Here is a 144,179-nt window from a genome sequence, read left to right as displayed (position 1 = left end):
TCCGTAGGCAGCTGTGTTAGCTCAATTAGACCCCTGCCTTATTGCAAGGACAGAGGGCTTTCTGTATCCTGGTTTCTTGCCTTGGTGTACTGGAAGAATCAGTTCACACAAGGGCTTGGAGAATTAGTACAAGGTTTTATTGAGTGGAAGTAGCTCTCAGCAGATGAGGAGCCAGAAGGGAGATGGTTTTCTTCTGGAGTCAGGCTGCTAGGTGGCCTGAACTCTCCTTCAACTGCCATGGCCAACCTCCACCTAGCTGCTGGTGTGCCAGCAGAATGCCCGGGGCTCTTCCGCAGGCGTTCTCCCCTCACTGTCCTTTAGCCATCCAGCTGCTTGTGTCTTCTTCTGCCGATGTGTTCCTCTTGACGTCCAGCCACTTGTGTGCCTGCTTGCAAGGGTCTCGGGTTTTTTGTTTGTTTGTTTGTTTGTTTTTTGTTTTTTTTGTGAGACAGAGTCTCACTCTGTTGCCCAGGCTGCAGTGCAGTGGCTCAATCTCAGCTCACTGCAACCTCCCTCTCCCAGGCTCAAGTGATTCTCCTGCCTCAGTCTCCTGAGTACCTGGGATTACAAGCATCTGCCACCACACCCAGCTAATTTTATTTTATTTTTTGTTTACTTATTTATATTTTTTTTGAGACGGAGTTTCGCTCTGTCACCCAGGCTGGAATGCAGTGGCGCGATCTCGGCTCAGTGCATCCTCCACCTCCCGGGTTTAAGCAATTCTCTGCCTCAGCCTCCCGAGTAGCTGAGATTACAGGCGCCCACCACCATGCCTGGCTAATTCTTTTTGTATTTTTAGTAGAGATGGGGTTTTACCATCTTGGCGAGGCTGATCTTGAACTCCTGAGCTCGTGATCCACCTGCCTCAGCCTCCCAAAGTGCTGGGATTACAGGCGTGAGCCACTGCACCTGGCCCACACCCAGCTAATTTTTCTTTTTCTTTTTCTTTTTTTTTTTTTTTAAGTATAGATGGGGTTTCACCATGTTGGCCAGGCTGGTCTAGAACTCGTGACCTCAAGTGATTCACCCACCTTGGCCTCCCGAAGTTCTGGGATTACAGACGTGTGCCACTGCACCCAGCCAAGGGTCTCGGGGGGGTTTATAGGCACAGGATGGAGGCGTGGCGGGCCAGGGTGGTCCTGGGAAATGCAACATTTGGGCATGAAGACAGGAGTGCCTGTCCTCACCTAGGTCTGTGGGCACAGGCCTGGGGGTGGAGCCCTCACCAGGGACCTGTCCTTCCCTTCCCAGCATTTCCCTGCCCCACTTCCGTAACAGCTTTTTAGATGATCCTTCCTGTGGTGTCTGCAGTCTCTGGCAAACCCACATTCCCCTTTAGCTACAGAACCTTCTGTTTCCTTCTTTTCACTGTCACATTTCTTGCTGAATCTCTACATTCTCTTGCCTTATGTTCACTTGCCAGCCCTCTGTATTCTGGCCTCTGTGGCCAGAGAGAGACCAGCAGCTGAATCCAGTAGATATCATCTCATCCATGTCTTTGTTCCCTTCTCTGACACATTTGACACTGTCTCTAACTCCTGTCTGCAAGTCCTTGGTTCTCAGCATGTTTCTCCCTTGGCCTCTCTGTCTTTACACTTCCCATCTTTGAATCTCCCATTCTCAGTCCCAACAGTCTGTTTCACCAGCTGCACACTGGTTAGTGTTCCCCACGTGGCCACACCTTCCCTTTCCACATGACATTTTCTCCCATGGCAATCACATCAATGCCAATGAGCTCACCTATACAGAAGAGCATTCTGATAACTCTTGAGCCAATCTGCCCAGCCCCAGGTTTCTCTTCTGCCTTCCAAATTTGCACGATTGTCTTTTCTACCAGAATAGCACGCTCTTCACAAATGCAGCACATCCAAAACGAAACTCACCATTTCTCTCCCAAAACTGCCTTTCCACCTGCATTATCTGCTCCCATGGTTAGGATAACCATCCACTAGTCACTAAGGCTGGAGTAATCCTAGACACCTCCCTCTCCTTCATGCCCCACATCTAATCAATGACATGATCTGATCAATTCTACTTCTGAAATATCTCTTAGATGCCCCTTTCCTGCAGTCACACAGTAACAACCTGTCTATATAGATCTTAATTATTTTTCACCTAGATTACTTCCAGATTACAGCTCTCTGGTCTCCAGTCTTTTCCTTTCACCTTCTTTTCACATAGTGGCCTAAGAGCTCTTTCTGAAACACCAAGTCTGTGTGATGATTACCTTGTTCAATACATGCTGAATAAAACATACACTCTGTAAGTTGGGACCAAGGACACTTCTGGCCCTCAATTTTGCCTACCTTTGCAGGCCCACCTTTGCCATACCCACATAGACCTGTGCTGGTCTGCCAATGGGGCCATTTTTTAAAGCTCTGGATTTCTGAGCTGCTCATTTTCTCTGCCTGAAAAACCCTTCCTGATCTGCTCAACATCTTCTCTCCTGACTCAGTTAAGGGGCCCTTTCTTTCTGGCACAGCCCACCAACTAAAGTGACAATACATTCTCAAGCCCCCAAATGCCCTTTTCTATTTCCTGGGAGTGTGCTTATTGCCTAGAATTTTTACCTTCTGTTTACTTATCTTTCTCTCTAAATAGACAGAGAGCTCCTGACTTTCCTCAGTTCTTCTCCCTAATCTATAGCAAAGTGTGTGATATTTAGCATGTACACAATGTTTGCTGAGAGAATGGAGACATCATCAGATCTCTTCTTGAATTATTTTAGAGACAGACAGCACATCCTGTCAATTCAGCCTTTGTGCTATTGACTTGGGCATCTGGCCCTTCTTTCTCATCCCACTGTCTCCAGCCTACCTAGGGCTTTATTAGTTCTCATCTAGACCTTTAGTTATCCTTCCAGCTGTTCACTCATTCTGTTTGCTCATTCTACCATTCATCAAATGCATATGTTTCAATGTCACTAGGTACATCTTATGAGGCATCAAGTTCTGTTTATCTGCTCATACATTCTACTTTTCAAAAATTATTTCATGATAATTACATTATACATAAAGCTCTTAGAGATATGCAGGGCCTCATCTGCACAACTGAAATGGTTGTGCAAGTCACACTCTAGGATGGCACCAATGATCTTCACCCCCTAGCACCCACCCCCTTGTGTGGTTCGTCTCACACTGTACAAGGGTCAGTCTTTGTGACCAATATAATATGGCAGAAATGATGGTACATCATTTCCCTGATCAGGTTACAAAAGACATTAAAGTTTCTGTCCTGCTTGCTCTCTGTTTCCCCTACTCATTACTTTCTCTAGGGGAAGCCAGCTGTCATGCAGAGGCCTGCTTGGAAGTGAAGTGAGGCCTCTGGCTGATAGCCACTTGAGTTTAGAAGTGGATCCTCCAGCCCCAGACAAGGCTCAGATGACTGCAGCCCAGACTCATAGATACCTTGATTGAGTCTCATGGGAGACTCTGAAGCCCAGCTGAGCTGCAGCAAGATTTCTGATCTTCAGAAACTGTAAAATAACAATAGTTTGCTGTCTGAAGGAGTCAGGTTTGGGGTAATTTGTTATGCAGCAATAGACAGCAGACACAGGGCCCCGATGCTCTCTTCCCACACCTCTCTTCTCATCTTCTTTATATCTTTATATGTGTTTAAGCTCCAGCCAGACTGAACTGCTTCTCTTTCCCCAAACAGGACCAGAAGACATGAACTTTTTGCTTCTACACCTTTTCCTTACGATGCCCTTCCATCCAAACTACTGTTTCCTCCAACCTCCACTTGCCACCATCTTCACCCTTTTGTTGTAGCTCTTCCTTAAAGCCTGTCTGATCACATCTACTAAATGAAGAGTACTCTATTCCTCTAAGAACTCTAATAAGATTATTTTTGTACCTCTCATGTCACTTAGCTCTTAGTGTCTTTTATGTAACCGTCTAAATATGTTTTTCTTGCTGTGTGAGCTGATTTACACAAAGTAGGGAATGTATAAATATCTGTCAAATGAGCAAGTAACTCTTAGAACCTGAAATACAAGCTTTTTTGGCAGGCTGGCTTTAGTCATTTTTACTTAAACAGTGTCTTCTGGCTCATACTAAGCATGCGAGACATCTGGGCTCCACCACCATGCCTGGGTTGGCTTTTCATCTACTTCAGAGATATGTCTTAGGTGACGAGGCTTTCAAAGACAACATTGTTTCCTGGACAGTAATGGTTTCCACAGTCCTTTGATTTCCTTGAACACCCTAAATGAGCAAGAGATCTTGTAATTCCATATGTCTGATCATTTCTGCAGACATGCCTGAAAAATACAGAGTATCGACACCAAGTTTAGACTTATGCTTTAATTTTTCAAACTATTTGAAAATCTAAATAAATATCCACACGCAGGCCCCTTTTCCACCAACATTCTTAAATCATTTGTTAAAAGTAATGTGCTAATACCTGAAAATGATTATATAAACGAGCAAATAAATTTGCTGTGCTGCCGGCTCTAGCACTGTATTCTACGTGAAAGCAACCATATCCAATTCTTTTTCCCCTTTGGTTGTGAAATTAAGGTGCACATTTTATTTTATAGCTCTGTAGGGAATAGTGGAACTATTGAAGCAAATGGGAAACTGGTTCAGGAAAAGGAAATTTAAACAAAGAACATAAGATGAATAAAAGTGAAGAGATTTCCTCTGTGTTTATATCAGACATCCAGAGCTCAAAGGAAAAACACACAACGGGCTCACTCTTATATGGAAAATTTAGTTACTCAGACTTTCACAGAGGTGAATGTAAAACCACTCTAGGCAATTTAAGGAATTAAGTTTGGGAGACTGGATGGAGGTGGGACTAGCAAGACTTCAATTAAAATGTAAAAGGGAAAATGGTATTTTTTTTTCCCTCCCGAGACCCAAGACAGCGTCTTGCTCTGTTACCTAGCTTGGAGTGCAGTGGCACATTCTCTGCTCATTGCAATCTCCACCTCTGGGGTTCAAGTGATTCTCCTGCCTCAGCCTTCCAAGCAGCTGGGATTATAGGTGCGTGCCACCACGCCGTGCTAATTTTTGTATTTTTAGTAGAGACAGGGTTTCACCATGTTGGCCAGGCTGGTCTTGATCTCCTGACCTCATGATCTGCCTGCGTTGGCCTCCCAAAGTGCTGGGATTACAGGCATGAGCCACCATGCCCAGCTGAGAAAATGGGATTTTATGATACAAATTTAAAAATTCATGTATTGTTATATCACTTCAGTGAACGAATTACCCTAAACTCAAAAGAATCAAGAGGCACAAAGTGAATGCGAATTCAAGGCACACACTAAAAGAAAATATTTGCAAAAGACCTATCTGATAAATGATGGTTATCCAAAATATACAAAGAATTTTAAAATGCAGTAAGAAAACAACCCAATTAAAACATGGGCAAAAGATATGACCAGAAATGTCACCAAAGAAGACATACAGAGGACAAACTAGCATAGAAACAGTTGTTCATCATCATCTGTCCTTAGTGAAGTGCCAGTTGAAATAGCAATGAGATACCACTCCCCACCTATTTGAAGGGCCAAAATCCAAAATACTGGCAATTCCAAAAGCTGCCAAGGATGTGGGGCAACAGGAACTCTCATTCACTGCTGGTGGGAATGCAGAGAGGTACAGCCACTTTGGAAGATAATTGACAGCTTCTTACAAAACTAAACAAGCTCTTATCATGATGAGTTTGTATGATCCAGCAATCATGCTCCTTGGTATTTACCTAAATTAATTGAAAACTTAAGTCCATGCAAAAACCTGCACATGGATATTTATAGCAGCTTTTTTCATAATTGCTGAAACTTGGAAGCTACTAAGATGTCCTTCAGTAGGTGAATGGATAAATAAACTGTGGTATATACATATAAAGGAATATTGAAATTCAACACTAAAAAGAAATGAGTTATCAAGTCAGGAAAAGACACAGAGGAACCTTAAATGTTTATTACTGAGTGAAGGAGGCCAATCTGAAAGGCTTCATATGGCGTGATTCTAACTATATGGCCTGAATATACTACTAAAATCTAACACTACAGCCAAGCTATTTTTGAAGAGATTATTGCAGAACTATTGCAATGCCGTCTTGGCTTGGTTAACACTCAACAATTGTTGAAAATCTTTTCTTTGATTTGGGATAGAAAGTAAAGGAAAAATAATGTTTGGAATTGAAAATTGGTGATATTTCTAATATCACTTCTCAGATGGAAATGTGGTTAAAAATGAATGAATGAATCTGTACTCATATGTGCACCAGAATGCAAAGGATCTTAGATTTACATTTTATCTAATAGGATGTGTGACATAAGGAAAGGCTGAAGAAAAGGGTGGCATGAAGGCCTTGACTATTATATATTGGTCAATCTATTTCAACTTCCTTGGGACTCTAAAGCTCCTCATTTGACATCCCTAAGAAAGACACAAGAGGTAGAATAAAAGAGTGGTTAAGGGGATTAACTCTAGGCTAATATTCCCTGAGTTCAAATCCTAACTCTGTTCCTTATTAGCTCTGTAAGCTTTGTGACCCAGTTCATCACCTTTAATATGGGGATAAATCATGATATCCATTTCATAGGGTTGGTTACATACTCTATAAAGTGCCTAGAATAGTGGCTAACACCGTATTTTTGTGTGAAATGACATAAAATACAGTAGAAACTTGTAATTTAATGCAGTGATCATGCGATTACCAAATACCCAATTTGTCAAACTTCATTTATCGTTTGCCTGGCCTCCCCTCAGTCTCATCCAGTTACCAGTTAATAATCATGCTTCCACCACTCCAACCCAGAGACGTCCCAACCAGATTGGTATTGAAAAATGGCTGGATGAATGACATGTATTTTTTCTGCAGAATACCCATTATGTGTAAGAAAAACTTGTAAAAAACCCAGACTTAAGTGCATTTCAGTTTGGTGCCATCTACTTTGAAAAAAGAAAAAAAAAAAGAGCTCTTTGCTTTTGTTTCAATTTATAGACTCAGTGGTGGATCAGCTCATTTAATGAGCTATAGCTGAGAGCAAATACCCCGGGAACATCAAGTGCTAAAAGTTTGGAGGATTTGATTTTTTTCAGTCCAGTAACCAAAAGCATTTGATCTTTTATTGACGGAATATGGTTGCTGTAAAAAGAAATGAAATGTCCTAAGTATTCAGGGTTGAATAGCTACGAATGCTTTCTATTTTCACTTTTCAAATGCCCTCAACTTTATGCTGTGTATAATAATATATTAGCATGTTCAGGGTTTATAAAGAAAATAGACTTTTTTTCATACAGTATTAAAATGGCCCCTTAAAAGTGTATATTTCGAAGGAAAGAAATTCTCTCAATGTTGTAATTTTTTTTATTGACAATTATTTTTCCAGATTAGTCTTCTGTTCCACCTAGGTAAAACAAGTAAAAATGAAAGTAGCGTACAGGGATGTTTCTTATTTGAAAGAGTAGAAAATGTGGTTTTCTTCCAAATTGTGATTTCCTTTGATAAATGTGCTGTAATTCGATACTGGAGGTTATGAGTGCACTCAGGGGCAACACACAGCCAGGGCCTGGCAGATCCCTGTTGCAGGCCTTTGGAAACAGTCCTACTGGGCTAGAATAACAGCTCCATTATTCAGCACGGCAAGTCTATCACCCTACTTACTAGTATAGTTTGGAGGTTAAACAATGGTGTCTCCTGCTACTTATTCATTATCAAATTTCTTCAGGATATTTATGTAGACTACTATCACTGAAGCAAGGGCACCAACTCGTAAAAACTCAACTTTCTCAGAAGTAAGACTTCATTAAAGAGAACACGCCAAGAGGAAAGTACTCTGGTTAAGAACATTCCTTTACAGTCAAGAAAATCGCGGCCGGGCGCGGTGGCTCAAGCCTGTAATCCCAGCACTTTGGGAGGCCGAGGCGGGCGGATCACGAGGTCAGGAGATCGAGACCATCCTGGCGAACACGGTGAAACCCCGTCTCTACTAAAAAATACAAAAACTAGCCGGCGAGGTGGCGGGCGCCTGTAGTCCCAGCTACTCGGGAGGCTGAGGCAGGAGAATGGCGTGAACCCGGGAGGCGGAGCTTGCAGTGAGCTGAGATCCGGCCACTGCACTCCAGCCCCGGCGACAGAGCAAGACTCCGTCTCAAAAAAAAAAAAAAAAAAAAAAAAGAAAATCAATTCCAACTTGAGTTTCAAGTATTTCAAAATTACTGTATGAGATATATACGTTACTTTTATTAAAAAATTAATGCTTTTTAGAAGACTATCACTTAAATATTAGTGTAATTCATGCTACATCACAGTTAATTGAAAATATCACTGATACTTGTAGATAAGAATGACAATAATAACTGGAAAAATACATTTAGTTGCCAATGCCTGCAATTAAGTGCCGATTTTCTTATGGCAGACTAGAAACATAAAAGCAGATCAAGGTATGTTTGTTGGTTTTAAGGGTGGGTTGGTCTCATTTAAGTTTACACTGGGAAATAATATTCATTTGATTTTTAAAAAATCTATGTGAATGATTTAAAGAAAGAAGAAAATCTTTGGGGTAAGTTGTTGCCATTTAGAATAGAGAATCTGCTTTTTTACCTTCAGTTGCTCAGAAACTGATCACAGCTTGGTTAATCTTTTACCAGGAAAATGTCCACTGATTAGGTAACTTAGAAACATGTTTATATTTCTTAGTTACTAGGGCAGATCTGCCAGCTCAATTTACATGTTAAGCCTAGGAAGTGGAAATTCTTAACCCTGGATGTGGATCTGCCCAAATGTCTTTCGTTGGTCTCCAGACTTTGTTTCCATAGCGGAAGCAGCCTCTAGGGGTGGGTGTGTGTGAGAGCACCCCGGCCCCCAGCAGACACAGGGAGTGAGATACGACAGCACTCTTTAATAATGAAGTGAGTACCATGGCAAGCCCAGATTCTGCGCAAATTCTCTTTGAAAGGCAAGCAGCTGTGTAATCATTTATCTACTCTGGGTAGGAAATGGCTTATTTTACACAATTTTTTCAAAAGCAAATATGAAATCCTCCTTGTAACGTGACACCTTCTCTATCCTCAAAGTGCAGTGGGGAAGAGGAAATTTAATATAGGAGTCAGCTTTCCCCTCTTATCCTTCACGAACAGCAGCATACTTATTTGATATATAAAAATAATAAAGGTGAAAATTTTGGAAGAGCTGAAGTCACCTTTTTGGGGGGTTGCTTTCATTTTGCTATTGGCTGTTAGTGCTGAACTGGATTATAACATGTTCCACAACTTTATGGAAGACAAGACTTTGTGTTAACTGCAGAGTAAACCCACCAACCTTTAGTGCTGCCAGTTGTTTACAGTGAAATAGATCCTTGATTTTTACAGCCTTCCAACCACTAACCTTCTCCAGTGATAAATTCTAGGGCAATTTCAAATTCAGAAAGACGACAGTCAATTCCTGAATTTAGGAAGGAAATCATTTCTTTACATGCTTACTTTGCATTTCGAGTCCACCAGAAAGGAAGCCCTAGCACATTTGAAAATATCTTGGGAGTTACACAAACGTATGCAAGGCATCTCAGATTTATCTTTGGCATCTCTGCCATTTATTTAGAAGCTGCACACAAACAGAATCTGTCTTGTCCCATGCAGCCCTTCCATCTCACTAGGAATACATTATTGTGCTTCTGTTTAACATACAGGCTTAGTGAAAGTACAAATTTGATACAGTTATACTTTTATAACCTTCAGTTTACAGTTGAGCAGGATGCCTTTTTAGTGCTGACTAGAAAATCAGATTGGATGAATCTGGGAATACAGCTTCACAATGTGCATAATCCTGGCTCTGCAACTGAGGAAAATCAATGAGGGGAAGCATTGATCTCCTTGCAGAGTGCAAATGCAGTTAGCTCAGAAAAACTCTGCCGGGGATTTTGTTATTCAAGTCATTCAACTGCACAACATGTTTTCAAACCAAGCTCTTATCATGCAGCAGCTCTCTAGATTCAGCTTAACTCTACTGACACACACATAAAAAAAATATGTCTTCCAAGAGGAAAAATAACTGCATATCCACAGTAAGCCTCTCTGTTTGGTCAAGGCTAAGCAAAATAGCCTTCACTTCAGTGACATTTCACTACGTCACTGGGTGGAGAAAACTCCTGCAGGAAGATGTGAGAATGAATCACTTCAGGAAAATATTATCTTCAGCTATGATGAATTTGATGCTTGCCTAGGCTGCTTGGCCAATTTGTTTTTCTTTTTTTCATGAAAAAAAGTAAATGTAACCAAGAAATTATCTGGAGGGCCCACCATAGATATGCACGTGTGTGCAGATACAAAAATGAAATGTATTACATAGCCAAATACAGTATGTATAAAAATATATTTTGCAATATTTCATACTTGTTAGTGAAAATATTTTTACAACATAGTGCCTCCCAAGTGCAGGAAATAAATCAAACCTTTTAAAAGAGATTGCAGATGATTCATTTACTGCTGTCATAATATGGTGTTTTCTTTAATGAAAATTTATATCGTTTTTCCTGGACTCAGTGGAATAAATTTATACTGAAAGATGGAAAGTACTGATACAGTCAATTTTAAACGCACCCAGTACTTGACATGTTGTAAACAGGAGCTTGACCAAGTGAGGTATGGACTGACATCATTTGAATGTACATTTTCTAAGACTTTCCATGTTAAAACCATACTCAATGTAGTTGAAATGAAACTTGTGGGCTGGGCGCAGTGGCTCAGGCCTGTAATCCCAGCACTTTGGGAGGCCGAGACGGGCGGATCACGAGGTCAGGAGATTGAGACCACCCTGGCTAACACGGTGAAACCCTGTCTCTACTAAAAATAGAAAAATTAGGCGGGCGCCTGTAGTCCCAGCTACTCGGGAGGCTAAGTCAGGAGAACTGCGTGAACCCGGGAGGCAGAGCTTGCAGTGAGTGGAGGTCACGCCACTGCACTCCAGCCTGGGTGACAAAGCGAGACTCCATCTCAAAAAAAGAAAAAAAAAGGCCAGCCTGACCAACATGGAGAAGCCCCATCTCTACTAAAAATACAAAATTGGACAGGCGGGTGGCGCATGCCTGTAATCCTAGCTACTCAGGAAGCTGAGGCAGGAGAATATTGCTTGAACCTGGGAGGTGGAAGTTGCAGTGAGCCGAGATCGCACCATTGCAGCCTGGGCAACAAGAGCGAAACTCTGTCTCCAAAAAAAAAAAAAAAAAGAAAGAAAGAAAGAAAAAAGAAAAACAAGAAACTTGTGGTATTTGGCAATCAGGTCAACCTTATGCTAATATCAGTAAACTACCACCAGACTGATTTAGATTCAGGTAATGGATTTGTAGAAAGCAACCTACAACTGTAAACATCTGAATAAGAGGGAAATAAAGCTAGCAGCTCTAGCTCCTTAGGGCGTTTTTAAATGTAGACAGGTGTAAGAAGTATTACTAGGAACAGATGACCGCTATGAAATCATCAAGAAAGAAGAGAAAATGAAAGATTCATATATAAAAATGTATATTTTTATGTATAAATGTATATATGAATTATATATGTATATATATTTATATGTATACATTTATACACATATTTTTATGTGTGTGTATATATATAAAATTTTATGGTTCTGGAATATGAAGCAAGGACTCATGATTGACAAAGGTTGCGGGCACAAATCAGAATTGAAGAGAAAATAATTCTCTCTGGTATGGTCAAGATAATGCTTTCCTGGTGGGAGGTGGGAGTGTGGGGAGGTCTGATGTGGAGGCACATGCGTAGGAGGTGAAATATGAACCATCAGGAGTGGGGTCTCATATTGGTGTTTTTGGAGCATCAACTTTGTAAACACTATAAAGATGGTTCGCCAGGGATTATTGTAGAATATGGAAAATAAAAATAAGCCAGTCAAAGAACCTGTGTTCCTATGTTAGTATTCTCCAGGATTACAAGTTTAGGGTAGGGAAGCTTTTTATTGCCCTTGAAGTGAAAAATGATGTTACCGTATGATTCTTACTTTTACAACAATCTAACTGAGAGCATATTGCAATACCTTAAGAGAGATTGTAAAACCTTAAGAGAGGCCGGGCGCGGTGGCTCAAGCCTGTAATCCCAGCACTTTAGGAGGCCGAGACGGGCGGATCACGAGGTCAGGAGATCGAGACCATCCTGGCTAACACGGTGAAACCCCGTCTCTACTAAAAAATACAAAAAAACTAGCCGGGCGAGGTGGTGGGCGCCTGTAGTCCCAGCTACTCGGGAGGCTGAGGCAGGAGAATGGCGGAAACCCAGGAGGCGGAGCTTGCAGTGAGCTGAGATCCGGCCACTGCAGTCCAGCCTGGGAGACAGAGCTAGACTCCGTCTCAAAAAAAAAAAAAAAAAAAAAAAAACCTTAAGAGAGATTATTCAGTACTGTATTAGTCAGGGTCCTGGCAAGAGAGGGAAGCCACATAGCAATTTGAACAGGGACAGTTTAATATAAAGAATTATTAATTATAAAATGAATATGACTAACACGATATTGATTAGAAGTAAAAAGAACTCTAAAGAAAGAATAGCATATTTATATTATATTATATATATTATATTATATTATATTATATATACTAGTCACTGCCCTTATGGCTGGCTGAGATAGAGAAATCAAAGAAGTGTCCTCAGGGCTGAGATCTAGATCTTATTGATGGCAGAAAAGGAAAAGTTGCTAGTAAAACTTGCTGGGAATCCACCCTCAAGGATGCCAGGGAAGGCTGTTCACAGGATGATGTGTCACCGGAGGTACTCCAGTGTGAACCTTCCTGAGGTGGGTGCCTGAAGACATTGCGGGGACCATGTACTGGAGCATCTGTGAGTACTTCAGAAGTTTAGTGCTGAAGAAGCCACGCATGCCACAGTTGTCAACTGCTGGAGAAAATGCCCATGCTAAGGGAACATGAGGAGCAAGAACACCTGCATCGAGGTGCAAAACTCCTTTCCTCCTGCAGTGTCTCGCTAGTGCTGTCTCCAGACAAAGCTTAACATTATGTCTATTGGCAAAGGGGAAATATTTAAAGGGCCCAGATCCATTTTCAAGAAACAGGCACAAAGGTTGAATTTGAAATTGACAAGTAATAAATCAATAACAGGCAAAAGTATTCATTTAGAATCATTATAATCCTTTCCGTTGAAAATGTGAACACATTTAGGGTTTTTGTATAGTGAGATGATTGTTATACTGTGAGTCATTTTTTTATTCTCTTTTTATCTTCAGGAGATAACTACTCAGAGGAACAGTTCAAATGGTGACGGTGTAGGCAAAACACATCACCTAACTTACAAAAGTCTAAATTCATCATCTTGTGTCATTGACATCAAGTTCTGACAATGATGTTACACCTAAACCTCAAACAGTAAAGAAAAAAGAGTGTTATCAATGCCTCTTTTTTAGGTTCTTACATATTGCAGAGTTAAATATATTTAGTTAAATTATCTGGGCTCAAGCCAATTTATTTTTCCTTTTTCATAAAATTGCTATTAGGCCATTGATGATCTTTTTTTTTTTTTTTTTTTTTTTCCTGTTAGTCAAGTTGGATGGCACATTAGTTTGCCAGGACTGTCATAACAAAGTACTGTAGACTGCATGGCTTAAACAACGAAAATATATTTTCTCAAAATCCTAGAAGCTAGAATTTCCAGATTAAGGCCCTGGCCGATGTTTCTCTCCTTCGTTTGTTGATGGCTCTCGTCTCCCTGTGTCTTCACATTGTCTTTTCTCTGTGTGTGTCTGTGTCCAAATTTCCTCTTCTTATAAGGACATCAATCATATGGGATTGGGACCCATCCTAAAGACTTCCTTTTAACTTGATTACCACTTTTAAAGCCCTGTTTCCATATATGGTTACATTCTTAAGACTTCAACATATGAAGTTTTTTAGTGGGGGGGATACATTTCAGTCCATAACGGGGGGTTAATGGTGGAGGTAGTTAACTGCCACAATGCCTAGGTTCAAATTCCAGATCAGCTAGTTTGACATGGCTGTGTAACCCTGGGCTATTTACTTACCCACTTTGAACCTCAGTTTTCTCATCTACTTTGTAAGGTTGCTGTGAGAATTAAATAAGCTAATATAGGCAAAGCCCAGAGCTAATAAGCTAAATAAGCTAATACAGTCAAAGATCCAGAATAGTTTCTGGAAGGTACTAAGTGCATTAGATGTTAGCTATTAATAATGATATTACCATCATCATTATTTATGTATTTACTATAAACACATAATTGCTGCATCCCAAATGACATGATACCTTTCCTTATAATATGGCAGAGAAGGGACACAAACCAAAAATTACCAGATTAAATTTGTGCTCTTCTTAGGACCTTTGTACTGGCCCATCCTTACACCTGAATCTCTGCATTGCTGGCTTCTTTGGCGCCTACCCAATGTTAGTTAACACTCAGAGAGCCTTACTTGGCCACTCTATGTAAAGTAAACCCTCACTTATGCTCTTTCTACCCTATTGCTCTGTCTTCTTTTTTTCAGTCTTGAGTGTATTCTAAAACTCTCATTTATTTTCTAACTTGTTTTCTGTCTCCTCTACCATAATTAAAACTCTTAATATTGTTACATCTCAAGTTCCTAGCATATCAAACCTGGTACACAGAAGTCATTTAAATGTTGTTTAAATGAATGAAATGTAAAAAACTGTGCAACATGCTATGTTGAAGTTTAAGTACAAGGTGCTTAAAAATATATAGCCCTGTGCATAAAAACATTAGTAGATCTCAAAAAGGAGAAAGAGATATATTGAATACATTTTGGAATGTTTACATTTTTTATAATTCAGTAATACAAAATTAACTTTACCACTGAAACCTTTTTGTTCCCTTTCAAAACATTAGCCCCCATGTTACTACAACAATAAGCTGATATCTTAAAATATTAACTTTTAAATCTATGAATGGAGAGCTAGAACTCATTCAACAATCATTGTAATCCACTGAAAATGGCATTAAAATGTGAGCACTTAATGAGCTCTCTTCTTTCTTGCCCAACCCACTTCAATGCATCTGATGTGATCCCAGGGTAACCACAGACTTCAAAAGAGGTTAGGGTCAGCTTTGCAAGACCCAGAGAAAGGAGAGGAAAAGTCCCAGTAAACACAAAGGCCATCAAGTCTGAATACACATTTCTTTGATTGAGTCCACAAAGCTCGAGTATTGCGACAATAATTAGTTTTGGCTTAGGATTGTTTTATCAGGCCTATCCAGTCAGGCGGACTATTTAAATGCCCGTATTTTATTTTGCTAGTACCAAACAGTTGTCTTTAAGTTAAATATATTGTATCTATGCACTTTTTATTCCCCATGGAAGTTTGAATGCAATTCTTATTCAAAATTCTAGCTAAATTACCAGATGATTTGGACTAGAAAACATTGAGTTTATGTAACCTTGTCTGCCTTGAGCATCTTTTCTATTGTAGTTTTATTATTACTATTCTAATCACACTGAGGGAAATTTAAACCTGTCCAAATGTGATACTACATCTTTGTAGTGCTTTTCAAATAGAAACGGAAACCATCAAAGTCTGTTAACATAGTCAGTAAGAACTCTGATTCTTAAAAATCAACTTGAAATTGAAGAAAGAGAATAAGAATTATCTGTAGTCAGTGTGTCAGTCTTGGCACAACAAAGTTAACAGTTTATCATGGGTCCATGCATGGGTCAGTATGGGATCCATAAGGGATCAGTGGGCAACCAACGAACAGGATTATTGTATCCCTGAATAATACCTGAATAAAGCTTTCACCATTTCACAAGTATTGAAATAACACTGAAACCACCTAGTGTGGATTAAGATAAAAGTTGAGTTCAGTACGTTTAGTTCATGTCCTTTTATGGATTTAATTCTTTTCAACTCTTCTGTTTTGCTATTCTTTAAAAAAACGTTTGTAAAGAATAACTTTACAGGCATATTAAGGGAACCTTCCTTGAATGGGTTGTACTCAGATGATTATTGCAGTCATGATTCTAGTTTCCAGAAAGATAAGTTCCGTTTATTAGTCCCTGAATAATCAGCTTGGTAAAAAGTAGAGTCTTTGCTGCTGGTGACTCAAAAGAGAGTAGAGATTGTTAATGTGTGTAGAGGGTAGCGAAGCTAAAATGAGACCATTTCCTTTGCCTGTCTTATAGAATAATGTCTATAAGAGAGGTGTCATATGTAAGTATTTATACTATTATGCAATGCATGTGCTCCTAAAAAACCTCATGTTCTGAAAAATTGTGCGCTGAAAATAATAGGGTGCCCTGAAAGTAATAGGGCCCGCTGACAAAATAGAGTCGGGTCAGATCATTCAAACTTACACAACTTTGTAACAAGAATACCAGGAACATGGTAATAATCCTAATAAAAACACCAATGCAGTTAAAAAGACATTCTAAATTCTTGAAAAATAAGTACCTTAGTAAATGTAAGATTTTCTCCTTTTGTAAAAAAGGTGAAGGGGCCAGGCGCGGTGGCTCACGCCTATAATCCCAGCACTTTGGGAGGCCGAGGTGGGCAGATCACGAAGTCAGGAGATTGAGACCATCCTGGCTAACATGGTGAAACCCCATCTCTACTAAAGTACAAAAAATTAGCTGTGTGTTGTGGCACACCCCTGTAGTCCCAGCTACTTGGGAGGCTGAGGCAGGAGAATCGCTTGGACCTGGGAGGCAGAGGTTGCAGTGTGTCGAGATCACACCACTGCACTCCAGCCTGGGCAACAGAGCAAGACTCCTTCTCAAAAAGAAAAAAAAAAAAAAGGTGAGGGATGCTTAATGGAAGAGGATATAAGGTAAAAGTGAGGTTGAGGTTGCTCAGTTAGAAAAGAGGACAAAATGCACATATGGCCCGAACCAGGCCATCTGCACCTATGTGAAATTCATGACTCAATTGAGCCAAGAGGAAGAACATGCAGTGAATTAGCATCATGTAGAGTAGGTGTCCCAAGGCAAGCGGCAGGTGAGTTAGCATTACCACCTGAGCTCTGCCTCCTGTCAGGTCAGTGGCGACGTTGATTCTCATAGGAGCGTGAAACCTATTGTGAACTGCGCATGCCAGGGATCTGGGTTGTGGTTGTGTGCTCCTCAAAAGAATCTCATGCCTGATGGTCCGTCACTGTCTCCCATCACCCCCAGATGGGACCATCTAGTTGCAGGAAAACAAGCTCAGGGCTCCCACTAATTCTACATTATGTTATGTAATTATTTCATTCTATATTATAATGTAATAATAATAGAAATAAAATGCACAATATGTAATGTGCTTGAATCATTCTGAAACCATCCCCACTCCCACCCCCACCTATGGTCCATGGAAAAACAGTCTTTCCTGGTGCCAAAAAGGTTGGAGACCGCTGATGTAGAGAACTGTTCTTTAGTGGTTTGCTGCATTCAACTCCTGTTCCTTAGTGACACAAAACATTGTGTCTAATGTGCTTGGAAAAATCACATAAGAACTCACATGACTTCCATGATGTTATATTAGCATCACTTTCTTATTTATAATTGCATATGACCTTATTCCCATCAAATAAATGTGTGTGTGTGGGGGGGGGGGGGGTACCAAAACAGACAGTATTTCACTTCTAAGTATATGTGTGTGTGTGTATATATACATATATAAAATCATTTATTGATTTGAATTATTGCCTTTTAAGTAAATTTTACTAAATTTATCTAAGAAATCCATATTCCTTTTATTAGATATTAAGATCATTGTAATCCCAGCTTCCTATTTTTTCCTTGCCTACAATTTTCTTCTCAAGTTCTCTAGTTCGTCCCAGGCTGAAGTTTTCAGGTAAATTTTCTCTTCTCCCTATCCCTTTTTGTTATTATTTTGTCTTTTTGTCTTATTCTTCTATGTTAATCATCCTTGTTCTTAATTTATCTGTGTTTTGATAGTAAGATGTCTCAAACAGGCCTGACATGGTGGCTTACACCTGTAATCACAGCACTTTGAAAGGCCAAAGCAGGCAGATCACATGAACCCAGGAGTTTGCGACCATCCTGGACAATGTAGAGAAACTTTTTCTCTACAAAATTACAAAAACTAGCTGGGCATGGTGGCACGTGTTTATACACCCAGGTACTCTGGAGACTGAGGTAGGAGAATAGCTTGAGCCCAGGAGGCAGAGGTTGCAGTAAACCACGATGGCACCACCACACTCCAGCCTGGGTGACATAGTAAGACTGTCTCAAAAATAGATAAATAAATAAAAGATGTCTCAAATATATTAAATGAACAGTGCAAAAATAAACAAAGTACATATTTTTAGAAATTGGTATTTGCAGATACCCCTCACGCAACACATTACCAATCCACGTTTTCACCTAGTTTGTTTCCTCTTTTGTGCACACAAAGATAAAACTCTCAGTTGTGTGTATTAGTTTCCTAGGGCCACTGTAACAAATTAGCACAAACTGGGCAACTTAAAACAACAGAAATTTATTCTCACAGTTCTGGAGGCTACAAGAATAAAGTAGTTGATAGAGTTCATTCCTTCTGGTGGCCTTGAAGGAGAATCCATCCCAGGCCTCTCACCATGCTCCTGGTTTCTGGTGGCTGGGGCCATCTTTGGCATCCCGTGGCCCGCTGGCACATCATACCAACCTCCACCCTAGTCTTCACCTCAACATCTCTTTTGAGTGTGTGTCTTCTCTTCTCTTCTTTCTGAAGGGCACACGTCATTTAATTTAGGATCTTGGATTCTGGTGATTCCTAAATCAAATAACACTTGTCCTTAATGGAACATTTGCAAAACCCCCTTTTTCAAATAATGTCACATTCACAGGTTCCAGGACACATAACTTTAAATTTGTTTAAATGTATTTTTTATTGTGGTAAGAATACTTCACCCTAGATCTATTCTCTTAACAGAGTTTTAAGTACGCAATATAGTATTGTTAACTGTAGGCACGATGTGCGACAGATCTCTAGAACTCATTCATTTTGTACAACTGAAACTTTATGCCCACTGAAAAGCTACTTCCCATTTCCCCATCCCCTCCAGGGACATAACTTTTGGAGGGCACCTTTCAACCCACGACAGTACAGTTTAATCAATTTGTGTTGTTTGTCATGGAGTAATAATGATGGATTTTATTTAATTGTTGATACTCTCTTTTAAAATGAATGCTTTGGTTAGGACTGTGGTCATTGGCTGGGTGACTTTTGCTCTGTTTGAAATTAACTTAATTTCATGGAATCTATACCTTGGTGGTATTAATTGACTATCCCATGAGACGAGTACTTTGATAGACAAGTTCTCTAGGAAAAAAATTACTCGTACAGCCTAAGAGTGTTAATTTTGGCTCTCCCTCACCGGCAAGGTAACAAGTCAACATCTTTACAGTAACCAGAGTGTGGGACCGTTCATAAAGTACACAGATTCTCATAGTGGGAAGGTGAAATTACTTGTAGAGAAAAATACAAAAGTATAATTTTTCCACACTCTCATTTGTATTTGTAGCAAGGGAAGATGATTTTCCTCCATCCCTTACCCCCGCCACACCACATCAACACACATACACAGACACACATACTTTGACTAAATATCCAAAGTGATTTCAAGCAACTTACAATGTATAGATTTAGTAAGCAACAATTATGAACAATGAAATTATTTCCTTCATTTCTTCATTTTAGTACATTCCAGACTTTGTTTTTAATCTTTAATTATTGCTCCCTTAAGAAAAGTGACCCCACATTTCCTTTACATAATGTCCCATTCCTCAGTAAATATAAGGGAATCTTGCCATACAAGTCTATTGCTTTTCTTTTCATTGGTCTTTCTTAAACCAAGCAACATGAATTCTAATTATTTTATCCACTAAGAAATGAGAAATTTTAATCAATGGCTTTAAGCATAGGACTACATGAGGCTTTTAGATCATTAGATGAAACTAAATGCAATACTTCAATAACTGAGTTTACAGATACTGCCAGAATTTTACTGCTGTTATTTCTATTAGCTTTTGCTGTGTTTGAAAAATAATACTACCAGGGAGTTTGGTGAAGTATAGATGACCCTTAGGGTACCTCATTCAATGTCAAATATCCAGTTTTCTCTGGAGCTTCTTGTGTGGTCACCTGTAATTGCTATTCAGAGATCCACAGGATAAGCTTCCAGGTCCAAAATGTACTCATTCTACAATCTGACCCTTCAAGGTGCTATAAAAACATAAATACATTTCTTTAGAGAAACTCTCTGCTGCAGCACGGTCCCTTGAAACCGTCCAATTTGCTCTGTGATTCCTGCTGAGATATGCATTACATCATGGTCTATTTTCAGCTTGTTACATTAATCAAAACCTATCCCATTTATTAAACAGCTTCCTGCAGCTCAGGCATTTGAAATTCAGAGTGCCAGCAAGCAGCTGCCAAACACCATGAAGGAAAGAGGTGGGCTAGGTTGGAGTAATGTACAAATTGAATTTCAAGTGACTGAGCAGCCTCTTTATCTCTTGGTGACACAACCAGGGGCTGTAGCAGTGTTCTTAAAGGAAATGAAACCCAGAGCCATGGTTCACTCATGGGGTGCTTACCATGGCCCTGCCCAGCAGTCTTTCCGGAACTGCTGATGAGTGTGACCTTTGCAAAAATGCACAAAGCCTTGATTTCTGCATGGTTAACCTTTACAAGCCAGAACCCCTCTGTGAAACCTACCCACACCAGAGGGAAGCTTCAGAATCAAAACAGACGCATACACATTTTATGAAAGAGCGACTACAAATACGCACATGCACAGACATATTCTCAGAGGATGAAGACATTGAACCCATTTTCATTTATTCTCTCAACTGTGTTTTTTCAAGCATTTACATTTGTCTTCCTCTGGAGCAAGAAAGTGCCAGTACTCGGTTCAGTGTGAACCCTGTACTTAAACTCATTTGCTACACTTCAGAATGGCCTTGATCGGAATTGGTAGTGGGAATGGAAATTACATATTTTCAGGGTTTGCTAAGCGTCACGAAGACCATTTGCTCACCGTTCAATAATGACCAAGTGTGCATGGTGAGAAGAAGGACTAGGTATTAAATTAATAGCCTTGATTTCCACCACTGATCAAACCAGGAAATCCATTTTGATTTGATAGTGTATCTCAAACGTGCTCTTTATTCCCAATGTATTGAATATTCCCTGTAAGGGCAGGAAGCTCAAGCATTATGAAGATGACTATAGCAATATTCTTCACCTGTTATAATGACAAATTAAACTTTTATCCTATGGCTTCTTCCTGTTTTTAATAGCATTCTGTTTTTAAGTAAATTTAATTTTTCTCATTATTAATATATTGATTCACATAGCATTCGTTGTTTAAAAAGCTATTTACACAAGTTAACCTAGTCCTTTTTTAATATCTAGTTCTAGTAATATAGTAGTATCTTTTTTTTTTTTTTTTTTTTTTGAGACGGAGTCTCGCTCTGTCTCCCAGGCTGGAGTGCAGTGGCCGGATCTCAGCTCACTGCAAGCTCCACCTCCCGGGTTTACGCCATTCTCTCGCCTCAGCCTCCCGAGTAGCTGGGACTACAGGCGCCCGCCACCTCGCCCGGCTAGTTTTTTGTATTTTTTTAGTAGAGACGGGGTTTCACCGTGTTAGCCAGGATGGTCTCGATCTCCTGACCTCGTGATCCGCCCGTCTCGGCCTCCCAAAGTGCTGGGATTACAGGCTTGAGCCACCGCGCCCGGCCAGTAGTATCTTTTATATACTACTCTCATATGATTTGCCTAGCAAGTCTGTGATGTAATTAGAACAGGTTGTCATTATTGATGAAAAAACCAAAGTCCAAAGAGATTAAAGAGCATGTCAAAGGTCAACACAGCAAATCACTAGTAACCCTGAAAGGCTAGCCTCTCTTTTCTGTGATTTCTATGAATAATGAGGGATATGGCAATAGGGATATGCGGAAACCAGTGACTTCAAAAGACACTTTGATTCACCTTTATAGAGTCTCAATCTACAGCTTCCTGTTTACCATAGTCTCTTAAAAATCCTTGTCAAAGTGTAGGAAACCCCTGATCTGCAAATACCCAGCTTAGAAATGATCCAGCCATGCAGACACCTGCCTCCTGGCTGTCTTTTTACTGTCAACTGATCAACTGTGGGGAAATGATGTGGGCGGAGGGTGGCGGACAAACTTCAAGAGACATGGTTTAGAAACCAGTGGAGAAAAAAGTGGGAGAGAGGATTCACCGCAGAAAAATAAAGAAAGAGCAGCTAACCTCTAAATACATTCCCTTTTTCATTCGTTCAGTCATCTACGTGGGGCTAGGCGGTAAAATTGCCACAAGACAGTGAAATTTACAAACCCCTTTTTAGTTCTTCTGCTTGAGGCACTGCACTAAGTGCTGGGAATACAGATCCAAGGTCTATCTACAAATAACTCTTAAGAGAAGACGGGCTATGAAGAATTGTATGAGAAAAGTACAAGGCAAATTACAACACTGCGTTTGGAAGGTTTATTTCAGGCTGAGGCAACCAGGGAAGGTTTTGTGTTCAATGATGGGTCCATGATGGGTGAGCTGGGTTCTGTCAAACTTCTGGTTTTCAGAAGTCAGGCTAATGTATTATGACCCACTTGATTCCAATTTTAGGCCCAGAAGGTTTTTGTGGGGCATTCTAGGATTCTAGTCACTTTTATAAAATGTGGTAAATACACAAAGCAATTGACATAGTGAAACAAATTTATACTAATATTGAGAGGTGAAGCCAGCTGGGCTTCTGGGACAGGTGGGGACTTGGAGAACTTTTCTATCTAGCTAAAGGATTATAAACACACCAATCAGCACTCTGTGTCTAGTTAAAGGTTTACAAACGCACCAATCAGCACTCTGTCAAAATGGACCAATCAGCACTCTGTAAAATGGACCAATCAGCAGGATGTGGGTGGAGCCAAATAAAGAAAGAAAAGCAGGCCACCCAAGCCAGCAGCGGTAACCTGCTGGGGTACCCTTCAAGGGTGTGGAAGGTTCTTTCACTGTTTGCAATAAATCTTGTTGCTGCTCACTCTTTGGGTCCACACCACCTTAATGAGCTGTAATACTGCGAAGGTCTGCAGCTTTACTCCTGAAGCCAGGGAGACCACGAACCCACTGGGAGGAAGGAACGACTCCTGAGGCCCAGCCTTCAAGAGCTGTAACACTCACTGCGAAGGTCTGCAGTTTCACTCCTGAAGTCAGCCAGACCGAGAACCCACGAATTCCGAATGCAATATGTCTATAGCCCTTTGGTATACCAGGTTTATGTTGTCACTAAGTTTTACAAAATAGATGTTATTATATCATTTTATAGATGAGGAAACCGAAGTTCAGGAAGACTAAGTCACTAACCTTCACTAGTAAGTAGGAAATCAATGGAGTCATCTTCAAGCAAGCAAAGTGCCAAATGATGCTCAGACAAATCATAATGTGCATAGATCATCCCACCCTGCTCGTTATTTATTTTATTTTATTTGAGACGGAGTCTTGCTCTGTCACCCAGGCTGGAGTGCAGTGGTACAATCTCGGCTCACTGCAACCTCCCCCGTGCTGCCCTGGTTCGAGCAATTCTCCTGCCAGTAACCTCACGAGTAGCTGGGATTATAGGCATGCACCACCAAGCCCAGCTAGTTTTTGTATTTTTAGTAGAGATGGGGTTTTGCCATGTTGGCCAGACTGGTCTCGAACTCGTGACCTCAAGTGATCTGTCCGCCTCAGCCTCCCAAAGTGCCGTAATTACAGGCGTGAGCCACCTCCCCCGGCCCACCTTGCTGGTTATTTAGGTAGGCACAGTGTGTAGAATCTTCCAGCAGAGGAATATTTTGAGAAGGCGAGTTACTGTCTCTGTGTTTGACCGCTTTTAGAAGCTTTCCTATGTATTTTGTAAAGCTTTCCTTCCTATGTATTTTGTAAAGCTTTCCTTTACAAAATACATTTTCTTTTCGATAAGATGACATCCTTTTTATTTTGGCTAAGTGTATTTATCCTTCTCTCTGTTTAATGGAAGCAGCTGTCCCAATTACAGGATTTAGCCTAAGTTAAAAATAAGAAGGAAAAGGGTTTACGTAAAAGTGAGGACTGATCCTCCCTGAATGAGAGGTAATTGTTCTAGGGAAAAGTAAGTGATTCTTACTCTTTTTGCTTTGCCTTGCTGACTCTGGCCTATGTCTTCAGAGGCACCTAAGTCTTCAGTGTATTAATTGTTCAGACTTTTGACTCCAAAAGGAGATTAGTTTTTAAAGACTGACCCATTGCTTTGGCTATGCTGCCTTTAATGTGGGTCTCTAAGAAATCAGTATGAGCAACTTTCTTTGCGCCTTCAAAGTGAAGTCACATACTTGCTCCTCAGCAGGAAAGTGACTTTAATTAATTCTGGATGGCCTTTCCATTGAAAAGCAAAACACTGCCCCAAGGCTTTTTAGAAAGGTTAGGTTGTACCTTTTCCCTCTTATTGTTATGAGGCAGATATTAGTGTTCCTCACACATGTCTTTCCCTCCTGTGTTGTTGTGGATGAGTGCACTTCTTAATAAAGGAAAAACAAAACAAAAATCAAGCAAGTAAAAACCCCTGTTTGGAGTCAATTAACTTCTTGATTCTAACAAGAACTAAACTGGAGTATAAAATCTTCCATCACAATAAAATGTGACTAAAGACCTCATCAATACTCATTTAGCAAATGCTTTGGACTGAACCATCTTTTTCTAATACTTAGGAATTCCATTATTTCTTATTTCAGTGAACATGTTAGAAAAAAATAAGTGAAATGGGATTAGGTTTGCCATTTGTCATTTACTCAGAGTAGAATTCCCGTCTGACATGTGGGCACTCATACCGGGGGCTTAATGCTTTTAGTAATTATAAGGATCATGTAGAGTATGTTGATTGGTGGGGAAAAAAATCTTTATTAACTGCTCAGAAATAGTTAATTCTTCATTAGTCAGAGCACTGCACTAGAGCTGCTGCCTGTGAACCGTGGATTAGAGTTTATGATAGTAATAACCTCCTTGAAAAAACATTTGTTACTATACTTAATGACCAGATTTTAGTGCATTAACCTTCCTTGGGAGGTCAACTAACAAAATGGATGTTAACTGCTTGTAACAACCAATTCCTCTGAAATTAATATTTAGATGCCTTTGGTGTCAAAAAACCTTCCTTCCATACCAGGGCATTAAAAACACTTCTAAATTATTAATAGCAGTCAGAATTCAATGCCTGAAAGATTTCCATTCCAATGCTCTTTATCCTCAGCCTCTTCCCATTTTCTCCAACAAAGTTCTCTTATGCAGTAACAAGGAAGGCATTCAGGAAAATTAGGTCTCAAAAATGCATGTGGGTCAACAATGCACTGCAGTTTTGAAAAGGTCACTTTTTAAGTTCAACAGAAATAAACATAATAGGAGTGTGAAGGCAGCCCTGAATGCACACTGAGAACCTGACAGGGACAAACTCCCTGCCAGGCCTCGGGCTGCACTGCCACAGCCCTATCACCACCTGTCAGGAACTCCTTAACGACATTTTTGCATCCCTTCTGCAAGTGACCTCCTGGCTTGGCTCTCCAGCCCTTCCCCCTCCCTTTAAATTGGAAACAAACCACACTTCAAGACGGCTTCTGAACTAGTTCCTTCCTGAGCAATCCCAGAATATAAAACATATTCTGAAAAGCTGCACCATTCCCTGGAGAAACTTTATGATTTGGTTACTGCAGCAGGGCGCGTTGCTCCTTGGCCGCGGTAGCCTTGAGTCCATGCCAGACAATGAAGCAATGCTATTATTAGCCTTTCCATTCAATGGCGACAAAACAGTCCATGTTTCTATTTTCAGACTGTTCTCTTCTGGTGCAATAGATTTGCAGAAACCTAAGCCCCAGGGCTAGCGCTGGACAAATAGGGCAAAGTAGGCACCTGAAGCCAAAACGTGCACAGTGGCACGAATGTGAAAATGTTTTAATGGTGGTATTTTTAGGCAGAGGTAGAATACAGAGAGCTGGCCAAAGTCCTGTCTGCTGAAACCTCTGCTGGTTTTTACAGAGAGTTACTGCTGGGGTTGGGATAGAATACCTGGGATCTCTACCATGAAGCTGCCCAGTTTAATAATTTTCCCAAATTGCAACTGTGTAGTAATATTTGTGACTCAGTCATTTAAACTGGCCTGTTGGCCGGGCATGGTGGCTCATGCCTGTAATCCCAGCACTTTGGGAGGCCTAGGCGGGCAGATCCCTGAGCTCAGGAGTTCGAGACCACCCTGAGCAACATGGTGAAACCCGTCTCTATCAAAAAATACAAAAATTAGTCAGGCTTGGTGGCGGGCACATGTAGTCCCAGTTACTATGAAGGCTGAGGTGGGAGGATCTCTTGAGCCTGGGGAGGCTACAGTAAGATGTGAACACGCCACTGCATTCCAGCCTAGGCAACAGAGGGAGACCCTGTCATAAAAATAAATAAAAATAAATTAATTAATAAACTAGCTTGTGTGCTGGCACAGAAAGACCAATATTGCACAGAGTTGTGACTTGGACGATAAAGGTGACAAAGTAAAATGCCTGTAAGAAAGGGTGATTACCTCATGACATGATCAGTTACAGGCCGACCAGGATGTTTCCAGAAGAGTCGGGCAACTTGTAGGCATGCTTGATTGTTACTTTCTGATGGATTACTTTTGTAATATTGGAAATTTCGTGTATGTAGAGCTCCATAACATTTTTGGCCTGTTTCTATTTGTAAATAAGATTTGCAATCTGACCATTCAAGCTGTGCAAATTCTGTATGATAATGATTTTAATTTAATGCCCAGATTCTTCATTGCTTTGGGAATACTGTACTTGCTAATTGAAAGGTCATTATACCATTACATATATATTACTCCTCTTTCCTATTGTAGCTGATTTTCTCCTTGTTTGTATTGTCTTAGAAAAGAAACATTTGCAAGCAGGAAGTAAGCAACTATTTCTTTTAAACTATGACAGATTTTGTAGATTTAATTGTTAAAATTTCAGATAATGGTATTTCTTTTAAAGTTTGCTGTTTTATTTTTGCATTTAAAAATAAAAAGACAATTAGACTAAATTTATAAAAGGAAAAAATGTGGTGATATCTTGTTTTCTCAAATCTCTTTTGCTAGAAATTATTTTTAACAGACATTTGGAGAAAGAGCTCTTCCCAAATATGAAACTAAAAATATGAACTGTTGACATTTCCTCCACCTCCTCCACCCCCATTTTCTACGGAAATATCATTTATAGGCTGCTGGAAGCCAGCTTTTAGTCACAGTGTTTTCAATAGTAGGAATGATTAAACTACACTTATTGCCTTGGTCTGCTTTATCTCTAAACTGATAAGATTTCTGAAAGCTATTTAACTGTCATGTGAATCATTAACTTCATTATGTTTACGGAGAATATGTTATCTCCCCTGCGTCTTGAGGACATGGATCCTTCATCAGTGACCTGGATGGTGCTGAGTGTGATGCAGGTAATGTACCTGCACAATTTATTAGTGTCCGGTAGAGTTTTAAATCAGGATGTTGACTGTAGTGTTGTTCACTTAATGAACTTCCATGCACTGCTTCCTGAAAACCCTTTTATGGTTTCTGTTGGCTCCATATGGCATTCTGATGAGCTTACACTTCTCCTTAAGTGCTTCTGTATCAGAAAACAAGAGCAAAGCTGAAACAAAGTGAGTCATCTGGTTTTGTCTTTGCTTTCACTGCATGAGATAATGTGGAGGTGTTAATTACAAGACTTCACTGAGTCTTGACTAATAACAGTGTGCAAACAAATGTATGTCAGGCTCAGCCACAGAAAAGCTTCTACTAATAAGGTAAAACTAGCAATTAGAGCTGACAATGAAGTAATACTTTCCGTTGAATATTCATTAATGACGTTCTTGTTTGGGAGAGGGGAGGCTTCTGATTGTTCAGATGGAAACCTAGAATAGGAGCTCTGGTCATTCCTTTTAAATGAATTAAATACTGTGTGGTGAGCCAGCATACTGGATTAATTCCCTTTTGTACTAATGCACTGACCCTTTGCTTCAAAGGCAGAGCCTGGATGGCCACTAAGATTCTTCAATCTGTGACCTTGGCTTAATAGGGACAAATTGAATTCCCAGAAAGAGAAAAATGATAGTGACCACAGAACATCACTAACAACGTGCTGGAAATACTACATGTTTTATTGAAATTCTTCACTGCAGCTCCTAGGGTTGTAATAATAAAGAGTGGATTCACCTCACCTAACCTAACTCATATCACTTAGTCTACCTTTCTCTTTCCACTCCCCTCCCTTTCCTTTCCTTCTCTTCCCTTTCCCCTTCCATTCCCTCCTCTTTTTTTTCCTTCAGAAAGCAGTTTGACATACATGGTATAATATGAAATAAATTTGGTCTATGTCCCTGGTTTCTGTCTAGAGCTCCTAAGCCCCCTGGCATTTCCTGAGTGGTAGGAGTATCTTTCGTTGTTCGTAATTAGCCCCTTTGATAATTCCTGAGTTTATGCTAATGATTACTTAGGGTAGGGCCCCTAGATAGCCTCAGGATGGGGCCAGATACCAGAAGGATCAGGTGATTAGAGGATTAGGGGTTTGGAACTTTCAGCCCCACTCATGTATCTATGTATCTCTGGGAAGGAGAGGGCTTGAGGTCGCGTTGTATAAAAACTCTTGAACAACACGATTTGATGAACTTCCAGTTTGCTAAACGTGGAGGTGTTCATGGCAGCTCCATGCCGCTTCCCCCATAGCTCACCCTATGTGTCTCTTCATCTGGCGTTTCATCTGTACCCATTATAATAGCGTTTATAATCAGCCAGCAAATATAAGTGTTTCCCTGAGTTCTGTGAGCCATGCTAGCAAATTAATTGAACCCAAGCAAGAGGTTGTGGCTATAGCCAGTTGGTCAGAAATGTGAGTGGCCTGGACTGCTGATTGGCATCTGAAGTTGGGGGCAGTCTTGTGGGACTGATCCCTTAACCTGTGGGATGTGACATTGTCTCCAGTTAGATAGTGTCAGAATTGACTTGAATTACAGAATGTCCAGTTGGTGTCCAGTGGAGAACTGCTTGGTGTGGGGAAAAATCCTCACATATCCAGTCACAGAAGAGTTCAACAGTTCACAGAAGTGTTGAGTGTGTTAAAGTGTGCCCCCAGCTGACAGACAAAATGCACTCCCTATGGCTAACTGAGGTGCTCAAAATTAAAACAGAATCAAGCGGCCATTGCTGGGTGAGGGTCACATACTCTGTGTTCTTAGAAAGATGTTATGAAAGTGTCATAGGACCTCCTTTTCTGCAATCAAAATAAACCAGCTACTGTTGTCCTGTATTCCATGCCAAGATAAACTGTGGCTGGAATTCTCCCCACCCCAACACCCCATAGCTAGAAATATCTGGCAGAGACTTCTCATTTGGGGCTTGGAAACCACATCATCAGGGCTTGACTCTTTTGACCAATCACACCTGAACAAGTTTGGATCCTTCATTTGCATAAAATAGACCTAATTGAGAACCAGGGTGAGAACTTTCCCTGTCTAAGCTGGACCTTCCCTTTAATCTTTGGAGAGCACAGTCTCACTTGTACTGAAGGCTGTGCCTCCCCAATCTGCAGATTATTGCTAAAGAAGATACAGCTCTCTCTTTTCCTCCAAAGATCTCATGATCCTTTGTTAACAAGTGTGAGGTTAGAGTAGGGAAAAATGGTTTGTGTTTTTTCTTTTACAATGTTGCTTTGAGCACACGAGAGCCTCTGCTTTCACACCAAAAAGAAGCCTTCCAGAAACGGAAATGTTAGGTATCTGTGGCTCTTTCATATGTGACATTATTTCCGAAACGTGATGACAAACAAGTTATACAATCTGAATGACGTGTATCATTTTAGCATGTCAGTGAAGATGCCAAATGAGAGATTCTCCTGATAAAAACATTTCATTTAGGTGGTCTTTAATCGTTCTGTATGTATGTGGCGAAATAAAAGGGAATGTATTTTTTGGATGGGACCAATACAAAATCTTCCATCAGAATAAATCCTTAAAATGTCTGAATTTTAGAATGGCTCATGACCTATGTGAAATAAAACAATCTTCCGTTTCACTCTCTTGACAGCCAAAATCCTGATGTGGTGGAAGTGGCCCTGTGCCCAGATTAAAAAGCCACAGTCTCAGACTTCTTTGTAGTTAGAGATGGGCACATAACACACATCTGGCCAAGAGTATGTAAGAGGAAGTTACTTAGAGCTACTTGAAATAGAACAGAAGCAGCTATAGGTGCACATTTTGCTCTTGTGTGTTCTCCTGTAGTCACTGGAACCAACTGGCAATGGATCATGAGAGAAAGGTGAAGAGAATCGTCAAGTTAGCAGTGACAGTCCTCTGGGCTGTCTTTATGTAAGCCGCCCACCCCCTACTCCAACACATACACACACACATTGCTCAAGCCACTAATTTTCAGGTCTCTGTTTTGCACAGCCAAATGTAATTTCTAACTGAAAAAGAATATGGTATCACAACTGATGAGAATTGTGGGAAGAGGTTTTCAAGTAATAGAATATGAAATGTCTCATTTCTGTAATGGAAGAGGTGGAATAGTGAAGGCAGTTATCACAGGCAGGCAGGTAAAAGCAGGTGATTGTATTAAATGGGGCAAAACATGGTTGTAGACTCTAGGAAAACAGTGCACTGACTCACACACAGAATGCTGGCATTTGCTGGACTTCCTTGTTGCTTTTAATAAGGCCCTCCTGGCTAACACGGTGAAACCCCGTCTCTACTAAAAAAATACAAAAAAATCTAGCCGGGCGAGGTGGCGGGCGCCTGTAGTCCCAGCTACTCGGGAGGCTGAGACAGGAGAATGGCGTGAACCTGGGAGGCGGAGCTTGCAGTGAGCTGAGATCCGCCACTGCACTCCAGCCTGGGCGACAGAGCGAGACTCCATCTCAAAAAAAAAAAAAAAAAAAAATAAGGCCCTCAGACAGAGACTACCTTATTCAAGAGACACACAGAATACAAAACAGATATGGAATAAAATATACTACTGAGATAGGTACTTTTGCTCAAGTCCTGCCATCTAAGTTGTTTGAGAATTCTGAAAGTTGGAGCCTTTTACTTGCTGGTATTTATGTTTGACCATTGGAAAAGAAACCCAAAATACCATGTGTAGGAAAATAGAAGCTTAGTTCTCTCTTAGTAATAGTCTAGGTATAAGCAGGTCAGGCCTGGTATATGGCTTCATGTTGGCTTTCTATCTTACTGCTTCTCAGTCTCCAAAGTATTGTCCTTATCTCAAAGATCCCAGATGGCTCTAAACCATAGGAAGGGAAAGAGGGAAAGAAAGGGCACATCTTTCCCTCTGTAGGCACAATCTCAAAGTTGCACACATTATTTCTGCAGACGTCTCTTTAGACAGAATTTAGTAATAAGACCATCCGTTACCATAAAGTTTTTTATTGGGGCTCCTATATTCTCAGTTAAAAATCACGAATTCTATTTCTGTGAAAGATGGGAAGAACTGAAATTGCCTCCTTTGGTGTTGAAAAGCCAACAGTTCTTCTACCCCAAATGGAAACTGAAACAGGAAGAATTCCCTTGTCCCCCTCGCTTCTTCAATGCCCCACTGCTCACACCTGTAGGGGAGCATACAGATGGGCAAGGTGTGGGGCTCCAACCCCACGCCAGTGTCTAGGGCTGGATTTTTACAGCTCAAGCCCCACTGGGCATGTGTTACACGGTGTTCTTTTAGTTTAGCTGTCCGTAGGCGGCTGTGTTAGCTCAGTTAGACCCCTGTCTTATAGTAAGGACAGAGGGCTTTCTGTATCCCGGGGTTCTTGCCTTGGTGTACCGGAAGAATCAGATCATGTGGCCTTGGAGAATGAGTGCAAGGTTTTATTGAGTGGAAGTAGCTCTCAGCAGATGAGAGAACCAGAGGGAAATGGTTTTCCCCTGGAGTCGGCCGCTCAGCAGCCTGGGCTCTCTGACTGTCCTGGCCAAACTCTGCATCATTCTGCCAGTCAGTGGCCTGCTAACATGCCGGTGCCTGTTGGTGCATTTCTCTAGACATCCAGCCACCCGCGTGTTGCTCTGCTGATGTGCTCCTCTCGACATCCAACCACCTGTGTGTCTGCATTCTAGGGTCTTGGGGATTTTTACAGGCATTTCCAGGGAAATGCAACATTTGGGCAGGAAAACAAAAATACCTGTCCTCATCTTGATCCGGGGGTACAGGCCTGGGGCCCTAGCCAGGGACCATGCCCTCCTCTACCAAGCACTTTCCTTCCCCCATTCTGTATCATTTAAAGGGACCACACCCTTCCCTTCCCAGCACTTCCCTTCCATATCAAAATCATTATAAGTTTAGGAGTATACCATGCTTTCTTTTTCTGTTCTAAAACAAACAAACAAACAAACAAACAAACAAACGGGCTTAGAAAGCTCTATGTACTGTTCTTGTTCCTTTTGGCTTTATATTCAAAATTTATAATGAAACTTTAACAAGATCACAATATGTGATATTTGTATTTTGTGTTTCTGTTTGGGGAAGAAAGTGATGGTGTTGGAATGTTCTTTGGCAATTCCAATGAAGAAAAACCTCACCTAAAACATCTTTCGAAGAAATCAAGAACAGTGGAAATGTCTCAAGGCTTAGATGTAATTAGCATCTAAAATTGTTGTTCCTTGAGCACAAACTGAGCTGAGACCTTGCTCTCTGAGACATTTCATTTTGTCTTGAATGAGATGCATTAATAATTCTCTACTCAATGAGTGAAAATTACGTTTGTCAAACAGCATAATTGTTCTTAAATAAATATAATTCATAGGTAATGGTTAAAGAATAATTTACTCTTACTGGACTAGATGTTAATTATATTCCTTGACTTGTAGAAGCACCCTATTAAATAGTGGAAAAACCTTTATAAAATCTATATTTTGAGGAAAATAGATAATATCCATTTTAGAAACCACACATTGGACAAATTGTTTGATTCAAACATTATGTAAGCAAATATATGTCTAAAAGTATGTCCACTGAGGCATTATTTACAGTTCCAAAAACTTCCAAGCAACTTAAATATCCATCAAAAGAGGAATAGTTCAATCAATATTGTATAGTTATCTAAAAAAAGAAAAAAAATGCAATGTAACCCTTGAAAGAAAACAGATCTACAGAGTAGAACTGAAGGAGATAGAGACACGAAAAACCCTTAAAAAAATCAATGAATCCAGGAGCTGATTTTTTGAGAAGATTAACGAAATAGATAGACTGCAAGTCAGACTAATGAAGAAGAGAGAGAAGAATCAAATAGACACAATAATAAATGATAAAGGGAATATCGCCACTGAGCCCACAGAAATACAAACTACCGTCAGAGAATACTATAAACACCCCTACGCAAACAAACTAGAAAATTTAGAAGAAATGGATAAATTCCTGGACACATACACACTCCCAAGCCTAAATCAGGAAGAAGTTGAATCCCTGAATAGGCGAGTAACAATTTATGAAATTGAAGCAGTAATTAATAGCCAACCAACCAGAAAAAGCCCAGGACCAGACGGATTCACAGCCAAATTCTACCAGAGGTAAAAAGAGGAGCTGGTACCATTCCTTCTGAAACTATTCCAAACAATAGAAAAAGAGGGACTCCTCCCTAACTCATTTTATGAGGCCAGCATCATCCTGATACGAAAACCTGGCAGAGACACAACAAAACAAGAAAATTTCAGGCCAATATCCCTGATGAACATCAATGCAAAAATCCTCAATGAAATATTGGCAAACCAAATGCAGCAGCACATCAAAAAGCTTATCCACCACGATCAAGTCAGCTTCATCTCTGTGATGCAAGGCTGGTTCAACATACGCAAGTCAATAAACGTAATCCGTCACGTAAACAGAACCAATGACAAAAACCACGATTGTCTCAATAGATGCAGAAAAGGCCTTTGATAAAATTCAACATCCCTTCATGCTAAAAACTGTCAGTAAACTAGGTATTGATGGAACATATTTCAAAACAATAAGAGCTATTTATGGCAAGCCACACTGAATGGGCACAAGCTGGAAGCATTCCCTTTGAAAACTAGCACAAGACAGGGCTGCCCTCTCCCACCACTCCTATTCAACATAGTATTGGAAGTTCTGGCCAGGGCAATCAGGCAAGAAAAAGAAATAAAGCGTGTTCAAATAGGAAGAGGGGTAACCACATTGTCCCTGTTTGCAGAGGACATGACTGTATGTTTAGAAAACCCCATTGTCTCAGCCCAAAATGCCCTTAAACTGTTAAGCAACTTCAGCAAAGTCTCAGGATACAAAATCAATGTACAAAAATCACAAGCATTCCTATATACCAATAATAGAGAGCCAAATGATGAGTGAACTCCCATTCACAATTGCTACAAAAACAATAAAATACCTAAGAATACAACTTACAAGGGATGTGAAGGACCTCTTCAAGAAGAACTACAAACCACTGCTCAAGGAAATAAGAGAGAACACAAACAAATGGAAAAACTTTCCATGCTCATGGATAGGAAGAATCAATATTGTGAAAATAGCCATACTGCCCAAGGTAATTTACAGATTCAATGCTATTCCCATCACACAACCATTGACTTTTTTCACAGAATTAGAAAAAAATACTTTAAATTTCGTTTGGAACCAAAAAAGAGCCGGTAGAGCCAAGACAATCCTAAGCAAAAAGATCAAAGCTGGAGGCATCATGCTACCTGACTTCAAGCTATACTACAAGGCTACAGTAAGCAAAATAGCATTGTACTGGTACCAAAACAGACATAATAGACCAATGGAACAGAACAGAGACCTCAGAAGTAACACCACACATCTATAACCATCTCATCTTTGACAAACCTGACAAAAACAAGCAATGGGGAAAGGATTCCCTATTTAACAAATGGTGTTGGGAAAACTGGCTAGCCATATGCAGAAAACTGAAACTGGACCCCTTGCTTACACCTTATACAAAAATTAACTCAAGATGGATTAAAGACTTAAACGTAAGACCCACAACCATAAATACCCTAAATGAAAACCTAGGAAATACCATTCAGGACATAGGCATGGACAAGGACTTCATGACTAAAACACCAAAAGCAATGGCAACAAAAGCCAAAATTGACAAATGGGATCTAATTAAACTAAAGAACTTCCGCACAGCAAAAGAAACTATCATCAGAGTGAACAGGCAACCTACAAAATGGGAAAATTTTTTTGCAGTCTGTCCATCTGACAAAGGGCTAATATGCAGAATCCACAAAGAACTTAAACAAATTTACAAGAAAAAACAACCCTGTCAAAAACTGGATGAAGGAGATAAACAGACACTTCTCAAAAGAAGACATTTATGCGGCCAATGAACATGAAAAAATCTCATTATCACTGGTCATTAGAGAAATACAAATCAAAACCACAGTGAGATACCATCTCATGCCAGTTAGAATGGCGATCATTAAAAAGTCAGGAAACAGATGCTGGTGAGATGTGGAGAAATAGGAATGCTTTTACACTGTTGGTGGGAGTGTAAATTAGTTCAACCATTGTAAAAGACTGTGATAATTTCTCAAGGATCTAGAACCAGAAATACCATTTGACCCAGTAATCTCATTACTGGGTTTATACCCAAAGGATTATAAATCATTCTACTCTAAAGACACATGCACACATATGTTTATTGCAGCACTATTCACAGTAGGAGAGACTTGGAACCAACCCAAATGCCCACCAATGATAGACTGGATAAAGAAAATGTGGCACATATACACCATGGAATACTATGCAGCCATAAAAAAGAATGAGTTCATGTCCTTTACAGGGACATGGATGAAGCTGGAAACCATCATTCTCAGCAAACTAACACAGGAACAGAAAGCAAAACACCACCTGTTCTCGCTCATAAGTGGGAGTTGAACAATGAGAACACATGGACACAGGGAGGAGAATATCACACACTGGGGCCTGTTGGTGGGTAGGGGGCTAGAGGAGGGATAGCGTTAGGTAAGAGAAATACCTAATGTAGATGACGGGTTGATGGGTGCAGCAAACCATCATGGCACGTGTATACCTATGTAGCAAACCAGCACATTCTGCACATGAATCCCAGAACTTAAAGTATAATTAAAAAAAAAAAAGAAAAGAAAACAGATCTATATGGAAAGATCTCCAAGATACAACTTTAAGTTTTAAAAAATTATAAAACAGTATGTATAGTTTAAGTTCCTTTTTGTAAATAAAACAAATCATAGACATAATTGTATGCAATTAGATGTATATGATATATGGAAGTTTCTGGAAAGATAAAGCAATAGTCTTCAACTTACAATGGTTTGACAGCAATTGCCAGATGGTTTTGTCCAATCACAGGCTAGTGTAAGTGTTCTAAGCACATTTTGAGGTAGGTTAGGCTCAGCTATGATGTTCAGTAGGTTTGGTGCATTAAATACATTTTTAGGTCAGGCACGGTGGCTCATGCCTGTAATCTAGGCACTTTGGGAGGCCGAGGCGGGTGAATCATTTGAGGCCAGAAGTGACACCAGCCTGGCCAGTATGGTGAAACCCCATCTCTACTAAAAAATGCAAAGTTAGCTGGGCGTGGTGGTGCACACCTGTAATTCCCAGCTACTCAGGAGGCTGAGGCAGGAGAATCGCTTGAACCCGGGAGGCGAATGTTGCAGAGAGCCGAGATCGCACCGCTGCACTCTGGCCTGGGCCACGGAGTGAGACTCTGTCTCAAAAAAAAAAAAAAAAAAAAGCATTTTTGACTTACGATCTTTTCAGTTTACGATGGGTTTATCAGGATGTACCCTTACCATGAGTCAAGGAGCATCTGTATAAGAAACTATTAACAATGCTTGCAAGTAGATAGTGGGATTGACTGTACTGGTATGAAGAATGGAAGACTCTTCTTACCTTTTACTCTATGACCTTATGTGCTCATTAGACTTTTAATCTTTTTGTTTTGTTTTGTTTTGAGACGGAGTCTCACCCTGTCACTCAGGCTGGGTGCAGTGGTGTGATCTTGGCTCACTGCAACCTCTGCCTCCTGGGTTCAAGCGATTCTCACACCTCAGCCTCCTGAGTAGCTGGGACTACAGGTGCCCGCCACCATGCTCGGCTAATTTTTGTATTTTTAGTAGAGATGGGGTTTCACCACGTTGGCCAGGCTGGTCTCGGACCCCTGACCTCAAGTGATCCGCCTGCCTCGCCCTCCCAAAGTGGTGGGATTACAACTGTGAGCCACCCACCACGCCCGATCTAGACTTTTAATCTTAAATTTGCTCTAGTTTTCAATAGAAAAAAATTAATGAAAATCTATAAAAACAACTGTGTTCCAATGTATACTGTCTTTAAATACTGTTATTGTGCATGGAGTAAATAGCATAAAGGAATTACTGAATTAGGGGCTACTTTGAATCCTGCTTCTTTTTGCTTTTTATTGACTAAAAGTCTGCTGTAGGACAAAACACTGTATTTGCATGTGTGCTTAGATAACATTATGACTTGAGACTGATTTGTTTAACTGATACTGTTGTCCTGGAAGCACAGCCATTGCAAAAGAGCACCATACTATCTCTTAGTGATGCACTTAACATCTCACTCATTATTTTCCTTTCTTCTAAATTTTACTTGCAGAAATAATTTGGGCTTAGTGAAATGTGTCCCCCTCAGCAGTTTTGGAACACATGGAGAAAATCAAGAAGTGCTCTTTCTCTTAAGCCAAATCTAATACTATTCCTTATAATGGTACAGCCTTGGCCAGAACCTGCCAAAGAAGAAATCGTCGGTAATTCCCTTATCTGTAAGGTGAAGAGCATATTAAGGGACCTGATACTCATTATGACAACCCAGAAACTTATTTTCAAAAAAATTCTCATTTTATCAAAGGTGAAGTACCCAACAACCAGAGTTCAAATTTGAAATGAGTAGGTGGTAAATACCATTTCTGCTAATTTTATGAAAGGAAGTATATTCTTATGAGAGCATGTGGCTGGAATTTGAAGAAGCATGAATTTGAATCTGCTGTATAAAATCAAGAAGGCCCAACTCAGCCTCTGTGTGCTTTAGAGCCTCATAGGACCCCAAGAGAGAAGTGCTTATTTCATGAGAGGTTATATAATAGCCACACTTCTCATTCTAGTAAAAAAAAAAAAAAAAAAAAAAAAACAGTTACTGGCATCTACCATGTTGCAGGCCTACGGGAGGAAGGGAGAAGACAGAAACCTACTGTGTGAACATTTTATAATCTAGCGGTGGGGGAGACAGCACTTTTGCTGTGGAAATGATTCATAATGAAAACGTTTTCTGTCCATAGAATACCACATTAATCATTAGAGTCCTTCAAAAATTGAGAGCTGGTTGTGTTATATAAAGACCCTCCATGCTAATGTGCTCAAATGTTTTTAAAAATCTAATTTGCAAACAGAAGAGCAAGAATTGCTGAATAATAATGGCATGTATCATAGATGAAAAACCCACTCCGAGTTTCTTACTTTACAGATATCTTCTCTAAACTTCATGTGGACCCTGCACAAATGGACGTTATTATTTTCATTTTGCTGAGGAAGAAACTGAGGCTGTATAAATTTAGTGACTGAGTCAGGAACCAAACCTGTGTCTGCCAGACCCCAAGCACAAGTCCTTTGAACCTCTAAGCTGTAAGGCTTTGTAATCCTGATGAAGGGAAATGGAAATGGGGAGGGGGTGAGGAAAATCTTCAAATTCTTTTTTTTTTTTTCCTTTGCAACACTTTAAAAAGAGACAGGACAAAAGAAGAATGCATGTTCTGTATGCACATTTCCTTGCAGCCCTCTGACGAAGTACCTCAAAAGCTAAGCTCCCATCAATCCTGGAGAGATAGGATCGGCAGAGCATAGTGGCAGAATGAATGGTTTAAAAGGAACAGCAGCGACCAAAGAACTTTTTATGCAGAGAAACCCCAAATCTGGGGCAAATCCTTCCTGTTCATTTTATCTCACACAAGGTAGGTAGTGCTGCCTGTCAAGGTAATGCATTACTACACTATTTGGAAAAACTACAGTTCTAATTAGATGAGCAAATAAATGTTCATTTCAATTTATTAATAGAGCTGTAGGCTTTGTTACAATTTATCTCCCAGTTTTGAGACCAATCCATCTCGAGCTGGGAATCATTGTGGTGAAGTAACGGGTTTTAATAATGGATACAGGCGGTGAATTATTCAGGCAGAAGGGAGCAAGCCTTGATGCCTTCACTCACTTCTTTAATTAACTGTGAGACGCTGACGAGTCTGGGCTTTCTCGAGGCTTTCTAAGTTTACCTGCTTCAGAACTGTGAATTTTTCTTGGGCCATGGATATGTTGTGCTTTCAGGTGTATGCATAGCCGAGAAGAAGTGACACCAGCTATCATATTCTCATTTTGTCTTATATTCTGAATTCTGTGTCTGCTTAAATATTATTGTCCTGCAACTTCTTGAGCAACGAACATTTTTCTTGACAAAATTAGCATCTTTGCTGTACTGCACTTCTGGATAGGACTTCAACCATGAAAATCCAAAATGTTTCAATTCTCATGTAAGTTTGGGAACTACTCAATAAACCACAAAACCCAGTTCGAGTCACTTCAGTCCATTTAGCTTGGTTTAAAGCCATTTATTTTCATGGCTTAGAAATAAATGAGCTGCTAGAAAAGAGTTTTTAGTCTCCATTTGGCATAGCATCAAACAAACAAAACTAAAACTCTTACCAAAGGCAGGTTCCATTTATTCGTGGAGCTTTGCAGTTTGCCCAAGTGGTTTCTGTAAACAAAACCTTTCAGGGCTTGTCACTAAACAAATGACAGAATATGAGTGTGTCCGGTGAATTTTCTCCTTTGCCTAACAGATCTTCTAAGTAGAAAGTGCATCTAGCTCACTGTCTTTGCTCCAGTGTTAATCAATGGTCTTTGCTCTGAACACATTAGTAACATGCTAGATAATTGATTCCCCTTAATCTGGACGATCTGCTTTGCTATTACCTGTGACCATGAAAGTTAAAAGAAAAGTGCACATAAGCTGTTCTGCAGCAATTTATTTATACTGTGACAAGAGAGTTCCTCTTTCAACTTTGTCACATCAGAGAGAAAGGAAGAATCTGGGGGAGGTCTGAGCTCACCACTTCTTGGTAGAAATTGAATCACTTTTTTCTATAAACCAAAAGTCAAATCAAAAGTCATGTTAAAAGCTCTGTGAAGTAAACAATGATGTGTATGAATTAGCAGCACAACCATAGTCAATACAAATCAAAGTGGCTTTATGAAGGTATTGATGTTTTCAGCTCTTCCTAAGGTTGAATACATTTAAGCGTTTATTCTCCAGGGCATTGTTGATCCAAATGAATGTATTCACTTTGAAACCAGACCATAGTTGCAGCTAGAGACAAAACTACATACACTGACCCAGATAATGGTTCTTCCCCAGACTGAGTGACCCCAGCTGCGGCCGGAGTGCTCACAGTAAACTGAAATTACATGAATGACACCCAGGGAAAGACACTTGTATTATAAAGAGGCTACATTTCTATTTGGTTTTCTGATGTATTAATTTTTCAAAGTTTGGAATCTCTTCAAATACAATGAAAATGCATTTTCTAAGTATCTGGCCCAGTGGCACTCGTCTGGATGTGATAACCTATTTTTTCTGTATCAGGATTTAACTTAAACTACTCTTGTAGGTGACTGATTCTGTATCTTCAAGTTGCATTCATACATCCTGTGACTGGATATTGATGAATTCAGTAGGTGCCACAGGCATATCTTGCTTGTCTGAAAGGACAGTTAATGTTATACTAAGATGTCACCATTAAAAAAGATAATGAAAGCATTCTGTTAGGATTTACTAGATTAGCTAAAGCAAGCAAAACACCAGATTGTAACTAGATGACTACAGGGAAAAACACAGGATGTATATTTCCATAAAATATCCCGTATCATTTGACATATTCAAAGTAAAGGTAAGCCATGTATTTTGGCCTTTATGTTGTTCACAGAAGAGTTCTTTGCACACTGGATATACGTTGGAATTCATCTTCCTTTTCTTCTTAGTATGTTAGAATATCTATGTCTTCAAAAGGGTCAGCCTCAAATGAGTCAGCCAAAGGCGCTTACATGCAGACCAGTACTTATTAGAAAGAACTGAGAAATGAAACATAAACTGATAAGTGGGTGCAAGTCATTCATCTTTTTAAAGCCCATAAAAAGAGAATTGTAAATTAAAATGTCTACAATAGGTTCAACACCTCTCTCTCAGCCCCTCCCTTCCCTTTGTCATGCTACAGCATTCGAGTGTGGGAATGTTTCTCTGAAACGTGTAAATCACACATTTAGTTATGCCGTACCCAGGAGCACTATACCGGGAGGAACAGGGGGAGGAAGGCCAAGGAAATTAAATACGAGTCCAGCAGTTTGTTAATGAAACATTTGCACAAGCAGTTTATATGGTTGTAATAAAAAAGGAGGGCCTCTTTCATCGCACCCTTTCATTACTTAGCACAGTCTTTAAGAGGATTAATGTGGAAGGGGGAAAAGAATGTGCTTATCAGTTGAGTCTCAGGATTGGTAATGCTGAGTTCTTAATAGATTGCCTCTGGATTTAGGATTACTGTGGTGCAAATTCTTCCAGGCTTTCAATAGAATAGAAAGCAGTTTGTTTTCCCCCCTTCAACGAGAAGGGCTATTGACTTGGTGATGAAATGACCTAGGACTCAGAGTTTATTCAAACCACTGCCTCCTGTTTCTGTCACTTCAGGGAGATTTATTTATTTGTTTGGGCTACTGGTAGCCAATGCATCAAAATATGCACTAATTCCACCGCTAGTGTGATTAAGAAGCAGCTAACAATGCAAGTTTAACAGCAACCAACCGACTTTTATGATGCTCCTATTAAGGATCTAGTTTTCAAAAGGAAATAGCAGAGAAGACAGATCTATTTTTTGGACACAGTGAATTCCCTGCACCTCATTTTCTGACAGGTTTCCTAACAGCTCAGATAAACTACATATTTTGGAGGACACTGAAGTGAATAAGTGGCCCTTTTATTTTTCTGGGGAGTTAGAGGCAGCTTTTGTTGGCAATCTTGTGAAAGAGTACAGTACTGATGGATCATGCTGCTTGAGGTCCTGTGACTTCACACTATTTTTAGCACAAGGAAGATGTTAGTTGTAACAGTGTACAATGGGCTAATCAGCCATAATAGAACTCACACTGTTTTTCACTTCACATTGCACTTATTATGTGCCTTGAATGTAAACAGCTCTTTGCTTCTGACAAAGATGGCAGTTTGCCATGGTGGGATTCAGCCTTCTCTAAAGCTCAGCAAACATTGAATAGAGCAAGCCAGAAGACTGAAAAAGCAATTGTTTGAATTTATGTCACTTGCAGCCTTAGACAAAATTATTTTTGTTACTTCCATCCTTTCCTTCCTACCTCCGTCAAATTAGCAAGCATTCACATATGTCAGTTATCAGCATATGAAAAATTATTTCCATTATTTCTCCACCCACATTTAGAGAATCAATAAATCACATTTTGTAGAAAGTCTTGAATAATGACATCCCTGTACATTTTATACCCATTGTGAAATATTTGGAACTTAATGTAATAATATAAAGCTTGATCATATAAATAGATTGAAGTTGCTTTAAAGCATAATAAAAGATACTGTTTAAAATTACACCCGACACCCAAAAGCAGTTTATTGTTTTGTACCATCTGTACGTACCATTAGCAGATTCAATAGTTTGCTCTCAAAACAGATTTAGAGCAATTTACTATAAAGCAAATTGTTGTTGGCTAGGCTTCCTGCATTGTTATCCTATGATTTTTCCAGGCACAGGGGCTCATTTAAAAGTTTTTTTGAAATTTTATCACAGTAACACATGCACATGATAAAAACAACCAAATAGTATAAGAAAGTACTTTATAAAGAAGTGTACCTCCCTCCACACTCAGGTCTATTACTAGCAGCAAAGACCTTTTTTGTTTTTTAGTTTTTCTTCTGGAGATTATATCCTAACCTTAAATAATAGGCTTATAATAGTATTTCTTAAACATTTATAAAAGCTATTATTATTTATTTTTCTTTTAGAGATGGGGTCTTGTTCTGTTGCACAGGCTGGAGGACAGTGGTGGGATCGTAGCTCACTGCAGACTCGAATTCCAGGGCTCAGGTGATCCTTCTGCCTCAGCCTCCCAGCCTCCTGAGTAGCTATGACTATAGGCATGTGCCACTGTGCCTAGCTAATTTTTATTGTTATTGTTGTAGAGTCAAGGTCTTGTTTTGTTGCCCAGGCTGGCTTTAAACCCCTAGCTTCAAACAATACTCTCACCTTGACCTCCCAAAGTGCTGAGATTACAGGTGGGAGCCACTGCACCTGGTCTTATTTTAGTATCTCTTGATTGATTCATTCATTGATTCAGCAAATGTTCACTGAGTGACTACTAGTTGCCACATACTGTTCTAAAACTGAGATACAACAGTAAACGAAACAGACAAAATCCCTGCCCTCTGAAGCTTAACATTCCACTGGAATGGAAATTAGGAGAGGCAGATAATAAATATTAATGAATAATTTATATCACCTATCAAAAAGTGAAAAGTGGTATAGAATAAAAGAAATGAGAAAGGTGGGCAAAGGGAGTACTAAAGATGGGGAGGTGGGCCGGGCGCGGTGGCTCAAGCCTGTAATCCCAGCACTTTGGGAGGCCGAGACGGGCGGATCACGAGGTCAGGAGATCGAGACCATCCTGGCTAATACGGTGAAACCCCGTCTCTACTAAAAAATACAAAAAACTAGCCGGGCGACGAGGCGGGCGCCTGTAGTCCCAGCTACTCGGGAGGCTGAGACAGGAGAATGGCGTGAACCCGGGAGGCGGAGCTTGCAGTGAGCTGAGATCTGGCCACCGCACTCCAGCCTGGGCGACAGAGCGAGACTCCGTCTCAAAAAAAAAAAAAAAAAAGATGGGGAGGTGGTTTGAAGTTGGAAATACAGAGGTTAGGGCTGGTCTAACCAAGAATGTGATATTTCAGCAAAGACGTGAAAGAAGTAATAGAGTGACCCATCAGAACATCTCAAAAGAGAGAGGCCAGGGTGAAGTGCAAAGGCCCTGAGGCAGGAGCATGGCTGGTTGTCTTAAGGAAGAGTGAGGAGATCAACTTGGCTGATGTGGAATGAGCAAAGGAAAGCGCAGTAGGAGATGGGACTTGTGACGTGATGGGAGGAGGAGGTCCATGGGAATGTAGGAAGGATTTGAACAGAGAATTAATTCAATCCTATTTAAGTTTTTACTTTCTTGAGGAAAGGATGTGTGAATGGAAGAAGGAAATTATTTTGGAGTCTCTGTGGTGATCCAAGTGAGATGAGGAAACTCCCAACGGGCTGATGCCTTGGAGGAGGTAAGAAGTAGTCAGATTCTGGGTATACAGTGAGGCTTACTTGATTTTCTGAGAGATTGCATTTATAGAATATGAGAGAAAGAAGATTTGGCTTCAGCTACTGTAAGAATGGAGTGGCCCTTAACGGACATAAGATAGACTGCCAGTTGAATGGGACTTGGAAAGGAAGATTTAGTTATGGATCTGTTGAGTTTGAGATGCCTTTAGACATCAAAGTGGTGATAACAAATAGATAAGTGGATATGAGAGACTGGAGTTCTGGGAAGAGATACAGACCTTGTATTTATATTTTTGGTCATTAGCATATACATGGTATTTAAGGTCACATGCTTAGGTAAGCTCACTAGGGAATGAAGCTAAAAGAAGTCCAAGGACTTATCCTTGGGACACTCTCACATTAAAAGGTTGGATAAGAAACTTGCAAAAGGAACTGAAAAGAAGTGAGGTCAGAGGCTACTGGAAGAAAGAGTTACAAAAGTAGGCTAATAAATCCATATCAATTTTACATGACCCACGGTGATATTCTCATGTTAGAGAAAGAGTTATGAAGACAATGGTGATCCTGCAGCAAAGTACAAGAGAGCACTTGAATTATAGAATAATGAAACATTAGAAGCATTTCCTTTAGAATTTAGAGTCGGTATTTTAGAAGTGTCTAGAATAAAGGAAAATATGTATTAAATAGCAGTGCTATATACTAGTAATAATTACTTTTTTAGTAGTATGAAACTCGGTGTCAACAGAAACTTTATATACCAATGAATAGCTCTAACAAAAAACATGATATACGTGTATGAATACTTACAATAGTATTCTGAGAGGTGTAAAAATGTAAAAGATTTTATGCAGATACATAGTTGGACTGGGTATTGCAAACATGTTTATTTTTTTCTTGAATATGTGAGTTTATCATAGTTCAAAACAGAATTCTGATGGGCAAATTTTTGGTACATTAATGATCATAGCAGCACTATTTTTAACAGTCAACAATTAGAAACAATCAAATGTCCATAAATGAGTAAATAAGTTGTATATTCATTCAATGAAATAATATACAGCAATGAGGATGAACTACAACCACAGCATCAACGTAGGTGTATCTCACAAACATAATAATGAACAAAGAAGGCAGACACTAAAGAGTATATACTTTGTGATTCCACTCATATACAGTTCCAAAACAGATACAAATGATCTATGATGTCTGGAAGGGGTGCAAGGGAGTCTTTTGTTCTGATAATGCTTCTTGTCTTTTCTTTTTTCTTTTGAGAGGGATTCTCGCTCTGTCGCCCAGGCTGGAGTGCGGTGGCGCAATCTCAGCTCACTGCAGTCTCTGCCTCCCAGGCTCAAGTGTTTCTCCTGCCTCAGCCTCCGAAGTAGCTGGGATTACAGGCGCCCATCACCACAGCCAGCAAATTTTTGTATTTTTAGTAGAGATGGGGTTTCATGTTCACCAGTTGGCCAGGCTGGTCTTGAACTCCTGACCTCAGGTGATCCGCCTGCCTTGGACTTATTTCTTGATTTGAGTGCTGGTTGTGTGTATTCATTTTCCAAAAATTCTTAGCAATTACATGTATGGGCCAGGTGTGGTGACTCACACCTATAATCCCAGCACTTTGGGAGGCTGAGGTGGGCAGATAATGAGGTCAGGAGATCGAGACCTTCCTGGCTAACACAGTGAAACCCTGTCTCTACAAAAAATACAAAAAAATTAGCTGGATGTGGTGGCATAATCCCGTAATCCCAGCTACTCGGGAGGCTGAGGCAGGAGAATCACTTAAACCCAAGAGGCAGAGGTTGCAGTGAGCCAGGGTCGCGCCTGGGTGACACTTCAGCCTGGGTGACATAGTGAGACTCCGTCTCAAAAAAAAGAAAAGAAAAAAAAGAAATAGCATGTATAATTTGTGCCCTTTTCTATATGAATGTTTTATAAAAATTTAATTTAAAAAGATCAGTTGTTTTTTAAAAATGTGGGCATACTAATTTAACCATTCATCTGCAACCTAGACAGTAAAAAATTAGAGACTATGCTAAAAGAAAAGTAATGAAAACTGGCTGTATCATATATAAAAAAATCAGAAAGCAGGAATGAGTGAAGTGCCCTGGCAATAGCTGGGGATCAGTGGATAGAATATAACGTATGATAGAGATGAAAGGATAACTCAGTGGGGGAAAGGAATGAATGATCAATAAGTGATGTTGTATTTTCAAATCCTCCATGCAGCTGGGTACACCCATGTGACCACATTTTGGCTAATGAGATGTCAACAAAATTGATATATGCCACTTCCAAGTCTTGCTCCTTGATGAATTAGGGTTGTGTACCTTCCAGCCTCACTCCGCTGTCCTTTTAGTTTGGAGAAAATGAGATTTAGAACAATTGCCCAAGACCCAGAGATGGGAGCCGCTTGTCAAGGATGGCCGAACCACGTTGTCAGGCCCACACTGTTAAGAGAGGTGATCTTTTAGCCTAAACAAGCCCTCACTCAAGGAGAGAGGATTACATAGCGGCATGAAGGTCTGAAGGTAGAGATATTAGAGGTTGCCTACCACAGGGGAAAAATCAGTTTAGATCCTCACTTAACACTATACCAAAATAATTTGCAGAATGAGGAAGGCATTAAAATGTAAAAACTCAAGTTACTCCTAAAAATAGATGAAAGTATATGTGTGTGGGTTTTTTTGTTTTTGTTTTTGTTGTAAATCAGATTGAAAAGAATGTTCTAAGCTTAAAACAATGGAAGCTCTTTCTTACAGGCTGGGTTCTGCAGGAAGCAGACACTGCAATTGTCCTAGAATGTGAAAGGCTTATTGGTGAGTCATGCCTGTGATGGGAAAAAGGGAGGAAGCAGGAATGGACAGGGAAAGGTGAATCTGAAAAAAGTTGAGTAGTCCCATGGGGAGCTCTAGAACAAAGATTTCCCATTAGAGGAGTCCCAGGTTGGGCGACATAGCTGAGCCTTGAACCAGTTTCTTGCTCCATGAGTGGCCAAGGGCTGCCCTGAGTATTAGAGCAGCCTCTGTTTGAAAGCTGAGGAGACCCTGATGAACTCATAGCTGGAGGTTGTCTGCTATCCACACCTTTTACCTGGGCTGCAGGCCTATTTTTGAGGGTGTATCTGAGCAAAATGTTTCTGTCCCTGCCACAGTCTACCCCCTGCACTCTGTGAATCCACCTTTCTGTACACACATTGGGAGTAGCTCCTGTGGGGCTCTTACAGGCTCCCTGCCCGAGGAGAAACTGAGAAGTGAGAAGTCAGTGGGAAGAACTGCACCCCCATCACTGCAGTTGCTCTTCAGGATGCAACCAGCGCTCATCCTCTCTCTCCTCTATTATCCATTCTAAAACCCCTGCCCCTCACTTACCACCTCTGCTGGTCTTGGTGACTTATCTGAGGTGGGACTCTTAACTCTCACCTGAAGGTTCGGAGCCCTGATAACTGAAGTCTTTAGGCTGGGCTTCAGTGATCAAGTGATCCTCCTGCCTCAGCCTTTCAAAGCACTGAGATTACAGCACCTGCCTATTCAGACAAGAAAGTATCAAGAGGCACCTCAGTGGGTTACCTGCGTTCCATACATTGGGTAACAGCGCTGGACCTCCTCCAGATGATGACAGATGACAAGTAGCTGACTCTCTTTTTGCCTGTTGTTTCCTGGACAAAAGGAGCCCTGAGTGACTTGATGGCAGTCATAGCTATTAGCTCAGTGGGATCTTGATTCTCCTGGTAAGAGTGTGTCTCATTTGGGATCAGGTCCTCTAACTCTCTGGAGCTCAGAAGTAAAGATTTTTACAGATGGTCACTGGTGGTAATGGTAAGCAGAGCCGTTCCTGCTTCCGCCTCTTGGTTTCCCCAAGTATTCTTCTGGCGGTGGACACAGCATTATATACATGTCTCTGATTCAATGCATATACCCTGAAGGATGGCATTCTCACAGAGTGCTGCCTCGGATCTGGCACTTCAGTAGGCCACTCCGATGCTTGCAGGTTGGCACCTTCTGGGTGGTGATTCAACCTTTGGATGCTGTGGGCATGGGCTCACGCCTTCACCTCTTCTGTTGTAAAATGGGTTCCCTGGTTAGATGTTCTTTGTATGGAATTTATTGTGGATTAAGCATTCCGTAACCCTTGAATAGCAGTGCTGGCTGAGGCCGTGTGGTAGGAAATGGCAAATCCATATTCAGTTTCTGTTCTTGTGAGAACACACTGTTGGTTGGCCCCTCTGGGATTGAATGGGTCCACTGTAGTCAACTTGCCACCAGATCATCCATTCATCGGTTCAAGGAATAATGCCATATTTTTAGGTTCAGCACTGGTTTCTGTTGTTGGCGAATTGAACATTCAGAGGTGGCAGTAGCTACAGAGGCCTTGATGAGTAGGAGTCCACGCTGATGGGAACATGCAGGGCCTCCTTCTCTGCCATCACTTCATTTATGTGTCCATTGTTCTATCCCTGGGGTGCCTGCACAAAAGATGGCTGTCGTCAACTGGCTGAGTCATTTTTCTTTCTTTCTTTTAGAGACAGGGTCTCACTGTGTTGCCCAGGCTGCAGTAAAGTGATGTAATTATGGCTCAGCACAGCCTCCAACTCCTGGACTCAAGTAATCCTCCCACCTCAGCCTTCTGAGTAGTTGGGACTACAGGTGCTCACCACCATGCCCAGCAAATTTGTTAATTTTTTTTTTTTTCTGAGATGAAGTATCGCTCTTGTCCCCCACACTGGAGAACAATGGTACGATCTGGGCTCATGGCAATCTCCATCTCCCGAGTTCAAGTGATTCTCCTGCCTTGCCCCACCACTGCCCCCTGACTGCCCCAGTAGTTGGGATTACAGGTGTCCGCCACCACACCCTGCTAATTTTTGTTTTTTTAGTAGAGACGGGGTTTCACCATGTTGGCCAGGCTGGTCTAGAACTCCTGACCTCAGGTAATCCACCTGCCTCGGCCTCCCGAAGTGCTGGAATTACAGGTGTGAGCCACTGCGCTTGGCCCGTTCATGTTTTTATAGAGACAGGGTCTTGCTATGTTTCCCAGGCTGGTCTTGAACTCTTAGCCTCAAGAGATCCTCCTTCCTCAGCCTCCCAAAGAGCTGGGATTCCTGGCTCTTGTTTTTCATGGTTGGTTAGTGCCTTTTCTATAGTGGGTGCTTTCTGGTGGACACTGATCTTGACACTCTGTATTCACACTGTGTGCATCTGCAGGCTCCTTAGCCTAAATCTCCTTGTCCATGACCTTTCCATCTTTTTTTCTTCTAGGTCTCTGACCAGCCAGCCATCCTATTCCTTCTTGTTTAATTTTTCCACCTTAAGCTCGTCATGTGGGACCACCATATGGCCACAGGTGTGAACTGACGGAGGAGTGCTGGTACGTTGGTCGAGGGTGTTGGAATCTGGCTACTCACCCATACAGTTTGCTCGTGCCCTCATGACTTGCTTGTGCTTGCTGCTGGATGTGTCATATCCATCTTATGATGGAATACTGGCATTTATGATAGTAGTCCATCATAAGATGGATATGATACATCCAGGACTTATTTATGACTTGGTGGGTCCAAGAGGACCCAACTCATTATCTGATACACGGTCACTTAGTGTTTTATGGTCAAGCATTTTTGTCTCTACCAGGACCCAGTAGCATGCTAGGAAGTGTTTTTTTGTTTGTTTGTTTTTTTTTTTTTTTGAGACGGAGTCTTGCTGTGCCGCCCAGGCTGGAGTGCAGTGGCCGGCTCTCAGCTCACTGCAAGCTCCGCCTCCCGGGTTCACGCCATTCTCCTGTCTCAGCCTCCCGAGTAGCTGGGACTACAGGCGCCCGCCTCGTCGCCCGGCTAGTTTTTTGTATTTTTTAGTAGAGACGGGGTTTCACCGTATTAGCCAGGATGGTCTCGATCTCCTGACCTCATGATCCGCCCGTCTCGGCCTCCCAAAGTGCTGGGATTACAGGCTTGAGCCACCGCGCCCGGCGTGTTTTTTAATAAGTACTTTTTTTTTTTTTTTTTTTTTAGCAGCAGATAACATGGGCTTGCTGCAGAACCCCAGGGACCTGAATTGTGATTCTACCGTTGAGACTTGCTATAAACTCTGCACTACATCATTTTCCATCACTGACACTGCCATTACCTAGGTCTGCCAGGTTGTAAGGCCCAAGTAACAGGGATACTGCATCACATCCTGGAACTGCTGTGTAGTCTTCTCTGGCTTTGGATCCTACTTAAACCTAGAAGTCTTCTATGCTACTTGGCGTATAGGTCAGAACAGTATTTCTAGGTGCTGTTGAAACCAATGATCAGTCAGACATCATCAATGTAACGGATCAATCTGATGTTCTGTGGGATGTCCAAACAGTTCATAACTCTTCAGGCTGTATTATGAGAGAGGGCAGAGGAGACAGTATAGTTCTAGGCAATAATGTAATTGTATAATGTTGTCCTTTCCATGCAAATGTAAACTGTTTTTAATCCTCTCTCTTCATTGGGATAGGAAGTAATGAATCCCTGGCTGGGTGTGGTGGCTCACACCCGTAATCCCAGCACTTTGGGATGCCAAGGCGGGCGGATCACCTGAGGTTGGAAGTTCGCGACCAGCCTGGCCAACATGGTGAAAGCCCGTCTCCACGAAAAATTTTTTAAAAAAATTAGCTGGGGGTGGTGGCACAAGTCTGTAATCCCAGCCACTTGGGAGGCTGAGGCATGAGAATCATTTGAACCCCGGGGGCTGAATATTGCAGTGAGCCGAGGTTGTGCCACTGAACTCCAGACTGGGTGACAGAGTGAAACTCCATCTCAAAAAAAAAAAAAAGAAAATAATGCATGACCTATATCAACGGCCATGTACGACACATGAGGCTATGTTAATATCCTTTAGTTGGCCGGGTGTGGTGACTCATGCCTGTAATCCCAGAACTTTGAGAGGTCGAGGCGGGCAGATCACGAGGTCAGGAGATCGAGACCATCCTAGCTAACACGGTGAAACCCCATCTCTACTAAAAATACAAAAAATTAGCCGGGCGAGGTGGTGGGCACCTGTAGTCCCAGCTACTCAGGAGGCTGAGGCAGGAGAATGGCGAGAACGCAGGAGGCGGAGCTTGCAATGAGCCGAGATCGCACCACTGCAATCTGCAATCCAGCCTGGGTGACAGAGCGAGACTCCGTCTCAAGAAAAAAAAAAAAAAAAAAATCCTTTAGCAATGATACCACACATGGTAGTGACTGGGCAACAGCTTGGTTGATCTTACTGAAGTCTCAGTCATTCTCCAGAACCAATTTACTTTCTGCAGGAACTGGACTGGTGAATTAAATAGAGATGTGATAGGTACCGCCATCCCTGGACCCTTTAGTCCTTTAAAAATGACACTAAGGGCTGGACACAGTGGCTCACTCCTGTAATCCCAGCAGTTTGGGAAGCTGAGGTGGGCAGATCACCTGAGGTCAGATGTTCAAGACCAGCCTGGTCAACATGGTGAACCCCCATCTCTACTAAAAATACAAAAATTAGTGGGCACCTGTAATTCCAGCTACTCGGGAGGCTGAGGCAGAATTGCTTGAGCCTGCAAGGCAGCAGTTACAGTGAACCAAGATTGCGCAATGGCACTCCAGCCTGGGCAAAAAGAGTGAAACTCCATTGCAAAACAAAAAACAAAACAAAACAAAATCACTAGACTTTGGTACTCCTCATTTTCTTACTGGGGATGCAGTAATGTTTTTGATTTGCTGTCCTGACTGGAGAGTGGTGGTGGATTATTTCATAGCCTCCAATTCGGCTTTCCACACTCTGATAACTGTTACTCCTGTAAGCCAATGTCTCAATATACGTGGTTTTCTAATTCCCAAGTGTGTTAAATCTAATTATACATTCAGGGACTGGGGAATTGACCACCAGCTGGGTTTGTAAACCTAGAGGACATATTACTACTCTGTGCCTTGAAATGTCTTTATTCTTGTTTCTTGTTTTTTTAATAGGGTCTTTGTCACCCAGGCTGGAATGCAGTGGTGTGATCACTGCTTACTGTAGCCTCAACCTTTCCAGCTCAAGTGATCCTCGCATCTCAGCCTCCCAAGTAGCTGGGACTACAGGTACATGGCACCATGCCCAGCTAATTTTTTTTTTTTTTTTAAGAAATGTGTTGCCCAGGCTGGTTTCAAACTTTTAGGCTCAAGCGATCTTTCAACTTCGATTTCCCAAAGTGCTAGGGTTACAGGCATGAGTCACTGTGCCTAGCCTTATTATTTCCTGATTCCTCTATGACCCCACTCTAAGAAGAGGGGCCATGATGACGCTCCATGTCTCCGAGTTTCAGTGACCACTTGAACTCTTTAACTAATACCCCTTAAAGGGTCTGGTCATTCTTACCATATTGTATATTCATTTGAATAAATGGCCATAGATGCCTTAGAGAAGAACTTGGAGTGTCAGTGCTCTGTATGTTTGTCTCAGTGTTGGCAGGGATTTCCCCCTGGGGACGCAGCCACTTCTTTGGTTAATAGATTCCAGGTCTGGAATTGCTCAGGTTCAGGAACTGAGCAAATGATCATGACATTTTTATTGGAGCAATTGCATTCAAGCTCCAGTGCTGGGTAAAAAAAAAATTAAAAATGCCCATTAGAGGGGTCCTGTGTTTGGTGTAGATGGGTAGGCCCTTAAACAACTGCCTGGCTCGGTCATTGGTTGAGGACCACCCCCAAAATAATGTGCCCTCAGCTCGAAAGCTAAGGCAAAACCTGAAGGAACTAATAACTAGAGGCCATCAGCTAAACACGCTCCTACTCACTAGACAGCAGTTCTTTCTGGAAGGGCAATCTGAGCAGGTCACCTCAATGTCTGTCACACAATCACAAACAAAAATATGCAAAAAAATTTTTTTACAAAAAGTAAAATCCTCAAAACTCAACAATTTAAAACAAAAGCTATTAAAAATAATATGAAGGGTTAACTTCCTAACTAACTTCATAAAGGATTAACACCCTAACATCATAGCATCATTCTTTAGGAAAAATCTATAGTACATGAACTTTACATGAAATAGTTAAAGCTAAACACTTAAGATTCCAATAAATACTCAGAACAATTACTAAAACAATAAATACGATTAACCAATGGACATGAAAAAATACGTAGTCTCACAAGTAGTCAAATGAATGCACATTAAAACAAATACATTTGAAGGACCTATCAAACTTCTAAGTTTTTTTTTTTTTTTTTTTTAAGACAGAGTCTCGCTCTGTCGCCCAGACTGGAGTGCAGTGGTGCGATCTCGGCTCACTGTAACCTCCGCCTCCTGGGTTTACGCCATTCTCCTGCCTCAGCTTCCCGAGTAGCTGGGACTACAGGTGCCCCCTACCTCGCCCGGCTAATTTTTTGTATTTTTAGTAGAGACGGGGTTTCACCATGTTAGGCAGGATGGTCTTGATCTCCTGACCTTGTGATCCGCCTGCCTCAGCCTCCCAAAGTGCTGGGATTACAGGCGTGAGCCACCGTGCCCGGCCCAAACTTCTAAATTTTTAAAGTTGACAATTAGTTTTGGCTGGTAAGCGTTAAGTTAGAGGCATCTCACACATGCTTAGCAGGAATGTAAATTTATATTTCTATAAATAAATTTGGCACCAGGCTTCAGGAGGTGCACAAATTTTTTTTTTTTTTTCTGTTTTTTTTCTTTTTGAGGTGGAGTCTTGCTCTGTTGCCCAGGCTGGAATGCAGTGGCGCTGTCTTGGCTCACTGCAACCTCCGCCTCCTGGGTTCAAGTGATTCTCCTGCCTCAGCCTCCCAAGTAGCTGGGATTACAGGCTTGTGCCACCACGCCTGACTGATTTTTGTATGTTTAGTAGAGACAGGGTTTCACCATCTTGGCCAGGCTGGTCTCAAACTTCTGACCTCAATTGGTTCGCCCACCTTGGCCTCCCAACGTGCTGGGAGTACAGTCGTTGAGCCATTGTGCTTGGCGCAAACAAATCTTTTACTCAGTACCTCTACTTTGAGAGTCTATTCTAAGGAAATCATCAGAAATGTGGACAAAGATGTATGTGTAAAGATATTTATCCTGGCACTATTTATTGTATTGAAATCCAGAAGCAACCTTAATGCCCCAAATTAGAGAAAACAGTTATATAAATTATATTGAATGTATGTGATAGCGTAGCGTATAGCCATTAAATGAAAATATGTGATAAGCCTTTCATGCCAAGAGGTTATGCCTAGGAAATGTTCAATGAAAGTGAAAATATTCATACATCTAGTAGTACCTCAAATATGTAAAAATCCATAGAAATATGTGCAGAAAAAAATATGCCAGAAATATAAATATTGATTGGATGATCTTTGGTTGGGTGATTTATTTTCTTCTTTTAACTTTTGAATTTTACAAAGCCAACATTCTCAGAGTCATCTCCAGTGACATTGCTGAAAGGTTTTGTTGACTTTAGGGAGGGTGCTGGGTTATAGACTTCTGTCTGTGTGCTCTCTGTATTTTCTCACTGCCGGCCTGTCTCATCGCATTTATTGCATGGTGCTTGACTTTTTCTGTGTATGTATCTGCAATGCCATTCTGACACTAACCACCTGGAGTTAGGTCAAATTGCGGAAGTTGAGGGCATAGTCCACCACGAGACTTCTCTCACTTCAGACACCAGCTACATGCTCTGGGTTTTCCAGCCACCTGCACTTCTAACCAACTGGTGACAAATTTAGGGGTTTCCACTACTTCCTCAGGCTCTGCAATTTCTAGAATAACTCACAGAATTCCAGAAAGTGTTACATTTAGGATTACAATTTTATTATAAAGGTTGTAAGTTGCCAGGTGCAGTTGCTCACGCCTGTAATCCCATCACTTCGGGAGGCCGAGGCGGGTGGGTCACTTGAGGCCAGGAGTTTGAGACCAGCCTGGGCAACGTGGTGAAACCTCATTGCTACTAAAAGTACAAAAATTAGCCAGGTGTGATGGCACACACCTGTAATCCCAGCTACTAGGGAGGCTGAAATGAGAATCTCTTGAACCCAGGAAACAGAGGTTGCAGGGAGTTGACATGCGCCATTGCACTCCAGCCTGGGTGACAAAGTGAGACTCCGAATCAAAAATAATAATAATAATAATAATATAAATCAAGACTAGCCAAATGAGAACATACGTTGAGATCTTACAGGGTCCCCCAACACAGAGCTTCCATGTCTTCAGGATGTATCACCCTCCTGGCACATCAATATGTGTCACTCACCTGGAAGCTCACTTGAGCTTTGGGTGTCCACAGCTCTCATTGGGGTTTCATTCTATAGGCTTGATTGGTGAATCACTGGCCACATGATTGAACTCAATCCCTAGGTCCCCCTTCCCTCCCCAGATGTTGGGAAGTCAGGTTGGGGCTTGAAGCCCCAACCCTCTAACCACATAATTTTTCTCTCCAGCGTGGAAAGCCCCCATGCTGAAAATACCTAGAACTGTGAGTCACATCATTAGCATAAACTCCAGTGTGGTCGGAGAGGTCCACCATGAATAATAAAGACACTTCTATCACTTGGGAAATTCCAAGAGTTTTTAGGCTCTGTCACAGGAACCAGGGACACAAGTCAGCCAAATCCTGTCTCATACAACAGTATATGTTTCACCCATTGGCTGTGCCCCCATAATGGAGAAACCATGCCTGGTACCCCAGCAGATCTTTCCTTTCAGTTAATTTGGCAGCATAAAAAAGTTTGCCTAGGCCGGGCACAGTAGTTCATGCCTGTAATCTCAGCACTTTGGGAGGCCGAGGCGGGCAGATCACGAGGTCAGGAGATCGAGACCATCCTGGCTAACAAGATGAAACCCCGTCTCTACTAAAAATACAAAAAATTAGCCGGGCATGGCGGTGGGCGCCTGTAGTCCCAGCTACTCGGGAGGCTCAGGTAGGAGATTTGCTTGAACTCGCGACGCGGAGCTTGCAGTGAGCCGAGATCGTGCCACTGCACCCCAGCCTGGGCGACAAAGCAAGACTCCGTCTTAAAAACAACAAAAAAATTTGCCTAAAGTCTACCAGTGTGACTTTCACTGTGAGTCCTAATGTGGCACTTTTCAGCTTCAGTGGCCTTGGAAGATCACGTTCTAGGACTTAGCAATGCACCGACATTTTGGTCCTTTTAAAATGTAATCCATCACTGAGAAGAAAATAACAGCAAAAACCACAAAAACGTTTTTGCGTTTATCATCTTTCTTTTGCCTTGATTATATCTATCAAAAGAAAACCATTAGCTAATTTTGAATTAATAAGGTAATTAATAGAAAAAATATTAGCTCTGTGCAAGGAAAGGCCACAAAGAGAAATGCAGGGTTGGCAGTGGCATGGCTGTGTTTATTAATGTCTAATTCTGTCAATAATTTGTTGTCAATCTCAGGATGGCCCAAGAATTAGTGTTTATAACATCAATATAGTGTTTGGTAAATCTGACAAATTAGTTGATTATATTTATGCTTACTGTTTTATTCCAAAAGCTAATTGCATCTAGTAGGTGATATGATTAATGTTTAGGATCACCTGTTTAACCTAGTCCTTCAAGTCTTTGGTAATTTGTATTTCATAATTTATTAGATTAAAACCAGGATGGCTGCCTAGAGATATTATTTTTCAACTTCATAGGACTGTGTATTAAAATTTTAGTCACTCAAAATTGAGTCAACTTTTTTTGAGACAAAATAGTTTATAGACAGGCATACCTCATTTTATTGGACTTTGCTTTATTTTGCTCCACAGATACTGTGTTTTTTTGACAAATTAAAGGTTTGTGGCAACCCTGTGTTGAACAAGTCTGTCAGCACCATTTTTCTAACACTGTGTGCTCACTTTGTCAGCATTTTTAGCAATAAACCATTTTAAAATTAAAGTATGTACATTGTTTTTTAGACATAATGCTATTGCACACTTAATAGACTGCAGTATAGTGTAAACATAACCTTAATACACACTGGCAACCAAGAAATTCATGTGGTTTGATTTATTTTTAATTAATTAAAATTAATTAAAAATATATATTTTTGGCCGGGCGCGGTGGCTCAAGCCTGTAATCCCAGCACTCTGGGAGGCCGAGACGGGCGGATCATGAGGTCAGGAGATCGAGACCATCCTGGCGAACACGGTGAAACCCCGTCTCTACTAAAAAATACAAAAAAATTAGCTGGGCGAGGTGGCGGGCGCCTGTAGTTCCAGCTACTCGGGAGGCTGAGGCAGGAGAATGGCGTGAACCCGGGAGGCGGAGGTTGCAGTGAGCTGAGATCTAGCCACTGCACTCCAGCCTGGGCGACAGAGCGAGACTCCGTCTCAAAAAAATATATATATATATATATTTTTTGAGATAGGGTCTCACTGTGTCACTCAGGGTGGAGTGCAGTGGTGCAATCACAGCTTACTGCAGCCTCGACCTCCTGAGGCTCAGGTGATTCTTCCACCTTAGTCTCCCAAGTGGCTAGCCAGACATGTGCCACCAGCTTGGCTAATTTTTCTATTTAATAGAGACAGGGTTTTGCCATGTTGCCCAGGCAGGTCTCGAACTCCTGGGTTCATACGATCCGCACATCTCAGCCCCTCCAAGTGCTGGAATTGCAGACATGAGCCACCATGCCCTGCCAACCCGATTTATTTTGATGCTTATTTTATTGCAGTGATCTGGAACTGAACCTGCAATATCTCTGAGGCATGCCTGTATATATATTGTCAAGTGCTGCATAACAACATTTTGGTCAAAGACAGACTGCATATATGATGGTGGTCCCATAAAATTCTAATACCGTCTTTCTACTGTACATTTTGTCTATGTTTAGCTATGTAAGACACCATTGTGTTGCAAAGGCCTGTAGTACTCAGTACAATAAATGCTGTACAGGTTTGTAATCTAGGAGCAACTGGCTATTTGATACAGCCTAGGTGTGAAGTAGGCTACACCATCTAGGTTTGTGTAAGAACACTATGATAGTTGTACAACACCATATTTGCTTAATGACACATGTCTCAGAATGTGCCCCTGTTATTAAGCAACATATATAATATATAATGATAATACAGAGTGTAATATCTGTGGACCAATTTTACATGTTTGACCCAAGGACAACATCCGAAGTTCTCAAGCATCACTGATGCACTGGATTTCACTGCCAGGCCCATGGAGATGCCGTTCTGACGGTGCTGGAGCTGTCTCTATGGGCTTGTTGCTACATTGTCTCTAGGTGTTGGAGACAGGTCTGATATGGAGACTGGTCTGAATCCTTACCTTTTCTCTTCCTTTCTGAGCAAGCTTGACCCTAAGCTTGTGGGAGAAGACAGGGTTTTCAACAATCAGGATGAATAAATGCCTTCTGTGTGTGTTGTATTTGCATGGTCTCCTATCTTTCCTGAGGGTGGGGGTCTCCTGTGACTAGAGTCACAGTAATTCTAGGCACCATTGAATGCCTAATACATATTTAAATTTTCCTTATAAAATCAAAGGTTAGGCTGGGCGTGGTGGTTCACACCTGTAATCCCAGCAGTTTGGGAGGTCGAGGCAGGTGGATCACAAGGTCAGGAGTTCGAGACCAGCCTGGCCAGCATGGCAAAACCCCATCTGTACTAAAAATACAAAAGTTAGCCGGGCACCATGGCGGGTACCTGTAGTCCCAGCTACTTGGGAGGCTGAGGCAGAAGAATTGCTTGAACCCGGAAAGTGGAGGTTGCAGTGAGACGAGATCACGCCACTGCACTCCAGCCTGGGTGACAGAGAAAGACTCCGCCTCAAAAAAAAAAAAAAAAAGTGCTGTTTTGTATATAACAGGATGTATATAATAGGACGTATATACGTTTGTATATAACAGGATGATGCAGTTGAGAAGGAAAAGCTGATGATTCAGGACTAAGCAGAGACATTTACCAGAGTGATGTCCTTGAGCAGGGCTTTACACCTTGCTCAGTATAAAGACAGTGTCCCAGGGAGCCATCACGCGGTCTTCTGTATGAAAGGTGCCCCGTAATGCAGTATGGGGGCCTGTCTGCACAGGCTAAAGGGGTTAGATTGAAGGAATTAGCTACTCACCAAAGTGCTATGAAGATTATTTTAAACTGAAAACATCTGAACAGGCAGTAGGCACAGAAAGAAACATTATTTACACTTGAGTAGAACCCTCCCAAAATACAGCTGCTGTTGACTCCCATCAGAGGGAGTTTACTGTTTGAAGACAGGTTAACCCTTAGCACTGGAAAGTATGAATTCAGCTGCCATAACACCCATCGCCTCCATGGGAAAATTTCCAGCCAGGAAAGAGATAGACTGTCTCTTCCCATTAACAACAAAAAGCCCAATAGAACCCTTTATTCCTTTGCAGTGAAACCCACCCCTCCTTTTGTGAAATCGTTGTATAAACCTCTGTCTCTGGCTATTCAGTGAGTTACTCGTGACTGAGCAACTCCTGTGTGCACTTGAAAATAAACTTTTATCTTTTCTCCAATTAATCTGCCTATGGCTAGATAATTTGCAGGTCCTGGGACTATTCAGACCTAAGTTGACAGAGGACAAGTTTTTCCTCACAACGGGATCCCAGGTACAAGTGGAAAGTTGGTTTTAGTAGGAGCAGAGACACTTCATCCATACTAACAGGATGGGAGGCAGAGGCATTTGCGTATATTCAACATCTCCCTCATTCTCAAAACTCCTGGAAGTGTTGTCTACTCTTAATGATTCATGTTCTCACTTTCCTTCACTCTTCTACCTATTCCAATTTGACTTCCAGGCTCAACACACATTCAGTCATTCAACCATTCATCTAAAAATTCTTTAATCCTACTATATGGTCTAGGCCCTGGGGAGTATATCATTGAACAAAATCCAAAAATTCCTGTCTTCATGGAGCTGGCTGTCTAGTAGGGAAAACATATCTAAAGCAAATAAACAAACAACACAGTGCATTCACTAGTGATAAATATAATGAACAAAAATCACACACACAAAGCAGACAGGAAAGTGAGGTTCTTAGTTCACTCATGCTGCTATAGCAACAAAATACCTTAGACTCGGTAACTGACAACCGAAATTTATTGCTCCCAATTCTGGGCAGAATCAGTGTCTGGTGAGGCCCCATTCCTCATAAATGGTGCCTTCTATGTCCCCTCACATGGTGGAAAGGGCAAACAGGCTCCCTTAAGTCTCTTTCATAAGGGTGCTAATCCCATTCAAGAGGGTGGAGCCCTCATGAGCTAATGATACCCAAAGGCCCCACTCCTTAATACCATTGCATTGGGGTTAGGTTCAATGTAAGAATTTAGGAGTGACACAAACATTCAGACAATAGCAGGGAGCTGGAGAGTGTTGATGGCCTTATGTCTGGCACTAGTTTCTTCTGGTGGGTTCTTGGGCTTGCTGACTTCAAGAATGAAGCCATGGACCCTCATGGTGAGTGTTAAGTTCTTAAAGATGCTGTGTCCGGAATTTGTTCCTTCAGATGTTCAGATGTGTCAAGAGTTTCTTCCTTCTGGTGGGTTCATGGTCTTGCTGACTTCAGCAGTGAAGCCGCAGACCTTCACAGTGAGTGTTACAGCTCTTAACGGTGGCCGTCCGGAGTTGGTTGTTCCTCCTGGTGGGTTCATGGTCTCGCTGGCTTCAGGGGTGAAGCTGCAGACCTTAGTGGTTAGTGTTACAGCTCATCTAAAGGTAGTGCGGACCTAACCAGTGAGCAGCAGCAAGATTTAGTGCGAAGACTGAAAGAAGAAAGCTTCTACAGCGTGGAAGAGGACTCGAGCAGCTTGGTGCTGATGACTACTGCGGCCTGCTTTTATTCCCTTGTTTGGCCCCGTCCACGTCCTGCTGATTGGTCCATTTTACAGAGTGCTGATTGGTCCATTTTACAGAGTGCTGATTGGTCCATTTTTATAGAGTGCTAATTGGTGTGTTTACAAACTTTTAGCTAGAAACAGAGTGCTGATTGGTGCGTTTACAAACCTTTAACTAGACACAGAGCGGTGATTGGTGCATTTTTACAGCGTGCTGATTGGTGTATTTACAAACCTTTAGCTAGACAGCGCTGATTGATGCATTTACAACCCTTTAGCTAGACAGAAAAGTTCTCCAAGTCCCCACCCAATCCAGAAGCCCAGCCAGCTTCACCTCTCAGCCTCACTAAGAAGGAGGTAATTTGAACAAAGACGTGAGGCGGTAGGGAAAAAAACCCTATGGATCTAGCAGAAAGTCTCTTCCAGAAAGAAGGAGCAGAGAAGCAAGAGAGTGTACCTGATAGAGTCAAGGAAAAGCAAGGAGGTCACTGTGGACTGAGCAAGTGGGAAAGGCAGAGCACCAGGTAAAACCAGCGAGGTCATATGTGGCCAGATTGTGTGGGAGCGTGTCGTAACTGCCAAATATTTTGACTTTACTCTGGGTGAGATGAGGACTCACTGGAGGAATTTGAACAGACAAATGATGTGTTGAAAATGGATTGGGAGAGCAAGGGTGGAAGTAGGGGAAGCAGGACCACTGCTGATCCTGTCAAAAGGTAATGGGTGCTGCTTTGGAAAATAGTCTTGCAATCCTCAAAAGGTTAAATATTGAGTTACCATATGAAACCAGCAATTACACTCCTAAATACATATCTAAGAGAAATGAAAACATGTCTAAACAAAACATGGCATCGTTATTCTTAAAAGCTAAAAGGTGGAAACAGCACAAATAAATGTCCATCAACTGATGTATGGATACACAAAATTGTGGTATGTCCATATAATGGAATGTTGTTTAGTCATAAAAATGAAGGAAGTATGGATACATGCTACAACATGGATACACCTTGAAAACATTATGCTACATGAATGAGGCCATTCACAAAAGACCACAAAGTGTACGATTCCATTTATATGCAAAGTCCAGAATAAGTCATTCTATAGAAAAAGAAAGTAGTTTAGTGATTGTCAGGAGGTAGTGGGAGGAGGGATGAAGAGTAAATTCTCTTTGGGGCGATGAAAATGTTTTAAAATGAACTGTGGCAATGGTTGCACAACTCTGTGGTTTTTAGTAAAAAAACCATTGAGTTGTACACTTTAAATGGATGAATTATGTGGTATGCCAATTATACCTCAAGCTGTTAGTAAAAATAAAAAGAGGTAATGAGGCTTGGCACAGTAAAGCTGGAGTGGAGATGGTGAGACATAATCAGAGGTGAGAATACTTTGAAGGTAGAACTAATAGAACTTGCTGAAAACTGGGTGAGGGGCTATGAGAGAAAGCAAGGAGTCAAGAATAATGCCACTTTTTTTTGACTGAGTGACTTAAAGGGTGGAGAGGTGACATTAAGCGAGGTGAGGAAGAATGCTGGAGGAACAAGTTTCGAGAACTCTTTGGAACATGTTAAGCTAGAGATGTCTAGTTGACATTCAATATGCAACTGAAGATATGGGTTTGGTGCTCAGGAAAGAACTGGACTAGAGTTTTACATTTGGGAGTTATCAGCATAGGAATGGTATTTACTGGCTAAGTAATCAATGAACTCCCGGTAGCCAAATCTTCATCTAACTTTACTTTTCAATAACATTGGACACTATCGACTACTGCCTTCATCTAAAACTGTCCCTTCTCTTACTTTCAGTAGAGAAAACTTGTTGTTTTCCTTCTTCCTTTCTGGTCTCTCCCAATCTGTATTGTTTGTAGGCTCATTCTCTTCCACTTAATCTTCTTTGTTCTTTGTGTTATATTTTATTTTTTATGCAGGGACAGGGTCTTGCTGTTGCCCAAGCTGGCCTCAACCGATCCTCCCACCTTGGACTCCCAAAGTGCTGAGATTACTGATGTGAGCCACTGTGCCCAGCCGCCTAATCTTCAATTCATAAGTCTTAAGTTTTGTTCGTGAAGTTTTTTACTCATCTTACTCTACACTCTTTCTTTCTTTAAGAGATCTTTTCCACATTCCTAATTTTAATTACTGCCTTACACAAAGACTCGCAGGTGATCTTCAGATCTCTTAAATAAACACTATTGGGTAAGTCAAAAGCATCTCAAATTCAGCCTATACGACGTTGAACTCATGACGTCTTCTTCCCTAAACCTGCTCCTCTTCCAACATCCGTTTAGTTCAGTAAATAAGTTATTAATACTTATTTTATTTATGCAAACCACAAACCAGAACCCCTTCTTGGTATCTGTTTTTCCCAGGATATCTAACCTTCATCACCAAATTCTGAGAATTTTACCTCTTAAAATATCTCTGTCTCTACTTCTTTTTACTGGTGAACGGTGCAAATCTATTTCCATTGTATAATTTCTTTACACAACAATCCATGTTCACAGTCAATATTTCTACTACTCTTAAGCCTTAGAGGTAGACTAATACAGTGTTGTGGATTTAAAAAAGGGAGGCAGGCCGGGCGCGGTGGCTCAAGCCTGTAATCCCAGCACTTTGGGAGGCCGAGACGGGCGGATCACGAGGTCAGGAGATCGAGACCATCCTGGCTAACATGGTGAAACCCCATCTCTACTAAAAAAAAAATACAAAAAACTAGCCGGGCGAGGTGGCGGGCGCCTGTAGTCCCAGCTACTTGGGAGGCTGAGGCAGGAGAATGGCGTAAACCCGGGAGGCGGAGCTTGCAGTGAGCTGAGATCCGGCCACTGCACTCCAGCCTGGGCGACAGAGCGAGACTCTGTCTCAAAAAAAAAAAAAAAGAAAAAGGGAGGGGCAATGGGTTCCCTACACAAGTTGAGGATTTTCATTCCAAAATGTTCTCTACAGTTTTTTCGTTTTTTTCCTACCTCTTGTCTCTCTTAAATCCAAATTACCCTACCAGTTGTCACCATACTAATTCTCTTAACATGTAGTTCAGTTCATTTTCCAGGTCAAAAATCTTCAAGAACTGCATTTTACCTGGGAATTTAAGAACAAACTCTGAATCTCAAAGCTCTAGGTTCATGATAAGAAATTCCAAACCCTCTTTCCTGTGTTCCAGTGTTATGAGTAAAAAAGAGCTGTTAATAGAAGACAAATGATGCTGCTTGAAATTGTGACTTGAAAAGCAAGTAAGCCATGAATCATCCCAATGTATAAGCCTGTAATCAGAACAATGGAGAACTGATATATGAATAGTTGCCTTTTACTCTGTTCTTAGCAAAACATTGACCAATTCATGGCTATGCATGTTAAATGTTGTAACATGAACATAATTCATGTTATCTGAAACAGGGAACGCTTCTGTTTCCAATTTGGTTTTTCTTAAAAACACATCTTTTGAAAAAAAGAGATACCCTAAATTAGCCTAAGGCAGTCAAAGTACATCATGCTTCTCCATAGAAAGCCACCACATTAACAGTAATTGTACTAAGTATGTATAGTATTGTATAGTACTTTAAGATGTACAAAATACATCTTAATATCTAACCTTCATCACTGAATTCAAATACATTCTCACTTCAAATAAAATATTTAAAACATTCTTGTGAGTTAAATATTTTCGTTATCCCACATTTATGAATGAGGAATTATCCTTGGTAAGATGAAATGATTTCCTTGTGTATATGTCCAGGTAGTATATGGCAAGGAGCCAGTACACACACTCAAGTCTTCACCTTGACACTTTACGCTCTGTATGGTCATAATTCAAATGTGAACTATAGCACAAGTAACTCAGTCTTCTCTATTTAACAATGATGCTGATGATGTAATAAAAAATAATAACAATAGTAAAATTAATTATATATTTGTCCCTATTAGAGTGTGAGCTTGATGAGGACAGATGTTTTGTTTTGCTCACTGCTGCTCTTAAGTACCTAGAACAGTGCCTGGCACACAATGGTCTCTCAGTGAAGACTTCCTTATAAATCAAAGAATGATACATTACATTTTCAAAGACATTTCACAACCATTATTTTATTGTCACAGCAATTTCCAGGTTTTCTGACTCAGACTCTAATATTCTTTTTATTACCCCATGTTGTATAAAGTAAGACTTAAAGGACTACTTAAAATTGGTGCTAAGGCTGGGTGTGGTAGCTCACGCCTGTAATCCTAGCACTTTGGGAGGTGGATACCTGAGGTCAAGAGTTCGAGAACAGCCTGGCCAACATGGTGAAACCTCATCTCTACTAAAAATACAATAATTAGCCAGGTGTAGTGGCAGGCGCCTGTAATCCCAGCTACTCAGGAGGTTGAGGCAGGAGAATCACTTGAACCCAGGAGGCAGAGGTTGCAGCGGGCAAAGATTACGCCATTGCACTCCAGCCTGGGCAACAGAGCAAAAACTCCATCTCAAAAAAAAAAAAAAAAAAAAAATCGGTACAGAGAGATAAAAATAAGATATATTCATTCCTTAAGACCAGGACTATAGTAGGAGCTCAGTAGACCTAATGGACACTAAGTATTAACTTGAATATGTTGGCTTATCCATGGATGGAAGGTATTGAAAGGCATGGAGAGAAATTCACCATTGAGAAACATACACATTTATCAAGTTTAAAAAAGAAGTCAAACTTCCTCTATATAATTCTGGAATATGGGGGAAGTGGGAAGTTTGCCTTCTTTTCATGAGGAAAGACAGTATTGAAGGTCATCCCTTATTAGAGATACCATAATCTCTTTATTTACTATTATCCTGTTTCTTGGTTTTGGGGTTTTTTTTTTTTTGCCTTTATGGAGAATCAAAAAGTGTTTGAGTTTGAAAAATTAGCAAGCATTTTGTTTTGGTGTTAGTGGGTAACAAGACCTGGGTTCTGTGGTCACTCTTTTGGTGTGGCCTATTCTGGGGAGAAGGAGATGATGAATAGGTGGGATACATCTCTGCTTCAATTTCTCGCTGTCAAACAAATTTGAAAACTGCTTCTGGCTGAACACGGTGGCTCACGTCTGTAATCCCAGCACTTTGGGAGGCTGAGGTAGGTGAATAACGAGGTTAGGAGTTCTAGACCAGCCTGACCAACAGAGTGAAACTCCATCTCTACTAAAAATACAAAAATTAGCCATGTGTGGTGGCACACGCCTGTAGTCCCAGCTACTCGGGAGGCTGAGGCAGGAGAATTGGTTGAACCCAGAAGGCGGAGGCAGCAGTGAGCCGAGACCATGCCATTGCACTCCAGCCTGGGTGACCGAGTGAGACTCCATCTCAAAAAAACAAACAAACAGAAACTACTTCTATTAAAAGTACAATGCCAAAACTTGACATAACTTAGGAAGGTCTTCTTCGTTTTTTACTCTCCGTTTTGAAGCCATGTTCCTTCAAAGGTACAGTAGAGTATTAGTAATGCAGAGGTTGCTTATCTTGCTATCTCAGCTAACTGGAACTCAATTAAGAAACGGGAAAGAGGGAAAAGAGGAGGACTCACAGTTGGCATAGGCCTCACAAATACCACAATAATACTATTCTCTTCACAATTAAGTTGTGTGTTCACAGGTAAGTTCTCTGTTTTCATTAGGTCCAACTCACCCCTAGTTTACCCAGAACACTAATAGCCTCATCTCTCTGGGTTCTCAGGCCATAATAGCAGTATTGGGCTGCTATGGTTTGAATCTTTGTCCCCTCCAAAACTCATTTAATTTGAAATTTAGTGACCATTGTAGTAACAGTATTAAGAGGTAGGACCTTCTTCTTTTTTATTTTATTTTTTAAGAAACAGTGTCTTGCCATCACTCAAGCTGAAGTGCAGTGGTGCAGTCATGGCTCACTGCAGCCTTGAACTCCTAGGCTCAAGTACCTCTCCCACCTAACCCTCCTGAGTAGCTAGGACTACAGGTATCTGCCACTATGCTTGGCTAATTTTTAAATTTTTGTGTAGAGACAGGGTCTTGCTATGTTGCCTTTGCTGGCCTAGAACTCCTGGCCTCAAGTGACCCTCCCAGCTTGGCCTGCTAAAGTATTAGGATTACAAGCGTGAGGCACTATGCCCAATCAAGGTAGGACCTTTAAGAGGTGATTAGGCCATGAGGGCTCCATCCTCATGGGTGGGATTGGTGTGTTATAAAAGGGTGAGTTTGGCCTCCTCTTGTTCTCACTCTTTGCCCTTCTGTCATGTGGTGATACAGCAAGAAATCCAGATGCTGGCACCTTGATCTTGGACTTTCCGGCCTCCAGAATTCTGAACCAATAAACTTCTGTTCTTTTTTTTTTTTTTCCACCCAAACTGGAGTGCAATGGCACAATCTCGTTTCACTGCCACCTCTACCTCCCAGGTTCAAGCAATTCTCCTGCCTCAGCCTCCTGAGTAGCTGGGATTACAGGTGCCCACCACCATGCCCAGCTAATTTTTGTATTTTTGGTAGAGATGTGGTTTCACCATATTGGCCAGGCTGGTCTTGAACTCCTGACCTCAAGCGATCTGCCTGCCTTTAATCACCTGTTGTATTAAAGAACTTTGTTATTAATATTATTTATGATCTTAATTCACCTAAAAATTTATCATCCCAATTTATCAGAGAAATAATTCATTCAGTGTGTTCAGTCATGAGTGAACAGAACTAATTTGGTATATATAGGCACACACACACACACACACACACACGCACACATCCACCCCCTGTGACACCATCCAAAACCCACAGCAACTAAGATGCCAGCCCAGAAATAGCAACAACGATTGAGCAGCACAATTAGAAACATGTTCTTTAGAAGAAGTATTTCTTTTGCTACCATTTTACCTCTTCCTTGTAAAAATCACCTCTTCCTTGTAAAAAATGAAATCAAAAGAGGTATCCTTGAAAAACTCAAGCCTCAGTACACTCTGTATGCAGGAACTAAGTCAGAACACATGAAAAAGGCTAGATGTGCTATGATTTAATGCAACTGGAAAAAGAATGACTTTTTTCTCCACTTTTTGATGGAGAATTCTATGAAAGAGTGTGCTGGCAAGAACAAGTTCCTCTAAGTGACATTTCATTTCTTAGCAGCTAGATAGATTAATGCTTGCTTCTTGCAGCTCATGCATTACTAGCCCTAGTACTCCCAAAATGAAAAATCATGTACTCAATTCATTCTTTATTGCATAAATGTTATACAAAGAGAATGGAAATTTGCATTTGAGTGTTCACTCCTGTTAAAATATTGCAGTCTTGATAACAGGTTGAGAAATACTATAGTGCCACTGCCCTATCATATTTAACCTCTATAAAATAGCTTAATGGATTGTACGTATAAGGTGAGGAGAAATGAAAGAGTAGAATTATGTTAAATTGTGTGGCTTCTAAATAGATTACAAAAACTTTATCCCCTTTTCAGGGCATGACTAAAGAGTCCCACCTGTAAATCCACGTAATAGCCAGATCACAGGGAACTAGAGACGTCTTCAAATTATTGGCAACAGAACTCAGCCAAGGGGCCATTGAGGTGCAAAATTCAAAAGAGAGGCAAAGTCTAAAGAAATATGTAGCAAAGAATTGAGAGATTATTGAACAGAATACTTGAAAGCAGATCTAAGAGTCACATCTGATCTCTTCTCGTCCAGACGAGAGAAAGCAATTTTCACCCAAGCAAGTCAAAGAAGCCATCTTGGATTTTCATTTGTGAAAGTGAACAATTTCTGCCTTTTAAAGTTTTCCTGACCCATGAGGTTTAGGCCTAACTTCTAGGCTTAGTAGTTTGGTGAAGCTAAAGTTTTTGTTCTTCAGATATGTATTTTTTTGCCTTAATTAGGACACGAGGGCTAGAGTTGGGCTGGTGTGGAAATGGGAGAGGACTGGGTTGGAGAGAAAGTGGGGAAAAGTTGTTAAGCTGTCACTGCCTTCCTACAGTTGTGGAAGTTACCTGCAAGAAATCTCAAATACTTTGTAGAAACATGGTTTGAAAAATTAAATGGAATTAAAATAGTTATGGCTGGTATGCTACTCTACATGAGACAGACCATAAAATTGTACGGTTAGGAATATATTTGGAGCGTGAAATAAGTTCTGGGACAGTGTAGATATTTCCAACTTAATGGCTCCACACAGTAGGCTTGATTTATGAGTCATTTCTTTAATATATTTGATCTGATCGAGGTTTTATCCTGCGATAAATTTTTGACTAATAATTTCACATTCCTGCCCAGCCACACGAAACTTTGGAAAACAGAACCTCTGTGTCTCCAATCTTCATCTACAACCTCTTCTTTCTACAAACACTCTGGCCTCTAATGTGTCCCTCACATTGAGCTGGACACTGGAGATTCAACGACAGCTGGATTGAACATATAAAACACGACAAAAGTTTTAATTTCAACTCTCTGTGGCCTCATATGCTGCTCTGGAAGCTTGCTGAGTTAGACTAAATCTGCCACTCAGAGGAAGGAATTGTTTGTGGTGATAACAAAGAGAAAGGGAAACACTTGAGGGATTAATTGAAAGTAATTACGGCATTGGCCCACTGCCAATGGAAAATTTTCAGAAAGCACTTCTTTTGCAAGGAAGTAAACTCCCAAATAGTTGCGAAAGGAAAACCTTTTTTGAAAAAAAGCTCCAAAACCAGGTAATTGTTTTTAGCAGTTTCCCTCCTATGGGTAACATCTTTGTATTTTCCAAAACTTTCCTGAAACACAATGTAGAACAATAATAAAATACAAGGAAATGTAATACAATTAAAAATTCAGTCTTTTTATTAGAGAAGTCATAGCTATTTACATAGTTCCATGGGCCTCTGCCCTGAAGAAAATCATAGTAATGTGGCAGAAGGCTGAAGGAAATGAAACATCCTCTGTAACTCCATTCTGTTCTATTTCTGTTGGCTTTCCTGGGAATTCAGGTAGTCAGACAGAGAAACTGAATACCCTTCTTGTGGATGTCCGAGCGTTCAAGATCTCTGAGTCAGCATGGGAGCGGTAAAACAAAGTAAGGATGTGTGAACTTAATGTGTTGGTCAAAGGAACAAGGGGAAACCTAAAATGAGTTTGAAAACTATTTGTTAAAAAACATAAAAGCCAGGCCGGGCGCGGTGGCTCAAGCCTGTAATCCCAGCACTTTGGGAGGCCGAGACGGGTGGATCACGAGGTCAGGAGATCGAGACCATCCTGGTCTACACGGTGAAACCCCGTCTCTACTACAAAATACAAAAAACTAGCCGGGCGAGATGGCAGGCGCCTGTAGTCCCAGCTACTCGGGAGGCTGAGGCAGGAGAATGGCGTAAACCCGGGAGGTGGAGCTTGCAGTGAGCCGAGATCGCGCCACTGCACTCCATCCTGGGCGACAGAGCGAGACTCCGTCTCAAAAAAAAAAAAAAAAAAAAAAAAACCATAAAAGCCTTTTGCCTGTCTGGGACATAAATTTGCTCATAAGGCAAATTAATTTCTAATGATCATTCTGAAATACATTGTTTGAATTTGGATGTTTAGAGACCAATGGTTTAGGTCAGGTGGGCACAGTGGGCTTGTTGTTATTATTGTTATTTGTGATTGTTTTGTTGTTTTTTGTTTTTGAATACCTTCAGGTACATTACGTATTTTTCTGTTGGCCATAGGCCCAACTGCTCCCCGTCATTTTTTTTTTTTTTTTGAGGCGGAGTCTCGCTCTGTCGCCCGGACTGGAGTGCAGTGGCCGGATCTCAGCTCACTGCAAGCTCCGCCTCCCGGGTTTACGCCATTCTCCTGCCTCAGCCTCCCGAGTAGCTGGGACTACAGGCGCCCGCCACCTCGCCCGGCTAGTTTTTGTATTTTTAGTAGAGACGGGGTTTCACCGTGTTAGCCAGGATGGTCTCGATCTCCTGACCTCGTGATCCGCCCGTCATTTTATACATAATCAAATTTAGTATATTTATCTTTGCAAATCTTTAGTTAGCAATTTTAGAGGAAGCCTGTTGTCAGGTAATAACAAAAGCCATCTTTTTATAAGTGCCTACAGTTTGTTAGGCACTTAATCACCATTAACCTTAACAGTAACCCCATAGGTAGATATTATTACCCCACTTAAAAAGATGTGGAGCCCACTAAGTAGTAATGCTGGAATTTGAACCCAGGTAAGTCAGGCTCCAACATCTATCTTCTTTCTGTTACGCCTCAACTTCCTTTGGATTCAGGAATCAGAGAAATAACGTTATATACCAACTTTGAAAATATATCTCTAGAAACAATGTACAGGATAAATGACATCTCTACCTTGTTAAGTTCCAAGATAAAAAAGTGCAAGAACCTTGAACCTCAACTGAGATTCATAAAAGAAAGAATGAGGCATTTGTTCTGGAGAAGATTAACAACTAGAAAGAATAGATTTTTTTCTTTTTCTTTTGGTAATACTGCCTGAGGGTCCAAAGTGGTCAACCTTTGTCATAATTCATTTGGCAGGCCCGTAAATATAGCTCAGTCATTTAGTCTAACAAAATATTTTTTAACAGTCAGGTACATACTTGATTTGGATCCAGGGACAAATGGCTCTCCAAAGGCTTGCTGGCAGGTTGATGACGCGATGCATCAACTGGATGTATCAGGACTTAATAGTACTGAACCATGGAGCACATTTAAAAAGCTCACATACATTCTCAAATATCATAGTATATAACAAATTTCATTGCCTTCAACTCAATGATATTTAGAATATAGGCTACATCAGTCTTTCTGCTCTGGGATTCAGTAATGGTCCAAGGTTGTTGTCTTCTTTTCAAATGTAAAAAGCTTAACTTGAAATATGAGTCATTTATCTTGGGCTTGATTTGAAATGGCATCTATTCGATCATGTTGTAATACATACTATCTTATAATTTAACCATGAAGGAAGTTACAGCCACACATCGTTTTGTCCAGAGTCACTGAGAATGGAGATCCTCTACTTAAGCACATTTTTTTGAATACTTTTCTTTTACTTTGAAACCCTCCAAAATTACAAAACTAACTTTTATTCATTCAGGCTTGATTTAAACAGAATCAGCTCCACAATTTAGCTTCCTAATGACTTAAAGTTTTTGTGTAATTAGCTTTTCTATTACTAAAGGGGGCGAAAGGAGCACTAAAGACAGTCTTAGGGATTTGTGTCTGGACCTGCCTTCAACCTTCAGCACTTCCGAGTCAGAAGGTGTTGCTTTTGCCCTGCCTTCTTGTCAGTGATTATGCTTTCTTCTTCTTTTTTGCTTACTTGGATTTTTATCTCAGAAAATAGATATGAAACTTCTAAATCTAAAATTCCCAAAACCAGAAACACCCATCCTATTTATGCTTGCTTTTTCAGTTATGCTCCCTTGTGGAGATGGTTGGTGATCCTTTTTCTTTGCCCCCATTCCCAAAAGAGATGTCTGCCTCTCAAACTGCATAGCCTATGAATATTGCCTTGTCCAGAAAAAGGGTCTTTGCAGATATAATTATGTTTCTTCAGAAGAGGAGCTTATCTTGGATTATTCAAGTAGCTCCCAAATGCAGTGACAGATCTTTATAAGAGATGCATAGAGGAGACAGATGTACTAGAGGAAGCCACGTGAAGACAGAGGCAAAGATGAATGATTCAGTCACAAGCCAAGGAAGGCTGACTGCCACCAGAAGCTGGAAGAGGTGAGGAACAGAATTTCCCCTAGAGCCTCTGCCTACACACTTTTTGTTTTTACCTGTTTTGTTCTTTTTCTGTTTAGAGATGGGGTCTCACTATGTTGCCCAGGCTAGTCTCAAACTCCTAGCCTCAAGTGATCCTCTTGCCTTGGCCTCCCAAAGTGCTGGGATTACAGGCATGAGCCACAGTGGCTGGCCCTGATTTTGGACTTCTGGCCAAAAAACTGTGAGAAAATACATTTCTTCCATTTTAAGCCACCAAGTTGGTGCTAATTTGTTACAGCAGCCACAGGAAACTAATACAGGAGGTTTCTGTCTAACTCTTTCAGACTGTAGAAGAGCTACATATTGTTGGCTTTTTCTTTTAACAAGAAAATTTATATGTTTTGTTAAATTGTTCTTTGCTCAAACTCTGTAAACTTTAGACAAATTAAATTTAACAGAGTTTAATTGAGAAAAGGACAATTTATGAATTGTGCAACACATGCCACACCCTCCCCTCACCACCAGAATAAGTTCAGAGTGATTCCCCTCCTGCCATGTGGTCAGAGAGGATTTGTGGATAGAAAAAGGAAAGTGAAGTAGAGAAAATGGAAGTGAGGTACAGAAACACCCAGATTGGTTACAGCTTGGGGTTTGCCTTACTTAAACACTGAAAAGTTGGCTTGTCTGTGGTTAAAGTATGACTTCTGTGATTGGCTGTGACTCAGCTACTTGTTACAAGAGTAGGTTGCAGTCCGTTTACACATCCAGCCAGGTTACAGCTCACTGCAGCATGGAGAAACCTCTAGACCAAACTTAAAATATGTAAGGAGGCAGCTTTGGGTTAAACTTTTTTTTTTTTTTTTTTTTTTGAGACAGGGTTTTTACTCTGTCACCTGGGCTGGAATGCAATGGTGTGATCATGGCTTCCTGCAACCTCAGCTTTCTAGGCCCAGGTGATCCTCCCACCCCAGCCTCCTGAGTACCTGGGACTACAGGTGTGTGCCACCAAACCCGGCTAATTTTTGAATAATATTTTTTGTAGAGATGGGGTTTCTCCTGTTCAGGCTGGTCTCAAACTCATGAGCTCAAGCAATCCACCAGGCCTTGGCTTCTCAAAGTGCTGGGATTACTGGTGTCAGCCACTGTGTCGGGCCTGGGCTAAACTTAACAGTTTTCAGTTTCACTTGTGCAGAGACACTTTTCAGTAGCAGTGTTCGCTGGTGCCCACATATACTCTAAAGTGAACACACTAACATAACACCTACTTAATATCCTTCAGCTATTTGCTTGTTTTATTTATTTTTTATTTTTTTAAGGATTAAGGTGAAATGGCTTTAAAGGAAAAAATTATTGCCAGAATTAGACAGCACTCAGGATAAAAGTGTTTCTCTGATAAAGTCCATCCTAAAAGTATGTCTTCAAACTTTCTATGGCAGCAAACTGCTCATGCTTTAACTTGCTTTGTCTCCACTTTCTATATCAGTTTCTTTCTCTCTTCATGTAGTTTCTGAAATATTTTTGTGGTAGACTTTACAAATCTTAACCAATGTATGTAGTTCAAATGTCCAACGGAAGATGTTCCCCTTAAAGATAGGCGTGGCTATGTATCCTGCTTTAGCCAATCATATATGAGCGTCACTTTGCACCAGAGTGTTCACTTCCTAATGTTCAACCCTCAATTTCTTTCTTCCTCTGCCATTTCAGTTATGGAGGCTTGTGTTGATGCAGGTGGAAGTGGCCTGAGATACTGAGCTCACAGGTAGAGGATCGCACCCCCAAGAAATCTCAGCAGGCTAGTAATAAACAAGAAGTACACCTTTGTTGTTTTAAGCCATTGGGGCTTTGCCGTAGTTTGCTATTGTTGCATAACCTAGACTGTTGTGAATGATACATTTTCTTAAGTTTAAGTTTGGTGATTAATTTTAAATTCTGGGATCTGCTCTACTGTTTTGCTTTTGGAATTATTTCAATCACATAAATATTTTCTGAGATACATCACCTTGCAATGACATGACCTTAGGGACTTGCACAAACTTAAAGTATAAAATGAGAACTCAGCATGGTGAATTCAGTAACCTTGGTCTGGCAAAAAGGCTAGCAAGTATTAAAATGCAGATTCTGGGCTGGATGCCGTGGCTTACGCCTGTAATCCCAGCACTTTGGGAGGCCGAGGCGGGTGGATCACTTGAGGTCAGAAGTTCGAGACCAGCCTGGCCAACATTATGAAACCCCATCTCTACTAAAAATACAAAAATTAGCTGGGCGTGGTGGTGCGTGCCTGTAATTCCAGCTACTTGGCAGTCAGAGACAGAAGAATTGCTTGAACCGGAAGGCAGAGGTTGCAGTGAGCTGAGATTACGCCACTGCACTCCAGCCTAGGAGACAGAGTGAGACTCCTTCTCAAAAAGAAAAAGCAAAAAAAAAAAAAAACGATTTTGAGTTAAAAGTCTCCTCTGTTCCTTGTTGTTGTGAAAACTGCTTGCTTGTGAATTGAAAAACAATTATAAGGTCCTATAAGGTATTTCACTGTAAAATTATATACAATAAAAATGTTTGCTAAATGAAGACTCATCATAAAACCAATTTGTTTTACAGCTAGGAGAGACTTTTGTGTTTATCAAACCTATTATTTTCATTTTCTTTGGCAAGTGGTTGATTCTTTTCTGGGGCAAAAAAAAAAAAAAAATGTACACGATGTACCAGGAACATCTTATCATATCAATAAATCAAGGTAGTTACTAAAGACTACTAGTTAGGTCTAAAGGGCCTGGGGTCTAAAGATGCTCTCCCTATCCAAGTTAGGATAATGTTAGCATCAAATTTTCAATCAATAGCTTGAGAATATCAAATATGCTTAACATCAGGAGTTTATAATAGTATATAACAAAAAAGCCTGGACGCAGTGGCTCAGGCCTGTAATCTCACAACTTTGGGAGCCTGAAGTGGAAGCGTCACTTGAGACCAGGAGTTTGACGCCAGACTGGGCAATAAAGCAAGACCACGTCTCTAAATTAAAAAAAAGAACAAAGAGAAAAAGAAAGTAACCTCATTGCTCCATTTTGAAGGATGCTAAGGAAGCAACTCACTATTTTGAAAATTTGTAAAAATGCAGGCATATATCCTGTCTCTCCAAAATGACTTGTACCTCAGGGCGATCCAATAGTTAGCAAAGGGGCATTTTTCTTTCTTTTTTTTTTAAAGACAGGTCTCACTCTGTCACCCACAATGGGAGTGCAGTGGCTCAATCTTGGCTGCAACCTCTGCCCCCCTGGGCTCAAGTAGTCCTCCCACCTTGGCCTCCCAAGTAGCTGGGACTACAGGCGTGCACCACCATGGCCAGCTAATTTTTAAATTTTTTTTTTTAAGAGAATGTGTTTTGCCATGTTGCTTCAGCTGGTCTCAAACTCCTAAACTGTCTCTCCTCAGCCTCTCAGAGTGCTGAGAGCAATCCTCTCTCCTCATCCTCTCAAAGTGCTGGTATTACAGGCACAAGCCACCGCACCTGGCCGGGGATGTTCTTCTTTTTAAACACATTTAGTTAAGAAGAGAAGAAGAAATGATAGAACTGGAGCACTACTATTTTGCAACTCATAATACAAATGTAGGCCTAGGCATTGATGATTAATGACTGTTAATTTTACAAAACAGAGAGAGCCAGATACTATGGCCTCCTAATTCAAGTATATATCATCTAACAAGTGTTATTATAGAAAAGAAAGAAAAAATCCTGAATCTGATTGAACTCCAGATCTAACTACTAACTTTCTTGATTGCATCATAAGAATTAGTGTTGCTGAGAGCTATATAATTAGACCAGGGATAGAGGGGTATGTTAAGCAACACTATGAATATGCAATTAGCAAAATCTAGATTGTGGAAATTCTACAGGTCTAAAGACTTACTTCGTTTAACAAATACCAGGAAAAGTTGAATACTGTCTTGGATATTTGATGATATTAAGGAACTACTGTTAGTTTATCTAGGTATGATAGTTTTATTTATTTTATTTATTAAACTATAGTTATATTTAAAGAAAATGGCACTGATCTTTCAGATATACATCAAAATATCTTGAGATGAAATAATATGATATCTGAAATTTGCGTGAAATAAGTCAGTGGGAAATGACAGGGTGGTGAATGGAAAGTAGCTGTGAATATAGATAAAACAAAATTTACTTGAGGTTTTACTTGTTGAAGCTAGGTGATGCATAGATAATAAGTAGTTCATTTTGCCGTTTTCTTTTGCATATATTCACAATTTTTAGTAAGGAAAATTAGAAATAAATTCTCATTTTGAATATGTAAAAACCATGTCTAAAGCAGGATTCCTTGGAAAAAAGCAGATCTGGGGAACTGTACAAAGATTTTATCATTTCAGAAACGAAGAAAGTTATTGAACACTTTTGGGTCATGTTGCAGGGACTAAGTAGCGTAATTGAAGAGGTTTCCACTAATGAAAATAATGGATCTAGACAATGATTATCAATGGCAGCTAACAACTCAAAAGGAGAAACAACTAGACATTAAATGCATCATAATGGAAGTACACAATACCCCTTAAGAAGCATTCTTACAAAAAAATTAGTACCTGAAATGATCAAGCTTCTAGATCTAACTATAGAAAGTACAGGAGACAGAGGAACTTATTCAATATCATTACAAGGAAGCAATTAGCAAAGTCCAGACTGGACTCTCAGTCTGGACTGAGAAACTCTATTGACAAATGACCTACGCTCTTCCCCTCAAATGAACTGAAGGAGAAAAGAGGGGAAGTGGGGAAGAATAAGAGAGAGTGAGAGCAGAAGAGAAAGAGGGAATCTATAGTTTACAGGAGTCTTAAGAGACATTTTAACAAAATGTTATGGACATCTTTTGGATTTTATTCAAAATGTATTTTGAAAATTTGACAGGGAAATTTCAACACTGGATATTTGCAAATAATAATTATTGTTAATTTTTTAGTATTTAATGTTATTTTGGCTGTTTATAAGCAAAGTAGTCCTAATCTTTCAGTAATACACTCTGAAATATTTATGGATATAATGATATGAACTGTGACTTCTTTTATAATAACCCAGAAGTTGAGTTAGAGCATAAATAAATAAAAATTGACCACAAGTTGATAATTGTTGAAACTAGACAATAAGTAATTGAATGGACTATTCTATTCTTTCTACCTCTGTACATTTGAAAGTCACATTATAAAATGTTAATAACAACAAAACTCCAAAAGCCAAGGCCCAAAGACATTTAGTGACCTGCCCAATACTATATATGGAATTAGGAGCAATTCAGACCTGAAACTGGACTCTTGACTTCCAATCAAATACTCTTTCCTTTATAACAAGCTGTTGTGCAGGGAAGCCAAACTTCTGGGATACCAGATACCTGCTCAAAGCTTAACAAGTCAGTGGGTGAACTGGGAAATACACTATGGTGCTATCAAATACTCATACAAGCAGCTCATCAGCAAGCAGCCAAGTGGCAAATTGGGATTGACTGGGAGTGCAGAGCAGCTGTTGACTTTTGAAGTATTGCCCAGAGCTCTTGGCTTTTCCCTATTTGGTCTTTAAGAGAGCCATTTGAAAAACAGGCCAGCCTTCAGAATGCCCAAACATAGTTGTTGAAAGGCTGCTTAGTTTGTACCTAGGCTTTTCTTGATTGCATCATAACAATGTTTTTGCTGAGATTTATATAGTAAGACCAATATGATGTCTCATGATGATAGCTAAGGTTACAGGGCCTGGACTCAGAGATTAGAGGATAGTCAGGTTGGAGTTTATTTATTTATTTATTTTTGAAACAGAGTTTCACTATTGTCACCCAGGCTGGAGTGCGATAGTGTGATCTTGGCTCACTGCAGCCTCCACCTCCCAGGTTCAAACAATTCTCCTGCCTCAGCCTCCAGAGTAGCTGGAATTGCAGGTGCCTGCCACCACGCCCAGCTAATTTTTGTATTGTTAGTACAGATGGGATTTCACCATGTTGGCCGGGCTAGTCTCGAACTCCTGACCTCAGGTGATCTGCTTATTTCCACATTTACTAAGTTGGCTGATTCACTGGACACTAAAGCTAAGTAACCTTTGATGTGGGTCTGGCGTTTTTGAGACACCTGAGCTGGTGAGAAGGTCTGTGGGCAGATGAAGAACTAATGAAGATCATACTGAAATTCAGAAAGGCGACAAAATAGCAGTGGCAGCAGTGCCCAGCCAGGAAAAGGGCAGGCAAATCCTTTAAAGTCAGCAAATACTGAACCAATATTTAAATGCAGCTAGCTAGGCAGATGCTCGCTGCCATTAGATAGCATCATCCCATACTTTCTTTGAAAAACAATCACTTCTCCATCATGTGCAGTGTTGGTAAAATTATTAATCAAATGGGCACCTGAGGCAAGTTTTGCCAATCTGACTCTTTCTAGAGGAAGTTTGGATATTGCAGTTGTGATTTACTCCAGTGGCATCCTATAAGAGAGTGGCTATTGGATCATGCTCTCTAGAGCTCCAAAACTTAGCTACTCAGAAACTTATCTGTAATTTTGTTACTTGTTCCGTATGATCTTTAATATTCTCTTTTTGCTTAAGTCCGAATTGATTTATGTTGCTTAAAACCAAATCTAAATGGCATACCATTCACAAATCATAGCCAGCTACTAAAGGAACAAATAAGAATATTTAATATTCCTCTAGTATAAGGTAAGGCACTGTTTTGAGCCATATCTAACTCAGGTTATTAGCATCCACTAGAATCAAATCTTGTATGCTCTTTCACTTATTTTTAGAGAAAAATCAATTAAGACACTGAAATTTTGGTGCATTTTCGGTTTTCCTTTTTCTCTTGAAAAAAAAATCATTGAAAAGTCATGATATTTGTATGAACTCACAGTGCAATATACCAATTTCACACTCATATTTTTCTTTCTTCTTCTTCTTTTTTTTTTTTTTTTTTGAGACAGGGTCTCTCTCTGTTGCCTAGGCTGGGGTGCAGTGGCATGATCACTACTCACTGCAGCCTTGACCTCCTGGACGCAAGTGATCATAGTTTTATTTCTATGCCTTCTGAAGGATTAGATACAGAAGACAGCAATAGCTTGAGCCTGAGATGGAAAAAACTTTCTTGAAATCAAAGAAAATTCATGATGGCCAGAATTTACACACTGCTTCATTTCTTTTTATCTGTATTTTCAAAAAGAGATTTGGTCATACTTTGCAAAATTTGTCACAGAAAAGAAATTATAGTCTGGATAAACACAGAGTAAATGTAAGTGATAAATACTTCTTTTTTTTTTTTTTTTGAGACAGAGTCTCGCTCAGTCGCCCAAGCTGGAGTGCAGTGGCATGATCTCGGCTCACTGCAAGCTCCGCCTCCTGGGTTCACGCCATTCTCCTGCCTCAGCCTCCCAAGTAGCTGGGACTACCGGTGCCCACCGCCATGCCTGGCTAATTTTTTGCATTTTTAGTAGAGATGGGGTTTCACTGTGTTAGCCAGGATGGTCTTGATCTCCTGACCTTGTGATCCGCCTGCCTTGGCCTCCCAAAGTGCTGGGATTACAGGCATGAGCCACCATGCCTGGCCAAATACTTCTTATGGTTAAAATACTCATTTGACTACAGAGTGAATCCAGACCATTTTTGGGGAACCCTGAGAGACAGGAATGGGCTTCTTACCAAATAAGAAATGCAATAAGCCTTTCTTATTTATAGGTCATGTTCAGTCCCTTGAAGATGGATGATTATCTTTAGCCTTCAGGTAGGGACAAAGTAGAACTCTGGAGCAGCTTTCATTTCTTAGGTTCATTCATGAAGGCTCATTGTGGCTCCCTGTTCTAAACTGAACTGTGTCTCCACCAAATTCATATGTTGAAACTCTAACCACCAATGTAGAGACAGGACTTTTCTTTTGTTTGAGACGGAGTCTCCCACTGTCGCCTGGGCTGGAGTGCAATGGTACCCTCTCAGCTCACTGCAACCTCTGCCTCCGTGGTTCACGCAGTTCTCCTGCCTCAGCCTCCCGAGTAGCTGGGATTACAGGCGCGCACCACCAAAACTGGCTAATTTCTTGTATTTTTAGTAGAGATGGGGTTTCACTATGTTGGTCAGACAGGTTTTGAACTCCTGACCCCGTGATCCTCCCACCTTGGCCTCCCTAAGTGCTGGGATTACAGGCATGAGCCACTGCCACTGGCCAGAGATAGGACTTTTAAGGAGGCATTTAAAATTAAATCAGGTCACCAAGGTGGGGCCCTAATCCCATAGGATGGGTGTTCATATAGAAGCGGAAGGGGCACCAGAGATTTCTTTCTTTCCGTGCTCACATGGAGAAAAGGGCACATGAGTACACAGTGAGAAGGCTGAGGGCATCTTGATTCTGAACTTCTAACCTCCAGAACTATGAGAAAATAAATTTCTGTAGCTTTAAGCCATCTAGTTTGTGGTATTTCGTTATGGCAGTCCTAGAAGACTAATACATTCCCTGACGTGTTCTAACAACACATGGTATCTCCATATAAAAACTGCCCTTTGGCCTCAACACTGATTTGTAGGTAAAGTCAATTTAACGTTTTTATCAACAACTCCAACTTGACAGAATCTCTGTTCCTTTCCTTTCCCTGTTACGTGCCATTCCCTGCACCCTGCAATTCCTGAGCTCAGTTGCTGCTCAGTGTGCCCCAGTGATGCTTCTGGTGGTGTGGCAGCAGATCACCACTGCTGTGTTCATGATGCTTAGCTCAGGAAGTTCCCTGGCTTCACCCAGGAAATAATTCAAGGGTGAGCCAGTGGTATGAAACCACAACTTCTACTGAAGCAGCAGTGTGGTGGCAGCAGAGGTACTGCTCCTTGTAGAACAGGGCCACCGGGTAGGCAGTATGCCCAGAGTAGCAGCCCAGACATAGTTCCACACTCATATTTATACCCAATTTTAATTATATGCAAATTAAGGAGCAGTTTATGCAGAAATTTCTAGGATAAGGGTGGTAACTCCTGGGCTGTTGGGTTTTTGCCATGAAAAGCAGCTATAACTTCTGGGTGTTGCCAGGAAGTGGTGAACTGATAAGGCCGCTGTAGATGTCTTATGAGAAGGTCCTTCCTCTCCCAGTTGTTTTAGCCGGTCCTCAATTTGGTCGAGTCCCTGAACCCCACCTCCTACTTCATTCTGGCCACGTGAATGGTGGTGCTTACCTGCTCTTAACCTCCCAAACTTGAGGAGTTCTGATCTTGGTGTTTGACAGAGTTCCTTGACATTTTTTTCCATAGTTTTGGGCTTATGGGTCTTTGTTCTGTCAGTTAACCTTCCTATTCTCATTTTCTTTTTTGAGACAAGAGTCTCACTCTGTCCCCCAGGCTGGAGTTCAGTGGCACGATTTTGGCTCACTTCAACCTCCACCTCCCAGGTTCAAGCAATTCTCATGCCTCAGCCTCCTGAGTAGCTGAGATTACAGGTGCCCACCACCACGCCTGGCTAATTTTTGTATTTTTAGTAGAGACGAGGTTTCGCCATGTTGGCCAGGCTGGTCTTGAACTCCTGACCTCAGGTGATCTGCCCACCTCGGCCTCCCAAAGTGCTGGGATTACAGGCATGAGCCACTGCACCCGACCTTTCATTTTCTTATTTCACAACCACACATAGCCTTTTTTTTTTTTCTCAGCTTACACAAACAATCTCTGAGGGTAGGTCAAAATGTATCCAACCCCAGATCTCTTTTTGTATCTGGTCCACTATGCAGAACTCCTTTCTCATCATGAGTTTTCTTCTATGGGATTTTATTATTCTGCAATCTAACCTCTACTGTCCTCACTTGCACCAATCAGTATATGTCTAAACCCAGATTGTGAACAGGATTCAAGATCTTGCCCTTGAGTTTGCTGTGACCTGTGCAAATCATTGTATATATGCTATAAAGTGAATGTCCCCCCTAAATTCATCTCCAGTGTGATAGTGTTTGGAGCTGATGCCTTTGAAAGGTGCTTACGTCATGAGGTCAGAGCCCTCATGAATGAGATCAGTGCCCTTATAAAATAGATCCCAGGGAACTCCCTGGCCACTTCCTCCATGCTGGGTGAGGAGTCAGCAAGACAGCTGCATAAGGAAGTGGACCCTTGACAAAGACAGTGAAGCTGCTAGCACCTTAGTCTTGGACTTCGTAGCCTCCAGAAGTATGAGAAATAAATTCCTGTTGTTTATAAGCCACCTAGTCTATGGTGTTCTCTTATAACAGCCCAAACCAAGGCAATACAAGAGTCCCCGCTTATCCATAGGTGATATGTTCCAAGACTCCCCAGGGGATGCCTGAAACTGCGGATGGCATTGAACCCCAAATATACTCTGTTTTTTCCTATACATACATAACTATGATAAGGTTAATTTATAAATTAGGCACTGCAGGAGGTTCACAACAATACCTAATTATAAAATGGAAGAACTGTAACAATGTACTTGAATAACGGTTATATAAATGTGGTCTCACTCACAAAATATCTTCTTGTACTGTATTCACCTATTTTTGGACTATAGTTGAATGGATAAATGAGACCACGGGAAACAAAACTGAGGAGAAGAGGGGACTTCTCTCTGTCTAGATAGAAACTGAAGGGTTGCCGAAGTTTTGAAGCTGTCACAGCCAAACCTCATCTCCAGCCAAGTGGTTAGCGGACTCCCTTGTGGCAGTTTCACCAATTGGATTTTTAATGTTTCATTCCATTTTAGCTCAGCTTCTAGGACAGAATCTGTGATATAGAAGTGAATAATATATTCAAATGAATGAGGAAGACAGCACTGTCACAGTTCAGAGAGTCCCAGAAAGGGCCTACTGTCCTCTCATGCTTTTTATATTTTCTTGCGTGTCACCCATCCTGCAGCATCTTCCCTGACACAGCCTGCGCTTCTTTAGCACTCCCACCCAAATTTCCTTTTATTTCTGTGCCTTTGGCAATTGCTTTCCCTCTACTTGCCTCCCATATCAGGCAGAAATGTTAATATGATCTCTTACTCTTCTCCAGTTCTCTTCGTTTCTCGGAACATTCTAGAGAGCGTCTAGTAATAGTGACAGCCCCTGTCTCTGTATTCCTTGCTTTCCTTCATCTGATTAAATAATACTGAGGAACAGAATCTTGGTCCCTCCTGAGTTTGTCCAAATACCATGTCCAGGCCAGCATGGCAGCTTCCATCCTGCCTTTGAGACAGTCAGGTGGGAGGGGTCCCTGGAGAAACTCCAACCAGTCTGCCTAGTGCAGTGGAGCCTCCGGAAGTCGCACTCTTTGCAGCAGTGAGGAGCTTGGCCCTGCCTCTTCCTGTGGAACCTGGGATTGAAAGGTTGGGCCGGAAGTGCCCTAGCAGGGCACTCTGGTCTTAGGGAAGATCCCTGTTTCCTCTTTTTTTTTTTTTTTTAAACCCTTTTCACCTAATAAAGCCCTCCTTTTCTTACCCTTTAAACCATCTGTGAACCTAAATTTTCATGGCCATGGGACAGACAAGAACGCCATGTTTGCTAAACCGAGGAAAAGTCCTGCAACATTTTTGACAGCAGCGTGGGGGCTGGAGAGGCGGTGAGTGAAATGGGGATTCAAAACCTCTCACTGTTGCTCCTACTCATTTTCATCCTCGGACTTCTGAGGGAGAAACATGCCCCCCAACCCTGTCGCTCCCAGGGGTCAAGGGAAAGGCCCTTTCCTTCCTTTTTGGGGACCGACAAGCGATGGAGGGGGGCTCCTCACTCCCTTGTCCTCTCCCTGCCAGGCAGGGACGCATGGCCCAAGGGTCCTGTAGAGCGGGCTGGCTGGTTGCCAGCCACAAGTTGCTGCAGCCTTCCCCTTCCCCAGCCAAGGGATTTTACTCCGTGGTACAGTAATTGAACTAACCTCCCTGGTGGAGGAAGCACTTGCATAAGAAGAGGTTCTTCCCCAGGCATTTTTGAACTTTTCTTTCTTTCTTTCTCTTTCTCTCTTTCTTTTCTTTCTTTCTTTCCTTCTTTCCTTCTTTCTTTCTTTCTTCCTTCCTTCCTTCTTCCTTGCCTCCTTCCTTCCTTCCTTTCTTCCTTTCTTTCCTTTCTTCTTTCTTTCTTCTTTCTTCACCTTGACAGCAGTTAACCTTTAATTTTTTTTTCTTTTTTTAATCATGTTTTTACTAGGCCAGGCCCCACAACTACCACTTTATATTTTCTGCAAAAGTTTCGTTGTGAAATCAGGCCTCCATCTTGTTTTACATCCTGGGGACATGGCCATAACCGCTTAGCAAGGCTTTGTTTAGCAATCCTGCCTTAGGGAATAAGTTTCTCTCCGGTTTGGTATCTGCATGTTCTCTTAGCCCTGTCTCATGAAGAGCCCCATCTGGGGACTGGGTTTTCCCCTGCCTGTCTGTGTAGTTTTATGTGTGCGTGTATATGATGTGTGTTAAAAGACCTCTAATTAATTTGGCCTAAAGAAGGACAAGTGCTTGGATCTAAATTTTTTAAATGGGAAGTGAAAAGTTGTGGTACCTTTCAGTTCACGTGACTTTAATCTTTGAGAAATAAAAACAGCCCTAAAGACTATTGGCAAAATGCAGGTCACATGCAAGGTTTGCTAAGTGTTTTGAGGTTACAAACTGCTTTTTGGGTTTTGAGAAGGATCTGACTTGCCGGCTTCACAACTGGTAGGGCCTGGGGATATACGGAACTAACCACACCGTCAATTAAGAAGGCAAACCTTGGTTACAGTTAGCACACAATTAAAGCAACCTACAAAGTTTTACCTTAAAGTTAAAAATTGCTAGGAGTTACCATTGTAACATATAATTGAGACTACTGAAAGAAGATTTACATACAAGGTCTGTAAGAAAAGTAAAATATGTTTTTTTAGTAAAAGGTTGTAAGAAGGCAGAGAAATGCAAACTTTTGCCTAAGGTTAAAGGATTGTGTTGATTTAAATTAGGAGAAAGCTGAAGGTTCAGTGAAGTGGCGGAAGAATTTTGGAAATTAATCTTGTAGAAGAGGTTCTCTGTGTGAAGACATTATATTCACAGGGGTTGTAAAACATTTTTGCTTCTTTAAGTTTCTAAGTCATCATTTTGGCAAAATAAATAACTTACGGTAATCCAGAACTCTTATTTCATAATATTGAGTGTTTTAAACCTTGAACATGTAACAGCCTTCCCGAAATCAAACTTCAGTTTCAAAATTGTCTTCCCTGGCACCTGGCCTTTTGAATACTTCGGACGGCCCCTGAAATATCCAGAAAAGAGAGGTAAACAGGATTATTTGACAGGTATATGGGATTGCCAAAATGATGTTCAGTCTTCTTTAGGTTATATTTTTGGTAACTAGTGCTAATATATATTCCAGGATTGTATGGGATTTCTAGAATTCTAATGTATGAGTATATGCCTCAGATACCTCAGTATATGCTGAGTATATGCTGAGTATACTCTAATGTCATAAGGTTGTTACGTTAAGTTATTGTAAACCACAGAGATAACCAAAGTTCTTTGTCAATTGTGTTTCTAACTGTAACTACCTTGGACATTTGCTATTCACTGACAGTTGTTGTCTTGTTTTAATCCTTTTCAAAAGATGGTTTATATTAAGGTATAGAACTTCAACAGGTGCTCTCAAATACAGGCTCTGATAACTTTAGAGATTGTAACACTGGAATAAAGGAAAATCTGCAGGACTCGTAAAGAGCTGAAATGCTCATGAATAGCAAGCAAGCAAAACAACAGTTCATTAAATATAGACTGAACTCAGAAAGCTGAAGCAACCTTTTTGACTTTTAGTTGGAATATTGTTGATCCATCTTTTGTTTTTCAGAGTCAAGGAAACTTAGTTTGAACTATTTACAGCCTTTAATAATTAAGGTATATACTCCTTTGATCAAAATTTGGAGCATGTTTGTTTCTCTCTGCCTGATTCCTCTAGAATTTGGAAACTATAAGTATCCTTAAGGCAATATAGTTGTTTGCATTACTGCAATAAGAATCCATTTTTCTTTTGCAAAAGGACACAATTGGAGAAAGTAGTTACTTTACTAAGGCTTTGACAGAAGGGTATGCTTCCCTTTAAAAGGCCCATGGGGAAACTGGCCTCATACCCTTGTCTATGCAGTCCCTGTACAGGGTTCCTGACCTGTGGTCAGTAAAGAATGTCACTTCCCATCGGGTCCAGGAGCTCCAAGTTTATCTTGGGACCTTAAGGGGAGAAGATCACCCAACTCGCAGGTATTTGAAGATGCAAACCCATGGCTAGGTTGGTCTTTAAAGGGTCTTATCTGTGATTCCTTGTGGAACACACTTCCATCAAAGCCAATCCAAAAGGCCTATGTAGAAATAATTATTCTTGCTGCATTATATGCAAATAATCAGGCCAAGTATAAGACTAAAGTCTATTTAACTAACTCGTCCTGTGATCATTTGTTTCTTAACAAAAAGGACTGGAGAGAGAAAAATTATGTTTCAAAACATATATTTGTCACTAAATTCTAAACTCACTAGTTGTTTTTAAGTTTTTGCCTGCATTTTAGACTAACCCTGCTTGTTCCTGTGAACTTACCAGTAATCTCTGACTGCAGCTCAGAAAGAATGAAAGGGATGGGTAATGTGGAGATCTGGATCAGTGTATTAGTTCCAAGCAGTTATTCTGCAAATCCTGCCAGGTGTTGGAATAAATAGGGTGCCCATCATGTGAAGGTTTCCTTTTAGGGAGAGTAAGACCAAGGAAACTAACCAGTCAAAGGCCGTGCACCCAAATCCTAGCAAGCTTAACCATAGCTGTCAGTTAGCTGGGTGTGTCACAAGACATCCTTTCCTCTCCCTTGTTGGAGGAGGAATCAGTTCCACAGCTTCACCTTAGCATTTGGCTTATGATAAGGAGTTCATGCAACACCCCCAGAGACACATTCTTGTTTCAGATCCAATTCCAAGCTTTGGGTCAAAGCTCTAGAAAGAAAACTGGGTTTAAGGGACCCAGAGGGAGATAGCAACAGAGGTTAAAAGGCACAGCACAGGTGAGTGTGACTGATTCCTGCTGGTTAAGCCAACTCCAAGCTTCCTGTTTCATGGATAAAGCCACGTTAGTATCCGTAGCATAAATGAGGTTTAGGGAACTCCAATGCTACTGACAGTAGGAGGGATAGAGGCATAGGTGAGAGCAGATAATTCCTATTCTCCAGGCCCTCTCTGCTTCATGGGTGCAAGCTGCTTTGGCACTCATGGCGGTGCCTGCCAAAGTTGCCGGGACTCGGGGATGTAAGGATGGAAGAGGGAAAAATGACGCTCTTCCCTCTCTGCCTCATGTATCTCAGGTGTCGGCTAGGAAGAGAAGGGAACCAGGGATGCCTGCTCCCCTCTTTCTAGATGTGTGGCCATTCGTCTTCAGTCTGCCCCTTTCAAATGCATCCTGAACCACTGGGACTCCTTTGAGAAGTGCCTTCTTTTCCCTTTCTCCAGGTGATTTTGTTTCCATTTTACGGGACACTCCTTTCAGATGCATCCTCCGAACTGGAAAGAGTTAACTCAAACCTTCAACTGGTTGGCTTAGGATTGGGCTCAGGGGAAGGGAACCCAGAAGCTCAACATGCTGGCAAGAGAGTAAAGTTTTTTTGCCAGTCGGTCTTTTGGCCTCACTCTCACTGTGCAATCTGGTAAAAGGCCTCAGAATTTTTGAGCTGTCCTTACCCCTCCCCTTGTTTCGTTTTGATACATGTTTTCTAATAACCCCGTTTTTCTGTTCTTCCCTTCAGGCCATCAAATTCCAAACAGGCAGCCAGAGCCTCTGAAGACGGCCCCTTCTGCTGGGGACCCTTAGATAGGCCTCGGAGGAAGCTCTGACTGCCTTTTCCCCACAACAGTGCCCCCGTCAGCAGAAAGCAGTTAAGATCGGTCTTAGTCCTTATCCTTAATCTAACGAGAGTTAGATGTACTTCTTTAGAGGCGGGAATGTGACAGCCAGGTTGGCGGGGGTCCCTGGAGAAACTCCAACCAGCCTACCCACCGAGGTGGGGCCTTGAAAGTTTGGGCCCTTTGCAGTGGGGAGGAGCCTGGCCCCACCTCTTCCTGTGTAGAACCTGGGATTTGAACCTCCAGCGGGAAGTGCACTAGCAGGGGACTGTGGACTTACGGAGGACCCCCGTTTCCCCCTTTTGCCCCCCGTTTCACCCAATAAAACCCTGCTTTACCCACCCTTTAAACCATCTGCGAGCCTAAATTTTCGTTGCCGTGGTGTGGACGAGAACCTCGTCTTTAGCTAAACTAAGGAAAAAACCTGTAACACCTTCTCACAGGGAACAGGTTTGTTTCCCAGATGGAAAACACTGTGCACAATTGCATGCCTCACACAGGTGTATTGTCTTCCTTTTATAGGTTTACACCTAAAGGAGATAATTACTTAAAAACCATTCATTCCTGATGTTCCTTCTCATTTTATTCTTTATTTATTGGTATGGATTCTTGCTCTGTTGACCTGTGTCGAGTGCAGTGGCTCAATCTCAGCTCACTGCAACCTCTGCCTCCCAGGTTCAAGTGAGTCTCCTGCCTTAGTCTCCCGAGTAGCTGGGACTATAGCAGCTGGGACTGCAGCCACGATGCCCAGCTAATTTTTATACTTTTTTTTTTTTGTAGAGATGGAGTTTCATTATGTTGGCCAGGCTGGTCTCAAACTCCTGACCTCAGGTGATCTGCCTGCCTGATCCTCCCAAAGTGCTGGGATTACAGGTGTGAGCCACCGCACGGCCACCTTCTCATTTTAGAGAACAGATACATCACTGGAAAGTGTTGACAGTACAGGGAAGGGAAAAAACCTTTCCCCCTACCCCCTAAGTACGGCCCTGTAAATTTGACTAACAAAAGACAGATTAACATGAGAAATAAGTGTATTTAATGTAAGTTTTATGTGACACAGGGGTCTTTATAAGGAAATGAAGACTTGAAGAAACAGTTAAGCCTTCTCTTTTTTTTTTTTTTTTTTTTTATTTGAGACGGAGTCTCGCTGTGTCGCCCAGGCTGGAGTGCAGTGGCGCGATCTCGGCTCACTGCAAGCTCCGCCTCCCGGGTTCCCGCCATTCTCCCGCCTCAGCCTCCGAGTAGCTGGGACTACAGGCGCCCGCCACCTCGCCCGGCTAGTTTTTTTATTTTTGTATTTTTAGTAGAGACGGGGTTTCACCGTGTTAGCCAGGAGGGTCTCGATCTCCTGACCTCGTGATCCGCCCGTCTCGGCCTCCCAAAGTGCTGGGATTACAGGCTTGAGCCACCGTGCCCAGCTAAGCCTTCTCATTTTTATACTAGATTTGATGAGTAGAAAGTCATGGAAAAACATGACAGGACAAAAGCTTTTGGGCTAAGGGTAGTAACCTGGCAGAAACTTAGCAAGGCCTGTTCATTACTTTCCTCGTGGCATCCCTTCATCTTCAGAGATAGGCGTGCTCCTTTTCTGTGAGTACAGGGAGGGCTCCTCTCACAGCAGGGTTTGGTGATCTGCTTCAGGGAGAAGAGGGAGGTCAGTCCTTTCAACACCTGCCATTTCTCAAATTCTGTTTAGAATATGCAGTATGTCGGCTGGGCGCGGTGACTCAAGCCTGTAATCCCAGCACTTTGGGAGGCCGAGACGGGCGGATCACGAGGTCAGGAGATCGAGACCATCCTGGCTAACACAGTGAAACCTCGTCTCTACTAAAAATACAAAAAACTAGCCAGACGAGGTGGCAGGTGCCTGTAGTCCCAGCTACTCGGGAGGCTGAGGCAGGAGAATGGCGTGAACCCGGGAGGCGGAGCTTGCAGTGAGCTGAGATCCGGCCACTGTACTCCAGCCCGGGCGACAGAGCCAGACTCCGCCTCAAAAAAAAAAAAAAAAAAAGAATATGCAGTATGTCAACTTACCAAATTTGGGGGCATCATGTTCTGAACCTCACCAACAGATAAAGCAGAGATTATTTTAAAGTGACTCTCCCAGCTTCCATTAGCTTTGTCTTTAGAATTAGATGCAAAGACATCGTCAACCAAAAAGCAAATATTCAATCAATAAGTTCCAAAGAAGTTTAAAACAAGAAAAAAATAATGGTGAGGGTGTTCCCTAAATAAACAAGAGTTTCCCATTTGCCTAATTTGTTTCAGATTCTCTAAAGTGAGAATATAAGTGTTTCCCCCTCACTACTTCATTATGCCGGTTACTACAGGAAGTGCTGCATCTTATAGTTAATTTGTTGATGTTAAATTAGCACTTATATGTCTCTTTCTTTGTAACTTTAACAGAAATAATTATCACGTGGAATTTTAGGTCATTGTTATTTGAACTGTTTGTTTAAATTTAGGAATATTTTACCTTAAACTCTGGTCCTACTAGTGGGTCTACTCTTAGTATCGTTTGGTTTTTGTGTGTTGACCACATAAGAAACTTGTATAAACTAAGTAAGTTTTATAGCTGAAAGAGTGCGTTCCAAAGACAATTACTCTAGATTTTTCCCTACTAATATTTATATGACTTTTGAAATTTTACTCTTCAAAAGTATAGATTCGTAAAAGAATCCCAGGGTTTGTTCTGGGAGAAATGGCATGTCAAAACCTGTCTCCTCAAGTTACCCACTTGACCCCATATAATGCCCACAAAAATATGCCATGTGAAGCCATTAGAATTATTTTTACTTTAGGTCTTCAAGACAAGTTTATATTTTGTGGCTACAAAGAAAGTTAGTGTTCCATCCATCTGTACTTCCTGGCTAACCTGCTGTTCCTTCCCAAATACCTATGCCTGATTTTCAACTGCCTTTACTACAAATGCTCAGTTTTTGTGGGGAAAATAGATTTTCAGAGAGTGGTGGAACAGAAAAAATAATGGATTAATCATTACAAAGTAGTTCTCCTTAACTTTGTCCAGGTTAACGTTAGATTTGTCTTTTGAAAGAGCATCTCTTAACCTAGGAGAGTTGGTCCAAATTGACAATGGGGGTGAGCAAGAAAAAAGGACCATATTAGTGTTGTTTTTTTTAATTTGTTTGTTTTTGAGGCAGGGTCTCACTCTGTCACCCAGGCTGAAGTGTAGTAGCGTGATCATAGTTCACTGCAGCCTCGACCTTCCAGGCTCAAGTGATCCTTCCACCTCTGTCTCTAGAGTAGCCGGGACTACAGGCGTGCACCACAATGCCTGTCTAATTTCTGTATTTTTTTTGGAAAGACAGGGTTTCGCCATATTGCCCAGACTGGTCTCAAACTCCTGGGCTCAAGTGATACTCCTGCTTTGGCCGCCAAAAGTGCTGGGGCTACAGGTGTGAGCCACTGTATCTGGTGTATTGTTAATTGGAAGGCCGTTAGGCTGAGATGCCTTCTGTACCTTGAGTTCCTAGGTAAGCAAACCAAAACCCAATTCAGTGTAAACAGTAAATGAAACTTAAACCTAACCAATCAAAAACTGCCAACTAACCTCTAACTAGGATTCCAAATAAGACAAATGCCTACCTGTAGCCAATCAAGTAATTTGTTTACTCTGCCTCTGGGTTCAGCCTATAAAATGCTGCCACTCATGTTGCTAAAGCAGAGCTCTCTGAACCTCTTTCAGGTTTGAGTGGTGTCTGATTGACAAATCCTTAATGCTCAAATATGCTATGTTAAATGCATTTTGTCTGAAGTTTTTTTTTTTTTTAAAGTGCTAAAGAAAAAAAGTATTGTGACTCTTGTTAAAACAATAAGGGAGCCTTTAGTCAGGACCATTGCAATAGATGTAGGGACTTACTGCTATTGAGTTTTACAGTGGGAAAATGAGATTGGCTTCAACTCCAAATACAACAAAACTGAGTGGGAATTTACAGCCAAAGAGTAGAGGTGGGGGAGGAAGGGGTTCTGTATAGAAAATTATTATGAGGGTAGGGTAATTTTTGCTAAACTGCCCTAACAGGATTCTTGCTGAAGTCAGGCCAGGGTGATCAGACACCATCTGGAAGATGATGGGGGATGAGGAATTTGGTCAGATTATAGAGGGTTATCAGATACCAAGGGTGAAAGATTCTGGCTGAACTGACTTGATAGAATTCTTGCTAAAACTGGGCTCCTGAGGGCATGCCCAACAACAGGGCCTAATTGAAAAATAGAGCTCAAAAGGAGCCACACTTGACCAAGGAGGTAGTCTTTGTCATTAGCACATTTTGAAATACCAATTTGCCTGTTATGTCAATGATAAATGTGGGGTCTTTCTCAGAAACTGGAGCAAGAAACATGAGCAGGTGCAGTGGCTCATGCCTGTAATCTTAGCATTTGGGGAAGCTGAGGCAAGGTGATTTCTTGAGCCCAGGAGTTCGAGAGCAGCCAGGGCAATGTACTGAGACCTTGTCTCTACAAAAAAATTAAAAATTAGCCAGGTGTGGTGGTGCACACCTATAGTCCCAGCTACTGAGGAGGCTGAGGCAGGAGGATCACTTGAGCCCAGGAGTTTGAAGCTGCAGTGAGCTGTAATGGAGTGCACTGCTGCACTCCATCCTGTGCAACAGAGCGAGATCCTGTCTCACAGAAAACAAAAAAGCAAAAACCAACAAAGAAATATGAGTGGCTCTTATCCCATTTTAAAAATGAGTTTTGGAATTTTCTCATTTTAATGCAATGAACACACATTACTCTCACAATAGCAAATGTTAGGAACAATCTTTTTTCTTCACAAATGGAAAGCTTATGTCAAAGAACCATCTTTAAAAGCAAAATATGTTTAGGAACAACAACAACAACAACTTCCCAAGAAAAGCTTTCAGTCTTCAGTTCTACGTCTCATCCCATTTCTCATAATTTTTGAACATTGATAGGAATTTTTGAAAGGTGATAGGATGAGAAAGTGGATAAGAATATGAAATTTGGAAGATATGTATTTAGTTTTTTAAAGAAATAAAATCGTATGGGATATAGGTGGGGCACGGTGGCCCATGCCTGTAATCTCAGCACTTTGGGAGGCCAAGGTGGGAGCATCACTTGAGCCCACAAGTTTGAGAAGAGCCTGGGCAACATGGCGGAAACCCCATCTCTCCAAAAAATACAAAAATTAGCCGGGCGTCATGGCATGCGCTTGTAGTCCCAGATACTTGAGGTGCTGAGGTGCGAGGATCCTTTGAGCCTGGGAAGCGAACGTTGCAGTGAGCCATGTTTGCCACATGCACTCCAGCCTGGGTGACAGAGTGAGATCCTCTCTCAAAGAAAAAAAGGAAAGAAAAAATACATAAAATAGTATGGAATAGAGCCTCAAGTGTTCACAGGGGACCGTCTCTCTAACTGACGCGCAGAACAGGCTTAGCCATGTGAAATAGATGTGAGTTCAGATCCCAGACAAGCCATCAAGGTGTGTTACAGGGAGAGTGTGGGGAGGAGGATTCAGGGAAGAACTCAGAGTGGCTAGAATGCTTGTTTAAAGAGGAGCAGAAATTTTCTGATAACCTGGGTAAACTGCTTGTCAGTTTTACAATGTAAATGAAACCATTAGCAAGGTGAAAAGCTGACATCTGCTTGCAGGACAAATCAAGTCAAATAATTACTTTTTAGATTCACTTATGCTAGAAAGCAGGTGTTAACTTCCTAGTCTCTAATACTGACCAAGTCACCATAGCCTCTTGGAACGTTTATTGGGGCTGAGTGAGTGGAAAGAGGAAGGGGGGAAGAGGAAGGGGGATGGGAGCCTGACAGTCCCTCAGCCTTGCCTTCAGGCTTTCCATTAGTATTACCAGACATTTGAAATGGGTGACACAATGAGGATTTACACAGAAGGAAGAACTGTTTGCTTCTCTCTAGGCTGCAGAAGCTTCTGTATCTTAAAATTCTTATTCCAAAATGATTTTTCTTTCCATTTACCCACAAGGACCTGACCCAAAAGGTATTTAGTCTTTAAATGGGCATACGAATAATTCAAAACAAAACAAGCTCTTAACAACAACAACAAAACCTTATTTAAAATCCCTGGAAGGCACCTACTGAGAGCAGTGTGTGACTGACGTGGTAAATTAGGCCTGCTGGAGAAAAAATCAAGACAAAATATGGATTCATTGTTTTTTGAAAGGTAGCCATCTTTCCAAGAGCATGTGTACACCACGTTTGATTAAGAAATTACATCTTTCTCCATGCTTTCCTTTTCCCTTTCACATGCTGGCAATGGCAAGCAGGTTGAGCAGATGTGATAAAAGAATTAATACCAGTCTTGGGAACACATAGACGAAATATTTCTTTTGAAATACCTACCTTTAAATTCCATCAGTTCAATCTGATACTGAAAGAGCCTGGATTAGGGAAATGATTTACACAGCACAGGTTGTTTGTCCAGACTTAGAGCCCTTTTGTAATATGAAAAATGTGAAGATGAATTTAGTATTTCTCCAATGAATTGGCACAGGGTTTAAAATCTTGCTTCGACTGAGATAATTGCGTTTGTTTTAGTGTTAATAAATGCATCTCCTTGAGAATTTTTCTTTTTTTTTCTTCTAGATTCATTCATAGCTGCTACACATTCATCTCTATATAAAACCTACTCTCCCCTCTGAAAAAGCAGCATAACCAGTCAACGAACAAGTATATAGGATTAGCACATTATGAAGAATAAAGAGAAGCTTTCAGCTCTCTGTCATGGATGATATTTATCACATTTTCCACGACTGGCTCTAATAACAGTGCAGAGATAAAATAGGCTTGATGCATCTTTCCCGTACAGAGAATTTTACAACAGCAACTATAAGAAATTCAGGAGATGAAACACGTCTCCCCTCTTGCAGTTTCTATTAGTCTTAAAAATGGGAGGTGGGTGTGTGAGGGAGGCTGTTTCTACAAAAGTGGGCTTGAATTTTCTGTCTGTTATGCTAATGTATTCATAGAAAAAGCTGGTGCTGAGGACGGTTCTCCAATTAAGACAAATGAGGCACATTGAATTTCTCCCCCAGGGCACAGCAGGGGTGCTGGCAAAATCTACTTTATTCTTTTCTGTCAGGACTGAACTGGAAACAAAAGCATGAAAATTCAACACATCCACTTACAGAATAATAAAGGCTGTTGTTTAAAGCGTGAAGAGTTTTGGCACCCTTCTGGGGCCTTATGCAAATCGCTCTTCCTCTCAACTGCTACCACACCATCGGTCTTGGAAATTAAAGATGTACTTGGTCGGTTAACAGCTGAAAGGAGAAGAGCAGCCTGAAACTCAATTAGATTTGTATTAAGCAAATAAATCAGGACTGACTGATATTGGCTAAACTAAAATGCATTATAGGCTGACAGTAATTCTAATTTGATTGACAAATATGTGTAGTATGTTATTAACCTAAATGAAAGATAAGAATCTTTTTTTTTCTTTTTGAAGGATTTCGTTCTAGTAAACAATCCGCTGTCCCTCTGAACTTACACAAAACAATAAACAGAGACTACTGGTATAGTGCTGTTTACAATCCATGCTCAGGAACACAGGAAATCTATTTTCTGTTACGTGGTTAGAGTTTGAGACAAAATTATTGTGCTGAAAGACATTTGTTTTTATCGATTTATTTGGTGTAATGTAACATCTCAACACATTATTTATTTGGTGCACCAAGCACTCTATTTTTATTATGGTGAGTAACACAAAAGCATAGACATGGTGTATGTCTCATTATTTATTCGGAACCCTGCAGTACAGGAGGCTTTTCCACACCAGGGCACATACAAAGGGACCTCAGATATGGTTCAAAGTCATGAGTGAAGATTTCAATAAAATCCTCCAAAGCTTTAAGGAAAACAAAAAAACACTCAACAAATAGCATAAACGTGTTGGTGTGTGTGGTTGGATAAGACATTTCCTTTGAAAGAAGAGTTTTGGGAGTTTCAACTTATTTCCTTGTCTTTGCTGTTTACACCTTTAGAACTTACAGAAATGGCCAGGTGTGGTGGCTCACACCTGTAATCACAGCACTTTGAGAGGCTGAGGCAGGAGGATGGGTTGGATCCAGGAGTTTGAGACCAGCCTGGGCAACATGGAGAAATCCTCATCTTTAAAACATATTTTTTAACAAACTTAGCCAGGCTTGGTGGCACATGCCTGTGGTCCCAGCCACGCAGGCTGAGGCAGAGGATTGCTTGAGCTCAGCAGTTCGAGGTTGCAGTCAACTATGATCACACCACTGCACTCTAGCCTGGGCAATAGAATGAGAGCCTGTCTCAAAAAAACAACAACAAAAACCAAAAAAAAACCTTACAGAGATTTAGGTCGTTGCATTTAACGTACTGCTAAATTAATAATTAAATAGTAACTTAATACTTTTGCTTTGGTTGTAACTATCTTCTATTTTCATCACCTTTTCCTTCTGGCTGTCAGATTAAAGCCTCATTGACTCACTGTTGTCTTTCAATTATCTTTCCTTCTACATTTCCTACCTGGCTCTTCGTGCCAAATCCAGCTGCATTTTGCTCTGCATAGGTGCCAGAAATTGTCTATTTCTCCCCTTCAAAACTTGTCCAAACCTTTGCCCCTGTGTAGGCAGCTTCCTGCCGCAGCTCTTGCCAGTACCTGTTCTCATATCTCCTTGTTGGGGCTCAGAAAGCAACACCCCAAAACATGGTGTTTTGGCATTGTTGAGCACTTTGAACTAGAGATCAGAAGGCCTTAGAAGCTGCTTCAGAAGCAAAATCTCTCTGACCTTCTCCTGTTCTCTCATCCTCTCCCTCTCTTTCTCCTCCAAAACAAGTTATAGAGTCTAGAATTTCTCTTCTTCAAGACAGGTTATAGAAATTCGAACTCCTCTCCCCAAAAGAAAGCCATAAAAAAGACCCTCATTCCAAAGGAGTCCTTCCCTGTAGCCAGGAGGAAGGAATGCCACATAGAGGCACCAAGGTGAATTGGAACAGGCATGGATTGCTGGTTTTCACCCCTACAGTCTATTACCACTAGATCATTCCCTTTGTCCTGTCACATTTCTGCATGGCTGTCTATTCTTCATTGAATCTAAGCATAAAAACAGACAATTTTCCCTCAGTCTTTGAGTCCTCATATCTCAAAGTTTGAGATATAAAGACTGAATCTTTGTCATGTAAAACTTGATTAAGTAACTTTGTTATGCCTTTTCCTTTTTTTTTTTTTTTTTTTTTGAGACGGAGTCTCGCTCTGTCACTCAGGCTAGAGTGCAGTGGCGCAATCTCAGCTCACTGCAAGCCTCGCCTCCCGGGTTCACACCATTCTCCTGCCTTACTTCTGAGTAGCTGGGACTAAAGGGGCCCACCACCACACCTGGCTAAATTGTTGGTATTTCTAGTAGAGACGGGGTTTCACTGTGTTAGCCAGGATGATCTCGATCTCCTGATCTCGTGATCCGCCCGCCTTGGCCTCCCAAAGTGCTGGGATTACAGGTGTGAGCCACTGCGCCCGGCCTGTTATGCCTTTTCCTTGTTAACCTGCCCCCACTCCCCACCTTTTTTTTTTTTGTTTCAGAGGGTATATGTGCAGATTTGTTCCATGGGTATATTGTGTGATGCTGAGATGTGAGGTACAGATGGTCTTGTCACCCAGGCAGTGAGCATAGTACCCAATAGGTAGTTTTTCAGCCCACAGCCCCTTCCCTTCTCCTTCTGGTAGTCCTTAGTGTCTGCTGTTCCCTTCTTTGTGTCTGTGTGTACTCAATGTTTAGCTCCTACTTGTGAGAACATGCGGTATTTGTTTTTCTGTTCCTGTGTTAATTCATTAATTCACATAGGATAATGGTCTTTCGCTGTATCCATGAAAAAAAGACAGGATATTTTTCTTTCTTATGGCTGTGTAGTATTCCATGGTATATATGTACTGTCTTTTGTTACAGGAGTATTGGCCATGACCCTTATGATTCATGAGGAAAGGGATCATACCTTTCTGTCCCACATCCTCTACTGAACATATCAAAGATTTTTGGCCAAAACAATTTTCCCTGACACTCTATCTCAACTTGTCTTTTTTCTTTTTTTTTTTTTCTTTTTGTGGAGAACGGGGTCTCGCTATATTACCCAGGCAGGTCTCGAACTCCTGGGCTCAAGCTATCCTCCCGCCTCTGCCTCCCTGAGAGCTGGGATTACAGGCGTGAGCCACTGCGCCTGGCAACTTTTCTTTCCCATTATGATTGATATTGATATGGACAGGAGGCAGGGAAATACTAGGTAGAAAAGGGCGGGGCTTCTGGCAAGGGTTCTACCCCGAAGCCTGGACCCACGTCCCTAAATGAGAACCTCACATCCCTGTTTTTCTGCCCAAATATTACCTTTTGGGCTGCCACCCCCACATCCTGTGCCCTTAAAAACCCCACGCTCCACTGGCAGAGGAGCAGAGTGGTGTGGCAGAGAAGGAGAGAAGAAAAGAGGCAGCTGGACGTTGAAGACTATAGTCAGAGAGGAGTTTGGCTGTCTCCAGCTGAACTCCAGGGTAAGATTATCTTCCCACTCCATTCCCTTTCCAGCCCCCCATCCTGCTAAGAGCCACTTCCACTGCTCAATAAAATCTCCACATTCATTATCCTTCAAGTCTCTGTGACCTGCTTCTTCCTGGATGCTGGACAAGAACCCAGGTACCAAGAGGGCGGGGTGTAAAAGCCTATCACCCTGACCCTCCACTGACCTGGTTTAACACTTAGCCATCAGTGGATGGCAAATGCTAAAAGATCATTGTAAGACATGCCCTCTGGGGCTCTAGAGGTCACTAGCAACTCCTAGATGCTGCCATGGGCCATTACCAGTTTTGTTCCTTGCTCCTGCACCTGCCAACCTGCATGCTCCCCCTCCCATAAGGGGTTTGAGCCCAGCGGCCGAGCAAAGGAGACACCCCTGTTGCAAGTCTCGTGAGGGGGTCAAGGGAACTCTCCTATCTCAATATTCCTCACTGATAATGAGAGCAAAGAACCCCATAGAATGAGACTTCATGAATCGCCATCAAGTTTTGCACATAGTTACTTTCATCCCAGATTAAAGTCTCTATTTTTAGCTTTTCCAACAGTTGTCATCTCAGACCACTCAGCTGCTGCTCTCGCTTCTCTCTTCTCCTTCCCCTGCAGAGCTGGCCATACTCTGTGCGTTTTTTTTTTTGGTCACTCTTTTTTTTGTTAACGTTTTTGTTCTCTTGTCATCTCCTTTAAAATTCATCAACATAATTAGTTTATTAAACTTTGATATCCATCCCAGTACTCATATATAATTTGATAGTGATAATCCTTCCACTTATTGTGAGTTTAGAATAACTTTGTTCTATAATATCGATTAGGTTGAGGGCACACTAACCCAAAATATGGCACTTTGGCATATTGAATATTTTAAGTTGAAAGAATGTGAGAAATGCTCTATGCTGGACGGACTTTCTGACTTTCCCTGAAGCAGGTCATGTGAGAGGTGCCCTCCTTCTACCTGGAGGAAAGGAGCATCCATATCTCCAAAGACACAGGGATGCTGGGAGGAATCTGAATGGACAGGCCTTGTCGTTTTCCCTAGTTTATTATAATTAGCACATGCCCATTTTATGCTGTCATATTTCGCCCTGTCTACTCCTCATCAAGTCTAGCATAAAACAACCCACTTTTAACCACTTCTTTGGGTCTTCATTTCCTATTGAAGGCTCCAGTGTCATGCAAAACATACACATTTCTATGGTTCTCTCTTTCTGTCTTTTGTTCCAGGGGCCCCAGCCAATGACCCTAAAATGGGTAAAAGACAAAGATGTTTTTCTCCTCCCCTACAATTTTTATTAATGCTTTTTCAGGTTTCAGACTTTTAGTTAACATTCTGTATTGTGAGATTACTTTTAAAAATTGAGATTCAATCTGATTTCTTAAAGAATTTTGTGTATACCTGTTTGATTGTTCATTCTGGTTTTTTATTCCATTTAAGAACAATAATGTCATAGACTTTTGACCTTTACTGGATGCCCATTCTATGGGCCTTCATACATCTCAATAATTTTTTTTTCATTTTAAAAAATCATGATAAAACACATACAACATAAACTTTACCATTGTACGTATACAATTCAGTGGCATTAAGAGCATTCACAATGTTGTATGATGTGGTTCAGAACACACTGCCCCACAATATGGCACTTTGGCATATTGAGTATTTTAAACTGAAGGAATTTGAGAAATAGCAGGTGCTGGAAGGACTCTCTGACCTCCTACTTCTCCCTTGAAGCAGATCCCAAGACCCTCATGTGAGAGGTGCCCTTGCTATACTCAGAGGAAAAGAGCCTCCCTACCTCTGTAGATGGAGGGATCTGGAGAGGAATCTGAATGAACAGGGCTTGTTGTTTTCCCCAGATTACTACCCTTAGCTCATAGCCTTTGTCCTATTATATTTTTCCATGACTTTTTACTCTTCATCAAATCTGGTAGAAAAATGCACAGGCTTAACTGTTGCTTTGTCTTCATTTCCTTATGAAGGTTCCTTGGTCACATAAAACTTACATTAAATAAATTTTTATATATTTTTTCTTGTTAATCTGTCTTTCGTTAATCTAATTTACAGGGTCCCAGTCAGAGAACCTAAAAGGATAGAGACAAAGGATATTTTTTTTCTCTCCTCCATGTGCAACTATCACTGTTATTTCCAGAGCTTTTTAAAAATCTCAAATCATAACACTCCCCATTCTTTCCTCCCAGCCTCTGGTAATCACGATTCCACTTTTTGTCTCTGTGAACTTGACTATTCTAGATATATAAGTGGAATCGTACAATGTTGATTCTTTTGTGACTGGCTTATTTACTTAGCATAACAATAATGTTTTCAGGCTGTGTCAGAATTTCATTCCTTTTTAAGGCTGAATAATATTCCATTATATGTATATACTGCATTTTGTTTATCCATTCATCTGATGATGGACATTTGGTTTGCTCCCATCATTTGACTATTATAATAGTGCTGCTATGAACATAGGTGTACAAGTATCTGTTTGGGTTCTTGTTTTCAGTTCCTTTGGATATTGAATCTCAAGATTTGATGACACAAATGCAGCATATGATTTTTCCCATGAAACTTATATTTTCCTTATTCTACCCTTCCTTGTCTTCTTTCCAGTCATAACCCTTACAGTTCATTTCCTCTGTGTGGCCATTTTCTGCCAAGAAATCCAGCTTTATATCCATTTGCGGGCAAAGGTAAGTCAAAACCAGCAAGGTGATAATTATTGTTCCCTTCCCACCACTGTGTACCTGTGCAACTAGTCTGCAAAGAGGAACATTGCCAAATCCTAGATCTCTGATCAGTTGCCCAATGTAAACCAAACTGTATCCTGCAGGACATAAATTTCATACCTCAGACTCATACTCAAAGTATTTTTCTGCTTCTTATATTGCTAGGGAAGGGAGGGAAAGTGACACAGGAAGCCAGATGTGAGAGGACTAGATTGACACCTGGGTCATTAAAAGGCTTTTTCCCTAAACTCCAGTGAAATAGTGTTGAACTATCACTCAGTACTAGCAGAAACAGTTTCCTTTTGCTTTTTTCTAAAACCAACTACTAAATAATGTTAGGGTATCTTTGAAGCAATAATGTGTAATCACTTACAGTTGTTTTGAAGCGAATGTATTTAAGATTGAAAAAAAAAAAAAACAGCCCAAAGGCAGAGAGCTTTAAATAGTAGCCATTTGGTAATAAATACCATTACTTCCCTTCTCCAGCCTGCCCTACTCCCTCCCCCATAACCCTTAACACAAAACTTCAGATTTAGTTTTGGAGAGAGTGAGTCTACATTCACTTGAAGAAAAGTCTTCTTGTTTTTCCTTTGTTCTGTTGACTTCACTATATTTTAAAATATAAGTGTGTTGTGGAGGACATACTGAATTCTGAATTACTAAATTGCATATCCATTTGCTGTAGAAGAGGATTTCAGTCCAGCAGTAGAAGATTTTAGCTTCTCTCTATAGCAGGGGTTTTTGATCCCTAAGACAGGTAAAGATGAGATGAGAGGTAGAGAAGAAACACACACAGAGAGGCTTGTGATTCCTTGAGGGGCAATACTACTCACATCTCCTTTGTTTTTCTTGCAGACATAGAGAAGGGATGGTGATGGTGATGGAGGGTCTCCAGGGGATTCACACAAGTTGTGGTGGCATCTCACTAGGCATTGGCAAGGGAAAACATCCCACATACACGCTTGGCAGGCCTGGGCGAAGCCAGCAAGGACAGTCGCTAAAGTACCCTCAGATGGAAGTGTCCATGGAACAGTTGTGATATGGTTTGGATGTGTCCCCACCCAAATCTCATCTTGAATTGTAGTTCCCATAATCCCTATGTGTCATGGGAGGGACCTGGTGGGAGGTGATTGGATCATGGGGGTGGTTACCGCCATGCTGTTCTCATGATAGTGAATTCTCATGAGATCTGATGGTCTTATGAGGAGCTTTTCCCCCTTTGCTCGCACTTCTGTCTCACCTGCCACTATGTCAAGAAGCATGTGCCTACTTTCCCTTCCACTATGATTGTAAGTTTCCTGAGGTCTCTCCAGTTACGTGAAACTGTGAGTCAATTAAATCTCTTTCCCTTATAAATTACCCAGTTTCGGGCTGCTCTTTATAGCAGCATGAGAATGGATTAATACAAGTTGTCATCTAGGCTAGTCTGCTCAAAGTTTTTCTTCAGTCAACTAGGTATAGCCCTGATTCCAGGTAGAAATAGCCAGGAGGTTGACCTAAGAGGCGAGGTATAGGGGCTATCTTTTCTGCCCAGGTGGGAGTTCTACCTCTCTCTGGTACCTCATGGGGCAGCTCTCCCAACTCCTCTGTACCCCAAGGCCCCCAAATTGACAGATTGTTTTTTCTTTTCTTTTTTTTTTTTTTGAGGCAGAATCTCGCTCTGTCGCCCAGGCTGGAGTGCAGTGGCCGGATCTCAGCTCACTGCAAGCTCCGCCTCCCAGGTTTACACGATTCTCCTGCCTCAGCCTCTCGAGTAGCTGGCACTACAGGTGCCTGCCAGCATGCCCAGCTAGTTTTTTGTACCTTTTTTAATAGAGACGGGGTTTCACCGTGTTAGCCAGGATGGTCTCGATCTCCTGACCTTGTGATCCGCCCGTCTCGGCCTCCCAAAGTGCTGGGATTACAGGCTTGAGCCACCGCGCCCGGCCTGATTGTTTTTTTCTTAGTTCTCAGCATCACATTTCTTTATTTCATTTCCCAAGATATACTTCAAATATAGACATTTAAAAAACAAATGCTTCTCTGTGCATCTTAAGGGATTTTCAGAGGTGTGCTTATACCCTTACTTCACTCGCGTGCGCGCACACACACACACACACACACACACACAGAGTTCTATCTATCTATCTACCTACCTACCTACCTACCTGCCTGTTGATCTACCTACCATCTATCATCTCTCTATTGTCTACTTTTATGTAGGGAGAACCCTGGCAGTGGTTAGTTAGTCAAAAATACTGCCAAGGCAGTAAAACGTGAAAAATGATATATACACATTACACATCCATCCATCAGTCTTTTTATGAAGGGATAAGGGCTATTCTACCTATTGAGAAATACAGCATAGTTTTTCTTGCACATACTTAGAAATTAATGGTCTATAGTTTGCAGTTTTTGTTTCTTTCAAGTGAGGTGAGAGTGTATAGACAATGTGCAAGTAGAATCTTTCCAGATAAGTGATTCTTAAATGTTGGCATCTGGATTTCTTAGCTTTATCCCCAGAGTTTTAGGTTCAGTAGATCTGGAGTGGGACCTGAGAATTTGCATTTCTCACAAGTTTTCAGGTGATGCTGATGCTGCTGGCCCAGGGATCACTCTTTGAAAACCACCATGGTAGATTTTCATTATACTTTACAGAAAGCAAATATGTAGCATTTTATAGGGAGGAGAAAGAATGTTGAGTAATAGGAGAGTTAGTTAAGAGAAAGTAGGTTGAGAAAGAATATAACTCTATCCCTGTTTTATACACTTGATATACAGCAATCTTTGTTCACATACATTTTTTCCAGAACACTCTTAAATCTCACATAGGATATTGGTAATGTGTTATCAATAGTTGAGTTTGCAGGGGGTAAAATGATCTTCCAGGAAATGAGAATGTTCTTTAAATTTTTTCTCTCCACAGTGATGGAAGTTAACTTGTCAGTGCTTCTTTACTTACCTGTAAATTGGCCTGAACACAGTTACATCATGGAGCTCTCCAGAAGACAAAAGGAGATAATATATAGTAGTTTTTCTCAGATGTTTTCACCATGATCTTTCATGATAGGTAGGCGAAGAATTGGGAGAAACCCAAAGAACACATTAGAGAACAATTTTAGTAGGTCTTTTCTTTTGTGTCTTAAAAATGAATCTATAGGAGCCAAAAAAAAGGAGAATACATATTTTGCCTTTTTTATCCATCAAAGATCCATTTGTTTTCATATAAAAATATTTCACACACTTGACACTTAACTATGTTTATGTTTTGATTTCTGCTATGAAGAACAAGTACCTTAGTTTAAGAAACTTAGGAAAATGCCTTATAAACAGTAATGCGTTACGTGAAGTTTTTCTATTATTAGATTTTGTTTTATTTTGGCAAACATGTGAGACACTCATAAGCAGATATATAGGCTTTGACATCTCATGAACAGATTCCTTATGCTGATGTTTGGATTTTAAATGATCAGACATATGATAAAGTCTTCTTCCCCCCAGATGTTGTCTACAGTCTTAAAAATTTGCTTCTAAATTGTATTTCAGAGCTACAACAAAATCAAAGCCGTTTAAAGGGTGCAATTGGCCTATGGATTTGTCTCTTTTTTTTTTTTTTTTTTTTTTTGAGACGGAGTCTTGCTCTGTCGCGTAGGCTGGAGTGCAGTGGCCGGATCTCAGCTCACTGCAAGCTCTGCCTCCCGGGTTCACGCCATTCTCCTGCCTCAGCCTCCCGAGTAGCTGGGACTACAGGCACCCACCACCTCGCCCGGCTAGTTTTATGTACTTTTTAGTAGAGACGGGGTTTCACCATGTTAGCCAGGATGGTCTCGATCTGCTGACCTTGTGATCTGCCCATCTCGGCCTCCCAAAGTGCTGGGATTACAGGCTTGAGCCACTGCGCCTGGCCTATTTGTCTCTTAATAAAGTAATAGATGGTGGGGGCGCGGGACTGTGAATTTGTAAAACAGGTAGCTAATGATTTCTGTGTTACATCCTTGTTTAATCACTAGCATATTCAAAAATTTTAAATGTATATCTTATATTTACACATATGTACTGTTTTAATGCCATTTCTAAGTAAAGCAAGCTGAAAAAATATATTCCCATTTATGGATGACCCATTTAACCATTATTTCTTGAACACTTATAGTATTAACATTTAGCGAGTTTCCATAAGGGATGCAGAGATATCTAAGACCCAATCCTCAATTTCTGCCCAATAATGGTGGCTCACACCTGTAATCCCAGCCTTTTGGGAGGTCAAAGAGGGAGGATTGCTTGAGCCTAGGAGTTCCAGACCAGCTAGGGCAATAGAGCAAGACCTCCATCTCAAAACCAAACCAAACAAAACGAAACAAAATCCTCAATTTTTGGGAATTTCAGGAATTTTCCATTTGTCAATTGACCAGAGAGGTGCTACACTTTCCCCACTTTCAGGTAGTAGTCTACTTATAGTTAATAATCTTTGGCAGCATGGACAAAAGAATTAGCTGGGCAGCTGTGGAGTCAGACAGTGAATCCCTGCTCAGCCACTCCTTAGGTAGATGATATTGGGAAGATTATCTAACTCTTTCTGCTTGTCAGTGTCTCAATCATAAAACAGCATGGGGTCTTGTGAGAAGTGAAAATAATATATTTAAAGTATGAAACTCAGGGATCAACACTTAGGTCTTCCATCTCTGCTTCTCCCTACTTTCTTATCTACTAGCTTGAGTGCGTGTGCTGGTCTGATCCCAAGGCTGCTGGACATGTGAAGATGTCTACCTTGGTTCAGGCCCGGATCACCATTCAGGGAGCTGTGACCATGAGGGCAGGGGTTGCATAAATTATCAAGGAAGAATTGCCCGTGGTGGTTCCTGTGAGAAGAGAGCAATGGACTTAGCTCCCATTTATGGTGCCACACCCTGCCCTGCTTACCGGTGAAAACTGAAAAGGGAAGATGGTCCACTTGTAGTTGAATAGAACTGTAAGTTAACTTTATGATTTACCTAGGGACATACAATAGTTTTACACTAGAGTTGGAAATCCACAGTAAGACTTTTTCCCTTATGAAATTTCTACTTTGGATATTAGAAATGTTTCTCTATAAGAGAAAGCAAAGCATTAAACTAAATTTCTTTTAATTTTTGAAAGACTCCAAAAGGCAGATGGGTAATTGACATATGCTTAGGAAGAGTTTATATATACAATTGTTTTGGGAAAAAATGTCAATCTGAGGTGCTAATACTATACTTAAAGACATATAAATTATGCATTAATCCATAAAGATTATATTCTCAATGGCAGCTCCTCAGAATTGCATGGCCAAACCAAAGGCTCGTACATATTTCAACCTATATAAATTAGATAATATTTACAAAAAGATTAGCACATACCATATACTTTGATTGTAGTCATATTTCTTTCATACTCTTCAGAGACAAATGAGAAGCATTAGGTTTGCCTGTGTATGTTTTTGTGTGATATGTACTTATAGATACACATACATACATGCACACCAAATAGATACATGTATGGATCTAACAATATACATACTAATTCAATAATTTCTCTTTTGTATTATTGGTACCCAAAATGCCAGGAAACATTTATAAATTTACTAACATCTAAAAGTAGAGTGAGTGTTTTGAAATACATTGTTTATGCCGGGCGCGGTGGCTCAAGCCTGTAATCCCAGCACTTTGGGAGGCCGAGACGGGCGGATCACGAGGTCAGGAGATCGAGACCATCCTGGCTAACATGGTGAAACCCCGTCTCTACTAAAAAATACAAAAAACTAGCCGGGCGACATGGCGGGCGCCTGTAGTCCCAGCTGCTTGGGAGGCTGAGGCAGGAGAATGGCGTAAACCCAGGAGGCGGAGCTTGCAGTGAGCTGAGACCCGGCCACTGCACTCCAGCCTGGGCGGCAGAGCGAGACTCCGTCTCAAAAAAAAAAAAAAAAAAAAAAAATGAAATACATTGTTTATGTATTGTTTTTAGTTTATTTTCTTTACATTTGAAAACCAATATGAGTAATAGCAATAGATTTTGACTTGCAGCCATTCACAGCCAAAGCCCTTTGCCTAGAGCGTCCCATTGCTAGGATTTGGATGTGACTCATCTCTGCCAAAGCTCATGTTGAAATGTAATTGCCAGTGTAATGCTCTTTAGGGGTGGTGGGGCCTTTAAGAGGTGTTTGGGTCATGGCGGATCTGCCCGCATGAAGGGATTCATGCGTTTCTGGCAGTATTGGGTAAATTCTTACGGGAATGTGTTGGTTCCCACCAGAGTGGGTTGTTATGAAGTGAGTTTGCCTTTTGTGCTTTGCCCTCTCTTTGCACACACCTTCTTGTCTTCTGCTTCTCTGCCATGTTGTGATGCAGCATGAGGCCCTCACCAGAAGCTATGCAGATGCCAGTGCTGTGCTTTCTGGTCTTCACCTTCAGAAGGCTATTAACCTATTTTCTTTATAGATTACCCAGTCTCAGATATTCTGTTATAGCAACACAAAATGGACCAAGACACCCGTGTAATTATGGAACTGAAAGCAGGAAGGTCACAAATTACATTTCTCAGTTGGCTTCCCTCTTGTGTGGGGCACTGTAATACTCTTCCTCCCTCTTCTCCCTCTTCTCTAGCTTCCTGGCCTAAGTCTTGCTGGAATTTTGACTGATAGATTCAGGTATAATTCCTGTTCTAATATCTCTTTTAAATAAAATATTAGGATTGGCTAGTCTATGAACCTGATTATATGGTATAGAATATAAACAAATTGTTTATCATTATTTAAACATAACACTTTTGGTTCTTTGTTTTTCTAAACAGTTTGTCATCGACGTCTTTTTAAAACATTTATGTTTTAAATTGACAAGTAAAAATTGTGTATATTTATGATGTACAAAATGATTCGATATACATTGTGGAATGGCTAAATGAAGCTATTTAACATATGCATTACCTCACACACTTTTCATTTTATTATTGTGTGTGTGTGTGTGGTGAGAACACTTAAAATCTACTGTCTTAGCAATTTTCAAGTATATAATATATTGCTACTAACTATATTCACCGTGAGGTACAGTAGATATCTTGAACTTACTCCTTTGTTCTAACTGAAATTTTGTGTTCTTTGACCGACAGCTCCCCATTGCCCCCACCCCCTAGCCTCTGGCGATCCATTTTACTCTCTGTTTCTACAAGTTCAATTTTTTCTTAGATTCAATATGTAAGTGAGATCATATGGTATTTGTCTTTCTGAGTCTGGCTTATTTCCCTTAACATAATGTTCTCTCCAGGTTCATCCATGTGTTGTTGCAAAAGACAGGATTATCTTCTTTTTTTTTTTTTGAGACGGAGTCTTGCTCTGTCGTCCAGGCTGGAGTACAGTGACGCCATCTCAGCTCACTGCAAGCTCCACCTCCCAGGTTCACGCCATTCTCCTGCCTCAGCTTCCTGAGTAGCTGGGACTACAGGCGCCCACCACCTCGCCCAGCTAATTTTTTGTATATATAGTAGAGACGGGGTTTCACCGTGTTAGCCAGGATGGTCTCCATCTCCTGACCTCGTGATCCGCCCGTCTCGGCCTCCCAAAGTGCTGGGATTACAGGCGTGAGCCACCGCGCCCGGCCTATCTTCTTTTTCTTTTAAGGCTGAATAGTATTCCATTATGTATGTATAACACATTTGCTTTACTCATTCATCCATTGTTGGGCACTTAGGTTGATTCCCTGTATTGGCTATTGTAACTAGTGCTGAGATAAACATGAGAGTGTAGATACTTCTTCAAAACACTGATTTCATACTTTCTGGATATATACCCAGCATATATCCAAATTGGGATTGCTGGATCATGTGGTAGTTTTGTTTTTAATATTTTGAGCAACCTTCATATTCTTTTTCATAATAGCTGTGCTAATTTACATTTTCAACAAGTGTATAAGGGTTCCCTTTTCTCCACATCCTCACCAACACTAGCTATCTTTTTTCCTTTTTGGTAATAGTCATTTTAACAGGTATGAGGTCAAATTTATTGTTGTTTTAGTTTGCATTTGCTGAATAATTAGTGATGTCGAGCATTTTTTTCATATCCCCATTGGTCATTTCTTTGTCCTCTTCTGAGAAGTGTCTATTCAGGTTCTTTGCCCATTTAAAAAATATATATTTTTTAAAGAATAGAGGTCTCCCTGTGTTGCACAGTTTGAAGTGCAGTGGCCGTTCACAGGTAAGATGCCACTACTGATTAGTATGGAAGTTTTAATCTGCTCTGTTTCCAACTTGAGCCTATTCATCCCTCCTTAGGCAACCTGGTGGTCCCTTCCTCCCACATGGTCAACATATTGATGCAGAACTTCATGTGGACACCCCACTGACATATTGCACTAAAGTCCAGAACTCCTGTACTCAAGTGATTCTCCTGTCTCAGCCTCCCAAGTAGCTAGGACTACAGATGCGTGCCATGGCACCTGACCCTTTGCCCATTTTTTTTTTTTTTTTTTTTTTTGAGACAGTCTTACTCTGTTGCCCAGGCTGGAGTGCAGTGACATAATCTCTGCTCACTGCAACCTCCACCTCCCAGGTTCAAGCAATCCTCCCTCCTCAGCCTCCCAAGTAGCTGGGAGTATAGGCATACGCCACCATGCTTGGCTAATTTTTGTATTTTTAGTAGAAAGGAGGTTTTGCCATCATGGCAAGGCTGGTCTCGAACTCCTGACCTCAGGTGATCCGCCTGCCTTGGCCTCCCAAAGTGCTGGGATTACAGGCCTGAGCCACTGTGCCTGGCCTTGCCCCCCACCCCCCCCCTTTTTTTTTTTTTTCCCTAAGACGGAGCCTTGCTCTGTCACCCAGACTAGAGTGCAATGGCACAATCTTGGCTCACTGCAACCTCTGCCTCCCAGGTTCAAGTGATTCTCCTGCCCCAGCCCCCTGAGTAGCTGAGATTACAGGCGGGCACTACCATGCCTGGCTAATTTTTGTATTTTTAGTAGAGACGGAGTTTCACTATGTTGACCAGGCTGGTCTTGAAGAGCTGACCTCAGGTGATCCACCTGCCTCAGCCTCCCAAAGTGCTGGGATTATAGGCCTGAACCACTGCACCCAGCTTTACCCATTTTTTAATTGGCTTGTTTTCTTGCTATTGAGTCCTCATATATTGGACAGTAACCCCTTATCATTTGTATGACTTGCAAATGTTTTCTCCTATCCCATAGGTTGCCTTTAATCTGTTTTGAGTTGATTTTTGTATATGATGTGAGATAATTGTCTAATTTTATTTTTATTTTTGCAGTGGATATCCACTTTTCCCAGCACCATTTGTTGAAGGAGCTGTCTTTTCTCCATTGTGTGTGCTTGACATCTTTGTTGAAAAGCAATTGATCATAAACATGTGAATTTGTTTTTGGGCTCTGTACTTGTTTCATTGATCTATATGTATGCTTTTATGCCAGAACCATGCTGTTTTGATTATTATGATTTTATGGTAGATTTTTAAATTAGATGCCTTTAGTTTGTTCTCTTTGTTCAAGATTGCTTTACCTATTTAGCATCTTTCGTCGTTCCATATGAATTTAGAGGGTTTTATTTTTTGTGTGTGTGAAAAATGTCATTGGAATTTTCAGACATTGCATTGAATGTGTAGATTGCTTTGAGTGGTATGGACATTTTAACATTATTAATTCTTCCAATCCATGAATATGGGATATCTTTCCACTTACTTGTGTCTTCAATTTCTTTCATTCATGTTATATTTTCAGATAACCTGTCTTTGAGTTCACAGATTCTTTATCAATTCTACTGCTGATGCTTTCTATGGCATTTTCCATTTCATTTAGCATATTTTTCAGCTCCAGAATTTCTATCATTTTCTTTATAATTGTAATCTCTCTGTTAAATTTTTCATTTTGGTCATTCATTGTTTCCCTAATTTCATTGACTGGATCTCTAAAGTTTCTAAAATTTCATTGATTGTTTCTCTAAAGTTTCTTAAAGTTCTCTAGGTTCCTTAAAACAATTATTTTGAATCTTTGTCAGGTAGTTTCCATACCTGCATTTTGAGGGGTCAGCTGTTGGGCAAATATTATGTTCTTTTAAGTGGTTTTATGAATCCTCGGTTTTTCATGTTTCTTGTGCCTTACGTTGATGTGTGTGTATTTGTGGATTACTCATCTCTTCCAGATTTTATGGGCTAGTTTTGCTGTGGAAAAGCTTTCCCCTATAGGTGGACAGCTACAAAGGGGCTTTCTGGGTAGAGTGCAGTGGTTCTGGCACCAGTGAGGGTACAGCTGTGTAGTGTCCCTGCAGCTCTGTCAGCTGAGGTTGGTGTTAACAAAGATTGCAGTGATCCCCAGAGGCTAATGCTGTGGATGTCCACAGTGGTGACAAGAGTTGTTGGGTCTTTGGCAGCAATGACTGCAAAGGTCTTTTCAAGCTCTGTTCCTTCCACTAGAGAAGTTGTGGCTGAGGGGATCCTTCTTGGCATTGTGGGCCTACTTGCAGTCATGATGGCACCAATATTTGATGAGTGGTGCCTGTGAAGCAGCCACAGAGCTGAGGCCTGAAGCTTGGGCACACATGGAGGTACTGTGGCTCTAGAGCCTAGGGTGGTAATAGCATTGGTAACCAGGGCATAGGCACCCCCACTGGTACATTGCTTGCTACAGCATGCAGGGCATATTTGCTGGTGAAGCAGAGAACAGGGTCACAGGTGTGAGCAGAGTTAAAGTGGCTCTGGAATTGGAATGGAGCCTAGCTCTTTATGGTGTCTGAGCTGCTGCTGGAGTTGAGGCATGTGCAGTTAAGAGTGTGGCTCTGGGGCATCTACAAAGAACTTAAACAATTTTACAAGAAAAAATCAAACAACCCCATCAAAAACTGGGCAAAGGACATGAACAGATGTCTTCTTCTGAAAAGAAGACATTTATGCAGCCAACAGACACATGAAAAGACGCTCATCATCACTGGCCATCAGAGAAATGCAAATCAAAACCACAATGAGATACCATCTCACACCAGTTAGAATGGCGATCATTAAAGAGTCAGGAAACAACAGGTGCTGGAGAGGATGTGTAGACATAGGAACACTTTTACACTGTTGTTGGGACTGTAAACTAGTTCAACCATTGTGGAAGACAGTGTGGTGATTCCTCAAGGATCTAGAACTAGAAATACCATTTGACCCAGCCATCCCATTACTGGGTATATGCCCAAAGGATTATAAATCATACTGCTATAAAGACACATGCACACGTATGTTTCTTGAGGCACTATTCACAATAGCAAAGACCTGGAACCAACTCAAATGTCCATCAATGATAGACTGGATTAAGAAAATGTTACACGTATACACCATGGAATACTATGCAGCCATAAAAAAGAATGAGTTCGTGTCCTTTGTAGGGACATGGATGAAGCTGGAAACCATCATTCTGAGCAAACTATCGCAAGGACAGAAAACCAAACACCACATGTTCTCATAGGTGGGAATTGAACAATGAGAACACTTAGACACAGGGTAGTGAACATCACACATCTGGGCCTGTTGTGTGGTTGTAGAGGGGAGGGATAGCATTAAGAGCTGTACCTAATGTAAATGACAAGTTAATGGGTGCAGCACACCAACATGGCACATGTATACATATGTAAGAAACCTGCACATTGTGCACATGCATCTTAGAACTTTAGTAATAAAAAAAAGAGTGTGGCTCTGGGGCCTTCAGTGTGAACCAGCTTGCTATGGCAATGGCTTTGGTGCTTGAGACGTGGGTGGGCACAGTACAGGCACAGAGCCTGGGTGTAGAGTGTGGACACTTGAAGGATGGCTGTGGCTTCAGGGTCAGGGAATTTGTGGGGTTGAGATAGGTGACAGCTCTGTTCCTGAAGTGGCTCAACAGTGGCTGCTTCTTGGGAGGGAGAAGAATATGCATCTGATTCTCCCTCCCTGAGGTTCCTCAGCAGGAATGGTTGGTTGATACCTCAGTGGCAAAAGATGCTGGTGTCCTCTCTGGAGCAGGCTGCTGGGGACCAGAGCAGTTCCTTTTCCATGACTGGAATTGATAGCCTCTACCTCTTTGTTCCTAGCTGACTCCTGGTGTCTCAAGTATGTTAATATCACCAGCAACCATTTCTTTTCTTTTCTTTTTTTTTTTTTTGAGACAGAGTCTCGCACTATCACCCAGGCTGGAGTACAATGGCATGATCTCCGCTCACTGCAAGCTCCGCCTCCTGGGTTCACGCCATTTTCCCGCCTCAGACTCCCAAGTAGCTGGGACTACATGGCGCCTGCCACCATGTCTGGCTAATTTTTTGTATTTTTGGTAGAGACAGGGTTTCGCCGTGTTAACCAAGATGATCTTGATCTCCTGACCTTGTGATGCACCCGCCTCGGCCTCCCAAAGTGCTGGGATAACAGGTGTGAGCAACCGCGCCTGGCCTACCGGCAATCATTTCTATGTGAATATTCTCTTTTTTTTTTTTTTTTCACTCTACTGTGTTGCTGCAGATTCTTTAGTAGGCCCTTGAGCCCTCCCAGTGCTATTTAGGCTTGTGAATGGCTGTCTGCATTTGTTTTTTTGTGGGAGGATGAAGGCTGGTATCTCCTCCTTTACTATCCTGGTGGCATCTCCTGTCATCAAGGTCTTAAAGAGAATATAACATTACATTACCTCTATGGGAAAATCAGATTTGATTTTAGATTTTTTTTCTTTATGGACATAATATACCAATCTGCCTTTAGTGAAGAATTGTTTTGTTGGCTGGTAATCAAGGGATTTGTGTTATCCACCAACAATTAGTCTTCAAATGTAGACCTAAAAACATCTAAATATTCTTTTCACGATAATCTGAAATCTGGTAGGCAATATACCATAGCTAATTATTTACAAATAAGGTGAAGTTACTTGCCAAATTTACTATGTATGAAATTTATATATATATGCCAAAACGGTTCTCCATATTATTCTGGCATAGAAGTTGCTGCCATAGCATTGGAATGCATGCATGAATATAGGAAAAAATTGATCATTAAAATCTAAGTTAAAAACAAAAATCTTGTGCGCTCATTCTATTAAAGAACTTTCTTCTTTTTTTTTTTTTTGGCAAGAAAAGTGTTTCTGAGAAGCTTTTTAAAAGCAGTAAGTTATTCTCATTAGATAAAACAAGGTGCTGTGGTCTGGGGTAGTAATTTTGAATTTTTATCAAATGCAAGACTTATTTAATCCTTCCACAAAATGAACCACCAGGATAGTTGGTTTAAAAGGTGATTCTTTTGCCTTTCTTATGCAGGACAAAAAATAGAATGAACACTCAAAACATAAAAATAAATACTTGGCTGGGTGTGGTGGCTCACACCCAATATTTTGAAGGCCGAGGTGGGAGGATCACTCTGAGTCCTGGAGTTTGAGACCAGACTGGGCAACAAAACGAGACCCTGTCTCTACCAAAAAAAATTAGCTGTGCTCAGTGGCATGTGCCTGTAGTCCCAGCTACTGGGGAGGCTGAGGCAGCAGGATCCCTTAAGCCCGAAAGTTCTAGATTGCTGTGAGTTACAACTGGGGCAATGCATTTCAGCCTGGGTGACAGAGCGAGACCCTGTCTCAAAACAAAAACAAAAACACAAAAAAATGCTTGCTGTGGATTTTATGAGAAGGAAAGACTGAATCCCAGAAGCTATTTGTAAGGTTTTGAATATGTAGAACCCCCGCAAATAATAGTGGTCAAATTTGTCAAATAGAATATGTATACTTAATTATTGTGTCTACTTAGATTCAGTTTAAATTGTTCCCACATCATTAGAAAATGCCATGTTTACACAACAATGGAAGTTTAATTTATTTTTTTCCACATTGAACTGAAATTATTCACAGGTCACAGTTAGGAAAAAAGAAAGAAGCATCCAGATGGACTATTCTTTATTTTCTCAGCTGGACATTGTGCATGTCTATGGAATGTATCTGTGCAAATAGCATACTTCTACATTCAGGAAGTGATATTTCAGAATAAGCTTTTGTAAAACAGTACTTTAGTTTTTGTAGTTTGGAGTGAAGCCTAGGCAAAATTTAGATTTCTTCTATTTCATAGATGAACTCTATAATAAACAAAATGAAGTCTATAAAGTCAATTTACAATATGGTTATTGTATGAGATTTGACATCACTGTAAAATATTACATTGGACAAATATAATGCTGCTGAAAATACTTGCTGCCAGCAGCTCTTACAATGATAAGAAAAGGCAATTGGTAATGAATTCTTTCAACTTGGAATTCAGATCTCGGGACTGAATGTTGCCCATTATTTGAGTTCAAAGGCAACTATCTCTAGAATTGTTCTTTTAATGCTTGTTGGATGGTTTTAGTTGTTCTTTTCTTGTAGGCACACAATTGTTGTCTTGATCTTGGTGATAAAAAGCGTTCTCTGGGTCTTTGTAGTGAACCCAGTTGGCTTGGTAACATGCCTGTAGTCAGAATTCCAAAGTGGGGAAACAAAGGCTTAGAAAGTATTGGCTGAGAACTGTTTGTTCAGAACTGTGGGAATCTTACCCTGGCCTGTGGAACCAATGGTCTCCCTTCATTAGATCCACATTCATCCGGAAACTCCCTTCATTAGATCCACATTCATCCGGAAACTCCCCAATTCCTTGCTCTTTTGTCTTTTCCCAAACTAGAGCTTTAACCACAATAAAAACAAATGTGGCCACTTCTTTTGAAAATCAGTTCCTACCAAAATTCCCAGTGTGCTATAATTCTTCCCCTTCATGTCATCATTCCAAAAGCATGGCGTTAGCCTATTCAATGTTGCGTGTATTTCCATAATAAGGATGCGTCAAGGGGCAAGACATTTAAAGGCAAAGCAAAAAAAAAAAAAAAAAAGAAGCTTGCCTTTAGGCCTAATTGAATGGTGATGAGTTTGTTCCCCTGTCCATTGGCATTCATTTTCCAGGGTTAATTAAACAAACAAATATAGTCCAGCATGACCATTTTAGACTACGTAGTTTAAAACATTACAAGTTGAAGTATAATCCAGTAAAGTAAATTTCACCAGCAAACGCCGTATAATTGAAAGAGAAAACATAGCAATTTTACACGTTTTTTTTTTTTTTTTTCTTGAATGTAAAGGTATTCTTAAACCAGCTGACACTATGTCATCTGATTACACAATTGTGACTTGGAAATGCCAAGAATTTTCCTTTGTGTGTCTACATAATGCAAGTTGAATTCCGCAGTGTTCATATAAATACTTTAATGACGCTGAAGCTTTATCAGCAGGGAGCCATGGGAAGTATGTAGAGCCCTGGATAAACATTTTTAAAAGCAAGAACTATTCAAGTTACACAAAAGACAGGACAGTCATAACAACAGCAGCAACGACAACCACAACAAACTGGGGAAGCTGTACTTTTTAGGAGAGGAGGATTGAATGGTTTTTCTTTTCTTTTTATTTCCCACTATTGTTTTGGGGAAAATACCTAAAAAAATGGGAAAGATGAAGCCTGAGCAACCGAAGGTAGTGAAGAATTCTAAGTAGTGTCTTAGGAGAAAGTTGAAAAGAAACCTGATTAATAGTGGTTCAGAGACATTGAAAATCAGTATATTCAGGCTTGGCTATTAGATACAAAAAATAGAACAAGAGTAAGCGTAATTCCTTTTAGGACAACTGTAATCATCTTTGTTCAACTGTGATGGAATGCCTTACCAATGTGATAGTACATACTCACAGCCATAGGTCATTTTGTTTTCTCCATAATTCTAGTTACCGTCTACATTTCCTCCTGAAAGTTGCAGGTCCTGAGTAATAAGGAATAAAAGTTTATTGTGGTTTGGCTCCAGGATTACAGGTCATAGCTATTAATTATTGACTGAGTAGTACATGGCTTACTACAAGAAGGAAAATAGCCGGATGCGGTGGCTCACGCCTGTAATCCCAGCACTTTGGGAGGCCGAGATGGGTGGATCACGAGGTCAGGAGATCGAGACTATCCTGGCTAACACGGTGAAACCCTGTCTCTACTAAAAATACATTAAAAAAAAAATTAGCTGGGCGCAGTGGCGGGCGCCTGTAGTCCCAGCTACACGGGAGGCTGAGGCAGGAGAATGGTGTGAACTCGGGAAGCGGAGCTTGCAGTGAGTGGAGGTTGTGCCAGTGCACTCCAGCCTGGGCGGCAGAGCAAGACTCCGTCTCAAAAAAAAAAGAAGGAAAATAATGAGAAAGAAATCATGCCACATGCTTTCACTGAAGCTTATGGTCTGGTTGTCTCTTTTTGCTCTGTCGAGGGCTTAACACCATTTTCAACTTCATCGCTGCAAAGTTGATGAATTCTCATTGCCATATTTACCTTCCCTTTTCTTTGGCCTTTCTTTCTTTCTTTCTTTCTTTCTTTCTTTCTTTCTTTCTTTCTTTCTCTCTCTCTCTCTCTCTCTCTCTCTCTCTCTTTCTTTCTTTCTTTCATGCGTATTTGCTGTATATGGAAATGTATTTGTTGTATATGTATCTGTAAATGCTGTTTTGATTACATTTTGAAAATAGGTAGAAATTGGATAAACAGAAATACACATCAACATAGTAAGGAAAACACATTACATGTGGAAAATATTTAAACACATTCTTCAAGTAATGTCCAGATGGAATACAGGCAGTATGGTGAGGAAAGTGTAGGAGAATTGGGCTTTCTGTGGATCATGGGCACTTTCTGGGCCTTGGTTGTTTCATCTGTTTATTTTCTTTTTGACCAGATAATCTTTGAGCACCAACATTCTATCATTCAATAAAATGAGTAGCACTGTGTATTCCAAATAAGCAAACAAAACTTCATTTTCAGATTCTGTCTTTGAGTAGGTGAACTCTGAAAATTTTTCAGGTGCAGATTGTGGCTTAACTTACAGGTCCCCGTAGTGGACGATCATCAAAATCCTTGCAAAATTGTGAAGTACAGATGTCCAGATATCAACCCAAATGTGTGGAATGAAAACATCTTGCAGTGGGGTCTGGAAATTTATGTTTTCAGCAAAAATTTTAGCAAAAATTCTCCAGATGAACTTCCAAAACTATGCTCCATCCAGCTAGATTCCTTTGGTTTGAGGTTTTATTGTCATTGCAACAAGGAAATGTTCTTTTGGCAAACACTAAACTCTAAGTTGGTGACACAGAGCTTCCATTTTCTTTCTTTTTTTTTTTTTTTTGTAGTTTTAAGGAGCAGGGAGTGTAATAGGCAAGAAAGAAGGGGGAAGAAAGAAGAAGCTCTTGTGTACAGAGACAGAGGGAGGTGACACCAAAGCCAAGAGACAAAACCCCCAGAGCTTCCATTTTCTATAACTGCATACTGAATACTGATCTCAGTTACTTGATAAAATTGTGTGACTTCTGTGATAAGCATAATTCTTACTTGGTACACAACTGCTTAAGCAAACTTTTTTTTTTGAGATTGGATCTTGCTCTGTTACCACCCAGGCTGGAGGGCAGTGGCACAGTCATATCTTACTGCAGCCTCGACTTCCTGGGCTCAAGTGATCTTCCCACCTCAGCTTCCCAAGTAGCTGGGACTACAGGTGCATGCCACTACACCTGGCTAATTTTGTTTTTATTTTTATTTTTTGAGATGGAGTGTTGCTCTTGTCGCCCAGGCTGGAGTGCAATGGTCTGATCTTGACTCACTGCAACCAGTGCCTCTCTGGTTCAAGCAATTCTCCTGCCTCAGCCTCCCGAGTAGCTGGGATTACACGTTCCGTACCAACAAGCCTGGCTAATTTTTGTATTTTTAGTAGAGGTGGGATTTCACCCTGTTGGTCAGGCTGCTCTTAAACCCCTGACCTCAGGTGATCCACCCCCCTCGGCCTCCCAAAGTGCTGGGGTTACAAGCGTGAGCCACTGCACCTGGCCTGTTTTTGTTTTTCATAGAGACGAGGTCTCCTGGCTCTGTTGCTCAGGCTGGTCTTGAACTCCTGGGCTCAAGTCGTGCTCCCACCTTGGCCTCCTAAAGTGCTAGGATTGGAGGCCTGAGCCACCGCACCCAGCTCACAAGCATACATTTTATTTTTGTGTCTTATATTCATTAATTCATTTAATTAATTAAATTGATTTTCTTTTTAAGATTTTTATTCTTTTATATAAAACACTTATTTTCATATTCGTCTCTGAAAGTTATCGGAGTTTGCCACCCCAAAATATGCTACATTGGTATAAGAATTGTTTTTGAGCCAAAGGCATTTGAGTTTCTGAAATAAATATCTCATCTATCTAAATGCAGAGCGTCCCAAAAAGAACTCAAAAGTGAAATTGTCAGAAATCCCCTTAGTGGGGGCAGCATCTCTAATCTTTTCTTCCTAGAGAGGAGAAGTCAGCGCTACACCCAGACAGGACATTGTCACAAGACCATGATGATATCTCCCATCTAGTCACCTGTGGCTTCTTTGGCTTTCCAAAATGTCATTTGCTTTTCTGTAAGTGCTCTTTCTCTCTTCCCTTTTAAGTAAGTTAGGTGTATAGACCTCAAATTCTAAATAACTCTTTGACACATATGAGAGGTGAACTTGTCAATACAATTCTGTTTTCGATTATTAGTTTGTCATTTGTCAGTGCAATTTGTAGGGCTCCAGGCAGAGAACCAAGAAGGGCAGAGGAAAAAATGTTTTCTTCCTCTACCTCTCCCATGGAAAAATCTAGGAAACATATTTCCCTACCAATTTAAAAAGCTTGATCCCATTTTCCCTAGATTCCATAACTGAATGATATTCTTTCAATCACCCTGCTTTTATGTGTAACACAAAATAAGGCTCTCTGGTTTGCAAGTGAGCACCTGTGTTACGGACTTAGTAAAAACAAAACAAAACAAAACAAAAAAAGGCACAGACAGGTTAATTTTCTACACGCTTCATGAGAGATGATAAAAATAATCTTCTGGGGCTGGGTGCAGTGGCTCCTGCCTATAATCCTAGCACTTTGGCAGGCTGAGGTGGGCAGATCACCTGGGGTCAGCAGTTGTAGAGCAGCCTGGCTAACAAGGCATACTCCGTCTCTACTAAAAATACAAAAATTAGCCTGGCATGGTGGTGGGCGCCTGTAATCCCAGCTACTTGGGAGGCTGAGGCAGGAGAATCCCTTGAACCCGGGAGGCAGAGGTTGCAGTGAGCCACGATCGAGCCATTGCACTCCAGCCTGGGCGACAAGAGCGAGGCTCCATCTCAAGAAAAAAAAAAAAATCGTCTGTCTGGGAATATTTTGCCATTTCAGCAATTTTGTTTCTTTGAAGTAGGAAATAATTTTGAAGAGTAAAAAGTGGGCTCTGTGTTTGTGTGTGTGTGTGTATGTTGCAAAGTTATTTCCTGTTCTTGCTGGTTGGAGCAGAAATTTCTCTGCTGGCCTCACCTTTAAAATATTCAGCTAAACGTCTGGGCCCAGTGACTCATGCCTGTAATCCCAGCACTTGGGAAGGCTGAAGCAGACAGACCACTTGAGCCCAGGACTTGGGACCAGTCTGGCCAACATGGTGAAACCCTGTCTCTACAAAGACAGAAGACAAAAAACAACAACAAACAAAACAAAACAAAAAAATTAGCCAGGCATGCACCTGTAGTCCCAGCTATGGGGAGGCTGGGGTAGGAGGCTCACTTGAACCCAGAAGGTTGAGGCTGCAGTGAGCTGTGATCATATCACTGTACTCCAGCCTGGGCAACAGAGCAGTACTTTAACTCAAAACAAACAAACCCAAACACACACACACACACACACACACACACACACACACAAAATAGCTAAAAAGAGAGCACTTCTCATCTTTCCACAGCTACATTCTACTCCAAGCCACTGTAATCTCTCAGAAGACTGTGAGAGCCCTCCTAACTGATCTTCAATAAATCTTGTCCCCATTTCCCACAGCAGCCAGTAAAAAGCATCATCCCTTCTCCTCCCCTCGCCTGCCCTCCCCTCCTCTCCGCTATCCCCACTCTCAGGACCTAAACCTTCCACTTGCCTCCCATAACACTTAGAAACACTAAGTCTTTATCATGGCCTGCAAGGACTTCCATCATTCTATCTCTGCCTGCTTCTCTTGCCCTGTCCCTTCTGACCACAGGCTCACTCTGCCCCATCATGCTGGCCTCCTTGCTGGCCCTACATACGAGAGTCTGCTACTGTCTCAGGCTTGGCACTTGCTCTTCTCCCTGCCTAGAAAGCTCCTCTTTCAGCAGTTTGTACAACTCTGACCCTCACTTCCTTCATGTCTCTGCTCAAATAGCTCCACATCAGTGTAATTTTCCTAAACATCTTCTTTAAAACAGTACCTTTCCCTGTCTTATCTACTTGTTTTGCTTTATCTACCTTATTTTGCTTTATTTTCCTCCATAGCAATAAGACCATTTAATATATATTTATAAGTTATTTATTTATTTACTCATGTTCTATTTTTCCCCATTAGAATATAAAACAAAAATATTTCTGTTTTATTAACTGTACTGTCTCCCCTACCTAGAACATGGACCAGTATAGTAGGTAAGAAACAATATGTGTTGAATGAATGAATAATTTAATCCTAAATACAATAATCAAGGGTGTTTATTCATTCATTTGTTGAATCAAAGAGAATCAAACACATCTTGTTTCTGTCTCCAACAAATGCTGGAACCTCGAGGATTACTTGGTCCTGTATAGGAAATGTGTCATTTTACAGCTGTGTAAAGTAGAAAGTAATTTGTAGAAAACTGGTAGCAATGCAAATGATGTTTTTCTTCAACATGCAAATCAATTCTGTCTTGTGAAGCTTCAACTTGTCTTCTCCATTGTCGAAGTTTTTTTATACATCCGTGAATTTATTTCACTATTCTTCATCTATATATGTGTCTGTTCTGTGGGTTTTCCTTTGAACTAGCATTCGCTTACCAGTTCTCTCAATTAATGAGCTAAATACAATCTTTGACATGTGTTTATTTTATATTTGTATGAGAGTCATGATTTTATCTTTTTGGAAATTTGCTCTTTAACAAATTTGGAAATATACCTTATGCTTGAATGTGACCTAGTTTATCAAAGTGTATCTTTGGTGAAGTCATTTTGGAGCTCGGTACTTGATGTTTTTGAGTTGGTTTGCTCATCTGTGATGACTGAGTGAACTAATACCTGGCAAGTATAAAGGCATGTTGGTAAAGGAGACATAGAAGAAATAGATTAGAAGGCCAGGATGAGTAAAAATGTGGGAGGATACTGGATGTTAAACTCGAAAAAAGTGGGAGGAGATGTTGCCTTTGAAGAGGGTATGTATTTGTTGATTAGAAATCAGTTACTTCTTTAAGATCCTTTCAGGTTTCACAAGCAGAGGCCAGTTAGGTCTGATGCTGAATCAAGACTCTCAGAGCATGAAAATCTTTAGATTTAGGGCACTTTTTATGATTACAAGAGCTGATTTAAACATTGGAATTAAAGAAAGATAAAAATGACATCTAAAGAAAATGAAATATAAACTGGGCAAGAAAAATAAAATATAAAAAGTGGACAAGAAAAAATATTTAGAAGGGCAGACAATTTTCAAAGATCCAGAGAGTGATGAGAAGCAGATACATAATGTTTATGCTATATGTATTAAAGCTAATGGGGGAGAGTGTGGGTATGCCTATTCATAAGAATAATGTGGAAATAGTCCAATGAAACTTCTGCTTTCTCTGATACCACAGATCTGAGATCTGAGATCTGATACCACAAATGCCTTCATGTGGCTGGCATTCATGAGAAGGTATGCAACTATTGAGGAAATACGAAGAACTCAGAATGTCAAGAGAGAAGAGGGTGAGTACAAAACCTGAGTCATCAACCCAATTTTCTTGACACTGACTGCCGCAGCCATGGGTGCTAAATAGATTTGAACCACTACCCCCAGCCATAAAGGACAGATACAACCAGTAGTTCCTAGCAAAGAACACAACCTCAGGGACCAGTGGCCACAGCAGGGAATTATACTCACAAGAGATCCATACTAGCCCTTTGCTCTCGTATTCATTGCCTCTGTAGATATTTTTTGTTCCTCTCTGGTGAGAGGGAATTGGCTAATGTGAGATTCCGGGGTGGGAATAGATTCTTTCCGTGTTGCTTTGAAAAAGTGCTGCTCATGCAGCTGTTATTTCTATGAAGACATCCAGTTGGTAAAAGAAACAAGTATATACAATTTAAGTATAATTGGCAACCAGATTCTCATAGCCTAAAAAAAGGAAAAATGTTTTGTTAATGAGGGTGTAGATCAAAGTCTTTTGTAGGAACATATGCAACATTTCCTTAGTATGTTTCTTGACAGAGCCCATTAGTCTGTCCATTTCTGAGGCCCACATTGCAAATTTGAAATTGATATAGACCCAAGCTTAGCATAAAAAATATTCTAGTTGAGTAACAAATCAGTTTTCACATTACTGTTATGTTTTATTTGCTTGATAGAGGCCATATAAGTAATAGGACTGGGATAGGTATGCATTCCAAGTGCCTGGAGTGGAGAAGATGGGGAAGAGAAAGGATACAGATGGAGTTCGAATGGATCTGGGTATATGAGTTTATAGCATGTGATTGCTGTGTATCTGGAAATCCAGAAATACATATTCAGGAACAAACTCTATATATAATTGTGTACATTCACATCAGTTTGTATTTGGCATTTACTTACATTACACACACACACACACACACACACACACACTGCATAGTTTATTTATTACATAATTCATTGGACAGACTTTATGAAATCATACCAGGGCTTAGCCTTGTATGGTCTATTGATTTCTAGTTTAGTCCTAGATTATTACTTGACCTACTCTTCTGCTAGATGGTTTACAAAAACTGGGAACAAAATTTCGCAATGCTAAAGACATAAAAAGCAAATAAAAATCTGCCATGCTAAATGCTCTCAAGAAGGTCACCTTTCTAATCCAGCTACTGTTACCAGAGAATACCTACATCAAAGACAAGTTTGTTTATGACTATGGTCTGCTGCTTCTTATCTGTACAATTTATTGGGCACATAAAATATTTTGTAATTTCGTACTACAGTGGGTTTGATAGAAATGTCCACATATCTTACATAATACTTTGACTGGTTCTGTCTATTTACATTTAAATCTAAATATATTATTTGTAAAGTTTCTAGGTTGAGTGTGCACATTGCACTGTATGCATAAACGGTTAAACTTAACCTAAATGTAACCATCACTTTCTAAGAAATGTATTTTTCTTTCTATATTTTCTTTGAGTAAGCAGAAAAAAATCCATCAGTACTTATATTTAGGCACATATCAAGCTCCATTGTTTACTTTAAGAATTAGAGTATAAATGAACTTCTTTCTTTTATATAAATGCACATATTTTTACACTGAAATCTCTCAGCTAACTCATGACACTTGACATTAATCACATACATAGATCAACAAAGGCTTTGCTTTCATATAGAAAGTAATTTCAAACATATTTCTAAATTATGACTTGTTATTGCAGTCAATTTAATTATCTAACTAATGACAGTATCTGTTCATAATCAAAGTAGTCAAAAATACCAAGTTTAGTAATTAGACCATATAATTCCTTAACAACTCAATTTATAATGGAAAAGTACAATGCTTTTAGTCAGTGTTCTTCAAATACTCCTCTATATTCAGAATTAGGAATTCCACAGTGTATTCTTTTGACATTTAAAGCTCGAGATGGAGTGTTTAGGTTAGAAGCGTAGCTCCCTCCTGTATTCTACCTGAAATTGCTTGTAAGTCACATTACATTCTAAATCCATTTCCCCTCAAACCATGCTGAGGGTATAACCTTTACTCTCTGTCATTAATGTTCTTTTCTGTAAGACATACCAATATGAATTGTAACACAATGAAACAATTAATCTTTGTTGGGCAATTTTAATGATTCTATAATTATAGAAAACTATAGGAAATCATGTTTTCCCTTTTATCAACTCAGATACTCAGTGGCATTTCAATGCCAAAGACAAAAAAAAGGAAGGGGAGAATCTCCTGTATTTTCATTTTAAGAATATCATACTAACGGAAATCTATAAACCAAACATAGATCATGTCACAAATGCAAACTGACACATAGCATAACCGGTGGCTGTGCAAAAATCCAGCCAGAAAAGTACTAAAATAGGCTAATTTCATTTCTCCCAGCTGCCTGCCTCTCCATTCTTTATCTCAGCTATTAGGTTTGAATAAATTTCATCTCCCACACTACAAGTAATGAGCAGGCAATGACTTATGAAGCACCGAGACCAAGTTAAGACAGAATTAGAATACAATTTTAATGAGACGGAGCTGAGAAAGTGGAAGTGTTACTCCTTTGACAGACTTGGCAAAATACCCAATATTTTTTCAAATGCTCTTTCCTTTTTACAAAGAAACTGTCAAATATTAAAATAAAAATTACAAAAAATAAAACTCTGAAGAATTCTTTAGGGGCAGATTGCTAATGTGATTATAAGCTAAAAAATAGTTATTAGGAAGTCATTTAGGGAATAGAGCAAATGTGACTTACAATGTAAACATGTTAAATATAAATGCTCCTATGAAAACAAACAACATGCTTTGGTTTCTCTAGGAAAAAAAAAAAAGCAATTAACATTCAGGTAACATCCATCTCTTTGAAATGAGGTCCAGAAATTGTTGAGGGAATGGAGAGTAGACAAATATTTTCTTTGTTAGCACTTAGTTGGAAGTCTATAAGATAATGTTATTATATGGCTTTGAAATACACTGAAAATAAACTGGTGTAAAAACAAGATAAACTCAAACATGATTTTTTTTTTAACATCCAACATTCAGTACACCAGGTGGTGGGGGCAGTCCCCTGGAAGCATAAAGGGAAGTGGTCTTTGGCTAATAAGAAAGGTTTGCACCACAATAAAAGCATTTATTTTCACACTTAAAAAAAAAAAAATCATGGGGAAGGTGTTCAGTGGAAAAACTCAAATGCCACAAAATAACAAGAACAACTAAAATTGTTAAGGACTTCAAACTACCAAAAATAATGAAAGGGATTCTCCAGCCCGATGCCCTCACTCGTATTAGGCAACAACGTCCTATCCTCCTTAGATGCCCTGTGCCTTCTCAGCTAAGCTGAGCTGAGGTCTGGGCCAAACTGAGCAGCACAGCAAGGCTACTTATACTCTATACTTTAAATTCATTCCTCCAAACATTTCCCAAACAGTTACTGGAGACTTTTTTTCTCCCCCACCCCCTACATACCCCTTACTGTTTCTGTCTTTTGTTTAGTGATTACTTCCTGTCGGTTTTTCTAGTGCCTAAAACATCTGTGATTTGCTGCAGGCAGTCAGTATTTATAAGGAGAGCCTCACAGCAGGTGCCACTTACAAAAAAAGACCCCTGTGAGCGTGAGTGCACAAGTGCTATCCCATGACCCAAGGCTCACGCTGCTGTTCCTGCACAATGTTTAGCAAAAGAAGGTTCCTTCCATCAACAACTGATGGACAGTGTTCATCTGATCGGCCAGATTTTTTATGAAATGATAAAGCGAATGAATATATCTATGTGTCTTTAAAAAGATACATGCGTGCTTTCGAAATTAGATGTAGCTCTTCTGACTCTGCGGTCAACAAATGACCAGAAAAAAAAAAATCTAGTAATTGTTTAATGTTGATGGGTAATTTCGCTTGGTGCCCCCAGGCTTCCATGCCCCAAATTCACTTCCTTCACTTTGAAGTCTGGGTCCCTTAAAGCTGTGAAATATCCTGGATAACAAACAATGCTAAGAAAACTTGGTTTTGAGAAAATAAATTTGATAGCCATGGGACCTGTAAATGTAATTTGCTTTTAACACCCAATAACAGTGACCAAAAAGGGGTGTGCTACATTTTCCCATAAATGTTTCCATTCTTTAAACAATATGTTAGAAATTCAGCTAAAGGGATTTAATGGTGCTGATTATAGTTGGTGAACCTGTCCAGCCTTCTCCTTCTTTTCCGCCTGAGAGTTGTTCAGCATCACACACTGCAATGCGAGCTTTCCTTAGCCTGGATCTGTCCAGGGATGCTCCCTGTTCCACGGGCCCCCATCAGCATATCTATTGTAACTTATTGTGAAAATCAGACCCAAGAAATCCAAAGAAAGCCCAAGGCAATATGGGGAGTTTTAAAACTGTTTTCCCAAGTGTGATCAACAAATCACATTTTGGTGTGTTTAAGGTAATCCTTTTGGGAGGCCTAATTAAGTTGATAGGAAAATTATGTGATATATATTTTATATTATAATCTATAAAATATAGGTTATATATTATATAGGTTATATATTACAACATTCGTCATGTTTTATATATGAAACGATATAAAATTGGAAGATTATTTCCAATTCATGAAAGAATAATGAAAGAAGACAAAAGAATGAAACTTCAGTTGTCTATCCTGTTATACATTTACAGTGTACATAGGGGAAAGGTCACACTGTCAGTTTATATCCAATAAAAGTTACTTCAGAAATTTGGGTTTTCACATATAATAGAGTCTTATGCTCCCATCTCCCTCTTACCAGCCACCACCTCCCCACCCCTCACCAACCTGATTTCTAAGTAAGAACCCTATTTAGTCCTCAGTAATAGAATAAGAAATATTCTTGGTCTGTCATTTGGTCAGTTTCAGATACTAATAAGGCAAAAATTAAAATGCTAAGTACTGCTTAATTTCCCTAAAATTTTAGGAATCTTGCTCACAAAAGTGAGAGGTTGACCTCGGATACGGCCTTGGACTCGGAAGATGGAGAACACACTTGTAATTCTCATGGCCCCTGGTTGTAGATACTATGTCCCATCTATTCCTTCTGCTTTAACTCCTTCCTCCATTTTGGTGTTTTAATTTTTCCCACATGGAACCTTGGGTATACTCCCATTGTGACAGGTACTTTTGTATACAGGCAGCTTTCTCGCTAGACTGTTAGATTCTTTTCTGTGCCTAAGAATTAGGATATTGATGATCGGTTGCTGAAAGGATGGACTATAAGATAATGACTAATGCAGTTCAGTGATGGGTCACTCAAGAAGGCTGGCTTAGAGTCCTGGGGACCGGGGTTCATAGAGAGTCATCATAGAGTATGAGAGCTGGCAGGAGAAACTAGTTATACTTCTCTCCTTCAATTTCACTTTTGACTTTCCAGAATGGTGTAACAAATTAAGGTTAGACAGAAAATTAAGATTGAACTGAATCAGACTCTTTAAATTGGAGTTTCATTTCTAATGATGTCAATTTTCTCTTGGTGAAATAGGACAAGTTTCTTAACCTCCCAGATCCAATTTCCCCTTTTGGAAATATGGGAATTAAGAGTAACTACCTCACAAGATTAAATTAAATATCACGTGTAAAGCACTCAGTGCAAGCTCAACAAGTCATCTTTCCCTCTCTTCTGCTTTCATCCAAGCAGTCCTTGTTGCGTATCTGACATTTAGAAACTTGGCCTTGTCAATGTTTAAGCAATGATGGTGTTGAGAATCAATAAGCCTTCTTAGAGAGCAATGTTTTTCATAGATTCTCCAGCCATATTTTTCATAAAAGATTTTTCTGAGAGGTGATTTCTGACATTCTGCACCAATCAAAATTATTCAAGGAGACGAAGGCATTGATCATCTTCTCGTTGCTTCTTGTTTTCCTTGACCCCTCTGGCAACTTTACCAGCATTCTCTATAAGTGCCCCATATAACTTAAAACTGGCTTTTGCAAGTAGATAATTCACCCCACCTAACCCATTTTCCTAGTTCCAGAGGAGTTTGCCCCTTGATAGTATTTTTTGAATATTGAAAAAATTTTAATTATGGTAAAAAACATATAACATGAAACTTAACATCTTAACCATTTAAAAAATACAGTTCAGTAGTTCTGTTGTACAACAGATCTCCAGAACTTTTTTATCTTGCAAAGCTGAAATGCTATCCCCATTATACAACTACTTCCCATTTTTCCCTCCCGCAGCACCTCTGGTGATATTTTTAATTGTTGATTTTGGTCAAGTTTCAGATGTGGTGATGTAAGAACATATATCTGGTAATTATTAGAGTAACTTCACAAAATAGCTATTTTTTTCCATTGGAAAACACCTGTGTTCACAAATGCGGTATTTAAAATGCTCATTTTCTGCTACACATAACGTTAATAATAAGAGTAATTACCCAAGAATATGGGACTTTAAAACTCATTCTCACCCTGAAGACACCGAGAGATTATGTTTTTAACCTTGGGCTCTGATTTGGTTGTGAATGGAAGATGGTATAATGTGTAAAGATGGTTTTCCTAGAAGATGGTGATTATGTTGAAGACAACTAGATTACATGCTCTTTAGCCATGTAAAGTGGTTCTTGAAATACTACCTGGATAATTGAGGTCAAAGCAATTTTTTGGCATCTAATCTACTACTTCTCTGCCTCATTTGGCATATTTAGAGTCAGCCCGTACCAGTATTTGAGGGAGGCTTAATTCCTTTGAATATGTTACAACTTAGAACATTAATTGCTAAACAGATACTATAGTAAAGCCACAAAATGTGAAAAAAAAGTTAACAGCAAAGGAAGGAGAATTTTACTTCAAATCCTTGTTATTACATGTGATTGTATTCCAATTCAGTTTTCTGACTTGCCTACTAAATTTCAACGTTGATTTCAGATAATAATATAAATCCTGAAATCACACGTTTTTGGCATTGCTAGGCTTTTCTTCCTACCTGGTCACTAAATATTTTTCTTTCATCCTCATCCCCCCCCCGTATAAATAAAACACTTTTAAAGCATTGAGAATATTATCTTAAACAGATTCCCTGAAAATGATTTAAAACAAATTCCACATTGTACATTGGGGAAGAATATCAATTCCATTATATGAGCATATTTCTTTTATGAAACCTCGACTCATTCGCATCGGCACATTGAGTCGTGATAACCGTAATTAAAATGTCTTTAAATGTATTACTGTGCCAGATTTTAAAATCACAATAGAAAACAGGATTCACTGTTGCGTTTCTTAAAGTCAAATCATCTTGACAAGCTAAGGTCACTTCAGTTCAAACCCCAAAATGTTCCTGTCCCTTAGGAGGCTGGGACATTATTAATATTTTTGTCAAGAAGGACTTGTGAAGGATGCAGTCTTTCTCAGGGATGAAATGAAAGGCGTATTCCACTGTGTGCCGTGAAAGAGATTATATATCTTCCGCAGAGTTGGTTGGGGATCAACTGCCAGCTTCTTCACGGTGTGAACTCCTGATTGAAGCACCAGCTGTGATCCAGGGTTTGAAAGAGACCTTGAAAATGGCAAAGCAAGACCCTGTGTTCAGAACTGACAAAACTAAGCTGACGAGAGAAGCAAGCGCTGTTCTTTTGGAATGCTCATCTCAGGGAATGTCATTGACAAAAAGAAAAGAGTGGGAGAGAGAGGGGGAAAGGAGGCTTTTGTGTGATACGACCCGACAGACCTGAAATCAAATGATAGTGCTGCAAAAATGGCGATTTTCTTGTTTATCCATTACATTGTAGATAAATAATGTCATTATAGGCAAAATACATAGTCAGAAGAATACTTCTTTCTAAAGTTGCTTTATCAATGTAATTGGACTTTATTTGGCTTACAATATTAATTAGAAATATCTGTGCAGCATTTCTTGGCCTAATAGGAGTAAGGAGATTCCAGAGAGTTCTAAATTATACACAACTGGCATCTCATGTAGCTCCAGAGAGTCCTAAATTATATACAGACTGTCACCTCATGTAACTCCAAGTTAGAATTAAAATGCCTTTGTTAACTACCCAGGAGTGGAAGGCAGTCATTTCTTCCCTGGGAAAGTGGCTTCTTTGTTATTTTTAGCTTCTGAACACTTAAACATATCTCGCTTTTACTAACCCCAGCCATTAAGAAAAAAATGTTTATAAGATAGTTTTTTGTTTTGTTTTGTTTTGTTTTGTTTTGCAGCACAACTGTTGATATGCCCATTATGTCCGGTGGAAACTTTCACTCTCAGATGTGGAGGCCATCTTCATGACCACACAGTTCTGAGTTGACCTCCTTGATGGTGCCTCAGTGGATCCTTGGAAATCAGCTACATCCTAATAGCTGACCACAAGGCAGCAGTCTGCCTAGGAGGCATTGGACCAGCATTATAAGTAGTGTGCCACACAGTGTCCAGCCATGAACAGAATAGCAATGCTCCATCTTTGCTAGAGGACCACTTGGAGAGAAGCATATTATCCTTAGCCATTAAGTACAGACACAAAGAGCCGGTTCCCAGTGGGCTCCAGGACAAGTTGGAAAAGCCTTTGCTGCAGACAGAACCAGCTGCATTTGAAAACCTGTCTTGCTAAATCGAGTGCACTTTGGACCTTCCTTTTAACTTCAGAGTTACCTCTCTAGATGCTGGTCAGTCCGACAAGGTTTATTTAGTGACACGAGGCTGAGAGGATGAATATCCTCACGCTGAGTTATTTACATAAAGCTAAGTAGCAAAGCCTGTGATGTTATAATCAGGTACCTATCTACAGGACAGTTTTGAATGACACAGGGTATGAAAAATGTTTACTCTAGTTTACACTATTTTTGAATATTGATTAGTCTCTACGGTGAAAATATTAATACTTTTTAATGACCTATATGATAAAACATGTATTTGATTGGCTTCTTATGGCGTTACTCTTACAAAAAGCTGGGATGTCGTCATGTGCATTCTCTGCCTTTGAGCCTCTGATGATTCCAGTCATCTGAGAAAGATAGGGCTCTGCCTTCTTGCTTCTGATTTGCTGGCAATAGACCTTCAGCTAATAGTATATCTGCTCAGCTGAAGATGGAGTGCTAATCTAGGGGGACTCGAAATGGCTCTGTCATTTTCTAGATGACAGCTCCTATTTTCCACTGGCTTCTGGCACATGCGCTATCATCCATCTATGTCAAGAAGACACTTGCTTATCTGGTTGCTAGAAATGCTTTTGTTAAAAACATGTAACTGCAGTTCATCAGTCTTGTGAGGAAGTTGTTGATTTTGCTAAACTAAGTTTAAACTCCTCTGTGGTTTTCTGATATGACATCTATTTTTATAAGATATTGTCATGATTATTTATAGTGTCTTAGAAGCATACTAGAATTTTTTTTTTTTTTTAATAGCAAGTTAATCAGCTGATTGAATGGTGCAAAACAAAAGTTTCAGGACCAGGTATGCCCATATCAAATTTCATTCTTCATTTTTAGGCATCCCTTAATTAAGAAATTACTGGCTAAAGAAGAGATAGAAGTTGAATTAGAACCATAAAAAATCAAAATTCAATGCAAATAATGTATGCCTCACAACAAACGATGGCAAGTATTTAAAAAAATAAAACCAGTCATCTGGTTGTAACTTATGAAATACTATGAAACACCAAAGAATATCATCTGAAAATATTCTTGATCAATTTGTAGAAATAAAACTTCTTTTTACACTGGAAAAGATTTCTTTTTCTGGTATTCTTTTTGTTTTGACTAGTCTGCTCTCATTCTTCTGGATTGATTAAGACTTGATCAGTCAGAACTTGTGCAAACCCTGACTGATCCCAACTAGCCCTAAGTATTCAGGAAGCGGCTGAAGAGTTCCCATTCAGGACAGCCAGCTAATATTGGCTCAAATCCTTTTGTCAAATATTAACTCACAGCCTATAAGGTCGTTAACAGTGCCCAAGGCAAAGACATGCCTCCTCATCTTTGAAGAGTAGTACCCAAATGTCAAAACCAAGTGCTGTTTCCAGCTGTCCTTTCTCATCCTTGCCCATCTGAAATACACCGTGTTCTTTTCTCTTTCCTTCTTTTCTTCATCCAAATACAAACTCACAACTCTTTCTATAGCTGCTGGGTCTACCATGTGGCCTTTTCATGACATGGGTTGGGGAGTACCAGATAGGGCACATTTTGCGGCAGCCATCTACTTTCTTTCAGCCTTTTATTTTTTTTTTATTTTTATTTTTTTGAGACGGAGTCTTGCTCTGCCACCCAGGCTGGAGTGCAGTGGCCGGATCTCAGCTCACTGCAAGCTCCGCCTCCAGGGTTTACACCATTCTCCTGCCTCAGCCTCCCGAGTAGCTGGGACTACAGGCGCCCGCCTCGTCGCCCGGCTAGTTTTTTGTATTTTTAAGTAGAGACAGGGTTTCACCGTGTTAGCCAGGATGGTCTCGATCTCCTGACCTCGTGATCCGCCCGTCTCGGCCTCCCAAAGTGCTGGGATTACAGGCTTGAGCCACCGCGCCCGGCCTCTTTCAGCCTTTTAAAAACAGTGGCCATGACTATTACCAGAGAGATGGTTGGTAAGAGCTGTTTTGAGATTTGCCGCACCTCAGAAGCCTGTGTCTGATGGAGGAGAAACGAAGCCAGGAGCTGAGGCTAGTGCCATAAAGCTTTCCTGAGAGGTTTGAATCGTGGATGGGAAGTTATGGCTCCTGGGCGTGGAAAAAGCCCCAGAGCTCTGTTCTTGGGTCCGTTTTCTTTATTTTTCACTTAAGCTGATGAAATGGATGTGATGAAAGGATAAGTGTCTGAACGTTATTCACATCTAAAATATGTGCATGACATTGGATGTGTAAATAAAATTTAAAAAGTGAGCACAGCAATTAAATTGAAGAAACAATGAGGCATCTCTCATAAACAGAAGCTCTGTGTTTCTTGAGAGGAAAAACACATAGAAAAATAAAGACAGAAAACAGAAAACCGGAATTTATTTTCTTTTTAGCACAAGATCAAGTTGGAATAGATTTGTCTAAAATGGGTAATGACATCAATTTTATGATAAAGAATTATATTTCTATTAACAAAAAGTGCTTCTAATTAGTTGTATTGATATTCAAGTAGTTGTAAATTAAGGGAAAATATTTGATATTAAGTTATTTACTTTTTAAAAAAACTTACAGATAAGATGCTCATTTTTAAAAAACCAAATTTTATGTTGATTATTTTGCAACTTTATGAGCACATATACACCCAAATATTTTTAAAAACATAGCAAGTGCTTTATTTTCTCCTCGCATCTCTGAGTCTTTTAAAAATAGATGAATCCATTGCTATAAAGCAGAACAAAACCAAATAAAATGCATATGAACTTCAGCCCCACAAATTCGAGCAAAACTTTCAAACAATGGAATTTTGAATATTTTATACTAATCCTATTTAAGTATTTTTTTACATGTCATTTCTTCAACTATATATATCAGTAAGAAATTAACTGCCTGTAAAAATTTGACAGTTATATCCTAGGTTTTCAGAGTGGTATAGGTCAATATTTTCAATATAAAAATTTATCTTACAATATATGCTTTTATAAGGGAGTGATAACAATGGTTTACTTATGCAGCTGTGACATATTGGATGAAGAAAGAGCTTTGCTATCTGCAGATGAGGGCTAATACCTAGCATATGTCAAACGTGCTGGCAGTGGTATTCCTACTGTATTCTGACAACAGAATCAGAAGAAATAGTGTTAAGCTGAGGAAAAAAGATTTGGGGCAAGGAACAGTTTTCCAGATGAGGAGTTAAGAAACATTGCTTACTATAATAAGACATTTTAAAATTCTTTTTTAAGCACCAACATGGGGTGACCTCCAGAGACCAGCCTTTACAGAGAGGCTTGACACTCAGTTGCATTTTTCCCTGTAAGTAAAGAAGTGAATTAGGCTACCTGTCCATCCAGGGTGCATGGAGAAAAAGACAGAGCTGGAAGAGAGAGTGCTGAGCTAGTGTTTCAGTCTATAGAGAAGGAAATCCACACCTTTCTAGCATTTATCATTAGCCAGTTGACAAGTTCAATGCAATGCTGAGCTGATTCTAGGTTTCCTAGCTCTTAGTAGACCTACTGTTATTTAGAAAAACTATTTTTTTAAAAAATAAAAGAACTTATAAAGTAAAATAGTAGACTCTACAACATCTAATAGTTCATACTTAGAGTATGCAGGATTATTTGAAAAATTGAGAAATACCAAGTAACAAACAAAAAAAAAAAAAAAGAGGAAAATATTTTGATAATGCCCTTTATGTAAGCTACAAGTTAGAGCATCCTACCTAGAAATGTAAAGACCCAGGGGAAGTGAATAAACAAAACCCACATAAATATGGGATGAGAGGGGGGAATAAATCCTATGCATTTTTATTATTTTAAGTTCTGTGCCAAATAAAATTCAGTACATACAGTAAACTAACGAAGTACCATCAAATGCCAGTGGTCGAAGTACAATCAGATATCAATAGTCACTTCCTAGCAATGTGTCTTTGGACAAGTAACAAGTGCTCTAAACGCCAGCTTTCCTCTCTGTACAACTTGAGTCATGTTTACCTCCTTGGGCTATTGTGATGATGCCACACCAGATGACCTAGTGCACCTGCAGCCAGCACCCCCACACCTCCCCAGTGCTTTGTGGCCATACCCCCATGTACTCCAGAAGGTCCATGCAGCCAGCGTCCAGGAAAATAAATTACAAGGCATTTCTCACTTCAGGAAAATCCCATGTTTATTTTATTATGTTGTTGCAGAAATCAGCAAGACTGGGAATAAGTTTAATTTTAAAAAGCTGCATCAAAGGCTAGGCACAGTGGCTCATGGCTGTAATCCCAGTACTTTGGGAGGCTAAGGTGGGAGAATGACTTGAGGCCAGAAGTTTGAGACCAGCCTGGGCGATATGGCGAAAATACAAAAAATCAGCAGGGTGTGGTGGTGCATGCTTGTAATCTCAACTACTTGGGAGGCTGAGGCATGAGAATCCCTTGAACCTTGGATGCGGAGGTTGCAGTGAGCTGAGATCACATGACTGCACTCCAGCCTGGGGGACAGAGTGACACTCTGTTTTGAGGGGGGAAAACTGCATCAGAATACACACTTTGAGCTCACTTGCCGTGAGTTTTTGTTTGCTTGAGCTCCTATTCCTTTCTCCTCAGACAGGAGGTGTGCTAGTTGGAATATGCTGTCATTCATTTCATGTTGTATTGCCTATTTTTTCCATATTTGGTAGGCAGCAAATGCCTATCATGGAGTTAAAAATTTACTGCCACCCTCCCAAGTTATATAAGTAGGGGACTGTTGAAAGTCACAGGAGAGGAACATGTACTCACCTGGAATTGTCTTGTGAGGCTAAGCACCACAGATTTTAAAGTTTCGAGGTTTTAAGAATATATTGTTTAGGGTAAACCTAAGTTGATATTTTTCCTAGCCTACACTAGATGCTTAGGAGCCTTTTGGTGAAAAGTAGCTAGTATTTTGATTATTATTACTTTTTTTTCTAGCCAGGCTTTTTTTTTTTTTTTTTTTTTTTTTTTCCAACTTGATTTAAGCTTGCCTAGGGAAGCTGGCCCGGCCATGTCTTCCAAGGAAGATTTGGATCTGGCTAACTTAGCAAGATACTGCCAGTGTTCTGTTCCCTCCACACACACACACACACACACACACACACACGATTCTGCCCCTACTAGACCTGTGCCTGCCGCAGTGGACCACACATTCTTCCCTGTGTAATTCTCTGCGTATAACCTCCTTTGTATAGATTTTTGTCATTTGCATATGCTGAAAATGTATGTTCCTGGGTATGGAAAGGTTTCTCAGGCACATATTGAGCTCATATTCTCATGCTGGCTGAGCAGAAAGCATCCCTCCCAAGCAGTTTGGTTATAATTCAGTCCTTTGAATCAACCTCAGGCCTGATGCGAGTTGTGTACTTCATTGTTATACTCAGTTAAATGTCATCAAATGCCCAATTTGGCAAATTTGCCAAACTCACTCATTTACTAAAAGTTACTTTTTTATCTATTTACAAAGTTTTAGGCAATTATTATGGGAAAAAATGGTTTTAACAATTTTTGAAGATTTCTGTGAAATTATATTTGGCTATTAAGAAGTTTTAGTGTAGTTTAATTTGATTTTGGTGGCAAACATTTTACTGCGGTCCGGCAGTTTACTAATGTCTAGATTTTTCTGTACTTTCTGTCTCAGGCTTTTGGAAATGCCTATTTGTAGTGTGTTTTGAATTATAAGTATCATGCATATCTTAATGTCAAGGATTTTATAAACAATTGAGTGGATTTTGTTAAAACGTATACAATATTCTGTTGCCTTTTTACCACTTAGAATTCACAGATTTTTTTTGGTCCAGCTCAGTTCAAGGGATGGTTTTCATGTATTTCAAAAATTTGAGAAGTGCTTAATGTCTGAGATGTGAACCATGCACAAAGTTGACATCCGACTTTGAGAGACTAACAAATTTATTGTTTAATTAACTGGATAAAATGGCTACAAGTGAAAGAAAAACTTATATTAAATCTAAAACTAAGGACAAGCTAAAATAAACTGAAAATTCAAAACAAAGCCTTAAAGACTGTTGAAGTTTCCCAACAGCTTTGCTATAAACTTTAAGTAGATTACAAGTATTTGAGAAATCTGTAATTTGGCTAGTTTTTTCTTTTGGTCAATAGACTTTCAGCAAAAAGGCCTTGGATGAATTGAGTTTTGGTGAACTGGTTTCTGAAAAATAAGCTTTTGGTAAATGAGTGAATTTGAAAAATTTGGCAAGTTGGTCATTTAGTCAATTGGCTTTTAGAAAATTGATTTTCAAGGAATTAGTTTCTTCCACAATTCCCCGGAAAAGATAAATGGAACAAAAATAAGATGGTATATGGGAATATCAATGAGGGGTACAATAAGACATCAAGTATATATTTTTTTCTGGGGCGTAAGAGTTGTATATCGACTAAAGTTGAGGACAAAAGCCTTAATTTCCACAACTTATAAAGAACTGCAAGCTATTGAGCTTATTAGAGAGCATAACAAAATCAAAACTAGTCCTACCAAAAACTCCTTTCTTACCCTCCTATATGCCAAGAGTAATAGGGCACAGTCTGGGTGCTGTTTGGAGTTCAGCGTTCTTGGAGAAAGGCTGCTCCCTTCCAAAAGCCAAGGGGAGGGGACTACAAGATAATCACTCTTAAATACTGACGCTGTACACAAGAAAGGAAGACTGGCATTTGTTCCCCCTTTGAAACTCTTTTAGGTCTTTTTGGCCTTTGACCTTGCTGACTCAATTCTGTGCCATTTGGCTGAAGGAAAAAGAATTAAAGAGAGACAGTGTGAAGGACAGACATCGGAATGGGCTTAGCAGGTTCCCTGTTCCCAAGGTAAGAATGATAGCACTTGCACATGCCAGCGGGTCCTAGAGTTGGCTGTGTTGTGAAGATGAGATCAGAGGCTACCATGCTGATGGGCTCACTGGCATGCAGGGAGCAAAGATGTGGACACATTGGAGGAACGTAGTAAGTACAGCACCTGCTTGGAGTCCAGTGGAGAGGCTGGCTGAATCTCACAAAAGATCGTTACTGTTTAGCGTTGGACTCTCCATCCGTTCTTATTGAACCCATAGATACCAGCACTTGCCACCAACTAAGGAGAGGACTGTACTCTTTCCCAGCTTAATAAAGAGATGTTTGTGTTTTCCCTTGTTCTCCTACTGACCCTAGCACACTTAAAAAGCTCGCCGTTAAAGGGAAGAATGAGAGTAAGGAGCAGATGCCTCCATATCTCCCACCCCTTCTCCAACCTTCTGGAACTACCGATTCCATGCGTCAATGATGGTGAACAGGTGATGAGCCCTGCCTGGAGTTGGAGATTTTAAAAATGAACAGAAGTGAACCTTACATAGAAAATAACATGATTTTTGTCATGAATAATGAAGAAAGTCATGGAAGTCTTATATAAAAAGGGGTTTTCAATGCGGGGACGGTTATTAAAAGAAACCAAAACCTTTTAGGTTTTAACTCCAGTAAATTGAACTCTCCAATAATCAGATTATGGAAGTCCATGGAATCAGTCAACTCAGAATTGGTAGGACCAGAATTAAAGTGTCTCAAAGGAGATGGAGAAAAGGGACTGGGCTCAAAAGAAACTCAGGGGTTAAGATTTGCAAGATTTGGCAACAGAGTGGATTTGGAAAGTGAGAGAGTAGGATGACTTGTAGGTTTCTCATTTGGGTGCCTAGTGTTGAAGTTAACTGAGAGATGGGGAACACAGGTGGGATAAGAAGAGGATAAGAGATATTTAGGATTGGAGTTTGAAGTGCTTGGGGAGAATCCTGGAGGAGGTGGTCAGAAGGGAGAGTGAATGGATGTTTTTTCTCCCCAATCACAAACATATAGTTAGGAAAATCACACATATATGCAGGCATATAAATGTATAGTATTATATACATATATACATACACATTATGCATGTATACATATATACACATGCATGTATACATGTGTATACATATACAAAATAAATGTATAATGCACGTTTGTGTTATATGTGTATATATAATACATATACATACATTTATGTGTGTGTATATGTATTATATATGTATATACAAATATGTATATAAAACAACATGAAGATATAAGAAGTATATAAGTGCTTGTAAGTCATAAGGTACAAATGGATAGGTGTTTAAACACCTAGACAACTGTGTAGGTGTTTAAAGAAGTAGTAGAGGCTGGGTGTGGTGGCTCCGCCTGTAATCCCAGCACTTTGGGAGGCCAAGGTGTGTGGATCACTTGAGGTCAGGAATTTGAGACCAGCTTGGCCAACATGGTGAAACCCTGTCTCTACCAAAAATACAAAAATTAGCCAGGTGTGGTGGCGGGCGCCTGTAATCCCAGCTACTCAGGAGGCTGAGGCACAAGAATCTCTTGAACCCAGGAGGTGGAGGTTGCAGTGAGCCGAGATAGCACCACTGCACTCCAGCCTGGGTGACAGAGCAAGACTCAGTCTCAAAAAAAAAAAAAAAAAAAAAAAGAAAGAATTAGTAGAAAGTACTGTTAAGAGTGGGATGTTACCAATCAGGGAAGATGTTGTAAAAGATATATCCGTTTTGAATATCGTTTTCTACTTTGTTGAAAGTCCCTCTTTTACTATCACTTTCCACTTCAATTTAAAGATAAATAATATATATTGTTTTATCTTTAAAAATGTTACTTTTTTACATTTAGAAGACTAATACCTACTCATAGTAGAAAATTTGGAAAAATATAGGCAAGAATGATGATGTTACTTTCCATTAGAGAGACATTTTATTGTGTCTGCTTGAGTAAAAATGTCACTTTTTATTCAGATTATAAGATTCAAAAGTGGTTGTAATGAGCTAGGGAAGTTGCTGACTTTTGCAGAACATTCCAAGTATAGAGTAATATCAATTTGTGAGTATGCAGTGTGCATGTCCGTGTGCTGAAGGTGGTGTTGGCAGTAGTTACATCAAGTTAATAATGACAATTTTTGTGTTGCTAACATGAAAATAGAAAGTGTGAGTATGTCCCAGATACATGACAGCATATTATTTTTGTTCAATGGAAACAGATGTTATGAAGAAATTGAATCAGAAGTAATTTTGATGGAAATATTTTTACTATGTTATATACTGCGTAAAGATGCAAATTCTTTTTCTTTTTAGCTGTAAACTCAACTCCTCTGGGGAAATACAAATAAAATATATATATTTTAAAACAATAAATAATGTAAAAACAGGAAAGTAAAATTTTGAGATAAAAATCTGGCATCCATCTACATAACTGTAGTCAACTGATCTTTGACAGAGAAAAAAAGGCAATTTTTTTCTTTGTCTACAAAGAGGCAAAGAAAGTCTTTTCATAAAAATGATATTGGAACAATTGGATATTTGAATGCAAAAAAGAATGTAGAAATAGACCTTATACCATTCACAAAAATTAACTCAAAATGGATTATAGACCTGAATGTAAAATGCAAAATTATAAAAATCCTGGACTAGAAAATAGGAAAAAGCCTAAATAGCTTTGAGTACGGCAATGACTTTTTAGATATAACACCATTAGTGTGATACATTAAAGAAAGGATTGATAAGCTGGACTTCATTAAAATGGAAACTTCTGTTCTATAAAAGAAAAAATGTCAAGAGAATGAAAAGCCAAGCTACAGACAGAGAGAAAATATTTGCCAAAGACATATCTGATAAAGGGCTGTTATCCAAAATACACAAAGATCTCTTAAAACTAAACAGCAATTTAGCAATAACCCAATTGAAAATGAGCTAATGACCTTAACAGCACCTTCTGAAGAAAGATATGCAGATAGCAAATAAAAACATGAAAGATGCTCTAAATCATATGTCATCAGGGAAATGCAAATGAAAACAACAATGAAATGCTACCACGTAACTGTTAGAATGGCCAAAATGCAGAACACTGGCAAAGCCAAATGACGGTAAGGATGTGGAACATCTGGAGCTCTCATTCACTGATGGTGGAAATGCAAAATGGTAGAGCCGCTTTGGAAAATAGTTTGGTAGTTTCTTACAAAAATAAATATGTGTATGTAAAACCATATGATTTTACAATCTCACTCCTTGGTATTTACCCAGAGGAGTTGGAAACGTTATGCTTATACAAAAACCTGCACATAGATGGATACAGCTGCTTTATTTGTAAAACCATTGAGGTAATTAAGATGTCCTGCAGTAGGTGAAAGGATAAACTGTGTTACTTCCAGACTATTGAATATTATTTGGCACTCAAAAGAAATGAGCTGTCAAGCCATGAAAATACATGGAGGGTAATACTAAGTGAAAGAAGCCAATCTGAAAAGGATAGGTATTGTATGATTCCAACTATATAACATTCTGGAAAAGGCAAAACTATGGAGACAGTAGAAGGATTGGTGGTTGCTAGAGGTTAGGAGCGGGAGGGAATGAATAGGTGGGGCACAAAGGATTTTTTAGGGCAGTGAAAATACTCTGAATGATACTACAATGATAGATACATGTCATTCTATATTTGTCCAAATGCAGAGAATGTAGGGCAAGGTGATGTAAACTATAAATTTTGGTTGCTAGTGATGTGTCAATATAGATTCATAAATTAACAAATGTACCCTCTGGTGGAGGATATTGATAATGGGGGAGGCTATGCATGTGTAGAGGGAGGGGGATATGGGAAATCTCAATTTTGCTGTGAATGTAAAACTTCTAGAAAAAACTAAGTCTTAAAAAAATCTAGCATTCTGGTACTTTCCACATAAGCTATTTTATTCCATTTAAGTTGTTTCCTTCCTCAATGTCTGGAGCGCAAAATGAAGAACCAGCCAAGAGTGAACTAAAGCGACAGTAGAATCTTAGGTGATTGTGAAACTTGCTGTGTTTTTTTCTTCCTTCTAATATCTTCTGTACAATTTCCAGGCAGACTTACTGTTTCCACTTTTCTCATTTTGGGATATTTAGACAAATATAGACTATACCTACAGTATTTCCTTACTCATGATTTAATCATTACTTTTTCAAAGTTTTCAAGTCTTAAGCCCTCATGCTTGGCAATTCAGTGTAGTTCAAATCAATTCAATAATATATCATTCATGGCTCAGTCAGAAAAGCAGAATCACTTTGATGAATGTCATATACTATATATGAATCTCTATTAATCTCTTGATCATCGATCTATCGATCTATCTGATGTTTTAGGTTTTTTTGTTTAAATCTTAAACTCATTCACAGTTCATTTTGGTCTTGGGAGTGGCGAAGGTAGGAATCCAGCTTTAAAATACTACGTTTTTAAACATTAAGATTTCAATTCCCTCTTCCACTTATTATAAGATTCAATAGTTTACAGGGTATTCTGAAAATTATGTTCTGAATGAGAACTTTGTGGCTTTGCATTAATCTGTGATAATCTCTCTCAGTTGCACCTTCAACTTCTATTTATTTTTATACAAAAAGGTACATGTTATTCATCTCTTAATGTCTTTTCACTTTTACCTGTCTTAGATAAGCTTCCTGGAAGTAGACTCTGAGTGAAGAGTTGTCTGCAGAAAGTTTATTGGGTTCTTTTATGAAATACACCTATAATGAAGTGAGTAAGCAAACATAGAGAAAGTAGTTGCAATTGAGGTCTCAGCCGTTTCTTTGGGGACACCTGGAATTGAGGTATCTTTTCAGCATCATCCAGATTGAGGCAAGAAGCTTGGCCCTTTATTGGGCACATCAGCTAGTCAATGTTCCTTGAGAGGAGGTGTAATCTTGAGTGAGGCAGCTCCCTGTGGTGAGACACAATTTCCAGTAAGGGTGTCAGCTATGGTCCATCAGCAAATGATATTCCCAGCAGCTGAGGGATTTATGGTTGTCTCTGAAAAGTGCTCTAGGTGGGACACCACAGTATCCACTACACTGCCAGATAGAAAGCAGTCGTTCATTAATTTTATTGTCATTCTTACTCTTTGTCCTGATGTAGTCCCACTTTAGACCTCCCATTCTTGTTGAATTTTAATATTGCAATAGGAATTTATGCAACCAATAGTTATGTTTGGCTATGTTAAGGTTAGCTGTCAGTTTTAATGTTTTTTTCTTCATCTCTCTTTGTCCATGTATGAAGAAAGCAAAAATAAATTTGAATATTTTATTTTCTCTCTATATAGATAAGTATATCTCAAATAAATTATTCTGGAATGAAGAATAAGAGGCCAAATGAAGGTCAGTTTCTGGAAATTTGTCAG

At 40.4% G+C, this 144,179-nt stretch overlaps 1 long non-coding RNA gene across 1 annotated transcript; it reads left to right on the top strand.

Moving 5' to 3' along the window:
• The first annotated feature begins 84,088 nt into the window (after nucleotides 1–84,088).
• LOC117064616 lies at nucleotides 84,089–133,046 on the top strand. Its single transcript, XR_004429555.1, has 3 exons — nucleotides 84,089–84,238; nucleotides 123,370–123,474; nucleotides 131,618–133,046. It is a non-coding gene; the product is annotated as an uncharacterized LOC117064616 (long non-coding RNA).
• The last annotated feature ends 11,133 nt before the right edge of the window (nucleotides 133,047–144,179 follow it).

This window comes from Trachypithecus francoisi, unplaced genomic scaffold (assembly GCF_009764315.1).
Source record: "Trachypithecus francoisi isolate TF-2019V2 unplaced genomic scaffold, Tfra_2.0 Lachesis_group2, whole genome shotgun sequence".
Lineage (NCBI taxonomy): Eukaryota > Metazoa > Chordata > Mammalia > Primates > Cercopithecidae > Trachypithecus > Trachypithecus francoisi.
This window is presented reverse-complemented; position numbering and strand designations above follow the sequence as displayed.